Genomic DNA, 144,179 nt, shown 5'->3' on the forward strand with positions numbered 1-144,179 from the left:
TCATTAATAGTTTTTTGGTTGATCTGTGAAATCTATGATGTATGGCGTTGTATTTGTATGTTTTCTCGATAATATATAACAGAACTGCCATTATTATCCTTGCAAATAAGATTTATTATTTTATTATTAAATTCACTTATGTGTGCTCATCATTATTGGGTCATCATTATTAGTTGATTGGGAAATATACCAATCCCCTAGCCCCCTAGTATTCACTCGGCCAAACCCTGTTGGCGTGCATCACAGCCACTGTGTGTCAACTTGTAAGTCTTAGCTGATTTCAATTGTTTATTCTTATTTATTGTGTCCATATGTATGAAATTGCTGATAAACTGTGTCTTGTTTTGTAAGCTTGTTGTCGCTGTAAATGAGGGTATACCTCGGTGTCTTTTGAGTTGATATAAAAAGGTTTGAAATGAAACAGGCTTACTATATATCACTGTCTCAGGGTATTCTCTCTGATGCATGGGTCTCTAGTGAAGGAATTGTTAAGGGAGAAAATATATTATCTTCCCTGCAGCCCTGCATGCTTTCTCTAGCGTATACTTCTGAAGAACAGTGACATCTCTGAGCTGATTTAGGACAGACATCCAGTCCAGTATGACTTGGCAGTGAATTCAAAAACAATTGCCAAATCATATTTGCAAGGATAATGGCATATGCCTTTGCCCATGAACAAACCGAAAGAGCCAAACAATAAAGATGAGCATCATTTGGCAGTGGTTCTGGGTGATGGAGCTATTAGGTTATTTCTGGAGATCTGACATTTGGTGACAATATGACTCATTGCAGAGACAGCTGAAATGATGATGATCTAAAAAGTGTAAAATGCACACACAAAAAAATCACATGACTCTTTGTTTGGCTACAGCTGGTCCATGTAATGGGGTGTTTTTCCATTGCCGTTTCAAAGAGCAATAGACTTTATACTGCAAGAGTGCATTTGCAAAGTTGATAATTTTTTCCTGGATATAAATAAGCAAATATTTTGTCAATCAAATTTACATAAAATAATGTACTGCAGCTATGGCTAAAATCATTGGCACACCTCTTTCCCCAACAAACAAGTTAAAATTCACCACCAAGCTAAAATCAATAAGATCTAGACATTATATTTAACATATAAACCTTTTTACATATCTGTAGATATCTATATCTGTACACATGCCTTGCCTACTCTTACGCTGCTGGCCAGTACGACTTACTACCATAGTGTATTTATACCTTTACCATTACATTTGGATTATGGTTCGATGCCAAACTTCTTTTTGTTGTACTGTACAGTACTTGTGCTGTATGATGACAATACATTTGCAAATTTTGCATACATACTTTATTGTACGAGGCCTGAATTTCATGTTCTAGTTATTTTCAAGTCATGTCCTATAAGCATCAGGCAGAAAACCCCAGCTGATTTGGCTAATAGTTAATTTTTTTTGTTGCTGTTCTAGAAGTCTATCGCTTTCAATGACCAGTAGTAGTCGTTACATCACCACTAGAATGCTCAGCGATCAGAATTCTAGTCACGTGTGACCGTGCACCCGGTGTGAGCCACGTCTGCCTTTCTGCACCAAACATTTTTTTAAAGATTGATTTCTAAATTCATACATTTGGAATAAGCTAATGTAAAACACCACTTCCACATTTAAATTAAAACGATTTATTAGAGCTCATTTACAAGTAAGACATGACAAAATCATACACCAGAATTTTCCATTTATTTATAAATGCAGACCATTGTTTTGGGTGACTTGGTTGGATCAAAGCTATACAGCTTTTCTCGGCAGGCGCCTCCTTGCTGTGAAGACCTGAGAAAAAAAAGGTCCATTAATATAGACACATGCATGCATTCTATCAATTCATTACAAAAGGTTAGAACAGTACACTGTCCCGTCTCTCACTAGCAAACAAAAGGTTAACACAGTACACTCTCCCGTCTCTCACTAACAAACAAAAGGTTAACAGTACACTCTCTCGTCTCTCACTAACAAACAAAAGGTTAACACAGTACACTCTCCCATCTCTCACTAGCAAACAAAAGGTTAACACAGTACACTCTCCTGTCTAACAAACAAAAGGTTAACACAGTACACTCTCTCATCTCTCACTAACAAACAAAAGGTTAACAGTACACTCTCCCGTCTCTCACTAGCAAACAAAAGGTTAACACAGTACACTCTCCTGTCTAACAAACAAAATGTTAACACAGTACACTCTCTCATCTCTCACTAACAAACAAAAGGTTAACACAGTACACTCTCCCGTCTCACTAACAAACAAAAGGTTAACACAGTACTCTCCTGTCTAACAAACAAAAGGTTAACACGGTACACTCTCCTGTCTAACAAACAAAAGGTTAACACAGTACACTCTCCTGTCTAACAAACAAACGGTTAACACAGTACACTCTCCTGTCTAACAAACAAAAGGTTAACACAGTACACTCTCCCGTCTCTCACTAGCAAACAAAAGGTTAACACAGTACACTCTCCTGTCTAACAAACAAAAGGTTAACACAGTACACTCTCCCGTCTCTCACTAGCAAACAAAAGGTTAACACAGTACTCTCCTGTCTAACAAACAAAAGGTTAACACAGTACACTCTCGTCTCTCACTAACAAACAAAAGGTTAACACAGTACTCTCCCGTCTCTCACTAACAAACAAAAGGTTAACACAGTACACTCTCCTGTCTAACAAACAAAAGGTTAACACAGTACACTCTCTCGTCTCTCACTAGCAAACAAAAGGTTAACACAGTACACTCTCCCGTCTCTCACTAGCAAACAAAAGGTTAACACAGTACACTCTCCCGTCTCTCACTAGCAAACAAAATGTTAACACAGTACACTCTCCCGTCTCTCACTAGCAAACAAAAGGTTAACACAGTACACTCTCCTGTCTAACAAACAAAAGGTTAACACAGTACACTCTCCTGTCTAACAAACAAAAGGTTAACACAGTACACTCTCCTGTCTCTCACTAACAAACAAAAGGTTAACACAGTACACTCTCTCGTCTCTCACTAACAAACAAAAGGGTTAACACAGTACACTCTCCTGTCTAACAAACAAAAGGTTAACACAGTACACTCTCTCGTCTCTCACTAACAAACAAAAGGTTAACACAGTACACTCTCTCGTCTCTCACTAACAAACAAAAGGTTAACACAGTACACTATCCTGTCTAACAAACAAAAGGTTAACACAGTACTCTCTCGTCTCTCACTAACAAACAAAAGGTTAACACAGTACACTCTCTCGTCGCTCACTAACAAACACAAGGTTAACACAGTACTCTCTCGTCTCTCACTAACAAACAAAAGGTTAACAGTACACTCTCCTGTCTAACAAACAAAAGGTTAACACAGTACACTCTCCTGTCTAACAAACAAAAGGTTAACACGGTACACTCTCTCGTCTCTCACTAACAAACAAAAGGTTAACACAGTACACTCTCCCGTCTCTCACTAACAAACAAAAGGTTAACACAGTACACTCTCGTCTCTCACTAACAAACAAAAGGTTAACACAGTACACTCTTGTCTCTCACTAACAAACAAAAGGTTAACACAGTACACTCTCCTGTCTAACAAACAAAATGTTAACACAGTACACTCTCCTGTCTAACAAACAAAAGGTTAACACAGTACACTCTCCTGTCTAACAAACAAAAGGTTAACACAGTACACTCTCTCGTCTCTCACTAACAAACAAAAGGTTAACACAGTACACTCTCCCGTCTCTCACTAACAAACAAAAGGTTAACAGTACACTCTCCCGTCTCTCACTAACAAACAAAAGGTTAACAGTACACTCTCCTGTCTAACAAACAAAAGGTTAACACAGTACACTCCTTTTTCACATAAAACCTTAGCTACCCAACTTGATCTATAGTAGAGAAATACAAGTTTAGTCATTATGTAGCTTTGTTCTCTCTTTCTTCCTCTCATCCAGCCTCCACTCCACTACATGTTGGCCCTGACATCAGTATGGGATTGTTTGATAGCGTGGAATATAGACAGTAAAGCAGATATTCCATACTCCGCCCACACACTGTGGGTTAATGGGCTGCCTGGAGAGAAAAAGCCATTTGGGATGCATTGTAGGAGCTCGGCAGAGTCCACAATGAAAGCAGGAGAAAACACATATTGGATGAAGTGCTTGCAGTAGTGTTCTATGTATAACACTTAAGGCTGTCAATCGATTAAAATATTTAATCTGATTAAACGCATGATTGTCCATAGTTAACTCGCGATTAATCGCATATTTTTTATCTGTTCTAAATCTACCTTAAACAGATATTTTTCAAGTCTTATCAACATGAGTCAACAAATGCTTGCTTTATGCAGCCATTTAACACAAAAGGATGACCCTCATGCATTTCAAATTTGTATCAAATTCAAAACAGAGCGATGCACAAAATAACTTAAAAGAAAATAATAATTTAAAACAATGAATAAAGTGTGCATGAAATAATAGGGGAAAGAAAACACTAATCTTGCGCTAAAAAAAATAGTGGCGTTAAAAGAAGTGTGTTAACGCGTTAATAACACAGACATTGTTAGACATAAAAAGGGGATTTAAAAGGATACAATTCAATTTTTTTTAGAAAAAAAAATCAGATCCAATATTTATGGCTTAATACCAATTTCCGACAATTAGTTACACTTTAAATAAATAAAATTATAATTCTTGATTCAGATTTTTTTTATCATGAACAAAACTTTCAATGCAAATGGTTGATTTGAATTTCAAGGACTTTAAGCACCTTGTTTTCAAGGAATTCCAGACTGACTTTCTTTTCAAAATCAAGCACCTTAAGCACTTTTTTTTTTGATCCACTTTTTCTCCCATTTTTCTATATTTTCTCCCATCCCAATTTCGTATCATCCAATTCAACCCTCCCCTGTCACGAACGCTGTTTCTTGCCTCCCACAAGCCGGCTGCAATGTGGACTAAGTCATACATAGCACAAGTCCCCTCCGGTACTTGAGGTAACAGCAGTCGCATCTTTTCACCTGCGCAGCTCGATCTCTCAGTGTCGAGGAGTAACGCGTGGGAGGCTCACGCTGCCCCCGACACTTCCTGATTCTACTGCGCAGGCGCACCAACCGACTTGTAGGAGTCGCTTGTTCACAACGTTCGATCCCCACCCTTCAGTTTCCCTCCCCGTAATACGGCCAATGTGTATTACTGCGGACGACCAGCTAAACTGAAAACAATGTGGAGAGCTGGATTCGAACACGCGAATCCTAGCGTCTCCACACTGGTGGCGAGTGCCTTGCCCACTACACCACCTAGCCGCCCGCACCTTAAGCACTTTAAGGACCTTGTGCGAACCCTACATTAGTTCCCATTGTATGCTAAAAGCGTCAAATAAAGCTCACAAATGCATTATTTCGAGCTTGAAATATCATAATGTATTATGAAAACAGGCATTGTAGTTATTACAAAATGTACTTCAAACTGGCAACAAGCTTTATTGGCGGCATTGGTGGTTAGCACTGTTGTCTCACAGCTAGAAGGTCCTGGGTTCAAACCCCAGCAGGGGGCCTTTCTATGTGGAGTTTACATGTTCTCTCTGCATTTGCGTGGGTTTCCTCCCACATCACAACAAGACAGGCATATTAGGTTTCCTGTCGTAGCTCTTGACCAAGGTGCTGGCATTACAGCTGGAGTTGGTCCCATGGCGCCGCACTGTGTGGCTCCCCACTGCTCCTAAAGAGTTAGGATGGGTCAAATGCAGAGAATACATTTCCCCAAGGTTCAACTTAACTTACTTATAGATCTATTGGTGTGCAGTAATAAACAGAACAGAGTAGTCTGTGACCGTGGACACTGCGCATTACACTCCAGTACAGGAAAAAGTCCAGTTCCCATGTTGATTGTTCAAAGATTAATTATGCTGAACAAAGCACTCCTCTCTATACTGCCCCCCTGTGGGTCAAGTTTAAGCAGGCTAGCTTTCATAAACTCCAGGTTGCTTACAATGATTGCCTGAGATTCTGCTGAGGAAGCCTAGGTGCTGCAGCGCCAGCGAAATGTTTTGTGGTGCTGGAGTTAACTCCTTTCATGCTCTGATGAGACACCTGATGTACAAATGTATCTGTCGTCTGAATGTGTCTCAGAATAGGATCATCCTGTTGCTGACTCAACCTAGTCTCAGTGACATCAAGTCCAGTCCTGTATCTGGAAGTATTGGTACAGTGCCCTGTTGTAGAGCTGCTATTGGTTTATGTTTTAATTTATTGTGATGTAATTTGTTGATTATGTTTGTGTGTTTTTTACTCTGTGGACCCTATTAATAAAGATGATTGATTGAAAACAACAGCACGGCTCTGTGACTTGGTGGAGTTCTATGACTTCTGGATATGAGCTATATGCTGATGTTGGCTAGATGGACCATATTTGTTAAGTAGGAGAAATGCATTATAGGGGTTTTACTTTTTTTTGTAGGCCATGTTGACAATAATAAAAAAAAATATTACACTGGCCTCATCCTACCTATAGTAGTGAAACAAATTCCCAAGAGGCTCGAGTACATGCAACTGTTAGTTACAAAAGGTATGCATTATATTGACTATATTAGGAAGCCATGATGCTATTCACAGTTGGCATACAGTATTACATCATGTGCTGCTGTTTCAGTGGACGATCCACTGAACACTCCAAGTGTTTCTAGTTGAAAACCTCAGAACTTTTCTGAATGGCGCTGGTGTCATCATTGTCGCTCCTTTTCAGACAACCAATCATATCCCATGAATCGTGTCATGCACCCACATCCTGCTTGCTCTACGGCTGTCATACTGTGCAGTGACAGTAACAAATAACTAATACAAAGCAAAGGGGTGAATTGCAATGACAGGCAATACAAATAACAAATATATAATAAAATGCAAAGGAGCAAATCAGAGTTCTAGATAGTAAAATAACAAATAGATAACGTTAATCTAAAGTAACAATGCTAGTCTGTCATACAACGGTGGTTAGGTGTGTGGGATATTGTGAATATCCTGAAGAATGTTCTCAGTCAACCGAGGTTCAGTTAATAACAAGGTTTATTAACTAGACAGATAGAAATGTACACATAGTAGTTAGAGAGAATGGCTGAGGGGCTCGCCCCAGGTGATCAGCTGAATGACCCAGGTAGAGACCAGGAATGCTGTCGGGAGGAGCCTTATATAGTTAAAAGGGGGGGGGGGGTGGTCCCATTTGATAGGTCAAATGGGTGGGGGGGGGAAACACAGTATAGGGGACAAAGGGGAGGGGAATGTCTTTACATGAGAGTTGGGGAATCATTATATTATTCCACAGGTGGTTGGTGACAGCTAAAACTCATGCATAGCTTTTTTCTCTCTCACCGCAAATGCTTTATTCCAGCTTCCTGCCAGCGCTTTTCTGCCAGTAAAAAACCATATATGGAAATGTATGGAGTTCACGTTAGGTTCTAATTTAAAAATAAACCAACGGACAGTAATACAGTACCTTCTGTCCCTTTTCTGTTCATCGACGGACAGATTAAAGTAGTGCATTGATCACATACTGTGCAAAAATACTTCTGCTGGACTGGACTGGTCCTCTGAGCTCCTCTCCAGTCGAGCGTTCGCTGGAGAGTCTGAAGGGCCTGCTTTAATCCAAAATATTTCCAAATCCCCTGCTATTGTGTAATGCGCTGCGTCGTCTCTAGAGCCTTCTTCCTCTCCTTCATGCAAAGTTAAAACTACCCTGTAAGTGAAACCTAAAAATAGCTGCTGTCCGCGCAGGCACGTTCAGTTTATAATGTTGTCTGACTCACATGCTTGATAACACATTTAGTATTTAACAAATTAGCATTTCTATTTGAATGTGGGCACCGATATGTGAAAATGAACTAAATAAGTTTTATTTCTCTAAAAATTTTAAATAAAACATACACCAGTGGGGGCAGTGAGCAAGTAATGTACTCGGTGGATGACTGAACACAGAGTAACCGGTATCACTAAGTAAGTACCGTAGCAAGCCTACCCACAACCACCATCTGTCCATGCATTTCTTGCTAATTCTATTTTAATAAAATGAAAAGGTATGTATACTGATCCAGAATAATCCTAAAAGCGGTCACTTAGAGGTGTTGTAGTGCTTTAGACCCCCACCCTGTGCCACCACTATAAACCAGAAACATCACTCTAACCCTATAGACACTGACAGATGGAATACTACAGGGTGTAGAAGACTGCCCACTCCAGTAGTAGTAGTAGTAGTTTTATTCAGTCATCACACACAATACAATATGCACAATCATTCCACAATCTTTGATTTGGCAGTGACTGAAAAGGTACAGACTGAAACATAATGCTTATACATGCCTGTCCTATATTCTTAACAAAATTAAGACTCCAAAACAGTATTCTAAAAAAAAAGAAAAAAAAAATTATTCAAATTTGTAATCTTCAAAAATAGCTATACAAACCATTTTCTTAAAAACCAAAAGCGAATTACTCATTTTTAAATGTATATCAGCATTGTTCCACAAGTTAACCCTAACAATAGAAATACATCTCCTTTTAATCCCTTTCTTAGCTTTTTGAACAGTAAATTTACAAATGTCTCTCAAATCATATTTTCTTTCATGTATTGAAAAAAAAAAATTTCACACCGTCCGGGAGTAAAAGAAAAAGAAAAAAAAAGAAGAAAGAGGGAAAGAAAGAAGATCTCACTCACATCATCATGTGTGTTGTGGATTCAATGTTGACGGCACCACGTCGTCCCCCTGTCCGTCCTCCTCGGCGGAGTCCTCCGAGCTGTTGACCACCGCAACGCTGAGAACCTGCAGCTCCTCCAGCACAGACACCAGAGACTCTGAGGAGAGGAGAACAAGCTGCTGGTCTGATGAGAGACACGTGGTACAAGCTGCTGGTCTGATGAGACACATGGTACAAGCTGCTGGTCTGATGAGACACATGGTACAAGCTGCTGGTCTGATGAGACACATGGTACAAGCTGCTGGTCTGATGAGACACATGGTACAAGCTGCTGGTCTGATGAGAGACACATGGTACAAGCTGCTGGTCTGATGAGAGACACATGGTACAAGCTGCTGGTCTGATGAGAGACACATGGTACAAGCTGCTGGTCTGATGAGACACATGGTACAAGCTGCTGGTCTGATGAGACACATGGTACAAGCTGCTAGTCTGATGAGACACATGGTACAAGCTGCTGGTCTGATGAGAGACACATGGTACAAGCTGCTGGTCTGATGAGACACATGGTACAAGCTGCTGGTCTGATGAGAGACACATGGTACAAGCTGCTGGTCTGATGAGAGACACATGGTACAAGCTGCTGGTCTGATGAGAGACACATAGTACAAGCTGCTGGTCTGATGAGACACATGGTACAAGCTGCTGGTCTGATGAGACACATGGTACAAGCTGCTGGTCTGATGAGAGACACATAGTACAAGCTGCTGGTCTGATGAGAGACACATGGTACAAGCTGCTGGTCTGATGAGAGACACATGGTACAAGCTGCTGGTCTGATGAGAGACACATGGTACAAGCTGCTGGTCTGATGAGAAACACATGGTACAAGCTGCTGGTCTGATGAGAGACACATAGTACAAGCTGCTGGTCTGATGAGAGACACATAGTACAAGCTGCCTGGTCAGGTTAGGGTTAGATACCAGAGACACATGGTACAAGCTGCTGGTCAGGTTAGACACCAGAGACACATGGTACAAGCTGCTGGTCAGGTTAGACACCAGAGACACATGGTACAAGCTGCTGGTCAGGTTAGACACCAGAGACACATAGTGCAGGCTGCTGGTCAGGTTAGACACCAGAGACACATGGTACAAGCTGCTGGTCAGGTTAGACACCAGAGACACATGGTACAAGCTGCTGGTCAGGTTAGACACCAGAGACACATGGTACAAGCTGCTGGTCAGGTTAGACACCAGAGACACATGGTACAAGCTGCTGGTCAGGTTAGACACCAGAGACACATGGTACAAGCTGCTGGTCAGGTTAGGGTTAGACACCAGAGACACATGGTACAAGCTGCCTGGTCAGGTTAGGGTTAGACACCAGAGACACATAGTACAAGCTGCCTGGTCAGGTTAGGGTTAGACACCAGAGACACATGGTACAAGCTGCCTGGTCAGGTTAGGGTTAGACACCAGAGACACATGGTACAAGCTGCCTGGTCAGGTTAGGGTTAGACACCAGAGACACATAGTGCAGGCTGCTGGTCAGGTTGATGAGACACAAAATATCATGATTCAGTCCTATGTGTGTCTGTGTAAATGTTAGACGAATAAGGGTACATGTTAGACTAAGGGTAGATGTTAGACTAATAAGGGTAATGTTAAGACTAATAAGGGTAATGTTAAGACTAATAAGGGTACATGTTAAACGAATAAGGGTACATGTTAGACTAAGGGTAGATGTTAGACTAATAAGGGTAAATGTTAGACTAAGGGTCAATGTTAGACTAATAAGGGTAATGTTAAGACTAATAAGGGTACATGTTAAACGAATAAGGGTACATGTTAGACTAAGGGTACATGTTAGACTAATAAGGGTAAATGTTAGACTAAGGGTCAATGTTAGACTAATAAGGGTAATGTTAAGGCTAATAAGGGTACATGTTAAACGAATAAGGGTAAATGTTAAACGAATAAGTGTACATGTTAGACGAATAAGGGAAAATGTTAGACTAATAAGGGTACATGTTAGACTAATAACATGTCTGCTGTTATTATTAAATTGTACACCAATTTGAGGAGGGCTTTATTAGAGAAAATCTATTTGTAAATCCGGATTTGTTTTGGCAGTCTGAGAGTTGTATGTTGAGTTGTTTTTTTGTGGAGGAGATTTTCAGTTTTGCAGGATTTTTGGAGAAAGCATGGCACTTGAGACAAAACACACTACGGTATATCCTATATAATTTTATATGAATTCCTCTTGTTTCTTTGTTTACATACATTGTTTACAGCTTGTTATATTACGTTTTCTTTTTGTGTGGCCATCTTGGTCTACATAACTTATTGTCAATGTCAAGTATACTATTATATACTCAATCAATCAAAATAAGGGTACATGTTAGACTAATATTATCAAAAGAGCCATTTTGCCCCCTCCTGCACGAAATAAAATTTATCTAGAGCCGCAAAACCTATTTACGCTTAAAATGAAGTTAACAGTGTATACAGTTTTATATATATTTATACTATATATACTGTTGAGAGGGATTGGAATTTATTCAAAAGCTTATTTCTAGTATGTACCTATTGTTATTTTTCGTTCGGTCTCAAGTGTCGGAGAGGAGACGGGCAGAAATGACAGCTGGCACCAAATCCATTCTGAATAAGAGACAACGGACCCAGTACTTTGTTGGTGGTGTGAAAATATGCCTACAAACATTAAATATCTTTGGAACCGTTTGTATTAAATTATATCTGAATTGGGAGATTATCTTCTCTGTCAAAATGTTAAGTGTATCTCTCCGTAGCAGGCTGGCTGGCAGTGCACATAGAATAAGGCATATATTATTGAAATGCGTTTTCTCTAACAAACTCATCTGTTTTTATATATGTCGTTTCATATACTGCAGTGCGCTGTCAGACAGATTCAGCCGTCAGATGCACTCCGCTCGCATAACGGAGAGAGCAGCACTTGTGGAGAGAACTGATGACAGGAAGCTGGACTGCCCTAACGACCGAAAGCTATGTTACCGTCACTTGTGGGGGGATTCCCCAGGCTGGCAGAGCCGGCAAAGTCCGCGACATCGGTACCATCCGAGCAAGTGTGTTTGGACTGATTGTGACCAGGCTGCATGCACTCCGTCTAATACCCTGGGACCATGTGAGTCAGATGAGATGGGCTATTTATGTTCTATGTAGGCTATCTTATTGCAAAATAATAATAATAATAATAATAATAATAATAATAGCCTCATTGAAAATACTGTTGTTGCTTCGTTAGTACATTGGTTGTTTTCAGCGTAGACATTTTTTGAGTTTGTTAAATGCTTTAGATTTTTTTGAGTGGCAAGTAATTTCTTTTTTGTTGTTTGCTAATTTCTTGCCACATATCAAGCAGGTACAGGTATGCCTGCATCGTTAGTAGTGAAAGCTAATTAATCTGTCCACGCTGAATTAAACCCTCTATTTAATTTTTTTTGGATTTATCCATGGTTAGCTTATTGGGGGGTCGGAAACAACTCAAGATTAGCCACCTGCAGACAGCAGGGAGAGGTGCGGGTGTGATGTAGTTGATGAAATATTCAACAAAATTCAATATTTCAGTTCACAGTATCACCTCGATCTCTAAAATAAATATATTCAAATAAATTAAAATTGCCTTTATTTATTTCCATATTATTATTATTTTTCAAACCTACATGGAGTCACTGCAGAGTGGCTGAAGAGCCACATGCGACTCCAGAGCCGTTGGTTGCCGACCCCTGTGTTAGACTAATAGGGGCACATGTTAGACTAATAAGGGTAATGTTCATTGTTTTCTATGGAACGGTGCTCTCCGGTCCTTCGGGCGTATTGTATTGTCTGCTCCATGCGACACGCCTCACTTCTTTTTGCGTGCATCAAAATAGAAAGCTATGCTGGAGTGTGTAAGAAAACGACAAGCAACAGTGCGTCAGCAACAGGGAGAGAGAGGGAGAGAGGGAGGGAGAGAGAGAGGGAGAGACAGAGAGGGAAAGACAGAGAGGGAGAGACAGAGACGGAGAGACAGAGACAGAGATTTTTTTCAGCCATCAAGGCACCTCGTCTGTATGTGGCACAACACTGACCCACAACCAGAACAGCAGCACAAGGAGTCGACATCAGTTATTTTATCTGACAGAATCTTAACACAACACTTTAAATTGCCTGTGTCAACATTAAACACTGGTCTACACGAGACAAAATGATGCTACAGTGAATGAGGACCTCACCTTTGTCAGACAGCTTGGCTCCCAGAGTGGAGGTCTTCCCCAAGACATGGTCTCTTGCCCCCAGGGCAGCGGAGGTCTGCAGCGCAGTGGTGCGAGCCCTTCTATACTCACTCAACAGCCCCCTCTCCTGGACCGTGGCCTGGGACACATTCAATTCACACGACAAAAATATATATTATTAATAGGGGAAAAGAATAAAAAAACATAATTTCTGAACAAAGTAAACGACTCGTCTCTCAAAATGTACTACATGTGGAATTTAATACTTTTTCAATGAAAGCTGAAACTGTTGTTTGTCTAATTTGCCAAGATACCGTCACAGTTATGAAGATGGGTTCACTCACTGTGAAGAGATATTATTATGAGACTAAGCATAATTCATACCAGCGATTGTCCTGCAGTGAACGGGTGGAGAAAGTGAAACGGCTACAGTAGAAGCTACATGTAGCCTAGCCTCCCAGCAGAGGCTTTTTACGCAGGCAAAGGAGTCAAACGAAAACACTACCAGGACTAGTTATGAAGAGGTGATGCTAATCACTAAACACTACCAGGGCTAGTTATGAAGAGGTGATGCTAATCACTAAACACTACCAGGGCTAGTTATGAAGAGGTGATGCTAATCACTAAACACTACCAGGGCTAGTTACGAAGAGGTGATGCTAATCACTGAAGTCTCCTCCTGCATTCCTGTGTGTTAGTTGGTTGGATCCACTACACTCCGGTTACTTACTACTGAACGGACGTGTTTTTGCGGACCTCCCAAACTTTCAAACTTTAGACTGTTTTCTTTCTTTTTACCATCTTTTAACCAGTGATCTTAACTGATCACTGTGACTTTTGCTCTTATCGTTTATACTGTTGGATTTATTGGTTTTATGTGACTTTTTACTGGACGTGACCTAAAGCTATCGGCGCTTGTTGTTGCCATAGCTACAGCTACACGCTACAGTACTCACAGTGCTGAGCTCCCCCGAGGAAATGGCTCCAACATCAGATGTCGCAGAGATGCGAACGGAACTGAAGAACATCGAGATACTAGTAGTGGATCTTCTCAAGCGTCAAACGGAGCTAATGTCCAAGCTGGCTAGCATGGAAAAAGCGGACGCAGGCCGCACCGGTAGTCCCTCCTGGGCGACAGTGGTGAGGGGCCGACGGAAGCTCTCCCTTCCTCTATATGATCCCTTTGAATCACCTCAACTATCAAACCGATTCAATCCTCTTTGTAGTGATTCCAGCCTCCTTGGCTCTCCTTCGCTTCCGTCTCCTGCTGCTAGTAGTGTAGCTTTGCTCAAAGACTATCCGATGCTAGCTACTAGCCTAGCTACTAGCCAGGCTCCAAGCGAAGCTGCCAGGACGGCGGCCCTCTCCAGCTCACAACTCAACCATGGAAGTATATCTGCAACCCGGAGCAGAAAGCGCTCTGCCCTGTTTGCTCTCGCATCGCCAAGCTCCCCAGACTCACGCGATGGGTCCGACTCCCCAAAGTTTAAACGCCCTCGTCTGCGGTGCTCTGCAGCCCATACCAGGATGATCATTCAAACGGCGAGTGTCATCGATGGAAATGCCGCTGTGAACGAGCCCCTCCACACGGCGCTGCTGCCCGACCAACCGTCTAACTCCGCCAGCAATGCAGACGCTACTCCTGCGGCTTTTCACCATAGAAACCTGGCCATCTACGACGGGGAATGCATCCAGGAACAGCCAGAGATCCTACTCATCGGAGATTCCATCACCAGGTTTTTGCAAATACCACACGGCATTACGTATTGTTTTTCCGGTTTAAAAGTTACTGACTTACTTGAGTGTACTCCCGAAATCATCGAGAGATATCCGTCCGCCCACACCGTTATTATTCATATCGGAGCAAATGACGTAATGGCTAGACAATCCGTTAAACTCCAATCTGACTTTGAATCAGATCTACTCCTATCCAAGCTCCCGGAGGGTCATCAAAGAGAAGCCGCCTATTCTCAGTCCTTGCCCCACAATGGTGGAATGAACTACCCATCCCAGTTAGGACAGCCGAATCCCGTCCAATCTTTCGCCGTCGACTAAAGACTCACTTCTTCAACCATTATCTGAAATGATAAAAAAAAAAAAAAAAATCTAACCCCGACTAACCTTAATGTCATGCACTTGTCCTAATAAACTAACCTACACTGTAACACGCAACACTTTGATGAACATTGTTACTCAGCTGATAGAGTTATACCCTTCTTGCTGTCTTGTCGCACAGAACTTGTAAGTCGCTTTGGATAAAAGCGTCAGCTAAATGACTAAATGTAAATGTAAATGTAATCACTAATACTCACTATTGAAAGCCTGGGTAAAATATGCATTGTGTCTGGCCCCATTCCATCCATAGGTCGTGGATCTGAGCGATTTAGCCGTCTGTTCTGGTTGCACAAATGGCTACAGACCCACTGTACTACTATAGGACTTTGCTATATAAATAACTTTGATCTGCTCTGGTCCAGGAAAGACCATTACAGACCCGATGGCATCCATCCAAACATATCAGGGGTAAATGTGCTAATACATAACGTCATACAAAGTATAGCATCACTGGCCTGACAACCAACCATATCTAGCTCTGTAGACTATATACAGAAGCAGCCTAAACTACAAAAAAACACGTTGAGTGTCATCCCGATTCTGATCACCAAAAGACTAATCAATTACTCATTATCACGTCCCATATGTAAATCTAACCTTATCAATATCAGTGTTCAACCACAGACTATCTCACACCCCACTACAGAACCCGTACAGCTAAAACTAGCACTGTTCAACGTTAGAGCGCTGAAACAAAAATCATTTCTGATAAATGAACTCATAGTAAAACATGGTGTACATTGTATGTTTTTAGTAGAGACATGGTTAGACAATATCACTGGTGTAGCAACACTGATTGAGACCTGCCCTTCCAATTTTTAATTCTATCAATCAAACAGACAGAGTGGGAGGGGAGGAGGAATAGCAGCAATCATCTCCACTCAATTTGTGTGCAATGATATTGACCTGGGAACATTTTTATCATTTGAATACCTTGCTATTGTATTGAAAACAGAAATGCCAGTAATATGTGTGACATTGTATCGACCACCAAGGTACTCGCCACTCTTCATACAGGAATTTTCAGAACTCATATCGATCTGCATTACCAGGTATGATAGAATCATTCTTAATGGAGATCTAAATATTCATATCAACAAAAAGGATGACCCCAGGGGTTGTGAGTTTCTGAACCTACTGGACAGTTTTGGACTGATGCAACATGTTCACGAGGCCACCCACCAACATGGCAACACTCTGGACCTACTAATAACAACAGGGCTAAACATTGAGAATATATCAGTAAAACAAATTCCAATTTCTGACCATTATTGTGTGTTCTATGGTACAAGCCTAATATTACATAAGACCAGAAGCGAATTCCTAGTTCACATAAGGCTTCTGGACGCTAGAGCTGAAGCAAAATTCTCTAGTATGATGAAATCATACGACCAATGCAGTGAATCCTCCTTAAATCAGCAAGTGCAAAACTTCCACAGCACCTTGTCAACTGTGTTAGATACTGTTGCCCCTCTAAAGGTTAAAAAGGTAAAAACTGATAGAATCTCTCCATGGCTAAATAAAACCAATGTTAAAGATAACAAGAGAAAATGTAGGATAGCCGAGCGAAAATGGAGGAAACTCAAACTCACAGCTCACTTTAATTTATACAAAGACGCCATGGGCGCATACAATAAGGCAATACAACTTGCGAGAAAGGAATATTTTTCCAAAATGATCTCAGAAAATATGGGTAACTCCAGGGTACTTTTTTCCACCATTGACCGGCTGATTAACATACCACCCCCCCATATACCGCAGCAATCAGCCACAAAATGTGAAGAGTTCGCAGTTTTCTTTAATGAAAAAATATCATTGATTAGAGCAAGCATTACCGCTGATATGGATCTGGCTATGAGTGAAACCCCACCTGAGATAACTATGGGGGAATTCACATGTATTACATTACCTGACCTCTGTAAGATTGTCTCTGAGTGTAATTCCGCCACCTCCTGCCTCGATCCTATACCAACAGCATTTCTCAAGCGGGTGTTTGATAGTGTCTCAAATCATGTCCTTGAAATCATAAATATGTCTCTTCAAACAGGCACTTTTCCAGATGCATTTAAAACAGCTGTAGTAAAACCACTACTAAAGAAAACAAACTTAGATGTAAACGAACTAAAAAGCTATAGGCCAATATCGAACCTTCCATTTATCAGCAAGATATTAGAAAAGATAGTCTCAGTACAAATAAACTCCTTTCTCAAAGATAATAACATCATGGAGGAACTACAATCAGGTTTCAGAACAAATCACAGCACTGAAACTGCCCTTACCAAAATAGTTAGCGACCTCAGGCTAAACTCCGATGCTGGCAAAGTCTCAATTCTTGTCCTATTGGACCTTAGTGCAGCGTTCGATACGATTGACCATAATATCTTGATCAGTCGTCTAGAAAGACTGGTTGGCTTTTCCGATCATGTACTAAATTGGCTCATAACATACATTAAGGGGAGAAGGTTCTATGTTAAGCTTGGAGACAATGTATCCGAGGAACATGACAGCAATTTTGGAGTCGCACAAGGAAGCTGCCTTGGTCCATTACTCTTCTCACTATATATGCTGCCCCTCGGGGACATCATTCGAGACCACAATGTATGCTTCCATAGTTATGCTGATGATACACAACTATATATCTCCGCAGAACCAAATAACACTACAGCCATACAGTCCATTACAAATTGTCTGTTAGCAATAAACAAGTGGATGAACAATAACTTCCTAAAATTAAACGAAAGCAAGACCGAAATCCTATTGATCGGCCCAAAAGCGAAAAGGGAAGTGCTTTGTAAAAACCTGGGGAGTCTGTCATCCTATGTAAAGACTGAGGTTACAAGCCTAGGTGTCATCTTGGACTCAGACCTGACCTTTAAGTCTCATATAAATAAGGCCATGAAAACGTCATTCTGCCACCTAAGAAACATAGCGAAAGTAAGACCTTTCGTAAATAAAAAGGATGCAGAGAAACTTATTCATGCTTTTGTATCAAGTCGGCTTGACTATTGTAATGCACTGTTCACTGGTCTTCCCAAAGCAACCATTGGGAAGCTTCAGCTTATCCAAAACTCTGCAGCTCGATTACTAACTCATACAAGGAGAAGAGAACATATCACTCCAGTCCTGGCCACTCTGCACTGGCTTCCAATAACTCATAGAATTGATTTTAAGGTCCTTTTCCTAACATATAAAGCTCTTAATGAGCAAGGCCCAAAATACATAGCAAATTCCCTAGTTAGTTATCTGCCCTCAAGAACGCTACGGTCATCCACTACAGGTTTACTAGACACGCCCAGAAACCAAAAAAGGATAGGAAGTATGGCATTTGCCAACTATGCCCCAAAACTATGGAACACACTACCAACACACATCAGAAACGCCAGCTCTATACACATTTTTAAAGGAAAATTAAAAACGTACCTATACAGTCTAGCTTACAAATAGTTATGGCTTGGAAAAACCTGATGGATCCATGAGGCTAGGATAAGCCTTGTGGACCCAACTTTTTAGATGAAGGAACGGGTACATAGGAGACACGCCTCCAGTTTTTCAAAAGTTTTTGACACGCCTCAGCTTCTGAGCTGAAGGCGTGTTTTTGCGGACCTCCCAAACTTTCAAACTTTTTAGATGAAGGAATGGGTACAATAGGAGACACGCCTCCAGTTTTTCAAACGTTTTTGACACGCCTCAGCTTCTGAGCTGAAGGCGTGTTTTTGCGGACCTCCCAAACTTTCAAACTTTTTAGATGAAGGAATGGGTACAATAGGAGACACGCCTCCAGTTTTTCAAACGTTTTTGACACGCCTCAGCTTCTGAGCTGAAGGCGTGTTTTTGCGGACCTCCCAAACTTTCAAACTTTAGACTGTTTTCTTTATACGTTTTTCTTTTTCTTTCTTTCTACCACAAGACGCGGCCACTGATGGGTCCATGGGACTTGGATAAGTCCTGTGGACCCAACTCTGGCCACTGACCACATGAGCGAACGGGTACATACGCACACAATACACGGCCACTGATGGATCCATGGGACTTGGTAAGGCACTATGGACCCAACTATGACCACTGATAAAAACGTAACTACACTAGCATTATAAGACCTAAACATTGCTACCTACCATACAAGTGCATTGGTTTAGTGCACTTCCGGTTGCCACTGAGCGGAAATGTTTGTGCGGACCTGTTCTCCCAAACTGGTAAGCAAATGACTGTTTTTACGTTATTTTCATTTTTACGTTACTATTATTATTATTATTTTTTTTTTTAAACATTGATCTTAACTGATCACTATGACTTTATTGCTTTTATCGTTATATATGCCTATAATTGTGTACAGCACTTTGAGCTACATGACATGTATGAAAGGTGCTTTATAAATACTTACTTACTTACTTACTTACTTACTAAACACTACCAGGGCTAGTTATGAAGTGGCAATGCTAATCATGAAACACTACCAGGGCTAGTTATGAAGTGGCGATGCTAATCATGAAACACTACCAGGGCTAGTTATGAAGAGGCGATGCTAGTCATGAAACACTACCAGGGCTAGTTATGAAGTGGCAATGCTAGTCATGAAACACTACCAGGGCTAGTTATGAAGTGGTGATGCTAGTCATGAAACACTACCAGGGCTAGTTATGAAGTGGTGATGCTAATCACTAAACACTACCAGTGCTAATTATGAAGTGGTGATGCTAAATGTGAAACAATTAAGGAAATAATTTAGCTGAGGGTGAATTTGTTAGACTGTGTACTGAAGATGGTGGATAACATTTGCTCTGAAAAGAAGCAGGAGTTTGTACATATTTGCCTTGCTCACAATGCTATGGCACAGATCATCAAATAAAATGAATGTCCTTAGACATCAATAGACAACTGAGTAGCAGGGGGCAGATTTAGATTGTTTTCCCCTAGCCTGTGATAAAAGCACTAATGTATCCAACACAGCTCAGTTGATTTTCTTTTGCGAGGAATAGAGGCCTTGCACTGAATGTTTGTGTAGTTCTCAGTCTTCCAGGATGGCTGCCTCTAACCATTGGTAACCACTTTCAAAAGAAAATACTTAATTTCTGTGCAGTTGTAGAGTAGGTAAAACACTGGAAAAGCACACATCAAATTATTATGTTTCAACATATAGCAACCGTTGTTTTGCACATAGCGACCATTGTCTCTTGCACAAAATAATGGTTGCTATGTTACAGGCAGCCATCCTGAAAGAAAGAGAGCTACATAAACATGCTGTGCATCTATTGATGATGATATGAACATTACAAAATAACTGCTCGAGCTTTAGAGTCTGAAGGGCCAGAAAAGAGTTAAGTCTGTCTCTTCAGTTCTTCACATTCTTTTTTTTATGATGGCCTCATGCAAGCTGCAAAGACTTATTTAATTTTAGGACTAGGAATTTCTTTCCTTCGACGACAACTCTAGTCACTTACCCTTCCCACACAGGAAAAGGATTATTCTAAACATAATAGTTCTGCCTTCAGAAAGTTGTATGAAACATCCAATAGTTGCCTTCAGATATTAGATTATGGTAAATGGACTGCATTTATATAGCGCTTTTATCCAAAGCGCTTTACAATTTAGTTCCTGACATTCACCCATTCACTCACACATTCATGCACACATTCAAACACCGATGGTGGAGGCAACCATGCAAGGTGCCAACCTGCTCATCGGGAGCAATTAGGGGTTAAGTGTCTTGCTCAAGGACACATCGACACACTGCCCGGGAGGAGCGGGAATCGAACCGGGAACCTTACGACTACCAGACGACCACTCTACCTCCTGAGCCACAGATTAGAATCAAGTGAAAATGTAACAGTAAAATGCAATAGTAATATGCAATATACAGAAATTAGTACTACTGAGTAATAGTGCTAATCAGATGTATGTACAGAGTTGTAGTATTATGATGTACAGGTATAAAGACACTATGGTGGTAACTAAGTCATACTGGCCAGCAGGTAAGGGATATACAGATATAGTATCTACAGATATGTAAAAAGGATTATATGCCGGTATGTACGGACAGATATGCAAGAATAAATATATATGGTATAGGGTATATACAGCATTATTGTACATGCTATCATGCAGAGTTATATCGGTTATATGCAGGTATATCCAGACAGATATGTATATATGTGCAGTAAATATGAATATATAAATGTATATATACACAGTAAATATAGAGCACTATTGTACATGCTATCATACAGAGTTATATGGGTAGACTATAGTATGAGGTAGGTAGCTGTGATAATTATGATAATCATGTACCTTACTCATGTTTTTTTTTAAATACTATTATATGTTAGATTACTGATCTAACATATAATACCTCATATGGTGATCATGGTACATCGACCATATGAAACATCATGTAAGATTTGTATAAATGTTTTCCACATGGGTTCCCTCGAGTGAGTCTCACCAACAGTACACTCTTGTCCTTGCCCATTTCCTGCAGTTGTTTCCGCAGGTCCTCCACCTCCCTCTGGGTGTGTTCCTCCTGCAGGCGGTGAGCCTCCCCCTCCTGGTCACGCTCTCTCCCCGCGCGTCTCTCAAACTGTCTCAGAGCCATTACTGGAGACGACGGGGAACGAAAGTAATAGCCGTTATATGAACCGATATGCTGAATTCACACATCCTGTCCATTAACATTTGAAAAAAAAGAGAGGAAGGAAACAAAAGGAAAACCAACCAACCGTCCCAAAACCAAACTCCATCTCTGTGCTTAAAGGTAGAATCTGTAATGTGTGCAAAACAGCCCACGTGATATTGCACTTTATTTAATTTTTTTTGTTTTGGTCCGATATGTGGGTTGTGGTTGAGTGGGGACAGAGATTGAGGGGTCTGCAGAAATTCACAGTATAATAACTTACTATATACATTACTATTAGCTATATATATTATATTATGAAAAAGAAGGAGGAAAGAAGGAGCATGTTCAGTGTTTGACTAGACTAGATGTAACACTGAACGGCACAGGAAGTCCTTCATTCCGACAGCCATTAGAGTCTATAATGCATCACTGTGCTTCACTGCATCACTGAGCACAGGGTGACAGTACAGCCTGGCCAAATCTTCCTGGACACTTTTCACTTTACATTTTCACTTATTACTAATAATAATAATGGATTGGATTTATATAGCGCTCTTCATGACACCCCAGTGACCCCAGAGCGCTTACAGAGTCCATTATTCGTTCATACAGTCATACCGGTGGTGGTAAGCTACAATTGCAGCCAGAGCTGCCCTGAGGCAGATTCACGGAAGCGTGGCGAATAATCATCGCCTACGGCCCCTCCGACCACCACCAACATTCATTCACATGCATACACATTCATACGAGGCAAGTAGGTTAAGTGTCTTGCCCAAGGACACAACGGCAGTGGGATGGACATGGGCTTGAGCGGGATTCGAACCACCAACCCTTCGATCATTGGACGACCCGCTCTACCCCTGAGCCACGCCGCCCCACAATGTATTACTGTATTACTGTACATTTTACTGTATATTTCTGTATATCTTTGGCTGGATGGTTGTATATTTAAGTTTTTAGAATGTATATATATACCAGAATGTATATCCCGGACTGCATCTTATTCTTATTTTTTATATTATATTCTTATTCCTATTTTAGTCCTATTGACTACCTAAATGTTTATCGTTGTTCAATGTGAGCGATCTGTAGTGCCGAATTTCCCTCGGGATTATTAAAGGATTTCTATTCTATTCTATATATAGTAACTGAGTGTAGTGTGACTTCCTCCAGAGGGTTGTGAAGCTTGTGCCGAGCTCCTAACGGCGTCACCTACATATTGCTGGTCAAAAAAGTAACTGTGTGTCAAATCGATGCAAGCTGTTGGACTGTGATTGGCCACTGCCCTGGGCTGGGCCTGATGTACTTCTGTATTTACCATCTATCAAACATGGAGTATGTCGGTTTAGCTCCCAAGTGCAAAATATCAGCAACAGCCGACGTTGAAGCTTATCTCGGCCTTAAGGTTTAAAGTCTGGAAGTGGATAGTGTGAAACTTATAATCAGAATAGTCATTCTCCCTCAACACTCTCTCCCCATACCTTATGGGCTCTGTTGCCTTTACTCAATCCATGCTTCTCTGCTGCCTACACGGACTGCATACAACTGTCCTGCACTGCATTCAAGACTACCTCCGTTGTACCACCATGTCAAACCTATGGTCCATCCATGTAGCACTGTATGATAGCATTGTGCAATGACATTGTGCAATAATACTGTATTCATGCTGTGCACAATGTACATACATTTATCTGTACACTTGTATAGTATGTACAGTGTGCACTATGTATATATATATATTATTTATCTATATCTGTGCACTTTATGTGCCAACTGCATTTTGTTGTACTTTTACTGTACAATGACAATACATTGAATCTAATCCAATCCAATTATACGTTATCTAATTGGGGCAAACTTCTAGTGAATTAAATAGTGAAATTAAACTATTCTCCATTTACACCCTGGAAGCCCCTCATCCTGGAGGCAGTAGTCCTGTTCATTGTTTTTCTAGGAGAGGCACTTGTAGGGGATGCACCTTTTCCACAACTGAGGCAGATTTTGAGGACTAAACTTGTAAGTATCAGCTGATACAAGGTAGCGATCCCACGCATTACTTTTGGAAGACTAACAGTATAGACTTAGATCCACACGTTTACAGATATCTTTGAAAACTGTTCTTTCTCTGCGTTTGGACCTTCCAAGGTGGAGATACAAAATAAAATAAAGAAACTCAGTTTTGCCTGTAGACGCGTGGACGGTGAAACTGGAGCTTATGGAAAACGCTAACATCATAACGAATTGTCTAAGGCCACATCCACACGTATACGGTAGCCTGGTATGAGCCTGATATCAACACAATACCATTTTATCCTGGTATCAGCCCAATATCAACACAATACCGTATCAACCTGATATCAACACAATACCGTTTTAGCCTGGTATCAACAATACCGTATCAACCTGATATCAACACAATATCGTATCAGCCTGATATCAACACAATACCGTATCAGCCTGGTATCAACCTGATATCAACACAATACCGTGTCAGCCTGGTATCAACCTGATATCAACACAATACCGTATTCCCCTGATATCAACACAATACCGTATCAGCCCGACATCAACACAATACCGTATCAGCCTGATATCAACACAATACCGTATTCCCTGGTATCAACCAGATATCAACACAATACCGTATTCCCCTGGTATCAACACAATACCGTATTCCCCTGGTATCAACCTGATATCAACACAATACCGTATTCCACTGGTATCAACCTGATATCAACACAATACCGTATTCCTCTGGTATCAACCAGATATCAACACAATACCGTATTACCCTGGTATCAACCTGATATCAACACAATACCGTATTCCCCTGGTATCAACCTGATATCAACACAATACCGTTGCAGCCTGGCATCAGCCTGATATATACCTGATGAAAGCGTTGGCATCTGCGCATCTCTACCGATCCTCCGTTTCTCACCTCCCCCTACTTTAGACCTATTTCCCTGTAAACCTGTAGCAGTGCATCAGTTTTGTGCAAATAATCTAAAGTTCAGAAATTCACACATATGATGCTTTACATTTGCGAGCAGCGTTGGTCTGAGCTGCTGTTACCTGCTTTAGTGTGCTCTCTCCTGGCACTGTTCAGCTGAGCCTCCACCTCGCTCAGCCGCTCAGCACAACCACGCTCCATCTCAGACACTCTCTGCTGCAGTGCTGATGAGTAACAATACACACGTAAGACTAACTAGACACAGGATTTCAATATATACTGTATATATATATTTTCTTTTATTTAAAAAGATATATTCTAAGGCGGTCAGGTGGCGTAGCGGAGATTGCGCTCATCACCAATGCAAGAGGCTGCGGTCTCGACTCCCGGAGTCAGCATTGCTTGGGGCTTGGGCTGATCGTCATACTAACCCGTTTGGCTGGGTTAGGGGGAGGGCAAGTCATGGGTGGGAATCTGGCGTTGTGGACAGCGACGCCTACAGGTCAGGTCTGGGCGCTTGCTCAGCGGAGGCAGGACTTGATGAAGGCAGCGTGACCTCCCACGCGTTACACTTCACCAATGAGAGTCCTCGCTGCCAGGTGAAAAAAATAGTCACTAGCTGTCGCCGCGCGTGTCGGAGGAAGCGTGCGGATGACTTCAGGGTTCCCTTGTACCGACCGGTAGGAGAACATGCGCACAACAACCAGGTAGGGGAGGGGGGGAATTGGCACAACAACTAAATTGGGACGGGGAGAAAAACAGAGAAAAAAATTTATCGTAGAAAGAGAGGATAACAAATAAATAAAAAGATATATTCTTCCATACATAACTTGGATTCTTCTTGTAATTGTTGTTATTGGCATCCTGTAACATTACTCAGGCCTGAACAATATAGTTTGTTTATCGATACACGCAAACAAGCATACAGACTTCATAAAAAAGAATAATGAATGTTAAATACTTTCCGTGGAATGGGATGGGCTGAGCCCGAGACGCTTTCCCTTTCTCTCTCCCTTGTACGTTCAATGATTTTAAGTACCGGTAGTCAAACGTAACACGTTACACTATAAAAACTAACTGGATAGTAAATGATAATAAATATTTCACTTCATTAGCTGAAATATTCTAAAATCATTAAGTCTGCTATAAGCCATTCTCCCTCTCCTCTCTCTGCATGTGCGTGGGTGCGTGTGTGTGTGGGAATGTGTACAATTGCTATAGGCTACTCTTTTTTTTTACATGGATTAGGCTAATTAGCTTTAACACTCCAGATTCCTGAGCCTATTTTATTCAAAAGGAAGATATTAATTTACATATATAATCTTTTTAATACATTTCTTTTATCACATCTCCTGCTCTGGCACAAGCACTAACATAGCGTGGAGTGGAGAGATAACATAATACACACAATAACACATGGATATATAAAAAAAAAAATCATTTTTTTTTCATCTATCAGCTACCTTAAGCCAAAAAGGAAATGTTGTTCCCTAGAGCCTTCCTACTGTCTCAATAAAGAACCTTCTCTCCTGTCTCCTCCACTCTGTCTCCCTCTCAGCCTTCCTACTATCTCACTAAAGAACCTTCTCTCCTGTGTCTCCTCCACTCTGTTTCCCTCTCAGCCTTCCTACTGTCTCACTAAATAACTAAATCTCCGGTGTCTCCTCTATTCTGTCAACAAAGAAATAAAACACTAAATGTTCTGCTTCAGAACTGAGAACACTGCTATATAATGAAGCTCATTTGGGTATAAAAAATAAAACAAACATAGGGCGGCTACGTGGCGTAGTGGGCAAGGCACTGGCCACGAAATGCTGGAGACGCTCGGCTCGTCAGTTCGAGCCCAGCGCTCCACATTTGCTTTCAGTTTAGCTGGTCGTCCGTACTAATACACATTGGCCGTATTAGGGGGTGGGAAACTGATGGGTGGGGATCGGGCGTTGTGGACAGCGACTTCTACAGGTCGGTTGGTGCGCCTGCGCAGTAGAATCAGGAAGAAAGAGACGATCCGGTCAGTGTTTCACCACACAGACTGGATTGTGTTCCGCGACACAGATAACATTAATGCCTACACGGAGACAGTGCTGGACTATGTCTGTACTAGGGTGAAAGAAACAATCCCCACTACCAAAATGAAAGTTTACCCAAATCAAAAACCCTGGGTAGACAAATCCGTCCGTGAAGCTCTGAGAGAGCGCACCAAAGCATACAATGACGGCCTAGTGGCAGGCAACATGAATGACCACAAGGTGGCGCGACACAACGTAAGGAGGACAGTGTCAGAGGCCAAACGGCGCTACAGGGATAAAATTGAACTCCAGTTTGAACAAGCTGACTCTAGAGCTATGTGGCAGGGGCTCAAAACGATGACAGACTACAAAGGCGCCTCCCTCAAACTGAACAGTGACATCTCCTTAGCAAACGACCTCAATACCTTCTATGCGAGGTTTGATGCTGGTAATAACAACACCAGCTCACAAGCCTCGGCAATGGGGGGGGGGGGGGTCGGCTGCTGATGGAGGCGCAGTGTTCAGGGTAACAGAGCATGAGGTGAGGCGGACCTTTAAAAAAGTGAATATCAGGAAGGCAGCAGGTCCGGACGGCATCCCCGGCCGCGTCCTAAAAGTCTGTGCCGACCAACTGGCCCCAGTATTCACTGACATATTTAACCTGTCCTTAGAACAGGCTGTCATCCCCACCTGCCTGAAGAAGTCCACTATTATCCCTGTACCCAAAAAATCCAAGCCTGCTTGCCTCAACGACTACCGCCCTGTAGCTCTCACCTCCATAGCCATGAAGTGCTTTGAGAAGCTAGTAAAGGGCTACATCTGCTCCTCCCTCCCCATCAACATGGACCCCCTGCAATTTGCATACCGCCCCAACAGGTCCACGGAGGACGCCATATCCCATGTGCTGCACACAGCAGCATCACACCTGGACAAGAGGCAGGGGAACTATGTGAGAATGCTATTCATCGACTACAGCTCGGCATTCAATACCATAGTCCCCTCCATACTCATAGCCAAGCTCAGGGACCTGGGCTTGGGCTATGACCTCTGCCAGTGGGTCTTGGACTTCCTGACTGGCAGACCCCAGGTGGTGAGAGCAGGCAACTGCACCTCCTCATCCATCACCCTCAACATAGGGGCCCCCCAGGGCTGTGTTCTGAGTCCCCTCCTCTACTCCCTGTACACACACGACTGTGTGGCTCAGCGGAGTAGCAATACAATCGTCAAATTTGCTGACGACACAGTGGTGGTGGGCCTGATCTCTGCCAACGACGAGAGGGCCTACCTGGAAGAGGTCAAGGTCCTGGCGGGATGGTGCCAGGAAAACAGCCTCTCCCTGAACGTCAGCAAAACAAAGGAGATGATTGTGGACTTCAGGAGGTCGGGGGTCAAGGACTACAGCCCCCTCAGCATCGACGGGGCACCGGTTGAGAGAGTCAACAGCTTCAAGTACCTCGGAGCCTACATATCCGAGGACTTGACATGGACCACACACATTAACAGTGTGGTGAAGAAGGCACGACAACGCCTCTACTTCCTCAGGCGCCTAAGGAAGTTCCAAGTCAGCCAGAAGATCCTTAAGAACTTCTACTCATGTACAATAGAGAGCATCTTGACCGGCAACATCACCTCCTGGTTTGGGAATAGCACTGCAAAAGACCAAAGCAGACTACAAAGAGTGACACGTTCAGCCGAACGCACAATTGGAGGGGGGCTCCCCACCCTCCAGAACATTTACTACAAGCGTTGCAAGGGCAAGGCTAAGAGAATCATTAAAGACTCCAGTCACCCGAACAACTGCCTCTTCGAACTGCTGCGGTCAGGCAAGCGATACAGGAGTCTCAAGGCGAGCACAGAAAGACTCAGAAGTAGCTTCTATCCCCAGGCCATCAGGCTGCTAAACGAACAATGAATGAACACTACACAACAACAACCACCAAACGCACATAGCACACACATCCACACGCACACACCCACTTTAAACAAACACACTGTAGCACCCACTCCACACACTTTATAGCACACACCCACTTTAAACAAACACACTGTAGCACCCACTCCCCACACTTTATATTTATGGATGAAGGATTGCACTACAACTCGTACACCTTACTGTAAATTGTACCTAAAATTGTACCTCATCCCATTTCTGCTTTGCACTAGATAGTACTGTACATTAGTACACTGCATAGTATTGTGTATTGTATATTATATGGTAACTCAGAACATTGTACATATGTCTATACCGAACACTGTGACCTCATTTTCTTCTTCTAAATTCATGCTATATTATGTTATTATGTTATTTGATACTATCTTGTCTAGCACAGTCTCTGGAGCGTAACAGTAAGAAGCATTTTGTATGAAAGTATTCTGTACTTCTGTATGACAACTATTAAAGAACTTGAACTTGAAGTGTCGGGGGCAGCGTGAGCCTCCCACGCGTTACTCCTCGCCACTGAGAGATCGAGCTGCGCAGGTGAAAAGATGCGACTGGCCGACTGCTGTTACCTCAAGTACCGGAGGGGACTTGTGCTATGTATGACTTAGTCCACATTTCAGCCGGCTTGTGGGAGGCAAGAAACAGCGTCCTTGACAGGGGAGGGTTGAATTGGATGATACGAAATTGGAATGGGAGAAAATATAGAAAAATGGGAGAAAAAGTGGATACAAAAATAAATAAATAAAACAAACATTCTGTGCGTCCAAAAAAATCTGTCTCCCATTCATTGTCAGTGGCGCATACTGTACATCACAAGCTTGAGTCTTATCTGGTTTCTGGCTTTGAGGGAGAGGAGCTCGTCCACAAATATTGATTGAACTAGTTCCCCAGGCCATGGGAATAACATATTGGAATTGTTCATTTGGGTGTTGTTGGCCTTTAAGTGCCCTCCTGGTTCCTCAGTCTCTCACCCAGCTCACTCTGTTCCTGCTGGCCGACCAGCTGGCAGTGGAGTTGCTCCAGGCTGCGGCTGCTCTCCTCCAGCTGCATCTGGGCCTCCTGAAGCCCGCACTGGGCCTCGTCTCTTCCGGACACAGCCTCCTGGACGTCCGCCCACGTCCGCTCCAACGCCTGCTGCTGCTGTCTCACTTTACTCTCAGCTGGAGACGGAGGACCACGATACACTGAGACTAGTAATCACATAAGGTGCACCCACCTATAGCATCTTTCCTTTTAAACCAAGTATAATGCCTCGTCTCCACCAGCCAGGGTTCAGTCGTGTTGTGGCCCGTAACTGGCTGGACCCCGGCTGAGACAGACACCTTTCACAACCTGGTGGCCAAAGCTGGCTGGGACTGTTTAGTTGTTGGTGTGAATTTTGAGAGGTTGCCTAGCAAACAGAGTTTTACTACAAAGACAATGGAGATGCAATCCCATACCATAACATGTCTAGCCCCAGCCAGGCTGAACGTAGCTAATATAATGGAGACATGGCATTAGTACGCATACCTAATTTTGAGCCGACATGAGTACTTGTCTCAATTAATATTAATGATAAATTAATTACATTAATGAATTATGAGCAACCATCCTAGTTGAAAAATGTGTGAGAATGTGTGTACAAAGACTGTTACATATTAATTAGATGATTTTTATTTATTTTTTTAATCTTTATTCGCTTTTTCTGGCCGTGCACGACCGACAGCTTTTTCTTGGCCACGCAGGACCACCAGAGGAGAGAGGGAGAAACGGGAGGAGAAGAAGGGAAGACATGCAGCATATGGTCACCAGGTCTGGGAAACGAACCCGGGACGACCGCTTCGTGACTCAGCGTGCTATGTGGTGTGCTACTGGAACGCCCCAATTAGATGACGTTTTAATCTAAATTAAAAGACATTCTAGGCATTCTACTAAATCATTTACAAATGTCACTGATAAGCATACGCTCAGCATCATCTAATAGCATTGTGCTCAGACTCAGCTCTAACCATCTATGGCCTTCATTGATATCACGTACCTCTAGTATTATTAATGCATAGATATGTTAAAGGTGCACTATGATGTTTTGGGACAATCAGAGAAGTGAAGAAATTGAAGCTACACTTTACTAACTGAATAAAAAAAAGTATTCTCATAGGGTACCTGGAACACTGTTTGAAGCTAGAAAGCAACCTGAAAAGTTATGTTGTTGTCATTGTTACATGTTGTTACAAAAGCAGTGCCCACAATTCATACATTAAAAACATATGCTAGGCTTTTTTTTTATCCACTTTTTCTCCTTATTTTTCAATTTTTCTCCCATCCCAATTTTGTGTTTCCAATTCTCCCCTGCCCTGTCTTGAACGTTGCTCGACTATGCCCCCCACTGGTCGGTTGTAGGGAGGATAGAAGCCTTGCATCACGTGTCCCCTCCGGTACACGAGGAGGCAGCACGTCACATCTTTTCACCTGCCAGCGCGGACTCTCATTGGTGAGGTGTAACGCATGGGAGGCTCACACTACCCCCGCCACTTCCTTTCTCTGCTGTGCAGGCGTCCCCCAACCAACCTGTAGGAGTCGCCGTCCACAACGTCCAAATCACCACCCATCGACTTCCACCCGCTGGCTCTGCCAATTGAGCCAGTATGACGGCCGGCCCAAGCCGGAGGCAATGCTGACACCCGGATTCGAGACCGGAGTCTCTTGCATTGGTGACGAGCGCAATCTCTGCTGTGCCACCCAGCCGCCATAACATATGCTAGGCTTATGTTTGGTTTGCAGTGTCAAAATTATTTAGTTTTGACTTATGACATAAAGATAGAATCATTCTTCTCATCATCAAGAATGACATGTATAGTAAATGTGTAACTGCAGGGTCTGCAAATGTACACAAATTCCCCTCCCCGGAAACTACATAGTGCACCCTGAAGACCAGAGGAGCTTCAATCTGGAGGATTAACAACTTCAACCAAGTTGCTAGTAAAACTAAATTGCTGCTGTTTTCTAGAGCCAGAAACATTGAATATGATGGTTTACACATATCTACCATAAGTGGTTCTAGCAGAGAGAGTGACTGAATATAAATATCTTGGTGTGTGGCGCGATGAGAAATCTACATTTAAATTCCATGTGGACAACCTTGCCTCCAAGTTGCGACAGAAAATTGGCTTCCTATACAGAAACAGAACCAGCTTTCCTTTGATCAGTATGAAGAGTTGTCGAAACTGTTTTCTTATCAGTCTTGGACTATGGTGATGTAATTTATAGGCTTGCTGCAGCCTCAACCCTTAAATCCTTGGAGTCTGTGTACATCACTCGGCTCTCAGATTCATCACTAATGATAGATACGACACTCATCACTGTGTCCTTTTTGAGAAGGTTTGTTGGTCCTCGCTGATGGAGAGGCGCAACAAAACACTGGTATTTGTAAATGTTTAAGGCCCTTATTGGTAAGCTACCAATCCTTATACTACATCATTATTGGAATGGAATTTTGGTACCTATGGAACCCGTTCTAGTGACTGGCTGGTCCTTGGGTCCCTCGAGTTTGCTCAGAACAGGGTAAATCTGCATTTTTCTATGATGCCCCTAGCTCATGGAATGAACTCCAACAGTCCTTAAAGCTTGAGATTCTCCCCTCTCCAACCATTGTCAATCAAGTTGTATGTGTTTTTAATTTATTGTTATCCTTACTTTTGTCTCACCTTGTCGTCTTATTGTTATGATTAGATATGCTTTCTTATTTTTTTCTTATTTATGTATGTACACTCGACGTGACTGTAAATGAGGGAAACCTCAGTTGCCTTTAGAGTTTAAATAAAGGTTTGAAATGAAATAGGCCTTTAAACTACACAGTGTACCTTAAAAATAGCCCTGTAAACTACATAGTGCACTCTATAGTTCCAATGATTGGCTTACATTTGAAGCACCTACTGTAGAGTTTGTACTGAACTTCTGCTTTTAGCTTCTGTGCTCCTGACATGTGGAACATCATACAACAAACTCTAAAACTCAATATTTTGGAATCCTTTGGTCAGTTTAAATCCTTAATCACCAACCATTCCACCATAATCTGCAGTTGTTTTAATTGATTGTACAAACTCTATTATGATTGCACATATTGTATATTGTATTGTTTATTCTATTTATTATGTTTATATGGTCAATGTTATTGAAAATGAGGGCGTGCCCTCCGAGTTGAAATAAAGATTGAATGATTGAAAATGATGGGGGGGACCAAGTGTGTTGAGATTTAATTAAATGTTTTATTTCACACCTTTATTTCACCTCATGAGACACGGAGGTTAGTTACCCTCATTTACAGCAATGACAAGCTACAGCAATGACAAGCTTAAAAAACAAGACAGTTTATCAGCAAATTCATAGGGACAACAAAATGAGAATAAACAATAACATCGGTTAAAAAAATTAAATAAAAGAATACCAATGATAGTTACGCCTTTCAACCAGAGAAGGCCATCCAACCATTTCATAGAGGACCCAGTGGGTATCATATCTGTCACCAGTAATAAATCAGAGATACTTACACTGCTCTCTCAGGTCGGCCAGGGCCTTTTCAACCAGCTCTGGGGTTCTTCTGAGCTCCTGTGTGAGCTCGTCTCTCTCTTCACACACCAGGACCAGCTCTGCCTGGAGGCTCCTGATGCTGGTGAGGAAAATGAGGAAGCGACAAGGTGAGCAGTGGTGTAGAGAAAGACGGAGACAGTCATGTACAGCAGCACCAGGCTGGACCTTTAGCTAAGACGATTGATTATGTTCATGTACAGCAGCACCAAGCAGGACCTTCTGCTAAGAAGATTGATTATGTTAATGTGCAGCAGCACCAAGCAGGACCTTTAGCTAAGAAGATTGATTATGTTCATGTACAGCAGCAACAAGCAGGACCTGCTGCTAAGAATATTGATTATGTTAATGTGCAGCGTGATATTCTGCCAAAACAACTGCTGTTGTTTTCAAATTAAAGTACCTCATATGGTGGGAGAACATTACCCCGATATATGAATTAATTAATGATTTATTTATTTATTAATGTGTCATGAAGTGGCCCATCCTGTGATTACAAGACACCACAATAAAAGAGCAAAAGCTCAGGGACAGTCCAACTGTGCCCACACCCTCATATAAACAGCTGATTTAATCTGAACAGCCTCATATAAACAGCTGATTTAATCTGAACAGCCTCATATAAACAGCTGATTTAATCTGAACATCCTCTAGCCCCTTTCGTGACTGTGATGCACGCCAACAAGGTTTGGCCGAGTGAATACACAGTCACTTGCTCCTCAATGGGAAACCAACCTAGATTTACCATGAAGGACTGGTTCTAACCGAACCGTTCGTTATACAAGTATCACAGATACATTTCAAAGGTACTCACAGTTGCACAAGGGTTTCGAACAGAGAAACGCTAGGATTTGAAAGTTCGGCGTTGCTAATAAACATTTTAAATTATTTTTATAAACTGGTCAACACTGCTCAAAGCGGCGTTATTTCCGTATTTTGCTGCCTGGTGCACCTGCGCTGTGATCACAGCGCATGCGCATCAGGCACCCAATGCTGGAAATAAAGCTGTGTTGACCAGTTTATAAAAATTATTTAAAATGTTTATTAGCAACGCCGAGCTTTCAACCCCTAGTGTTTCTCTGTTCAAAACCCTCGTGCAACTGTGAGTACCTTTGAAATGTATCTATGATATTTGTATAACGAACGGTTCGGTTAGAACCAGTCCTTCATGGTAAATCTAGGTTGGTTTCCCATTGAGGAGCAAGTGACTGTGTATTCATTTGGCCAAACCTTGTTGGCGTGCATCACAGTCACGAAAGGGGCTAAACAGCCTCATATAAACAGCTGATTTAATCTGAACAGCCTCATATAAACAGCAGATTTAATCTGAACAGCCACATATAAAGTTCAGCTGACAGCTCCTACCTGCATGTAAACAGAGTTACTGACAGCTCCTACCTGCATGTAAACAGAGTTACTGACAGCTCCTATCTGTGTGTAAACAGAGTTACGGACAGCTCCTACCTGTCAGCAGTAGTGGTCTGGTCTGCTGATTTAGTGGCTTGATGAACCTTCCGCAGGGCCAAACCCCTCATCATCAACCCTGGGGGGGAAAAACACACAGACTTTCTGCACCAAAAGGCAAGAAATATATACATCTTGCATCATTAACCTCTGTTAATCAGCTCTGTACAGTTTAAAGAGGCAGTTCACTCAAAATGAAAACAGCATTTTATCCTCTTACCCGGAATGCCATCTATCCATCTAGATCAGGGGTTCTCAAACTTTTGTATACCACAACCCCATTTTATTTAGGATTTTTTTTGGTGACCCCACACTCATTGACTGCCACGCTGGGAACGGGATATGGCTATGTGCTGCCACGCATTAAACCAATGGGGTCGGTCACCTTGTTTGCAGGGCTATAACTATATTCTATATTATAGCTATGGATGCAATACTATGGCCCATTTGACATCGAGTGTCTATCGTTCAAGATGTGGAATTATTATATATTTTTTTCATCCATACATTCGCGTTTTATACCGTGGTGAATATAAGTATGGTTTTAGAGCGGTTTAGGGTAATTCCTGGGAGGCTAGTAATAGCCCGATACGTGTATTATATTAAAATCCATTGGCGCTTCGTCCCTACACACGCTACACTTAAGAATTCAAATACATATGATCGGTGTTATGTTCCATCATGAATGCATGAAGGGGGGGGGGGTAGTTTCTGATTAATTGATTGTCAATAACGGCATTCATTAGTACAACCCCATACGCTGATTAGGGCGATGGCTATGAAAACAAGGCACAATCAAGCCGAAATTGACGTTAAATTGCTCTTACCTGTGGCCGTGGGATTCCAAGAAGAATATTCCAATTATTTGATTGCCATCTGGTAGATTGTATGTCCATTTGGCTCACGAGATAACCAACCACAGCATAATGAATCGGGGGTCCCGAAACCTATTCAATGCGATCGGGTAAAGCCCTTGATCCAGGTTACTAGAAATGTCCGCCCGGAGGAATTTCATCGACGGACAGCCCCATACTGTTCAACGTGGAATTAAGGAATAGCAAAATAAAAGCACACATTGTTGAACTTGATCATGCATATTTATTAGAACATTTAATTACAGCACTGCTATCAATACACATTTATAAAACGAGGCATATTTAGCCAAAATATGTTGCCAGAACATAAAAATAAATTTTGAAAAAAAAAGAAAAAAAAGGAGAGTGCCAGATTTAGCGCATGAATGCCAGCCTTTTTGGACTTTCCGATATTTCATGATTTTCGCGGAGCTATTTCTATATTCTATATTATGGCTATGTGTCTAATACGCCCGTCGCTTATCAATGACTTGCTTGCAGTCAACATGTACTAAACGGATTGTTTTTTCATCTGTACATTTCCGTTTTATACCGTTTTGAAAAACTAGTTTTTGAAAATGTCCAGAAAGAAAAAAAATCTGTGATAATAGCTCTTTAGTGGAATACACAAAACACGTTGTCATTTTTCGGCCTATTTATGAATTGTTTTCAAATAAACGCTAGATTATTGATAGTATACGTGTACTTATGCACGCTAGAGAAGCGGGCTGAAAAATGTATCATCTATTTCCTGGTCAGCGCTAACATCATACACGCACACACACGCGCACACACACACGTTGAGATATAATATATTATGTGAAAAATACATCCGATTACCCCAAGACTGGTAACATAGATTCCTTACCTCACATCAGATGTTCTGCAAAAAGATTATTCCAATTCCTGATCGCCATTCCACATATCGATTGCGTTTATTGAGCCAACGTTAGGTACTCAAAACACATATTCCACACTGTTCTGAGGGTCCACAATGAATCCGATCGGCTCGTGTTACATGCCTGAGAAGTAAAATGTGGAATCCGGATTTTTTTTCTCTCATACATTTTCATTGAGTCCAATCCAATGGGTGCATTACCATCCGGGAGACGATAGGGGGCGGTATTTTCCCTGTTCGAGCTCATAGACAGTCCCAATGGTAACGTGAGGCTAGATTGATGAAAAATGAATGGATATCGCTAATAAAAGCAACAACGATTAAATAACGAGATTTCTCGTCATTGGCACTCAATGCATGGTATGAAATAACGAGTTTCTCGTGGCTGGCACTCAAAGTGTTTTAATATATATATATATTTTTTACTCGTCGCGAGTAGGGATGCTCAATATTGGCTTTTTTACCGATACCGATATACCGATATTGTCCAACTCTTAATTTCCGATACCGATATCAACCGATAGCACATTTTAATGCCGATATCGGCCGATAATATCGGTAGGCCGATAATATCGGACATCATTTCTATAGAAATGTAAAAAAAAATATTTTTATTTAAATTTTTTGAAAACAGATACTGTTGTGAAGGATCAGATTAAACCGAATATATATATTTATTTATATATATATATTTAAATAGTATTTGTATATCGTTTGATATCCCCTGTATATTCCTTGTACAATATGCACTGAATATCCCTTTAGTCTACTAAACAGCCCATAATAGTTTCATTCTACCATTGGACGAGAACCTGGCGCCAGCAGCCATACCCCTAGGTTCAAGTTCAATCGTGCCGCCCAACATGTCGTGGCAAGCCCGGTTCCGCGTAGGAATACGTCTGGCGAAATACGAATGGTACTATTTGTTCACAGCGCATATATATATGGCGCAAGTAAAGTAGAACTTTCTTTTAGTCCATTAGTTCTTTACCCTCCAACCGAGTAACAGACGCGAAGCCTCACCCATGACGCACGTGTGGTGCAGTAAGGCCTACTTGGCCTCAGAATAGGCATTGAGATATCGTGTGGATTAATAGTTGAATTGTCATAGTTTGGCACTATACCGTCGAGTTGGACGTATTCTATTAAGCTAATAATAGTCTATTTATGTATGGTGCATCGTCGGTTAGAGTTATAAAGTGAGCAGCACCCCCATCGTTCCTGACGTTATCTGGAGTCTTAACCAGGCTGGGCAGACCACTAGTGGTGCTTGCATCCGAGGAGCTCCGGGCCAGGGCGACTGGACCTGTACATTGGATTACTCTACCCGGACGACGGCGAGCCTTCCACGGCTTGGATTATGCTTTGGGTGCTTTGATTATTCCATGGATAACGGCCAACACTGCGGAGTGTTGGAACTACCCCCCGGAGAGGACTCCAGGTGAGACGGCGCTCTACACCAGTGAGGTCGCCTCACGTCTCTCCGTTGTGGACCGGCAGCCACCGTCCACCAGAGGGTCCAGCTGTATTCATCTGCGGACCGAGGTTCTGTGGGCACCGTGTTCAAGACTTTGAATTCTCCCAAGAAATCGTCGGCCAGATGGGATACCGCCAGCGGCTTCTCTAACCCCCCCCTCCTACTGTCTTACAACCAGCGGGACCCCCCCCCCCCCCTAGTGTATCCAGCTATAATCATTTAAGTACCATCGCTATAGTTTCCTAAAGAACCGGGTTGTATACTTACTCCCTGCGTAACCAGAGATTGGACATTCAATGTTGATTTACCTACGAATACTCATTTGCCATACAAGTGCATTTCAAATCATAAGTGTAAACAAGTGAACGTTGTATATACCTTTTGCTATATTAAATATTCGATTTGTACATTTGTGTGGACTTCGTTTCATCAGGTGGGAAAGTGTTCATCATATCTATATCATGTACTGGATGGCCAGAAGTTAAAGTACAAGAGGTAGTGGTTTAATAATACCATACTTAACAATACAGTCAGGGAATTGTACCCCTCAGTTACAATTGGTCCTTCGAGCCGGAGGGTAACTAGTGTAATATTAATATAGTGTTATTAATATTAAAATGGCCTATGATGAACACTCCACGAAACGGTCCTCCTAACCTAGAACGCCCGCGGCGCAGACGACAGACACCTCAGTACTTAGAGGATTACGCTAAGTAACTAAGTAAGTCAGTCAACTACCTAGCCTTCGACAAACGGTAAACGCGGTAAAAGTAGAAAGTAAAATTATGTCTGACCTTAACGACCAGGTTTCCCCGACCACAGAGGCCCTAGTAGGTTCTAATGTAACTGACCAAGCTCACGGTGGGGACCAGGAGGGAGCTGACATGCCTTTACCCCCCGCCAATACCGAAGAAGTAGTCCCCGACCAGCCCCGGGAGGAAGACAACCCTACAGAGAGAGAACCCTGCACGGAAGAAGAGGAGGAGAGCGCCGAGGAAATAGAGCTCCAGGACTCCCCAACGAGTACACCCAGGAGCGGCTCACGCAGGAGCGGCTCACCTCCACAACCGCCTTCCCCCAGCGAAGCGGAGAGGATGCTACAACAGGCGTTCCTCGTCAGCCTGACAGCCTCTACCGAACGCGATCGACTTCAGGGTGAACGCGATCGTCTCCAAGCACAGACGCTTAGCGAGCGCGAACAACTCCAAGCGCAACAACGGAGCGAAGAAGAGCGCATACGCCTGGAGATGAGACGCCTTCAGACGGAAGAGAATATGGCAAGAGACCGGGCCGACGCCCAGCGCGCCGCTGCCGGTGCCCAAAGAGAAGCAGATCTCACCAAGCGCGAAGTCGAGCGCGACAAGTTACAAGCGCAGCTAATGGAGCAGCTGATCCGCAAGGCAACACCCTCTCCCTCCGCCAGGGGTTCAAGGAACTCGTCGAGACAACAGTCAAGGGCAGCGTCTCCTAACCGAGCAAGCGACCCTGAACTTGACCAACAGACCGAGCCTATACCCCCCGCAGACCCCCTTCCCAGACCGGTCCAAGCGAGACCCAGCTACAAGGAAGGAGCGGCATACACTGCGGAGAAGCTAAATAAACGATTACAGGATCTGGAAGACCTGATAGAGGAAGAAGAGGGAGAGGAGGAGAACCAAGCCCGACGACAGCACAGTACTCCACCGGACCAGGAGGTCCAGTACAGCCCAGGCTATACCCCCGCGGCGCTGCGCTACAGACCCCCGACTCTATTCACGGGTGAGCACGACGCACGACCAGCCCCGAGGAATAGCACCTGGACCAGCGGGCCATGGTACCCTGCCGGTACCAGCCCACAGAGAGGCGCAAGAGGAGATTCGCCTAGGAGGTCTCTCCCCCAACGCTCGCCGATGTATCAGCCATCCACGGCGTCATACATTGCCACACCGCCCACAAGACGGAGTGTGTACAGAACACTCGCCAGACAATATGACCCGTTGGGATGTATTCTACCTTACACCACCAGGGCAAAGATGATTGTACGAGCACTATGGGACAAGGACCAGGGCTGGGACGACCCCATACCCGCACACCTTGCCTCAACATGGAGAGAGTGGGAGACGGAACTCCGCTCACTCCCAGGCGTCAATATACGCCGCAGCTACTTCCCATCCACAGTGAGGCCAGAGACATGCAAGATTGATCTACACGTCTTCAGCGACGCCTCCGAAGTAGCCTACGGATCGGTGGCCTACTTGCGTGCCCAAGAGAAGGGAGGAAAGATACACACTGCTTTCATCCTGGCCCGCTCAAGAATAGCCCCACGAAAGCAACAATCTATCCCGCGTCTAGAGCTCTGCGCAGCCCTAGCAGGAGCGCATCTAGCCACGTTAATCCAACATGAACTCACCATCCCGGTGCACAGAACAATCTTGTGGTCAGATTCCACGACAGTACTCACATGGATCAAGTCTGATTCATGCAGATACAAAGTCTTCGTGGGAGTCAGAGTCACCGAGATTCAAGAGTTAACAGAAGCAGCGAGCTGGCGGTATGTGGACACCAAACACAACCCAGCTGACGTCATCACCCGGGGAATGTCCCTAGATGACCTCACCCGTCGCAACATCTACAGTGACGGACCAGAATTCCTCAAGCTCCCCGAAGAAGAGTGGCCTACGCCCACCCCACGGGAAGCAAGTAACGAGGAGGCTGAGAACAAGAAACCTATGTTCTGTGGACTGAGCACAGTCGCCTCCACAGACCCCAACATAGATGACTGCATTACCCTAGAGAGTGCGCAGCAAAGAACATTCCTGTGGCACCACCCAGAGATTCAGTCCACCACTGACATTTCAGCAGCTGACTACGAAGAAGCAGAACTTCTTCTACTACAACGAGCCCAGAGAGACTCGTTCCCCGATGAGCTAGACTGTCTACAGGGAGGAAAGCCCGTCCCATCAGACAGCAGACTGCTCCACCTGGCACCCGAGAGTGACGCCCATAATCTCATCAGAGTGGGTGGTCGCCTGCGGAGAGCCCCCGATCTACCGGATGACATTAAGTACCCGATAGTCTTGAACAGCCGACACAAGGTCACAGAGCTGATCATAAAGAAATACGACGAGGATGTACACCACGCAGGAGCAGAGAGAGTCTTCGCGGAGATCAGACGTCGCTATTGGATACTTCAAGGAAGAGAAGCGGTGCGACGCTTCCAGCGAACCTGTCTAGACTGCCGAAAGTGGCGCGCGCAGCCCAGCATACCACGGATGGCTGACATACCTCCCTGTCGCCTCCGACTCGGCGACAAGCCATTTCACTCCACAGGCATGGACTGCTTTGGCCCGTTGTATATAAAGAGAGGAAGAGGAACCGAGAAGCGGTGGGGTATTGTATTCAAATGCATGACCACCAGAGCGATACATATCGAGCTCCTTCCGACCATGAGCACAGACTCATTCCTTATGGCCTTCCGGAGATTCACATCACGGAAAGGAAAACCGTCTACATTGTTGTCTGATCACGGGACAAACTTCAAAGGCGGAGAAAGAGAGCTGAGAGAGAGCTTCCAAGCTATGGGCCCAGAACTTAAGACCCACCTCGCTCCATCCCAGATTGACTTCCAGTTTAATCCCCCAAACGCACCCCACTTCGGTGGAACCTGGGAACGAGAAGTACGTTCTATAAAGACAGCCCTGTACGCCGTGCTTGGGGCCCAGACTGTGGCGGAGGAAGTCCTAATGACAGTCCTCACGGAGATCGAGGGAGTATTGAACTCAAAGCCCCTCGGTTACGTCTCCAGTGATGTAGCAGATGTCGACCCAGTCACCCCCAACACACTCTTAATGGGGCGGCTGGACCCCGCGCTACCCCAGACAATGTACAGGCCTGAAGAAGCGAACGGCCGAAGAATGTGGAGGTACAGTCAAGTACTAGCTGACAAGTTTTGGAGCAGCTTCCTACTCCACTACCTACCGTCTCTACAGACCCGCCAGAAGTGGGAAAAAGAGAGAGACAATTTGACAGAAGGAACAGTCGTCATGATTATCGACCAGTCACTACCCAGAGCTATGTGGCCGGCTGGCCGCGTAAGCAAAGTGATCACCGGTGCCGATGGCAAGGTCCGAGCAGCTGAAGTACTCGTCCAAGGGCGCACTTACACACGACCCGTGGCGAGGCTAATAGAACTGCCCCGACTCCCAGATACTATCGATGATGACCATGACCCCATGACTTTGTGAGTTGACTGACCCTTACAGCGGACCTTGAGTGGTAGACAGTGCGGTTAATCTGTCTCTGCTTAGCTAATTAGGTGGGACTAATTAGGGGGCGGCTGTTGTGAAGGATCAGATTAAACCGAATATATATATTTATTTATATATATATATTTAAATAGTATTTGTATATCGTTTGATATCCCCTGTATATTCCTTGTACAATATGCACTGAATATCCCTTTAGTCTACTAAACAGCCCATAATAGTTTCATTCTACCATTGGACGAGAACCTGGCGCCAGCAGCCATACCCCTAGGTTCAAGTTCAATCGTGCCGCCCAACATGTCGTGGCAAGCCCGGTTCCGCGTAGGAATACGTCTGGCGAAATACGAATGGTACTATTTGTTCACAGCGCATATATATATGGCGCAAGTAAAGTAGAACTTTCTTTTAGTCCATTAGTTCTTTACCCTCCAACCGAGTAACAGACGCGAAGCCTCACCCACGACGCACGTGTGGTGCAGTAAGGCCTACTTGGCCTCAGAATAGGCATTGAGATATCGTGTGGATTAATAGTTGAATTGTCATAGTTTGGCACTATACCGTCGAGTTGGACGTATTCTATTAAGCTAATAATAGTCTATTTATGTATGGTGCATCGTCGGTTAGAGTTATAAAGTGAGCAGCACCCCCATCGTTCCTGACGTTATCTGGAGTCTTAACCAGGCTGGGCAGACCACTAGTGGTGCTTGCATCCGAGGAGCTCCGGGCCAGGGCGACTGGACCTGTACATTGGATTACTCTACCCGGACGACGGCGAGCCTTCCACGGCTTGGATTATGCTTTGGGTGCTTTGATTATTCCATGGATAACGGCCAACACTGCGGAGTGTTGGAACTACCCCCCGGAGAGGACTCCAGGTGAGACGGCGCTCTACACCAGTGAGGTCGCCTCACGTCTCTCCGTTGTGGACCGGCAGCCACCGTCCACCAGAGGGTCCAGCTGTATTCATCTGCGGACCGAGGTTCTGTGGGCACCGTGTTCAAGACTTTGAATTCTCCCAAGAAATCGTCGGCCAGATGGGATACCGCCAGCGGCTTCTCTAACCCCCCCCTCCTACTGTCTTACAACCAGCGGGACCCCCCCCCCCCCCTAGTGTATCCAGCTATAATCATTTAAGTACCATCGCTATAGTTTCCTAAAGAACCGGGTTGTATACTTACTCCCTGCGTAACCAGAGATTGGACATTCAATGTTGATTTACCTACGAATACTCATTTGCCATACAAGTGCATTTCAAATCATAAGTGTAAACAAGTGAACGTTGTATATACCTTTTGCTATATTAAATATTCGATTTGTACATTTGTGTGGACTTCGTTTCATCAGGTGGGAAAGTGTTCATCATATCTATATCATGTACTGGATGGCCAGAAGTTAAAGTACAAGAGGTAGTGGTTTAATAATACCATACTTAACAATACAGTCAGGGAATTGTACCCCTCAGTTACAGATACCGATATTTTCCGATATCACATTTTAATGCCAATATCGGCCGATAATATCGTTAGGCCGATAATATCGGACCTCCCTAGTCGCGAGCCATAGTTTGAGAACCGCTGATCTAGATCGTTTCTGTGCGATTTGAGTTTTGGAGATATCTGCCGTAGAGATGTCTGCAGTCACTCTGAATGGCATTGCGTTTGTAGCCCAAAGCGCCAACAAATTACATTTGAAAAACTCAACAGCAATGTCTCCTTCCAGAAATCATGACATGGTTACTCAAGATCATCCACAGACCTTGTTGTGAAGAGTCATTCAGAACTATTATGGCGGGTGAACTAGTGAAAATAGTTCCTGAATGAAACTGTCCAATTATCTGGATTATTTTTATTTTGGGTGAACTGCCCTTTTAACTGAACGACCATAGTCACCTATCATTATCAAGCTACAGCGACCTTGGGTTCTATGAAAGGCGCTATATAAATTTGATCCATTATTATTATTATTATTATTACAGCCACACCTTGTATCGTCTCCACTCTTCTTTTAGCGAAGGTTAGCCTCTGGGTAAAACTGTCAAGTCTTGTTTGAGCTGTATCAATTTCTGCCACCTTGGACTCAAATGCCAGACTGAACCTGTAAAGCACAGTGAGAATCAAGAGAAATACACCACACTCTATAATGTGTCTTTCAACATTAAAAGGATACGTTCACAATTACTTATGATGTTGTGAATCGGTTGAGTCGTCTCTCTGCACGATCCATGCTGTTCTTCATACTGGATACCCACAGCTCCGGCTAGTTAGCCACTAACTAATGCAAAGTCAATAGGGAGGTGTAGTGGTTACGTCATTGTTGTTTCCGGCGCGGTCCACCTCGCTTGAAATGTCAATGTATTTCCAATGGACACATTTCTAAATCGTCTCGTTTAAAACAAATAAAGCATGAACATTGTCATGGTGTACCTTTCTGTGTGTATTCATCCACAATCTATAGCTCAACATGAAACAATTCGCAATTATAATTATTATATAATATAATAATTTGCAATTAAAATAATTACGTATAATTTAATTTCAACCAAAAAATGGTTAAACTAATGTTAGTGATAGAAGGGAACACATTTTGTGCAAAAATGGAAAGCTTGCCAATGTTCATAAGGCAGAATTATTACAATAGCCGATAATACATTTTCCTAATGGCAACTGGCAACATCACCTCCTGGTTTGGGAATAGCACTGCACAAGACCGAAGCAGACTACAAAGAGTGACACGTTCAGCCGAACGCACAATTGGAGGGGGGCTCCCCACCCTCCAGAACATTTACAACAAGCGGTGGAGGGGCAAGGCTAAGAGAATCATTAAAGACTCCAGTCACCCGAACAACTGCCTCTTTGAACTGCTGCGGTCAGGCAAGCGATACCGGAGTCTCAAGGCGAGCACAGAAAGACTCAGAAGAAGCTTCTATCCCCAGGCCATCAGGCTGCTCAACGAACAATGAACACTACACAACAACAACCATCAAACGCACATAGCACACACATCCACACGCACACACTCACTTTAAACAAACACACTGTAGCACCCACTCCACACACTTTATAGCACACACTCACTTTAAACAAACACACTGTAGCACCCACTCCCCACACTTTATATTTATTGATGAAGGATTGCACTACAACTCGTACACCTTACTGTAAATTGTACCTAAATTGTACCTCATCCCATTTCTGTTTTGCACTATATAGTATTGTACATTAGTACACTGCATAGTATTGTATATTATATGGTAACTCAGTTATGTCTATTCTGCATCGAACATTGTACATATGTCTATACTGAACACTGTGACCTCATTTTCTACTTCTAATTTACATGCTATACTATGTTATTTGATACTATCTTGTCTAGCACAGTCTCTGGAGCGTAACAGTAAGAAGCATTTTGTATGAAAGTATTCTGTACTTCTGTATGACAACTATTAAAGAAACTTGAAACTAATGATAAATCCCTATACGGGTGGACCGTGCGGGAAACTAAAGTGACGTCAGACTACACCTCCCTATGGCGTCACAATGGGGGTCACGGTCTGTACAAGCCGTTCAGGGAAATGTAAGTTTCAGCATTGTTTTCATGGCTTATACAGACAGGAGCACAACCTCATTGACTTTGCATTCGTTTGTGGATAACTTGCGGGAGCTGCATCTATCCAGAATGAAGAACAGCATGGAATCTGTTGAGAAAAGACTCTACCGATCCACAGAATCATTGTTAAGTAGGAAATAGAGCTACGGTTTGAGAATTGTGAATTAACCTAACTAGCCTAGCTTAGCACAAATGAATATGGAAGCGGATATGGATCACTAGCCTAGCTGTGCCCGTCTACAGAGTTTTAAGCTAGGCTGGTGGTCCGTATCCGCTTCCATTCATTTGTGCTAAGCTAGGTTAGCTTGCAGCCCGGTCTACTGAACCCAGAGAGGAAATTGGTATCCATCTTCTTGTCCGACTCTGGAGAAGGTGGCAGGATCTTCATTCTATGCGGATGAACGTGTGCTTACCTCTGGACTGCCTCTGTCAAGGCCATCAGGTCTGCCTCTGCTTTTTGACCGCAGGACTTCAGCTGTGTGTTCTCCTTCAGAGCCCCGGCCAAGTCCTGCTCCACTGTCTGACGACACAAACACACACACAGTAGCAGTAGTTTATACAAATCCAATGCTCGATTTTGAGAATAGTTCTTTACCCTCAGCTATTTCCTTGGAACACCTTACAGGGAAGGTTCAGCACGTTTTAGAAGTCTGTCCTATTGATCAACCAGGTTCACACTTCAAAGTGAAGTTGGTGATCAGAAGAAGACGACGTGGTTAGGGTCGTCGCAGTGATGTGGAATTTTCCATGACTAATAAACTCATGTCTTTAAATGTTCACATTCAGCTTATAATGTTGTCTGACTTACACGCTTGATAACACGTTTAGTCATTTACAAATGAGTGTTATTTATTTGAATGTGGGCACTGTCTGATACGTGAAGATTAACTAAATGTGTTTTATTTATATTAAAAAGTAAATAAAAAGCATACACTGTTGGGGGTGATAATGTACTCGCTGGATGCCTGTGTTGCATGTTGTCCTTGGGATTTTCTGCCTGTTCACCGTCAGCCTCTCTTCTATCCCCCTGACTCTAAATATGCAGGTATTTTTCTTCTCTCACTAACTGGGCTGATTTGTCCCTGGTCTGGAGGTTGGGAGGATGGGTTCCGGGAAGACTTGAGGAGGTTGGGGCTCTGCCTCCATCTGCTGGCTCCATAGCGCCATCTAGTGTGACCTCTTCCCAGATGTGCAGGGGGTTTAATCTCCTTCAGCTGTTCACTTCATACTGGTCACGTCTCAGGGATTCTGCCACCAGTCTACAAGATGCAAGAAATACACTAATATCCTGTGTTTTGTCCTTTCTCTTCCATTTATTTGTTAACCACAAGACTCTGACATAGAATTTTAGAGATTTATTCCTGACGAGCACAGTGGAAAAGAGTTGCTTTACTACTGGGAACATATTTAAAAAGGGAAAGTCCACAACAAAGCATCAAATCAAATCAAATGTATTTGTATATCCCGAAATCACATGAAGTTGCCCCCATGGGCTTTACATCATTAAACTAATTTACCAGGTTGAGGCATAACTGATTCTCTCTAAGTGGCCAAAGCCATCTCTGCTCAGAAACATGGGAAGGAAGCTGGAGCATTAATCTGACAGAACTCTAAATCAAAGCATTAAACTTAGGCTGATGGACTGAATGTCAAAAAAACACTTGAAAAAACACTTTGAAACTTGAAAAAAAGTACTTTGAAGAAAACACTTGGTCCGAGCAGAATCTGATTGTGCTCAACAGAGTTTCACATAAGACAAAACCAGAGTGAGTACCAGTCTCAACAACTATTGTTTGTGTATCAACTTAGAAAACTTGAATACTTCCCTTTTTCTAAGAATGAACCAATCCTACTGGTATTCACCCAAAATGAACAGCATTTTGGTAGTATAATGGAATGGAGGGCCTTCTGCACGGTTGCTCCCAGTCTGTGGAATTCTCTCCCCAACCATCTGAGGACACTACAGACTGTGGATGCTTTTAAACCTGGCTTAAAAACCCACCTTTTTAGGTTTTTTATCAGTTTATTTTTTTTAGATCCTCATATACTTATTTTTTTGCATTAAATGTTTTAACCTGTAGCACTTTGAGATTGTCAAATGTAAATATAAATACAATCTATTATTATTATATCTTGTGCCAAGTTATCCATCATCATAAAAGTAAAGTTTTGGGTTGGGGTTTGAGAGATTTCACTGATTTTCATTATGGTTATAACATGAAGTACGTAGATAAAAAACCTTGTAATTAAGGCACAGTGGGGTTTAGCCTCTCTCCTACATCAGTATTAGACTGATTGACACACTGAGACATATTTTCTGTGTAGAAGCAGGGCCTTTGAGAAAACCATAACAACGATAGTGGTCGCCATGGCAATGCAGATAAGGAGCCAGCCACAGTTGCTCAGGGTCGGCATTCCGAACAGAGTGCTAGTAATGATATATGAGTCAGAAGCCGTCGCTAGGGTGACGAGATAGCCAACGTCAGCCACAGAAGCATGCCTTCGCTTAGTAATGAGACAGAGTTAGATTCAAGAGAAACATCGTGCGAGAGAGATATAGATAGGCAGCCATTGCTACTTTAAGCTGTTAGTACTTCCGGTAGGGAGCATAAGAGTTTTGATAGCGAGATGGCCCACATCAAGCAGCTGAGCTCCAGCCCTCTGAACAAGGGCTGGGGTAGTGATGCACGATATATCACCGATAATAATTTTTTTACACATCGGTATCGGTCCGATATCAAGATATGGCCAATATTAATATAAAAAATATTATATGTTTTGGTCTTAACACTTTCTGTGCCGTTCACGTAGATCTACGTTTCTGTGGCCCGACCGTTGAGTGCCGGAAACGTAGATCTACGTTTCTGTTTTGTTATTTCTTTTATTCGCTATTGCCATTCATAATCAATCGAGGCACCTTGTGTATGCTGTCCTGAATGTGTCCGAGATCGCAGACGGCAAATACCGCCGTCTAACGCCTTGCGGCCGCTATTGCACTCCATTTGAAACGATGTGGTTTGTTTTCTCGGCCGCGCTGCGGCGTGGGGGTGGGTTCGAAACACTCCGGCAAGACAAGCGGTCACCGCGGTTGCCTCGACGAGTTCATCCGCCCGCCCGTTCATGTGCAATGCTGGATAACGTCGGAGACAGGATCGCTGTGGATATCTGGAATGGCGATCAGATAATTGGATTATTCTTTTTGCAGTACATCAGACACAAGGTAAGGACTATATATTACCAATCTTGCGTTGATCCGATATTTTTTTCCCCGCGATCGATGTGTGTGGTATGTGTGTGTGTTAGATAGATAGATAGATAGATAGATAGATACTTTATTAATCCCCTTGGGGAAATTCAGGTATCCAGTAGCAGCTCAGGCAGTTAACACTTTGATCGCCATGGTTAAATTCATAATTTACCATCCCTAGCCAGCTCTATTTGTCTATGGAGAAGTTCCCCTTCTTTGCAGGGCTATAACTTTTTAAATTCTATTGCTAAATTGACATTATTATGGCCCATTCAAAGTCCTATATGTATTGTTCAGGGTGTATCAATGTTATACTTTTTCATTCACATATTCATACTAAAATACGGTCTAAAGTATAAGTATGTTTTTATCGTTTTCTGCAGCTTTCTCCAGAACTTGATTTATAGCCCCAAATGCACTATATTGATGATCAAATACAGTTTGGTAGCGATCGGTGCCAGATGAAAAATTTCAACTGGAGGCACTTCTAGAAGTTACTACGTATCATCGGATATTGACCGGATGGGCGGGGGGTCGTTTATAATTCCGTGGGCAACGTTATATCATTCGTCTAGTGTGGGTCATATGGTCATCAGAGCAGTTTATATGGAACACATTAGAAAATAACGCTGGATCTTACCGTATGTTCCTCGCGCCGTTGGACGATCAGCTTGGAGTAGACAGTTTTCGATTATGGGATGTTGATATAGATGAACCATTTCCAGGTTGTATAATACTATATACGTCCAAATAACGTTGTTTATTGAGTTAGGGCGAGCGATTGATTATCCAGTGTGTTGAGATGGAGTCCGGCTACCGATCGCGAGTGCCCGGACGAAATATGTCCTGTTTGGCACGCCCCTCCCTCTTGGCCGATCTGCCGATCGGCCACCAGATGGCGCTCTTGAACAGTTAGACAGTTGAGTGGAGCTCACCAGTACATCTCATGTCTCCGGAGGAGAAATATGATTTAGATCACAGATTTTTGAATTATTGATATCAAAGACGAGTTAAGGCGTCTTCGGCAGAATGAGCATGGCTAGGAAAGACGTCCAAAGGCGTTTTCGGCGATTAAAGTGTTTTAACAGACAATAGAGAGCGATAAAAAAGGACAAACAATACAACAACAACAAAAAAAACTATGAAGGTCAGCGCTGAGGTACAAAGTTAATGAATTAAATAAATAAATGGTGAGCACTATTGCACAGTGTTAAGTCAAATAAAATCAAATTGCTATATAAAACTACAGTATACAAATTTTAAATGATGCACATTGTCCCAAGGGGGGGGGGGGGGCAGGCACGCCCAGGTCATATGAGAGAGAGAGAGAGAGAGAGGGGGGGGGGTTGAACAGTCTGATGGCTGTGGGGACAAAGGACAGCCTGAACCGCTCAGTCCGCGATCGCAGCGATATGAGCCGTCCACTGCAACTGCTCCTCTGTCTAAGGCTGAGCCCGAACCCTGTTTTTAGGGTTCGAACGTTCGCCAGGGTTTATCGAACGAACGTTCGAACGTTGGTTTTTTGTAATTTTTTTAATAAATTTTTTTTTTTATAAAAAACAAAATTTATATAATTTTTTTTTTTTGTATTATAGATCCTACGGAGGGCGGCATTGCATAATCTATTGGTGAAAAAACATGTTGTTTACAGTGGTGGCTGTTCATGTAAACATGTAATTAAACAAAGCACTCAGAAGAAAATAACAAGCTACTGAGTACTGCATAAAGTTCCTACTTATGATAAACAATAGCCCTTGCACACCGCAGTCACGTAAGGGGCTAGATAAACAAATGCATTTGTTTCGTGGCATTAAGTACGTTATATAGTTAGTGTTACACGTTCAATAACAGGTATTCACTCTTGGTCGACGGGAAGGAGAGAGACGCGCGCCTCGGCTCCTTCCACCGTCTACCTCGGAACGGGGGACGACAGAGAGATACCGGCGGGGTGCCGCCGGGCTCCCAACACGCCTGCCGCCCGTCCGCCCTCGGCCAGAGTTGTTTACAACGCAACCACCTCCCGCCATGAAGCTCGCGCTCCGTGGCCGAAAAAGGCTGGTATACATTAATGATCCTTCCTCAGCGGGGAGCTACGGAGTCTGTTCACTCTGTTGTGCTTCTCGGTCTCGCAAGCAGATAAATGTATTGCCGGAAGTAAAAAAAATAACTAAACGCTTGCCGAATGGTGGTAACAGCAGAGGCGGGTGCAAGCGGTGTGACGTAATTGGCAGAATCGCCTGTCAATCAAAATGGTTCTATTGCATTGGTTGAGACAATAGTATCCAGCTACAGCCCGGCAGAGACCACACTGGTTGAGCCGAGCGCACTCGGGGGATGCGCCGCTTCACATCGCCTCAACGTCGCGCGCCTGCTTTTTTTTTTTCACCGAACGTTCGAACCTATTAATTAAAGTCCGAATGTCAACGTAACGAACGAACGTTCGGGCTCAGCCTTACCTCTGTCCTGTCAGGGTGTGGTGGAGAGGGTGGCTGTCAATGCTCATGAATGCCCCCTTTCATGCGTGCATGATGAAAGATAATACCGATAATCTAGCGTTGATTGCAGATTGATTGTTGATCCAAGCGAGGAATGGCAACGTGTTTAGTGAATTCCAATAAAACGCTGTTTTCGCATCTTTTCCTGGGATTACTCAGAATCACTCAAACTATACTCATATTCACCACGGTATAAAACGGAAATGTATTGATGAAAAAATTATCTGTTTTTTGCATGTTGACCGGAAGAAACCCACTGACAATCGACAGCGTTATTAGATCCATAGCTATAATATAAAATATAGGTTTAGCTCTACAAACAAGGTGAGCGTTTACATGGGGTTAATGGGTGGCATGGCCTATGCACTTCCCGGAAGGGGCGTGGCACGCAATGTGTTAAATAGTTTCAAAATATCAGTAATTTCTGAAAATAAGTTACAAAAGTAAAAAGAAAATGCGTTTTGGAAAATAGCGCTTTATTTGATTATCATAAAAAAGGGTTTTCTATATAGAGATATCGACATCGGTAAATATTGGTATCGGCCAGAACAGCAATATTAATATCGTTTATCGCAATTTTCACATCGGTGCATCACTAGCTGGGGGGGGGGGGGAAGACAACGAGGTATAGAGATAGCTAGTGGCTAACAGATGCAGAACCACCGAGCGGGTATTGAGAGATAGAATCTATTAATCTAGTTTCTGATACCTCTAAAAGACTCAATTCATTCATGCTGTACGAGAACCTTGGTTTATGCAAAATAAACATCCTGCTGATATGAGACGACGACTCAAAGTACATTATTTTGTCCGGATGCATTAACAGGGTGAAACAGTGTTACAGCCAGTGCGTGGGAGGACAGAATTCCACAGAACGATTGCCTCGACAACAACAAATAAACACAACGCAGGGATTTCACGGAAGGTGATAACGATCAATGTAGGAGATTTCTATCAAGTTGCTCTGAAGTTCATGGTGGGGTTGGGTGTGTGTTTAATTCAGTGCTAATACAGTGACTTGAGAGGTGGGGTGAGTATCTGTCTGTGTGTGCAGTGGCTGAAAAAGAGAAAATAAACAGAGCGAGTCAAGCGTGTGTCGGCCGTGGCTGAGAGGGAAGAAAATAGAAAAGGCTCTGTGTTCAGCAAGAGTAAGAGTGGTTAAAAAGAGAGTGAGTATCTGTATGTGAGCTGGAGGACATCTAAAGTTCAAGTTTCTTCATGGTGTTTGTTAGACGTTGCCACAGTATTTCATCGGCACCCTCTCAACTTTGAAAGGTATCTTTAAAATATGGTTTAATATCATGCAGGAAGATTTTCGAATGCAGGTTTGAATAACATCCTACAGGGCTTTCCCTAAAGTTTAGGGCCTAAACAATGGTATGGGGGCACCGGTGCCACTATGACAACGTGCCAGTGCCACCATGCGGTATTAACGCGCTATCGCCCGATTCTATTAACGCCACTATTTTTTTTAACTCACGATTAACTTTTAAGAATTTTCTTTTTTTTAACCCATTCTCTGCCGGAGCTTATATTCATCCTTGTAGCCTCTCTGCCAGCACTATTTGTCTATGGAGATGTTCACCTTCTTTGCGGGGCTATAACGTTTTAAATTGTATTGCTAAATTGACATTACTATGGCCCATTCAACATCAATTATCTATCGTTCAGGATGTAGGAACGTTTGACTTTTTCATTCACACATTCATACTAAAATACCGCCCAGAGTATAAATATGTTTTTATCGTTTTCTGCTGTATTTCATAGAACATGAGATATAGCCATAAATGCATATATTAGATGATTAAATGCAGTTTGATACCGATACCGAGGTGAGACGGATCTTTAAAAAAGTGAATATCAGGAACGCAGCAGGACCGGACGGCATCCCCGGCCGCGTCATAAAAGTCTGTGCCGACCAACTGGCCCCGGTATTCACTGACATCTTCAACCTGTCCTTGGAACAGGCTGTCATCCCCACCTGTCTGAAGAAGTCCACCATCATCCCTGTACCCAAAAAATCTATGCACACTTGCCTCAACGACTACCGCCCTGTAGCCCTCACCTCCATAGCCATGAAGTGCTTTGAGAAGCTAGTGAAGGGCTACATCTGTTCCTCCCTCCCCATCAACCTGGACCCCCTGCAATTTGCATATCGCCCCAACAGGTCCACGGAGGACGCCATAGCCCATGTGCTGCACACAGCAGCATCACACCTGGACAAGAGGCAGGGGAACTATGTGAGAATGCTGTTCATCGACTACAGCTCAGCATTCAATACCATAGTCCCCTCCAAACTCATAGCCAAGCTCAGGGACCTGGGCTTGAACTATGACCTCTGCCAGTGGGTCTTGGAGTTCCTGACGGGCAGACCCCAGGTGGTAAGAGCAGGCAACTGCACCTCCTCATCCATCACGCTTAATATTTTTTTTTTATTTAATTTTTAATTTTTTTTTATCTTATGTTGTGGGACTTGTACAGCACTTTCGTAAACGTTGTTGTTTTTAAATGTGCTCTATAAATAAAGTGGGTTGGATTAATTAATTAAGTAGCCCCTTTTGTGACTGTGACGCATCCAACAAGGTTTCACTCAGCTGTGTGATTTAATTCAAGGTGGATCACTGTTGTCGTTTGAACAACTTCAGATTTCATGGGAACTACCAATCCCCCAAATCAAGAATGTTTAAGATGAATGAAGTAAAATTTAGATTATTTGAAATATGGCCTGTGTAGACTAAACTATGCACAGAATTATGTCAGTCTACAAGGTCCGGATTCTACATGGTCCGGCAATGTAGACCTTGTAGACTCCACTACAGACCAATTATCAGTGAATGTTCATGCATTTTTAAGAAGGGCAACTTCCACAAAAAAACAAAGAACTCACCAAAACATCTCAGTAGCACCTTATCTAAATGTTATATTTCATATATGGATATTCATATTTATTTATGTATTGCATGCATTTCTACATTTTATTTCCTATTTTGTTTATTCATCCCAGTATCTTTCTTTCTTATGTGTGGAATTCTACAAGGTGCGCGCACACACACACACACACACACACCTACACACACACACACCTACACACACACACACACACACACACACACACACACACACTTACATTTAGTCATTTAGCTGACGCTTTTATCCAAAGCGACTTACAAGTTCTGTACGACAAGACAGCAAGAAGGGTACAACTCTATCAGCTGAGTAACAATGTTCATCAAAGTGTTGCGTGTTACAGTGTAGGTTAGTTTATTAGGACAAGTGCATGACAGTAAGGTTAGTCACGGTTAGATTTTTTTTTTTTTTTTTTTTTATCATTTCAGATAATGGTTGAAGAAGTGAGTCTTTAGTCGACGGCGAAAGATTGGACGGGATTCGGCTGTCCTAACTGGGATGGGTAGTTCACACACACACACACACACACACACACACACACACACACACACACACACACACACACACACACACACACACACACACACACACACACACACACACACACACACACACACACACACACACACACACACACACACACACACACACACACACACACACACACACACACACACACACACACACACACACACACACACACACACACACACACACACACACACACACACACACACACACACACACACACACACACACACACACACACACACACACACACACACACACACACACACACACACACACACACACAAATCGAAGTAAAAAAAAAAATTATATATATATATATATTTTTTTTTTAACTTCGATTTTTTTTTAATGTTCGAAGCTTGTGCCATCGAATCGAACGTTCGAAGCTTCGAAGCATTTAAGACAGCCCTATGCGTAGCACAGCGGAACAACAACACAATCATCAAATTTGCTGTTGACACAGTAGTGGTGGGCCTGATCTCTGCCAACGACGAGAGGGCCTACCTGGAAGAGGTAGAGAATCTGTCACAGTGGTGTCAGGAGAACTGCCTCTCCCTGAACGTCAGCAAAACAAAAGAGATGATTGTGGACTTCAGGAGGTCGGGGGTCAAGGACTACAGCCCCCTCAGCATCGACGGGGCACCGGTTGAGAGAGTGAACAGTTTCAAGTACCTCGGAGCCCACATATCCGAGGATTTGACATGGACCACACACATTGACAGTGTTGTGAAGAAGGCACGACAACGCCTCTACTTCCTCAGGCGCCTAAGGAAGTTCCAAGTCAGTCAGAAGATCCTTAGGAACTTCTACTCATGTACAATAGAGAGCATCCTGACTGGCAACATCACCTCCTGGTTTGGGAATAGCACTACACAAGACCGTAGCAGACTACAAAGAGTGACACGTTCAGCCGAACGCACAATTGGAGGGGGGCTTCCCACCCTCCAGAACATTCACAACAAGCGGTGCAGGGGGAAGGCTAAGATAATTATTAAGGACTCCAGCCACCCGAACAACTGCCTCTTTGAACTGCTGCGGTCAGGCAAGCGATACCGGAGTCTTAAGGCGAGCACAGAAAGACTCAGAAGAAGCTTCTATCCCCAGGCCATCAGGCTGCTAAACGAACAATAAACACTATGCAACAACCATCAAATGCACACAGCACACACACCCACACTCACTTAAACAAACAACACACTGCAGCACCCACTCTCCACACTTTAGATCACACAAACACACTTTATATTTATTGATAAAGGATTTGCACTACAACTCGTACACCTACTGTAAATTGTACCTAAATTGCACCCCATCCCATTTCTGCCTTGCACTATATAGTATTGTATATTAGTACACTGCATAGTATTGTATATTATATGGTAACTCAGTTACGTCTATTCTGCATCGAACATTGTACATATGTCTATACTGAACACTGTGACCTCGTTTTTTTTTACTTCTAATTTACATGCTATACTATGTTATTTTATTTCATACTTATCTTGTCTTGCACAGTCTCTGGAGCGTAACAGTAAGAAGCATTTTGTATAAAAGTATTCTGTACTTCTGTATGACAACTATTAAAGAAACTTGAACTTGAAACTTGAACTATTAAAAATTTCACATGTACTGTACATGATCCTAAACGTCATGACTGGTCATCTGCTGGTGACCGGAGGGGGGGGGGGGGGGGGGGGGTCGTTTATAATGCAATGACCGACGTTAAATGATTCATGTAGTATGGGTGATATATAGATCAGAGCAATTTGTATGGTTAATAATAATCAAAAGCGCTGAAACTCACGGCAGCTTCCTCGTAGCGATGGGGGATGATACTGGAGCAAAAAGATCGCTATTATGGGATGTTGATCTAGGTCAGGGGTCAGCAACCTTACTATCAAAAGAGCGACTTTTCCCCCATCCCACAAAATAAAATGCTCAGGGAGCCGCACAACCTATTTACCCTTAAAATGAAGATAACACAGTGTATAACGTTTTATATATCCCCAAGCATACCCCACATTTAGCATAAAACGCCTGACAATTACATACCCAAAGTAATTTGCGATTTATTATACTTTATACTTATATAGCACACAGTTTGTTGCATTAATGGGATTATAAAGCAACAAAAAGAAAGATTTTGGCTTTTTAATTGCTGTTTTTACCTGTTATAACAAAAGAAAACCTCAAACTCTTATGAAGAGGAGAAAAAATACTGGCTGTGTAGACCTATTTTTAAATAAAACACAGAAGAGGAGACAAAACACTGGTGTCTGTAGACCGACTTTGAAATAAAACCCTGAACTATTCAAGTATATTTGAGTCCTTCCCTTATTTGTGGAACATTTATAAAATAAAAAGTTGTCCACTTTGAAAAAAGACTACCATGTGTAGACCTACTTTGAAATAAAACACAGAAAAGGAGAAAAAACACTGGCATCTGTAGACCTACTTTGAAATAAAACCCTGAACTATGCAGCTCTATTAGAGTCCTTCCCTTATTTGTGGAAAATCTATAAAATAAAAAGTAAATTTTTCGTTGTTCGCAAATTTCGCACCACATATCAGGCATACAGGTAAGACTTTTGTTGACTAAATATCTTAGTTGATGAAATATTTTTTCATTTCAGTGTCACAGTATGACATCGATCTCCAAAATAAGAGGGAAAAAAAAAGTAAAAAAAAAGAATTGTATTTTTAATTTTTTTTATAAATTTTTTGGCCATGTAGCCGCATCTGATTGGCTAAAGAGCCGCATGCGGCCTCGAGGCCGCAGGTTGCCGACCCCTGATCTAGGTGATCCAGTTCCGGTTTGTATAATACTAATATACGTCCAATCATGTTGTTTATTGAGTTATGGCAACGGATCGATATGCACGGTGTCTGGATAGAGTCCCGCGAGCGATAGCGAGTGGCCGGACGGAATAGCGGACGGACTAAGCACTTCCGGCCACTTCCGGTTTTGGCAACTCGCCGATCGGCCACCAGGTGGCGGTATTGAAGCGTTGGAGAGTTGAGCGGAGATCTACAGCACCAGTCAAGACTCTGTGGGTGAAATGTGAATACCATGACAGAAATTTTAAATATTGATCTCAAAGACGCTGTAAAACGTCATTGGCAGATTACGCATGGCGAGGAATGACGTGGTAACACGTCATTGGCGGGAGATGGGTTAAACTAGACTTCACTCAGGTGTATTATTGATGCTCTCATTGATACTATGTTTGTTTCTGAAGTGTGTGTGTGTGTGTGTGTGTGTGTGTGTGTGTGTGTGTGTGTGTGTGTGTGTGTGTGTGTGTGTGTGTGTGTGTGAGATATATATTGAGAGAGAGGGGGGTGAGAGAGATGAGGAAGGGGCAAGAGAGAAAGAGCTGGGAGAGTGTGTGTGTGAGAGAGGGGGGGGGGGTGATTACTCAGCCCTTGTGTGGGTGAATGTAACAAGTTCCTAACGTTTTCTTTCCCCTATTATTTCATGCACACTTTATTCATTGTTTTAAATTATTATTTTCTTTTAAGTTATTTTGTGCATCACTCTGTTTTGAATTTGATGCAAATTTGCAATGCATGAGGGTCATCCTTTTGTGTTAAATGGTTGCATAAAGCAAGCATTTGTTGACTCTCATGTTGATAAGAGTATTACAACTTGGAACTTGAAAAAGATCCGTTTAAGGTAGATAAAAAATTATAATAATTTAAAGCGATTAATTTGCAATTAATCGCAAGTTTACTATGGACAATCATGCGATTAATCGCGATTAAGTATTTTAATCGATTGACAGCACTAATATATACGTATACATATATATACATGTATATACTGTATATATATATAAAAAATATATATACAACTGTTCCACTGTGTGTGTTCAACGTTTAACTATTGTGGAACCTATAGACCAGGGGTAGGCAACCCTAGGCACGCGTGCCTGCATAGGCACGCGGGGGCAAGGCACAGGGGGCAGCAGTAAAAAAAAAATTTTAAATAAAAAATACGTTTTTTTTTTTTTTTTTGCTTTGAAATATTATAGTGAAATATTTTGCACTGTTGTCGCATTTATTTTGTTGAAATCCTCCCACAGGTTCTTTTTACTACCACATATTTAATTGAGACCCTTTATTTGTTTATTATTTCAATTTAGCTGGAAATACATTGCTACATCATTCAGTAACATTTGCAGAGCCTTATAACAAAAACATTATTACGGTCACCATTGTGACCAGTGGGATTAATCAACAAATTGTATTATTTATTTTTCTATTTCATTGAACATTGCACATGTTAAAAGCCATTTTTTTTACTCAAAATGTGAGTATTACCAAGTCAACTTGTGTTCTTAAAACAATGACAATAAACATAGTTTTATTAGGTTGAAATAATGTGGTTGTGTACTTATTTTTCTGTTAACTTATTATGGATTGAAAACTGAAAACATTAATGCACAGTAACTGAACTCAATATTTTTAAGTTCTGGTAACTTATTATTATTATTTTTTTTACAGTGTAGTCTTGCGATCAATCAAAACTTATTTACACGATATACCTCACATTCACCCTCCATTCACATCCTGGCTTTCTCCTGGTGTTCTCCATTAGGCCTGTAGGTGGAGCTATGACAGCACACGTACAGTACACACACTGATGGTGTGTGATGTGTCCAAAAATGAATGGGCAAATGTGAAGTTCCAAGTCAGTCAGAAGATCCTTAGGAACTTCTACTCATGTACAATAGAGAGCATCCTGACCGGCAACATCACCTCCTGGTTTGGGAATAGCACTGCACAAGACCGTAGCAGACTACAAAGAGTGACACGTTCAGCCGAACGCACAATTGGAGGGGGGCTTCCCACCCTCCAGAACATTTACAACAAGCGGTGCAAGGGGAAGGCTAAGAGAATTATTAAGGACTCGAGCCACCCGAACAACTGCCTCTTTGAACTGCTGCGGTCAGGCAAGCGATACCGGAGTCTTAAGGCGAGCACAGAAAGACTCAGAAGAAGCTTCTATCCCCAGGCCATCAGGCTGCTAAACGAACAATAATCACTGTGCGGCAACCATCAAATGCACACAGCACAGCACACACACCCACACGCACACACTCACTCAAACAAACAACACACTGCAGCACCCACTCTCCACACTTTAGATCACACAAACACACTTACACTTTATATTTATTGATAAAGGATTTGCACTACAACTCGTACACCTACTGTGAGTTGTACCTAAGTTGCACCTCGTCCCATTTCTCCATTTCTGCCTTGCACTATATAGTATTGTATATTAGTACACTGCACAGTATTGTATATTGTATGGTAACTACGTCTGTTCTGCATCGAACATTGTACATATGTCTAGACTGAACACTGTGACCTCATTTCTTTTACTTCTAATTTTACTATGTTATTTTATTTCATACTTATCTTGTCTTGCACAGTCTCTGGAGCGCAACAGTAAGAAGCATTTTGTATAAAAGTATTCTGTACTTCTGTATGACAACTATTAAAGAAACTTGAAACTTGAAACTTGAGTGAAATGGTCGCACTGTATGCAGCTGTTTGTCTGCATTGCATTCCCCCCCCCCCACTCAGATTTAGGGTTGATACAACCATCTTAACACTTTGATTGCCTAAGGCTAAATTCATGATATACCATCCGTTGCCAGCTCTATTTAACATGGAGAAGTTCCCCTTCTTTGCAGGGCTATAACTTTTTAAATTCTATTGCTAGATTGCCATTATTAGGGCCCATTCAAGGTCCTATATGTATTGTTCATGGTGTAGCAACGTTAAACTTTTTCATTCACATATTCATACTAAAATATGGTCTAAAGTATAAGTATGTTTTCATCTCTTTCTGCAGCTTTCTCCAGAACGTGATTTATAGCCCCAAATGCATTATATTGATGATGAAATACAGTTTGATAGCAATCGGCGCAATATAAAAAATTCCAACTGGACGTACTTCTGGAAGTTACTACACGTCATCTGATGTTGACCGGATGGGCGAGGGGGCGTTTATAATTCCGTGGGCAGCGTTATACCATTCATCTAATGTGGGTCATATGTTCATCAGATCAGTTAGTATCGAACACGGTAATATTACACGCTAAAACTCAACCCAGTCTCCTCTGGCCGTTGGGCGATCAGCGTGGGGTAGACAGTTTTCCATTATGGGATGTCGAAATACCCGGTCCATTTCCAGGTTGTATAATAGTATATACGTCCAAATCATGTTGTTTATCGAGTTATTGGCAACGGATCGTTATGTATTGTGTCGAGCTCGAGTCCCGGGACCTATAGCGAGTGCCCGGAAGTAATATGGGTGATCACCACTTCATCCACATGACTTCCTGTTGGGCGATCTGCCGATCAGCCACCAGATGGCGCTCTTGAACCGCTAGAGGATTGAGAGGAGATCAGAACTGTGTGTGAAGGCTGCAGAGGGGAAATATGATTCCGATCACAGATTTTTGAAATATTGATATCAAAGACGAGTTACGGCGTCCTAGGCAACTTGAGCATGGCTAGGAAAGACGCCTAAACACGTTTCCGGCACTTAAAGTGTTAATAATATTGTTAATAATAACAATAATGATGTAATAATGTAAAAATTATCATTAAAAATACCTGATTATGAGAAAAGAAATGTACGATGCATGGCATATTGTTGAGGCCAGGGGAGGAAATTAGGCCACTTTACTCGCCAAATGCGAGTATTTTTTACGTTTGGCGAGTGATTCATGAAGACCACTCGCCAGTCTGGCGAGTATACAAAAAAAAAAAACATTCTGCAATCACTGCACTGGCAAACGGTGCGCGTCTTCTGAGTGCTCGCTTTAGTTGACAGTGCCACGAGAGCACTGCACAAGACCACCCGCGGACATATAATGTTTAATAAAAGTTTGCGCAGTACTGGCCAACCCGCGGACATATAATGATAAAAGTCCTGCGTTACTAGGCTAGCCATCAGGAGCACTCGCAAACGGATAACGTTAAACACAGCAGAAGATGGAAAACAGACAGACTGACCAACGGGGAACTGCATCCAACCCTAGTACAACCCTCGAGTATAAGTTACTAAGGACACATTTAAATCACAGAGGTGTAATGTTAGTCTACTGGAAATGTATACAGTGGTTAGCTTCTAGTTTTAGCGATAGCTGCTTGCTAGCTAACGTTAGCCCCGTGTGCTCAAAGCAGCCAGCTAGGTGTATCTGTTATGACTATAATGTTTCCAAAAAAGCACCGGACTACGACGTAAGGTTAGACATTTTATTTCATGCTCAAAAGCCCCTGGCTTGCACATCGCAGTCACGAAAGGGGCTAGCTAAGCTCAACCAGTGCACTGTGTACAACAGCACACCAACCCAACTGACGTTACCACAACACTTGACGGTACTGTCGTAAGACCACCGTGCTGTCTTAAAGGCACAGTGTGCCTACCCAGATGCATACACAACATTGACGAGGCTTGACAACCGAGGTTCAAAGTTAACTTGATTGATTGAAAACTTTATTAACAGATTGCAGAATGGGTACAATACAGTACGGCATTTTCAATTCATCATAACATATGACATACAGATAGACTACTGCTACATCTATATATTTCACATCTATCTATACACTTCACAACATACTTCGGTTTTTTTCTTTCACTGCCCAACCCAGTCCAACCCAGCATCTTTCACTGCCCAGTTCAGCCCAACCCAGTCCAGAATAGATACCTCTTTCATGTTAATATGTTTTATGCTAATATTGTGAAGAGTAGAGATTAATGTTTTATGCTAATACATATTTTAAAGAGTAGAGACACGGTGTGATTATTTTACTATGATTGAAAATCTATTTAGACGAAGACATACAAAGAAGTAATTATCACAATTAGCGATTTTTTTTGTCTGGTAAAAAATCTGTTTGGCTGGTAAAAAAAATCAGATACTCGCCAGTTGGCTGGTAAGCCAAAAAGTTAGTTTCCTCCCCTGGTTGAGGCACACTAGTTACAACTATATTTCAAACAGGCACTCCATGTCAAAAAGGTTGCTGACCCCTGCTATAGACTGTACTTAAATACATTTTAACTTAACTTATTTGGAATTTACCGTTGTGTTTGCTATTTTATTGAAATTATATCTTTAAATTGCAGGAAATTACAGCTAATTAGTTTGGCCTCCTGGACGGGGGGGGGGCACAGCCATTCAGTCCAATCAGAGAGCTGTATGCCTGCACACTCCATCCTCCAACTCAAAGGAACCCACAGAGGCTTCCATGAACTACAAAACTCAAATCGCACATGTGGTTAATGAGTGAATAGATGACTATGACAAATGACAAAACTGTAGTGATTCATGGGACTGGATCCAAGCAAGAAGACACCCATACAGACTCACCTCCCTGGCCACCCTCTCCAGGTGCAGCTCAGCCACTCTGTCCTGCAGACTGTGTTGTAACACACTGGCCTGGTGCTGCTCCTGTTTCACCTGCTGCTCCAGACACCTGATCTGAGTAGGACACACAACACAATAATAATTATAAAAATACTTTACATCAAACGGCCGTAATGGATTATTATGTGGTTGAGCAGCTAAGTCTGATTACTTGCTTATGACAGGTGAGGTTACATCTCTTCATGAAACAAATCTGATACTGCCTCATCACAATCTACTGGTTATGATGAAGTCTGGTTATTGATATAGGAAGCTGAGGGCCGGGGAAAATATTGATTCATTTGAACCCAATCCATTCTTAAAATTCCAAGATTGATCTTTTAATCTATGCCTTTTTTCAGTGGATGTGTGAAGACTTTTGCTAAACGTTATATGTCTAACGTGCCTCCTGTCCTGAAGACATCTCTAGTTTGCCTCACGCTGCGTTTCTGCTGAACTACTGTACTATGGAAGCTCAGTTGACCAAAGGACATCTTTCGACAATAATGGTAGATGCTGGCCCCCTGAATCCAGCTCCATTATTAAGCCTAACTGAATCTAAATTAAGTCAAATCGGGACCTTGTGAATCAAAACCGAATCGAATCTGGTAATCAGTGCCAATACCCAGGCCTAGATATAAGGCCAAGATGTGTGTTAATAACCTGTTATTTAATGAACTTGCAGGTGTCCGTATAATGTATTATGGATTCTTTAAATAAACGTCTTACCATGATTCATATTTCAAGATATTGATAACATGAAAACCAAAGTGTGAAGAGATGTCTGCTATCTTCATAATGGACTAACAAGCCTAACAAGACCAGACCCCTCTCTTTGAATGGGGAGTCATCCGTAGCTAAGAATGGTAGATTACGGACAGCATAGAATGAATTTGTGATATAACATAGAACCAGCTTCTAAGCATGAGTCATCCAGCGCCACCTGCCACAGAGGCCTTAGTTACCATGGCAACCACTCGCAGCACAATTCCCAGCCTTTTAGGAGAGACAGAGATTCATTTGAAACATATTTAAAGCTCCCATTTCACCTCAATATGCAGTAAATTAATTATTTTCCTCAAGGTCAAATCACATCACATTTAATTATCACCCCCCCCCCCCCCCCCCCCCCTTGTAGCAAGTAGTTTAGTTAAACTACCACAGTGAGTAGTCTCTGCTAAAACAACATACCATGACCACACTGGTTGTTATCCACTCCTGGATTAGTTTAGCTGAGCTACCAGAAAAGGGAGATCCATTATAACTTTGTTGTGGGTATTTATTCTTCCATATTGATACACAATTACAATGGCGAGCGCCCAGGGTAATGATATCTTAATTAATTAATGTCAGCTGGATACTTTGGTACAAAACTTAATGTCCTTTTCTCTGTTACCGTTACTCCAGAAGTCTGCCAAAAATAAACTAAAAACTCTCCAGCATTCTCACTGAGACTCAACCCCCTGAACAGCTTTCTAAAGCAACACTCACATTTACATGTATTGCTACAGTACAATACTATATATTTTTTTTTCATCAATCATGTTATTACTTTCATCGTTTTACACCTGTGTTGATTTTCACCTGATGCAAACTATTAACACATTCGGGGCCATTGGGATGCGTCTAATAAATCTCTAGAGGACCGGCAAATGTAAACAGACGTGGGGCTGTTTGTAGAGCTAAATCTATAGTTTATAGTATTGCTATCTGTCCATTCTCATTGTCAATTGGGACCATAAACCGTCCCTTCAAAATGGATTAAAGAAATAATTTTTTCATCAATACGTTCTCATTTTATAGCGCCGTGAATATAAGCGTTATACGGCATTTGGTCTAGTATATTTCCTGGAAGGCGAGATAAAGGGCTAATAGCTATTAACGTTATATCCAATGGCATTTCCGTTATACAGATGCTACAGTTAAAACTGGGGGGGGGGGGGGGGGGGCGGGGGGCGGGGGACGTCGTTTCTTATTATTGATTACCAATAACCGTGTTCGTCTAAGTAGCCACATAGGCCGATCGTATCGTATCATAACAAGGCTCGATCGGGCTGTAATTTACGTGAAAAAGATCTTACCATGAGCCGGTTGGATCCCCCCGAGCATTTCCCCGTTATCGATCGACATCTGGTAGATCGATATGTCCATTGGCTGATGATAAATCCCCTTATTGCATAGTGAAATCCGCAATCCAAAACGTAATCCAAGCTACATGCTGCACATCCAGAATCCAGCTAACTGAAAACTCCATTGAAAGTCAAAAAAAATAATGCTCCGTTCAGCCACAGGGCACACTGCATTATCGCAATAGCGCCCCTAAGAGGATCTGGCCGGTATTGCACTTTCTCGAATTCAAAGAGTAGGGTACATCTGCAACATCTGCAGTGCCGCTCGGCGACCTTGAATAGGTTATTAAAATGGAATAAAAGCAATAACAACTTGCCACGGATATATCCGTGCTTCTGTCCACAACGGGTGGAATCGAAACACGGAGATCTCCATGGTCGGGTGCCATTGTGTTAAGTGACTAATTTTCATTTCAACCTTTATTTAAAATCGTAAGCATCTGAGGTTTCCCTCATTTACAGAAACGACGATTGTACAGTACATAATAAAAACAATATATATATATATTTTTTGTATCTACTTTTTCTCCCCATTTTCTATTTTTCTCCCTTCCCCAATTTCATATTGTCCAATTCTACCCTCCCCTGTCTCGAACGCTGTTGGCCATGCCTCCCACAAGCCGGCTGCAATGTGGACGAAGCCTTGCATCACGTGTCCCCTCCGGTACTAGAGGAGGCAGCCGTCGCATCTTTTCACCTGCACAGCGCGATCTCTCAGCGGCGAGGGTCTGCGTGGGAGGGACACGCCGCCCTCGTTGCTTCCCGATTCTACTGCGCAGGCGCACCAACCGACCTGTAGGAGTCGCTGTCCACAACGTCCGATCCCCACCCACCAGCTTCCCACCCCCTAATACTGCCAATTGTATTAGTATGAACGACCAGCCAAGCTGGTAGCAACGCAGAGAGCTGGGCTCGAACCCAGCATCTCCTGCGTTGGTGGCGAGCGTCTTGCTCACTGCGCCACCCTATATAAACAATATTCAAAGAAATTTAAACACCAGAGTAAAAAATGTAAAACGCTTCAAAATAATTTAAAAAGATCAACTAAAACAGTTACAGGTAGTCACACAATGGTCTGAAATCATACGTTTAAACATGCCAAGGGAAGGGAGAACCTCCAATTTCAGTGTGAGTTGAAGGACATTCCATGACCATGAGTTAGAGGCATCAAAGGAAAAGGCTGACTTCCCTAGCTCAGAACAAATTTGAGGGACCCTAAGAACCATCCAGTCATTCGATCGAGTTGAATAGGTTCCAATATTCCAATCTAACAGTGAGGAGATATAAACAGGTTGTTTACCAATAAGGGCTTTAAAAATAAATAAATAAATACCAGTGTTTGTTGCGCCTTTCTGCAAGAGACCCACCCTATCATACAGGACACAATGGTGAGTATCATATCAGTCACCAGTTATAAATCTGATAGCTGAGTGATATGCAGAATCCAGAGGTTTAAGAGTTGATGCCGCAGCATGCCTATAAATTACATCACCATAGTCCAAAACTGATAAGAAGACTGATTCAACAATTATTTTTCTACTAAATAGAGGAAAATTGGATCGGTTTCTGTACATGAAACCAATTTTCTGTCTCAGTTTAGAGGCAAGATTGTCCACATGGAACTTAAATGTTAATTTCTATAATGTTATGTTATGTTATGTTATCTTAATGTTATGTTTGTAGTTATTTTCATACTGTTGACAAAAGGTTGTCCTTTTCTGCTCTCAGTTCCAGGTCCTTGGAGCGCAGCTGGACACACAGCTTGAAGACCTTCTCCCTCCATAGCCTGAGCACCTGAGCGCCTTTAGAACCCGCCATCAGGAGTGGGTCTGAGAGGGTCTGTGGACAATCATTGTACCACACACACACACACACACACACCCCACACACACACACACACACACACACACACACACACACACACACACACACACACACACACACACACACACACACACACACACACACACACACACACACACACACACACACACACACACACACGATGAGACTGATGAATGAAAGATAATTGATGAGACAGTATGTCTGGTTACATATTGAAACAGGAAATGGACTGAGCGACAAACACTACCTTCATAACCATTTTCTCCTCTTGGAGGGTCAGTATCTCATTCACAGAGTTGAGTCTGACTGTCAAAAGCTCTGTGGTCACGCGAAGAGCCTCTTTCTCCTTATTTAGCCGCTGCAAAAATCATCCAGACCAGAGTGATGTTTCATGTACACTCAAAACAGTCACACACATTAAAACACAAATTACATACATAATGACATCATACTAGCAAAGAAATAGCTGGCTACATAAGAACAGCTTTCACTGCTGAAAGAAACAAGTACAAGCTTTCTTTGTCCTTAGTGCAGTTAAACAACAAGTACAGGCTTGCTTTGTCCTTAGTGCAGTTAAACAACAAGTACAAGCTTGCTTTGTCGCTTTGTCCTTACTGCAGTTAAACAGTCAAACAAAAGTAAAAAGGACTATACCAGTGTAATCCTGACTTATCATCATCATTACCAGAGATGGTCCTCGTCTTTAATGAGTGGAGTATTTTCCACCCCTTCTCAACATCAACGGCAGTGTGAATGACGTTTATTAACACACTTTGAGTGCCAGCGATGAGATTTCTCGTTAGTTCATGCCAACCGCTGAGTGCCAGCCGACGAGAGATCTTGTTTTTAATCGTTTTTTGAATTTATTTACGATTTCCATTCATATTTCATAAATCTAGCCTCCCGTTACCACTGCAAACTCTCTCTGAGCTCCATTGGGAAAATACCGCCCCCTATCGTCTCTCCCTGTGGTACTGCACCCCTTTGGATTGGATTGAATGAAACGCATGGAAAAATCCTGCTTCCACATTTTACTTCTCAGGCATGTAACTCGAGCCGATCGGATTCATTGTGGACCATCAGAACAGCGTGGAATCGGTGTTTCGACCACCCAGCGTTGGATCAATAAACGCGATCGATATTTGGAATGGCGATCAGGAATTGGAATAATCTTTTTGGAGAACATCTGATCTGAGGTAAGGAATCTATTTTTACCTTTGGATAATCAGAGCTTTTTTCACAGAGATATCAACGTGGGCCCTATGTGTGTGTGTGTGTGTGTGTGTGTGTGTGTGCTGATCAGGAAATGGATAATCGTTTTTTCAGCCCGCTTCTATAGCGTACATAAGTACACATTTATACTATCAATAATCTAGCGTTTATTTGAAAACTATTCATAAATAGGCAGAAAAAAGACAACGTTTTTTGTGTATTCCAGTATATTCCAGTAAAGGGCGTTTATCACAAAATCTTCTGAAATGTTCTGGAACTTTCATAAAACGAGCGTTTTTTCAAAATGGTATAAAACGGAAATTAACCAATTAAAAAAATATCCGTTTCGACAATGTTGACTGCAAACAAGTCATTGATAACGATAAGCGACGGCCATATTATACACATAGCCATAATTTAAGATATAGTTTATGTGTTCGCAAATATGAGAGCTCTATTATTGAAGTGGGTGGTGGCAGCAAACGGGGTTCCGGGGCACCGGACCCGTGGCACGGAAAGTGTTAAGGTACAACATACACCTACAAACACAAAATGTGTTCAAGAAAGGGACAATGTCCGGTAATGGTCAGAGAAAATGGTCAATTACACGGCATGGTCCTTGAATCAACATCATCATCTCCCCACCTGAACAGTTTCACTCAATCTCTCCTTCTGTCCTCTCTCTGGGGACAGTTGTCCAATGTAGTTTCTGAGACTCTGCAATGTTGTTGACTGGGCCTTGAACACCTCTCCCATTTGACTGGAAAATACAAGACAACAATGTGAAGCACACATACTCAATGTATGCCTGCCTACTGCTTTCACTGTCTACAAATGCCTTACACTGTAACCATAGTAATCATAACTACCTAGTACCTACCTTGTAGTCTACCCATATAACTCTGTATGATAGCATGTACAATATTGCTGTATATACATTTATACTTACCACATATATATACTGTAACTGAGGGGTACAATTCCCTGACTGTATTGTTAGATATGGTATTATTAAACCACTACCTCTTGTACTTTAACTTCTGGCCATCCAGTACATGATATAAATATGATGAACACTTTCCCACCTGATGAAACGAAGTCCACACAAATGTACAAATCGAATATTTAATATAGCAAAAGGTATATACAACGTTCACTTGTTTACACTTATGATTTGAAATGCACTTGTATGGCAAATGAGTATTCGTAGGTAAATCAACATTGAATGTCCAATCTCTGGTTACGCAGGGAGTAAGTATACAACCTGTTTCTTTAGGAAACTATAGCGATGGTACTTAAATGATTATAGCTGGATACACTAAGGGGGGGGGGGGTTCCCGCTGGTTGTAAGACAGTAGGAGGGGGGGGGTTAGAGAAGCCGCTGGCGGTATCCCATCTGGCCGACGATTTCTTGGGAGAATTCAAAGTCTTGAACACGGTGACCACAGAACCTCGGTCCGCAGACGAATACAGCTGGACCCTCTGGTGGACGGTAGCTGCCGGTCCACAACGGAGAGACGTGAGGCGACCTCACTGGTGTAGAGCGCCGTCTCACCTGGAGTCCTCTCCGGGGGGTAGTTCCAACACTCCGCAGTGTTGGCCGTTATCCATGGAATAATCAAAGCACCCAAAGCATAATCCAAGCCGTGGAAGGCTCGCCGTCGTCCGGGTAGAGTAATCCAATATACAGGTCCAGTCGCCCTGGCCCGGAGCTCCTCGGATGCAAGCACCACTAGTGGTCTGCCCAGCCTGGTTAAGCGTCCAGATAACGTCAGGAACGATGGGGGTACTGATAACTTTATAGCTCTAACCGAACGATGCACCATACATAAATAGACTATTATTAGCTTAATAGAATACGTCCAACTCGACGGTATAGTGCCAAACTATGACTATTCAACTATTAATCCACACGATATCTCAATGCCTATTCTGAGGCCAAGTAGGCCTTACTACACCACACGTGCGTCGTGGGTGAGGCTTCGCGTCTGTTACTCTGTTGGAGGGTAAAGAACTGGACTAAAAGAAAGTTCTACTTTACTTGCGCCATATATATATGTGCTGTGAACAAATAGTACCATTCGTATTTCGCCAGACGTATTCCTACGCTGGTACCGGGCTTGCCACGACATGTTGGGCGGCACGATTGAACTTGAACCTAGGGGTATGGCTGATGGCGCCAGGTTCTCGTCCAATGGTAGAATGAAACTATTATGGGCTGTTCAGTAGACTAAAGGGATATTCAGTGCATATTGTACAATGAATATACAGGGGATATCAAACGATATACAAATACTATTTAAATATATATATGTAAATAAATATATATATTCGGTTTAATCTGATCCTTCACAACAGCCGCCCCCTAATTAGTCCCACCTAATTAGCTAAGCAGAGACAGATTAACCGCACTGTCTACCACTCAAGGTCCGCTGTAAGGGTCAGTCAACTCACAAAGTCATGGGGTCATGGTCATCATCGATAGTGTCTGGGAGTCGGGGCAGTTCCATTAGCCTCGCCACGGGTCGTGTGTAAGTGCGCCCTTGGACGAGTACTTCAGCTGCTCGGACCTTGCCATCGGCACCGGTGATCACTTTGCTTACGCGGCCAGCCGGCCACATAGCTCTGGGTAGTGACTGGTCGATAATCATGACGACTGTTCCTTCTGTCAAATTGTCTCTCTCTTTTACCCACTTCTGGCGGGTCTGTAGAGACGGTAGGTAGTGGAGTAGGAAGCTGCTCCAAAACTTGTCAGCTAGTACTTGACTGTACCTCCACATTCTTCGGCCGTTCGCTTCTTCAGGCCTGTACATTGTCTGGGGTAGCGCGGGGTCCAGCCGCCCCATTAAGAGTGTGTTGGGGGTGACTGGGTCGACATCTGCTACATCACTGGAGACGTAACCGAGGGGTTTTGAGTTCAATACTCCCTCGATCTCCGTGAGGACTGTCATTGCTCCTGCGTGGTGTACATCCTCGTCGTATTTCTCTATGATCAGCTCTGTGGCCTTGTGTCGGCTGTTCAAGACTATCGGGTACTTAATGTCATCTGGTAGATCGGGGGCTCTCCGCAGGCGACCACCCACTCTGATGAGATTATGGGCGTCACTCTCTGGTGCCAGGTGGAGCAGTCTGCTGTCTGATGGGACGGGGTTTCCTCCCTGTAGACAGTCTAGCTCATCGGGGAACGAGTCTCTCTGGGCTCGTTGTAGTAGAAGAAGTTCTGCTTCTTCGTAGTCAGCTGCTGACATGTCAGTGGTGGACTGAATCTCTGGGTGGTGCCACAGGAATGTCCTCTGCTGCGCACTCTCTAGGGTAATGCAGTCATCTATGTTGGGGTCTGTGGAGGCGACTGTGCTCAGTCCACAGAACATAGGTTTCTTGTTCTCAGCCTCCTCGTTACTTGCTTCCCGTGGGGTGGGCGTAGGCCACTCTGCTTCCGGGAGCTTGAGGAATTCTGGTCCGTCGCTGTAGATGTTGCGACGGGTGAGGTCATCCAGGGACATTCCCCGGGTGATGACGTCAGCTGGGTTGTGTTTGGTGTCCACATACCGCCAGCTCGCTGCTTCTGTTAACTCTTGAATCTCTGTGACTCTGACTCCCACGAAGACTTTATATCTGCATGAATCAGACTTGATCCATGTGAGTACTGTCGTGGAATCTGGCCACAAGATTGTTCTGTGCACCGGGATGGTGAGTTCACGTTGGATTAACGTGGCTAGATGCGCTCCTGCTAGGGCTGCGCAGAGCTCTAGACGTGGGATAGATTGTTGCTTACGTGGGGCTATTCTTGAGCGGGCCAAGATGAAAGCAGTGTGTATCTTTCCTCCCTTCTCTTGGGCACGCAAGTAGGCCACCGATCCATAGGCTACTTCGGAGGCGTCGCTGAAGACGTGTAGATCAATCTTGCATGTCTCTGGCCTCACTGTGGATGGGAAGTAGCTGCGGCGTATATTGACGCCTGGGAGTGAGCGGAGTTCCGTCTCCCACTCTCTCCATGTTGAGGCAAGGTGTGGGGTATCGGGTCGTCCCAGCCCTGGTCCTTGTCCCATAGTGCTCGTACAATCATCTTTGCCCTGGTGGTGTAAGGTAGAATACATCCCAACGGGTCATATTGTCTGGCGAGTGTTCTGTACACACTCCGTCTGGTGGTCGGTGTAGCCGTCGACCTTCCCTGCTCTGGAGTCAAGGCTTTGTGTCTATAGTGGAGCGAGTCTGTTTTGAAGCACCAGACTAGTCCTAGTGTCATTTCTTGGGCTTCTCCTGGGATGGTCGCCATCCAGGTCTCGCTGCTGGCAGCCTTGTCCGCGGGGGAGAGGCTGCGCAATACGTGCGGGTCACTGCTGGCCCACTGCCTGAGATCAAAGCCGCCTTTGATCAGGGAGGCGCGTAACTTGATTAGGAGAGCCTCGGCTTCTTCTTGAGTCGAAACGCTTTGTAAACAGTTATCCACGTAGAAACTGTTCTTCACACTGTGTTGGACCTCTTCATCTGCTGTTGGGTCCTCTGCGACGTGTTTCTGTAGTGCAAATGTAGCACAGCACGGGCTGCATGTGGTTCCGAAGGGGAGTACTTCCCACTGGTAGATGGCTGGGTTCTCATCTCCGATCCTCTCCCTCCATAGGAACCGCAGCAGGGGCTTGTCCTCCTCTACTAGTCTCACCTGCAGGAACATCCCTTTGATATCCCCGCTGATAGCCACCTTGTCCTGGCGGAAGCGCAGTAGCACGCCTAGTAGGGAGGGGCCGAGTGTGGGGCCGGGCAAGAGCTCTTTATTCAGATTTTGGGATCCGATCTGGTAGCTGCAGTTAAACACAATGCGATCCTTGCCGTTGTGATGGACCTTGTGATGCGGCACGTACCATGATTCGGTCGTCTGATCGGCCTCTTTAATGTCAATCTTTGTCACGTGTCCCGCTGTGATTAGCTTCTCAATCTCAGCGCGGTACACACGCTCTTGAGCGGGGTCTTTGGCTAGGCGCCGCTCTGTGTTCAATAGATAGCGCTCCGTGGCGTCTTTCTTTGCGTGAAAGGTGGGCATTCCCTCTCGCCTCAGGAGTGGAGTTGCGTATCTCATCACTCCGCCGACTGTGACTCTCTTTGTCCCCTGCTCGAGTAGGTTGATGGCGTAAATGTCTTCTTTAGAACGAATATCTTTCTTTTCGTTCTTAAAGGGCATTGTCTCTAGTGTCCATAGCCTCTCGACATGCTGCAGGAGAGTGGTGTCTTCTTCTGTCGTTCTGGAGTGGAGGCAGCTAGTGGCTGCTGTTCGGTTGAGAGATTTAGCGAGGGGGCCTTGTAGGGTCCACCCTAGGCGGGTCTCGACTGCTGCAGGACAGCCTCGGGGTCCTGTATGGACCCGGTCAATCGGGACTATGAGTTCTGCATGGTCGGAGCCTATCAGCAGGGTCGGGGTAGCGCCGTCTATGAGCGGGATAGGTAGTTGTCGCAGGTGCACATATTTATCCATCAACTTGGCGATCGGGTAGGTGTACTGCGATAGTCCTATTTCTTGGCTGGTGAAAGCATTTGTAATCTTATACCGTCGCTCTGGCTGCCCGTTTGCTGCGATAGTGAAGGAGACATTCTCGCCCTTTATCGTCTTTAAATCTCTTCTTATTGTCCGAATCGTCATTTCGTTCTTGCTCCCCCGCAGTCCCAGCTGGGCCGCAGCGGACGCGAGCAGAAGGGTCTTCTCTGACCCGTCATCAAGGACGGCGTAAGTGTCCATGACTTTATCTTGGTAGCTCAATGTCACACGGACTACCTTTAAGAGCACTTGGGCGCCGCTGCTGCTGGCGGGGTCAATGTACATGACACTTGCCTTGGTGCCGCTCGATGGTGCAGGTGGAGGCCGTCTTCTGTTACTTTCGTGTAGTATATCTAGATGGGCTCCGTCGCACCGACTGCACCTTTTCTTTAGGCGGCATTCGGCTGCCATGTGTGGTCGCGCACATCGGTAACAGCGCCTGTTGGACTTTATCCATTGACTCACTTCTTCTGCATTCATCTTTGTGAATAGGTCACATTGTGACAGCCAGTGTTCTTTCTCACAGTAGGGGCAAACCATCTTCCACTTCTCTTTTCTCGAGGGGGTACTGTGGCTCTTACTGCTCGGTACTGACTCTGATTGGTGCATGACAGTCACCGATCTTCTTCCATCATTTATTCTCCTGGGTCCCTCTCTGGAGCTTGGCGTGCTCCGCCCGAATGTATCCAGTCGTAAGCTGCTGACTTCTCTCGCCAGGAAGTCGGCTAGATCAAGGAGGGATGGTTCGGGGCCGTTGGGATCCCGGTAGTCTCTCTGCCGCCTAAAACGCTCTCGTCTTGCGGGTGGCAGCTTCTCCAAAATCCTCTCGACGTTAGAGTTGGCGTATAGCTCATGCATGCCCTTTTCCCGTTGCGCTCCCAGCATCCCTACCAGGGGCTGCACTTTGATTGACAGGTCGTCTAATGAGCGATTGTCTGTGGCTGGGGGTAGGCGATCAATATGCCTTATCTCTTGGATTACGTAATCCCATATACGTCCATATCTCTGGTCCAGCGCCGCTAGGGCCGCTGTGTATGGTGTCGAAGAGGTGGCATAGGCTAGCGCTATATTGTGCGCTCGCGGTACTTTCAGGTGCTTCAGTAATATTGCATACTTGTGGCGTTCATCAGCGACATCCACCATCATTGTCTCTAAGCACATCCGGAGCTCCGTGTACTGTGCTCGACTCTCATAGGCGAAGTCTGGAAATGACGGCGTGGCAATGTATGACGCCGTGGATGGCTGATACATCGGCGAGCGTTGAGGGAGAGACCTCCTAGGCGAGTCCCCTCTTGCGCCTCTCTGTGGGCTGGTACTGACAGGGTACCATGGCCCGCTGGTCCAGGTGCTATTCCTCGGGGCTGGTCGTGCGTCGTGCTCACCCGTGAATAGAGTCGGGGGTCTGTAGCGCAGCGCCGCGGGGGTATAGCCTGGGCTGTACTGGACCTCCTGGTCCGGTGGAGTACTGTGCTGTCGTCGGGCTTGGTTCTCCTCCTCTCCCTCTTCTTCCTCTATCAGATCTTCCAGATCCTGTAATCGTTTATTTAGCTTCTCCGCAGTGTATGCCGCTCCTTCCTTGTAGCTGGGTCTCGCTTGGACCGGTCTGGGAAGGGGGTCTGCGGGGGGTATAGGCTCGGTCTGTTGGTCAAGTTCAGGGTCGCTTGCTCGGTGAGGAGACGCTGCCCTTGACTGTTGTCTCGACGAGTTCCTTGAACCCCTGGCGGAGGGAGAGGGTGTTGCCTTGCGGATCAGCTGCTCCATTAGCTGCGCTTGTAACTTGTCGCGCTCGACTTCGCGCTTGGTGAGATCTGCTTCTCTTTGGGCACCGGCAGCGGCGCCCTGGGCGTCGGCCCGGTCTCTTGCCATATTCTCTTCCGTCTGAAGGCGTCTCATCTCCAGGCGTGTGCGCTCTTCTTCGCTCCGTTGTTGCGCTTGGAGTTGTTTGCGCTCGCTAAGCACCTGTGCTTGGAGTTGTTCGCGCTCGCTAAGCGCCTGTGCTTGGAGACGATCGCGTTCACCCTGAAGTCGATCGCGTTCGGTAGAGGCTGTCAGGCTGACGAGGAACGCCTGTTGTAGCATCCTCTCCGCTTCGCTGGGGGAAGGCGGTTGTGGAGGTGAGCCGCTCCTGCGTGAGCCGCTCCTGGGGGTACTCGTTGGGGAGTCCTGGAGCTCTATTTCCTCGGCGCTCTCCTCCTCTTCTTCCGTGCAGAGTTCTCTCTCTGTAGGGTTGTCTTCCTCCCGGGGCTGGTCGGGGACTACTTCTTCGGTAGTGGCGGGGGGTAAAGGCATGTCAGCTCCCTCCTGGTCCCCACCGTGAGCTTGGTCAGTTACATTAGGACCTACTAGGGCCTCTGTGGTCGGGGAAACCTGGTCGTTAAGGTCAGACATAATTTTACTTTCTACTTTTACCGCGTTTACCGTTTGTCGAAGGCTAGGTAGTTGACTGACAGTGTAATCCTCTAAGTACTGAGGTGGCTGTCGTCTGCGCCGCGGGCGTTCTAGGTTAGGAGGACCGTTTCGTGGAGTGTTCATCATAGGCCATTTCAATATTAATAACACTATATTAATATTACACTAGTTACCCTCCGGCTCGAAGGACCAATTGTAACTGAGGGGTACAATTCCCTGACTGTATTGTTAGATATGGTATTATTAAACCACTACCTCTTGTACTTTAACTTCTGGCCATCCAGTACATGATATAAATATGATGAACACTTTCCCACCTGATGAAACGAAGTCCACACAAATGTACAAATCGAATATTTAATATAGCAAAAGGTATATACAACGTTCACTTGTTTACACTTATGATTTGAAATGCACTTGTATGGCAAATGAGTATTCGTAGGTAAATCAACATTGAATGTCCAATCTCTGGTTACGCAGGGAGTAAGTATACAACCTGTTTCTTTAGGAAACTATAGCGATGGTACTTAAATGATTATAGCTGGATACACTAAGGGGGGGGGGGTTCCCGCTGGTTGTAAGACAGTAGGAGGGGGGGGGTTAGAGAAGCCGCTGGCGGTATCCCATCTGGCCGACGATTTCTTGGGAGAATTCAAAGTCTTGAACACGGTGCCCACAGAACCTCGGTCCGCAGACGAATACAGCTGGACCCTCTGGTGGACGGTAGCTGCCGGTCCACAACGGAGAGACGTGAGGCGACCTCACTGGTGTAGAGCGCCGTCTCACCTGGAGTCCTCTCCGGGGGGTAGTTCCAACACTCCGCAGTGTTGGCCGTTATCCATGGAATAATCAAAGCACCCAAAGCATAATCCAAGCCGTGGAAGGCTCGCCGTCGTCCGGGTAGAGTAATCCAATATACAGGTCCAGTCGCCCTGGCCCGGAGCTCCTCGGATGCAAGCACCACTAGTGGTCTGCCCAGCCTGGTTAAGCGTCCAGATAACGTCAGGAACGATGGGGGTACTGATAACTTTATAGCTCTAACCGAACGATGCACCATACATAAATAGACTATTATTAGCTTAATAGAATACGTCCAACTCGACGGTATAGTGCCAAACTATGACTATTCAACTATTAATCCACACGATATCTCAATGCCTATTCTGAGGCCAAGTAGGCCTTACTACACCACACGTGCGTCGTGGGTGAGGCTTCGCGTCTGTTACTCTGTTGGAGGGTAAAGAACTGGACTAAAAGAAAGTTCTACTTTACTTGCGCCATATATATATGCGCTGTGAACAAATAGTACCATTCGTATTTCGCCAGACGTATTCCTACGCTGGTACCGGGCTTGCCACGACATGTTGGGCGGCACGATTGAACTTGAACCTAGGGGTATGGCTGATGGCGCCAGGTTCTCGTCCAATGGTAGAATGAAACTATTATGGGCTGTTCAGTAGACTAAAGGGATATTCAGTGCATATTGTACAATGAATATACAGGGGATATCAAACGATATACAAATACTATTTAAATATATATATGTAAATAAATATATATATTCGGTTTAATCTGATCCTTCACAACATATACTGTGTGTCTGAATATACGTGCATATAATTCCTCTTATATACGCACCTGCATATAACTCAACTTTATATGATAGCATGTACAATAATGCTGTATATACCATATACATATATTTATTCTCACCGTATATATATTTATCCACATCTGTCTGTACATACCTGCATATAATCAGTGGATACTATATCTATACATATCCCTTACCTACTCTTACTAGTTACGCTGCTGGCCAGTATGACCTACTACCATAGTGTCTTTATACCTGTATCATTCTGTACATACATCTGATTAGCACTATTACTCAGTAGTATTATTTATATTTGTTATATGCGGTTTAATCACCTGTACATTGCACTTTACCATTACATTTGCACTCTGGTTAGATGCCAAACTTCTTTTCGTTGTACTGTACGTATGCTGTATAATGACAATACATTTAAATCTAATCTAATACGGCACCTTAGCTGTTCTTGCAGGTCGTCTCTCTCGGTAGACGCCTCCATCAGACTGCTCTTCAGCTGGACCCCTTCTGAGGTCATGGAGTGAAGTCTGTCCTGTAGTTCACTGCTGGCGTGTTTCACAGTGGCCAGTTCCCCGCTGTAAGAAGTGGTCGCCTGCTGTAGCTAGAGAGAGAACGGATGCAGAGAGAGGAAACTACATCATAAATACTGGTACAGTATGATCTACTGAACACCATCAGTATATTGGTACAGTACGGTCCTACTTTAGGTCTTACAATGAACCATTTTTCGCTGGAAAAAAAAAAGGTCCTTTTCTTCTATTATGTCCATTTTCAAACCAGTCACAGGTAATACCTCTATTAGAGCAGCTTGATCAGGAATGCTGTGCTATTACTTTGTGGAAAGTTTCGGTGCACGGTGTGGGAATAATTCCACTTTTTGTGGGCAATTTTGCCCCATAGAAATTAATGGTGGAATGTTGTCTGCTCACTCACAAAAAAAAACACCCCCCGTTATAAGTGTTTGTTTGACAAGGGTTTGACCTTTTTCTGTGATTTCTAGAGTGTGTCTGGGCAAGTGCAGCTAATCAACCCAGGGCACAAGGGGGTCACATGCACATACTGAAACTAAACAAACATAAAACATAAAAACCTCTTAAAGAGACAGACAAATATTCAATGATAATGCACTCAATAGAGGCATGGAATGTTTGTGTAGTTCTCTTTCTTCCAGGGGCTACCTGTAACATAGCAATCATTGTTTTGTATGGCAATAGAAAAGACAACGGTTGTTATGTGCTTTATTACTGCATCAGGAGCAGGTCTGATAGGGTCTGTGGACAATCATCACACAAATACATGCACGATACACACACACACACACACACACACACACACACACACACACACACACACACACACACACACACACACACACACACACACACACACACACACACACACACACACACACACACACACACACACACACACACACACACACACACACACACACACACACACACACACACACACACACACACACACACACACACACACACACACACGCACGACACAACGTAAGGAGGACAGTGTCAGAGGCCAAACGGCGCTACAGGGATAAAATTGAACTCCAGTTTGAACAAGCTGACTCTAGAGCTATGTGGCAGGGGCTCAAAACGATGACAGACTACAAAGGCGCCTCCCTCAAACTGAACAGTGACATCTCCTTAGCAAACGACCTCAATACCTTCTATGCGAGGTTTGATGCTGGTAATAACAACACCAGCTCACAAGCCTCGGCAATGGGGGGGGGGGGGGTCGGCTGCTGATGGAGGCGCAGTGTTCAGGGTAACAGAGCATGAGGTGAGGCGGACCTTTAAAAAAGTGAATATCAGGAAGGCAGCAGGTCCGGACGGCATCCCCGGCCGCGTCCTAAAAGTCTGTGCCGACCAACTGGCCCCAGTATTCACTGACATATTTAACCTGTCCTTAGAACAGGCTGTCATCCCCACCTGCCTGAAGAAGTCCACTATTATCCCTGTACCCAAAAAATCCAAGCCTGCTTGCCTCAACGACTACCGCCCTGTAGCTCTCACCTCCATAGCCATGAAGTGCTTTGAGAAGCTAGTAAAGGGCTACATCTGCTCCTCCCTCCCCATCAACATGGACCCCCTGCAATTTGCATACCGCCCCAACAGGTCCACGGAGGACGCCATATCCCATGTGCTGCACACAGCAGCATCACACCTGGACAAGAGGCAGGGGAACTATGTGAGAATGCTATTCATCGACTACAGCTCGGCATTCAATACCATAGTCCCCTCCATACTCATAGCCAAGCTCAGGGACCTGGGCTTGGGCTATGACCTCTGCCAGTGGGTCTTGGACTTCCTGACTGGCAGACCCCAGGTGGTGAGAGCAGGCAACTGCACCTCCTCATCCATCACCCTCAACATAGGGGCCCCCCAGGGCTGTGTTCTGAGTCCCCTCCTCTACTCCCTGTACACACACGACTGTGTGGCCCAGCGGAGTAGCAATACAATCGTCAAATTTGCTGACGACACAGTGGTGGTGGGCCTGATCTCTGCCAACGACGAGAGGGCCTACCTGGAAGAGGTCAAGGTCCTGGCGGGATGGTGCCAGGAAAACAGCCTCTCCCTGAACGTCAGCAAAACAAAGGAGATGATTGTGGACTTCAGGAGGTCGGGGGTCAAGGACTACAGCCCCCTCAGCATCGACGGGGCACCGGTTGAGAGAGTCAACAGCTTCAAGTACCTCGGAGCCTACATATCCGAGGACTTGACATGGACCACACACATTAACAGTGTGGTGAAGAAGGCACGACAACGCCTCTACTTCCTCAGGCGCCTAAGGAAGTTCCAAGTCAGCCAGAAGATCCTTAAGAACTTCTACTCATGTACAATAGAGAGCATCTTGACCGGCAACATCACCTCCTGGTTTGGGAATAGCACTGCAAAAGACCGAAGCAGACTACAAAGAGTGACACGTTCAGCCGAACGCACAATTGGAGGGGGGCTCCCCACCCTCCAGAACATTTACTACAAGCGTTGCAAGGGCAAGGCTAAGAGAATCATTAAAGACTCCAGTCACCCGAACAACTGCCTCTTTGAACTGCTGCGGTCAGGCAAGCGATACCGGAGTCTCAAGGCGAGCACAGAAAGACTCAGAAGTAGCTTCTATCCCCAGGCCATCAGGCTGCTAAACGAACAATGAATGAACACTACACAACAACAACCACCAAACGCACATAGCACACACATCCACACGCACACACTCACTTTAAACAAACACACTGTAGCACCCACTCCACACACTTTATAGCACACACCCACTTTAAACAAACACACTGTAGCACCCACTCCCCACACTTTATATTTATGGATGAAGGATTGCACTACAACTCGTACACCTTACTGTAAATTGTACCTAAAATTGTACCTCATCCCATTTCTGCTTTGCACTAGATAGTACTGTACATTAGTACACTGCATAGTATTGTGTATTGTATATTATATGGTAACTCAGAACATTGTACATATGTCTATACCGAACACTGTGACCTCATTTTCTTCTTCTAAATTCATGCTATATTATGTTATTATGTTATTTGATACTATCTTGTCTAGCACAGTCTCTGGAGCGTAACAGTAAGAAGCATTTTGTATGAAAGTATTCTGTACTTCTGTATGACAACTATTAAAGAACTTGAACTTGAACACACACACACACACACACACACACACACACACACACACACACACACACACACACACACACACACACACACACACACACACACACACACACACACACACACACACACACACACACACACACACACACACACACACACACACACACACACACACACACACACACACACACACGTCATTGGACTCAGCAGAGTTCTACTGTAGAGATGCTGTTACAGTTCTATTGAGCTATTCAATGCTACTTTGAGAGCACCTGCACAATAGAGGGCTGCAGCTTATCACAAATAGTGTGCTTTTCTTAAAGTCTGCAGTACCATACAACTACCGGTAGCTGGAATTGCAGCTACTAGAATTGGACCTAATGAGCAGCATTTGCTCTGAATTTGAATGATTGATTGGGTTGCAGATACTTCACTCACACAATCAGCTTGCTCAGCGGAAGGTGGGACACAAACATATAAGGGAGAACTTATAATGCAACCGGTCGAGTCGAAAACAGTTATTATCTGTTGGCTTCACTGGAAAAACTCACTGAACCTCTTTTGTTGTCTACATCAAAGACTCACCAGGCCTTTTAAAAAAATATATTTTTAAGAGGTTTTTCGATTTTCCCTGACATGCCACGAGTCACGAGGCCGTTGTGCTCCAGTCAACTCTTTGAGCACAAACAAGACGTTTCTTGCTAGAACATAATGTGTGTCAATAATATCCAGCCCATGGGATATCAGTCTGATACCAGGCTATAACAGGGTATCAGAGAATTCCCCCAATACTAAAATCCGATACCAAGAAACATGTAACATGCTAGAAATCAAAGCAATTTTATTAATTTTTTTTTATTTTTAAATCGGTTCATTTCCATTTTATAGCATTTTGAAAAGCCCTAGTTTTTCAGGAAAATATATAGATTCCGTGATAAAACTGCATTTACTGGAATATTCTGGCATACACAAACTCGAGGAGCTATTTCTATAATTATTCTATATTATGGCTATGTGTCTAATACGCCTGTCGCTTATCAATGACTTGCTTGCAGTCAACATGTATGAAACGGATTGTTTCTTCATCGGTACATTTCCGTTTTATACCGTTTTGAAAAACTGAAGTTTTTGAAAATTTTCAGAAAAAAATATGATTCTGTGATAATAGCTCTTTAGTGGAATACACAAAACACGTTGTCATTTTTCGGCCTATTTATGAATCGTTTTCAAATAAACGTTAGATTATCGATAGTATATGTGTACTTATGCACGCTATAGAAGCGATTTGAAAAGTATATTCTCTTATTTCCTGATCAGCGAGCACACACACACACACACATATGGGACACGTTGATATATCTGTGAAAAAAGCTCTGATTACCCCAAGACTGGTAAAATAGATTCCTTACCTCAGATCAGATGTTATCCAAAAAGATTATTCCAATTCCTGATCGCCATTCCAAATATCGATCGCGTTTATTGATTCAGCGTTGGGTGCTGGAAATACATAATCCACGCTGTTCTGAGGGCCGGCGATCAACTTGGGTCTCTTCAGTTGGCTTGACGGAAAAGTAAAATGAGGAAAAAATGTTCAATCAATCACCTGCACGTGATTGATTGAATGAAAGTTGTAAGGGTATTGCAAGTAAGGGTGCAATTAGCACCGTGCAATCCATTCTTTGTGGATCTAGCCCTTAGTCTTTACTACAGTAAAAGTGATGAATCCGTACTTGGTATCGGCCGATATTGAGTCTAGGACCCATCGGTATCGGCAGTGAAACAGTGGTATCGGTGCCTCTCTAGTATCAGTGGTATCTGTGCCTCTCTAGTATCAGTGGTATCGGTGCCTCTCTAGTATCAGTGGTATCGGTGCCTCTCTAGTATCAGTGGTATCGGTGCCTCTCTAGTAGGGCTGTCCCCGACTAAGGATTTGGATGGTCGACTATTAAAAATTTGCCGTTAGTCGACTATTGGTAGACAAAAAAATTAAAATAAATAAAAAATAAAGTATAATATTTGTATTTTTTTTTAACTTTTTTTTTTTCTTCCTTTTTTTTCCCTTTTTTATCATTCCATTTGGGCTGTGGGGGGTGCTTAAGGTCTGAAGGAGTCGACTGAAGGCTTCTTGTCCTCTGCAAAAGCATGCAATTTTGGTCCACTGATGGATACATCTTGATATTTGTCTAGTCTAGTGTGTTCATTAGATGGGTGAAATCATCTTTCAGTGCCTCTGTGCCTGTTTTCGTAGGCAGTTAGCCTGTGGTATGCATGCCATTAGCGTTAGCCACACTTCTAGGCCTCTTTTCTTTTGGAAAGAATGATTAATTTAATTTTTAAATTTTTTATAATAATATTTTTCTTTTTTTTAGATATATATTCAACTAAGAGGTTGGCCAGTCGACTACGGCTCCTTTCAACCGATTAGTCGACTAATCGACTAATAGGGGTCAGCCCTACTCTCTAGTGTTCTCACCTCCGCCTCCTGTCTCATCTGTAAATCCTCCAGCTGTTGGGCCAGTCTCAGCGCGTGTTGTCTGGCCTCCTCCTCAGCCTGAAGCCGGGCCTTCTGGACCTCCAGAGCCAGCTCCTGCGCCTCCCGCCTGCTCTTCTCTGCATCTCCCCTCAGCCTCGCCATTTCCACACCGGACTCCCTCTCCTGCATTTCCAACTGCGAGGCAGAAGGGGGCAGCATTGCTCAATGCAAGATCGATTGATTAATCCCTTTTTTTGTGTTCTGCATTGCTTTTTTCCTATTCTCTGCATTGCTTTTATTCTGTCTATTTTACTGCTGTGAAGCACTTTGGGTTGCTATTCTTCTATAAAAAGAACTATACAAATAAAGTTTATTATTCAAATTATTTTAAGTGTACATTTACTGGAATGTTTTCTCAGAATTCTACATATCTAAGAATTCTAAACATATTGCAGTGCATTCATATCATTCTGATTCAAATAAATACAATTATTATTCCATTGGAACAGTGTGCAAAACACCAGAGAGATTCAGGAAGGGCTCAGATAAAATACTTGACATGGAAGATCAATACAACAGTCAGATGTTTAAGCTGCTAATCCCTCCTGTAAATACATGATTTTTTTTTTTTTTTTTTAAATGTGGTTGTGATCAGAAAGATTATTATTTTCACCATTGTTGTCAACTAGCATTCAACTAGCATGCAACTAGCAAGTATAGTAAGCACTGAACCCAGGACCTTCTTGCTGCGAGGCAAGAGTGCTAACCACTGAACCCAGGACCTTCTTGCTGCGAGGCAACAGTGCTAACCACATCAGCAACATTGGCTGAGATCATTGAGAAAAGCGTTGTGTGGTTGAGAGACAACTGTTACCTGTGAGCTAATTCTCTCCCTCTCCTCTTTATTGTGAATGAGCTCCAGCCTAGTGTGTGACAGGTCAGTCTTAGCCTGACACAGCTCCTCACGCAGCGTCTCCAATTCATGACTCTGCCTGCAACACACAAGTGGAGAATATGTTTAGTCTGATGATCATACACACATCAAATCTATACTTATAGATTTTTTTTTAAAACAGGGCTTTTGAGGTGATGAAAACACTGCGCCCAGGCAGCAGTGGTTCGGCAAAAAAAATCAGAGTATATATCTGCTTAGAAAACGAAAATATCAAGAAAATAAATTCTCCACAGGAAAGTTTTGGAGTTTACATTTACATTTTGTCATTTAGCTTTTATCCAAAGCGATTTACAAGTTTTGTACAACAAGACAGCAGAAAGGGTACAACTCTATCAGCTGAGTAACAATGTTCATCAAAGTGTTGAGTGCTACAGTGTAGGTTAGTATATTGTCATTGTTCATAGTCCAACATTGACTAATCAGTTAATCTCTACATACTTTATGTGCGCTATTCCATGCTAAACATCGCCCCTTTCCAAAATAATCCAGTCTTTTTTCATAGATAGCGAGATATGATGCGTTATATGCATTATGCCAAAATAGTTCGGGTTGCTCGCCTGAAACCCCAAATACTTCCAAATCAAAGGTATATACCATATACATATGCATCTTCACAAAACCGTCTTACCCCGAAACTGCCATCGTTACCAAAAGCATGTTTTTAGGTCCGGTAAAATACGGCACTGTGATCGGTACAAAAGCATGTTTTAGTTTAAAAAAATACCAGCAGGTTACCTAAAATAGACCTTACCTCAGTCAGAAGGTACTCTAAAATGAATAAATCCCAGTCGTCCCATGGCAATGGCAATTACTCGTGTATATTGGGCATGGCTATGATACGGGAAAGAATAGGTCTGAGGCACCAAATCTCCAACCAATTGCTATGTCCTGATCCACTCCGAGGCGGAGTAACTCAGTACTGGAAGACAACTGATATCCCCAGTTCAAAAGGTAGGTGATACTGCCACCTGGCGGGATTCGATCGTCATTGCAATTCCAATGTAGGCAGCTGTGCCAGGGAGACACAGGCAGCTCCGAGTGAGTGTTTAGAACGGGGATCAAAGGAAAAATATCAAAGGATCCAAAAACGAGTATATCGAGAATCATGGTGATTTCGTTCATGTCAACTCTACAGGCATCCTTGGAATTAATTAATCATAATAAATACGACAATATTTGTGTGTAAACTGTGTGTGCGCGCGCACTGCGGCAGGTGGCCAGGAGCGTGCAACGAGGCGGTATAAATATGGAATATTAATAAAGTCTATTCCACTATACGGCTATAGTGTGCTGTATGATGACAATACATTTGAATCTGATCTAATTTTGATCCGTTGCAAAGCACTTCAGCTCTACCTGTTGAATATGGGGATAGTCTCATGCAACGCAGACCTTTTTTTGCACACAGCCCTCGCATTATAATGAGCTGGAGGGGGGCGTGTCTGTATGCAAATGAAGTAAGCGAGAACGCGCATCAGCGGTTCGCAGCTGTGATCATTTGGCAAGTTAAGACAACCTCTCCACGCGTTGGTGAATCTGGGGGTAATTGTCGTCGGCTTTCACTTACGACCTTCCAAGGAGGTTGTCGTAAGATAAATCTTAAGACAATGTTGGTGAATGAGGTCCATTGACTGCAATGGATTTGTGATCAAAAGTACAATATTAATATAATGATATTATTTTATTAATGATAATATTTAGGTTTAGGTTATTTTGTATAATTACTTTTGGGCCCCTAAAATGCGGGGACTATGTATGAAAAGGGCTACAAGTCCTACATGGTTCACAAAATCTGACCTTTAACCTCATAGTCATTGTTCCGTTTGAAATCCAATGTGCTGGAGTACAGAGAGACAAAACAACACTGAAAATGTTTCACTGGGCTCAGACTTGCAGACTGCACTGTACCTGCTCAGGACGCTTTCCTTGGCTCGCCTCTCCTCCCGGTGTCTCTCTGCCGTCTCCTTCAGCGCCTCCACCTGTCCTCTGAGGCGCTCCGTCTCCGCTCTCTGTTCCAGCCCAGACCACTGCTCCCTCCCCTCTAGGGACAGGGAACCCATTCTGAGACAGATGGGGGGGGGGGGGAGAGAAAATAATTCAGATTTTTCCAAACAAATGGATTATATACTACATGACAAAAGATGTACATGTTCCCTGGCACGATGGCACTGCAGCACTCAAGTTTCAACACTTTGATGAACATTATTACTCAGCTGATAAGAGTTGTACCCTTCCGGGGTGCTCAAGTAGCACACCATTGAAGGAATCTATGTTTTTCAATGTGTATATAATGTAAAATATTGGTGGATGACAGCATCTGCTATTAGATCTCAGATGAGGAGGACAGTATTTAGTGGTGTGTGTTTTCAAGTTAGACTGGAAGCCACAGGCTAATAGAGCCCTGGGCTCCGAGGTTGTTGGCAGCTTGTTAACATAAACACTGATAAGCACTGGTGGAGGCAGGTTTGGTCAGAGCTACGGGGAGAGTTTGACATCGATAGACGGACGTTTAGTGTGTTAAAGGTAACCAGCCGTTGCCATGGTAGCGTGTCACGTAGTAACGAGAAGAGGGGGCGGGGCCCGTTGCTATGGGGAGAATGTTATGAGATGTCAGTTCCTTCCGGGGTAAGTTAGATTGAGACACGACGCACAGGCAGACGCGTTGATCAGAGACTTTGAAAGGATCCCTCCTCCACTCGTGTGGGGGGGGGGGGCAGAGAATGAAGTGCCACATCATCGCTAACAGGGAATGGTTGTTGGCTACAACGAGGCCCAGAACCCATTGGACTAATAGCATAAGAGATGGTGGAGAAGAATGAATTAAGACTGTTCAAGGACATTACAGAATTGGTTACATCTGGTATGAGGCTTTGTTTATGGAATAAACGTTTTTCCAAGAAAGGTACCACGTTTGCCAGTGTCGAATTCTTCTGATTACGGATTGCATTAACGGGGATGAAACAGTTGTACAGACAGTATTTCGCAGAAACTTCACGAACACAGGTGACGAGGTGATACTGGCTGATTATGACCGAAATCTATCACCATGTACTGCGCTGCGTCGCAACACGGCCGTCCCGGGTTCGACTGCCGAATGTCTACCCTTTGAAACCTTATTTCACATTGTGTGTTACATTGTATGGTCCGGGTGGAAGAATTTAGACCAAGCCAAGTGAATCGCTTCATCCGAGCACTTTGAAACGCGTTCAGCACACTCCATGCATATTTTGTGCCAGTTCATGTCAGGGACCCGATGGACATCAATACTGGAAATCGCGATCAGACAATGGGAATATTGTTTTTGGGATACCTCCTAGTAAAGGTAAGGACTATATGACATCAATCCTACTTTGATCCAACAATGATTTCACATCGATCGCAACGATCAACGTATGTAGTATTAAAAAAGAATGCCGTTGCTGATGATCAGAGCATCAAAAAACGACCCCCCCCCCCCCCCTTTGATGCATTCATGATGAAACATAATTCCTATTATATACCTTTACCTAACGTGTCCAGGCGAGCAACGCGAACGCCTTTAGCAAAATTCACATATCGCTCCATAACGCAGCTTCCAGGAATTAGCCAGGATCACTCTGAAACTATACAATATTCACCACGGGATAACACGCAAACGTATACATGAAAATATTTACTCTTTTTTACATGTTGGACGAGGGATAGTGACTGTCAAATGAGCCATAGTATTGTCTCCATAGCTATAATATAGAATATAGATATAGCCCTGCAATCACCGTGACGCACAGTGAAAATCCCTATCTTTTAAAGCGTGGCCCATAACAAAGATGGATAAAACGGCTGGTGCTGAAAGTGTTAAGCTGGTGGCAATCATCTGCTGTAGATGTGTTGAAAAACCAGAGAGAAAAAACGTTTTTGAAAAAATAACCCATTTGTAGAATTCCTTTAAATTCCAATACTTACTTACTGCCCTGTGTGAAATAATGTTTTTAGTTTTTCCAATTCCATGAGCCCACACAATGTGTATTTGAGGAAGAAGAGCATCATGTGTAGCTAATGTTCTTGCCCAATAAAATAGGTGAATGGTAAAGATGACTCCACAGCATATTGCAGAATAGTAATACCTTATCCTAGAGTCTGTGGGGCGCTCTATCGGGTTCCTTCCTCTTGCACCCTCTCCTTGTAACCTCATAATCCTCCCATTTTCCTTCCGCAACTCCAAGATCTCCTGTGTAGCCTGAGCGAGGGCAAGCCAGGGATTGGCAGAGCTAGGGTCCGCGACTGGCAACGCTGACGTGAGGGCCGGATTCATCCAGGAGGTCGGCGTGTTCCCAGTATCCTGGAACGTCAATGTGAAGTGGGATGGGGGCATCAGGTTCTTCTGGGCATTCCCTGAATAACAGTGAAACCAACCACAACCAATGTGTCAACTATAACGGCATGGTCTTGGAAAACATTCTCGCTCCTTTACCTGGGCCCTGTTCCTCGTACCTGGCTAACTGAGTTAGCCGGATAATTTTCAGCATAGCTTGACTTAAGCCAGACATTTCCGTTCCCCGACGTCGGATTTTCTAAGTCGCTATGGCAACAGATCAGAAAGTTTGAACCTGCTCCAGAGCAGGGTTTAGTTCAGTTAGCTCGATAACCTGCATGGCCACACCCTCGCAAAGAAATGCAGTTCGCTTCCTGAAATAATTCTCACAGTCTAGATCCCATTATACCATTCTGAATTATGTTTTTGTGCTTTGTTTTTCTAGAGGGGGCTTTTGAAATGTAAAATAATAGACCTAAAATGCTGATAATAAATCATATTCAGCAGCCTATAGATTTACTTTGTCCTAAATAATGCACGTCATATTTATACGGATATGGCGCTCGCGCATCGCGACACACAAGTGGTTATTTTAATAACGTGGAGCATTGCAAATGTGAATCCCACAGGGATATTTTTTATGAATGAAACCTATCGGGCGTTTGGCTCTGATTAGTTCCATATTCTCGGCTGTGGATGTATTTGCTTAACGGAGCGCCCGGATTGTGTTTCATTCAAGCATAAATTGAAGCGTCTTTTCTTTATGCGTGGACTGTGGATTATGAATTACGAGGAATCTGAATCTGTGGATTGTTTAATTGTATCACTGTCACTCACACGTTATTGTGATATTGTAACTGGGATTAAAATGTCTGATGAGATGCGCTGTTTGACGGATTTGAGAAATTGAATGAGCCTTTGACATTAATGAATTTGAGAAAATGCAATCTATCTGTTCAAGCACTGTTAGTGTTATCTGATGATGAACATGAGGTGTCACTGGTATAAACCAAAGGTTAATCAATTAAATGCATGTATGGATGATGTCCGAAACAGATTAAAACCTGATTAATAGCGAAACTGTATAGCCTCCCTCCAAGCCTCTCTGACACGTTATTTCGGGTCGAGCCTTGAACATTTTGGGAACCATGTATTTATATATAAAGTGCATGATACCTAAGCCGAGCGCATACAGTACAGATATCCTCATAAGTATCTATTAATTCGTATCAATTAGATACTCTTTGGGCTTGTTTGTATCTACTTATTCTGAAAGAGTTGAACTAATTATTTTCGCTAGCAATAGATCTCATTCGATTATTCATTCCATTAAGCCTACTGCCAGCAGGCACATTTAAAGAAATATAATCTGATTGATTGGGGTAATGAGGGACTTAAACATAGCCTATAGATTATGCATTTAACTTGTCTGCGAGGCTATTGAGCCGTACTGTATTGTACCCATTCTGCAATCTGTTAATAAAGTTTTAAATCAATCAATCAATCAATGCCGTTAGTAAATCAGGATTTCTGCGATCGACACCTGCTGTCTTTTCAGGTGAGGCGGCCGTGCGCAATTATCCTGAGTATCAAGTCTGGTTCGAATTAACGAGACTGAATCAGCGTTCGAGGAACAGGGAAAGCGCAGATTCAAACATCGGGTTAATTTAATCTGGATAATGGGACTTTTGATTGACTTAGTTGAACCAGGTACAAGGAATAGGGCCCTGAGCTATGTGTTTTTACCAACATGTGCTTTTTGTTACAGATGCACCGATACCGGTATCTGATATCAGACCTACTCCTATCCAAGCTCCCGGAGGGTCATCAAAGAGAAGCTGCCTATTCTCAGTCCTTGCCCCACAATGGTGGAATGAACTACCCATCCCAGTTAGAACAGCCGAATCCCGTCCAATCTTTCGCCGTCGACTAAAGACTCACTTCTTCAACCATTATCTGAAATGATAATAAAAAAATAAAAAAATCTAACCCTGACTAACCTTACTGTCATGCACTTGTCCTAATAAACTAACCTACACTGTAACACGCAACACTTTGATGAACATTTTTACTCAGGTGATAGAGTTGTACCCTTCTTGCTGTCTTGTCGTACAGAACTTGTAAGTCGCTTTGGATAAAAGCGTCAGCTAAATGACTAAATGTAAATGTAAATGTGATATCGGTCCGATACCTAAGGTCAGGGCTTTCACTAAACAATGGTATATTTTGCAGTGAAAGCTGGGGGCCAGCTTAGAAACAGATGCATCATTGTCAAATATGTGATTGCTCTGTTCCACTGTGTGTTTGTGCGTGTGTTTTCGTTAGGGATGGCCAAAACTCACAAAATTGCTATTCAATAGTCACTGGGAACTATTCAAAGCTAGATATTTGGGAGTCCCAGCTGGCTAACGTTATTTCCAGGAACAAAAGTATTCATTCAGTTATCATTGATGCTTGAAATGTCTGAGCTTCCACGTTAATGTATGGTATTGTTTTTCCTCAATAGTGACAATTCAACAAGCGAGCTAGCTGGCTGCTGTCATTACCAACAGCTAACGCTAGCGGACCAGGCTAGTGTATTTCCGGAAACAAAAGCATTAAATTTGAATGTTACATCACTGATGCGATGCTTGAAATGTGTGAACTTAGAACTTAACAACATGGCAAACGTACAAAAAGTTGCTACCATATAACATCACCAGTCTCTCTTTCTTCAACTTTGTTTTCTGTTCTCCTAGCTGTTAACCGACTGTTATGCTACCTGGCTAGCCAGCATGCTGTTCATGCTGTTCAGCGTAACAGTTAATAGGGTCGATTTTCAATGCACTACACAGTGTAGTTGCCAGTAAAACAAGGGAAAATATATATTTGGAGACAAAACGATATTCGCATAAACTATTTAATTTTTTATAATTTAACGACTATTCAAATATTCTAAAATCGATGCCCCTCCCTAGTTTTTGTGTTCAATGTTAAACTATGTATAACCTTATATACTGTACTTAAATAAATAACTTACCCTTGCATTTGCTATTTTATTGAAATTATGTTTTTAAGTTGCAGGAAATTACAGCAAATAGTTTTGCCTCCCGGATGGGGGACACAGCCCCCCTCTCCCTAGTTGCGACTAAGTACCATCTTATTTGAAAATCCTGGGGAAAGTCCTGCTGAGGTAAAAATAAGGCATCTTATTCTCCAATAACACTAAAATCAGATACCAAGAAACATTAGTAACATGCCAGAAATCAAAGCAACGTGAGTTGATTTGCTGCACTTTTAACACATAGAAGCATGTACGATCTCTCTAATGGTGTCCAATGACACAGAACTGATAACAGCTATGCTGTTCAGTAGAAGCGATGGATCAGATCGGTACCCTGTACCGGCCGATACTGAAAGTTTAGAACTAGTAATCATATCGGCTGTATGAAAGTGGTATCAGTGCATCTCTACTTTTGATGTTTGATGTGACATAAAAGAATGTCTAACTAATTATGGGACAGCCTACTTCCTGGACCATACTGTGTGTAGATTAAAGAGGACCAAAGAGGACCATGTTACATACATTTCAGACCAGTGCTTTTGGCTTAAAAATCCTAGAAAGATTTCACCTAGTTCAAAATGTTCACTGATTTCTAGATCCAGCTGCTACAAGTCATATGAGCTAATACTAGACTCAATTACCCTTCTCGTTTACTTTAACACTTTGGCTGCCTAAGGTTAAATTCATGATATACCATAGATTGCCAGCGCTATTTGTCTATGGAGAAAGTCCCCTTCTTTGCAGGGCTATAACTTTTTAAATTCTATTGCTACATTGCCATTATTAGGGCCCATTCAAAGTCCTATATGTATTGTTCATTGTGTAGCAACGTTAAACTTTTTCATTCACATATTCATACTAAAGTATGGTCTAATGTATAAGTATGTTTTCATCTCTTTCTGCAGCTTTCTCCAGAACGTGATATATAGCCCCAAATGCATTATATTGATGATGAAATACAGTTTGATGGCAATCAGCGCGATATAAAAAATTCCAACTAGACGTACTTCTAGAAGTTACTACACGTCATCTGATGTTGACCGGATGGGCGAGGGGGCGTTTATAATTCCGTGGGCAGCGTTATACCAATCATCTAATGTGGGTCAAATGTTGATAATAGCAGTTAGTATCGAAGACGGTAACGTTACACGCTGAAACTCACCCCAGTCTCCGCGCGCCGTTGGGCGATCATCGTAGAGTAGAAATCTTATCATTATGGGATATATTTTTACCCGGTCCATCTCCAGCTTGTATAATGGTATATACGTCCAAATCATGTTGTTTATCGAGTTATTGCCAATCGATCACCGTGTAGCATGACGAGCCAGAGTCCCATGACCTATAGCGAGCGCCCGGAAGTACTACGGACGTCTAGCACAACCTCTATGCCACATCCTGTTTGGCGATTGCGCCGATCGGCCACCAGATGGCGCTCCTGAACCGCCAGAGAGCTCAGTGGGTCCTGCTGGTGGATCTCAGGACATATGAATCCGATCGCAGATTTTTGAAATATTGATATAAGGACGACGTAACGCGTCCTCCGGCAACTTTAGCATGGCCAGCAAAGACGTCTAAAGACGGTTCCCGGCAGCCAAAGTGTTAACACATTCAGCGCCAGACCAGAGATATCCCGGGTTAACTCGCCAGCGGTTGGGCGCCAGACCCGAGATATATGGGGTTTTGGTCGTTATTTCTTTTATTCAATATTTCCATTCATTACAGGCACACGGACTCTGGGTTAACATGGGGAATCATCCTGAGAAAGCCAAAGTGCAATACCGGCCGCATCCACCCAGGTGGTAGTATCGAGCACCCTTTGAAACATTATATCTTGGCCTGTGCGTCGATCAAAAGTCTCGGGTCTGACTTTTCTTTGTCGGGCAAGTGGAGCGGTTGTCCCAATCGGATTGAGAAGCGTGAAATGCTCCCGATGCATGACACGATCGACACCAATACTGGGACTAGTGATCAGATAATTGGAATATTCTTTTTGGGGTACATCACATCCTAGTGAAGGTAAGGGCTATATGGTATCAATCCTGCTGTGATCCAACCATGACTTCACTTCGATCACACAACATATGTGTGTACCGTTACTCCACAACATGTGCCGTTGGTGACGATCAAAGCATCAAAAAACGACCCCTCCCTCCCCTTACATGATGAAACATAATACCGATAATATAGATTTGATTTAGAAATAGTAGCGTGTAGGGGCGGCTAAGTGGCGCAGTGGGCAAGGCGCTCGCCACTAATGCAGGAGATTGCTACCAGCTTGGCTGGTCGTTCATACTAACGCAATTGGCAGTGTTATGGGTGGGAAGCTGGTGGGTGGGGATCGGACGTTGTGGACAGCAACTCCTACAGGTCAGTTGGTGCGCCTGCGAAGCAGAATCAGGAAGCAACGAGGGCGGCGTGACCCTCCCACGCAGACCCTCGCCGCTGAGAGATCGCGCTGTGCAGGTGAAAAGATGCGACAGCTGCCTCCTCGTGTACCGGAGGGGACACGTGATGCAAGGCTTAGTCCACATTGCAGCCGGCCTGTGGGAGGCATGGCCTAACAGCGTTCGAGACAGGGGAGGGTAGAATTGGACAATACGGAAAAAATTGGGATGGGAGAAAAATTGAAAAAATGGGAGAAAAAGTAGATAAAAAAAATATATATAGTAGCGCGTACAGGCGAGAAACGGCAAAGTTTTTAGTGAAATGCACGTATTGCTGCATAGCGTCGTTTTCTGGGATTAGACAGGATTACTCTAAAACTATACTCATATTCACCACGGTATAAAATGGGAATGTATGGATGAAAAAATTATTTCTTTAACACATATTGAACGATAAATAGTCGATGTCAAATGGGCCATAGTATTGTAGCTATTATAATAAAGAATATAGTTATAGCCCTGCAAACACCGCCACTTATTCCTATCTCTTAGGGCTTGGCGTGGTAAGTACAAACGATGCTCAACTGCGTGGCGTCCATTGAGTTAATGATCGTACACACATCCCTAGAAAAAATTGCCAACTCTGATAAGCCTTTACCAGATGTCAAATTGATAGGTAATATTCATAATATTAGCTGACATTCAAAACATTTAAAATGACAAAATGACACCATTAACTCTTTAATTGCCAACGACGAGTATACTCGTTATAGCCCGCCAATCGTTGGACGCCAACAACGAGTATACTCGTTATTATGATCGTTATTTCTTTTATTCGATATTTCCATTCATGGGATGGGTCTGAGATCGCAAAAGTCCAATACCGCCGCCTGCCGCCTTGCGGCCACTATTGCACTCCATTTGAAACGATGTGGCTTGGTGTCTGGGCCAATCTGCGGCCAGCGGGCGGGGTCTAACTACTCGGGCAGGGCAAGCGCTTATAACACATGCACCGACGAGAATCAAGCAGTCGCGTTCATTGCTGGATTACGTTGGAAACACGATCGCGATCAGTACTTGGAATGGCGATCAGATATTGCGATCAATATTGCGTTGATCCAAAAATTCCTTCATGCGATCGGGAGCGTGTGTGTGTGGCGTGTTCCGTTGGTAGCGATCAAAGCGGGCAGATTTCCCCCCCCCCTTTCATGCATCCATGATGAAACATAATACCGATAATCTAAATTTGATTTGAGAACAGTAGCTAGTAGGGGTGTAACGGTACACAGAAGCCAAGGTTCGGTACGTACCTCGGTATTGGGGTCACGGTTCAGTACGAGTTCGGTACAACAGAAGAAAAAAAATTATAATTATTATTATTAATATACACTTTTTATTTTTTATTAAATTTTTTTTTATATATTATATTTATGCTAATTATTATAATTATTATTATTAACCCATTCTTCGCCAGGCATTGTACCCTTCTTATACCATCCTCTGCCAGCTCTATTTGTCTATGGAGATGTTCACCTTCTTTGCAGGGCTATAACTTTTTAAATTGTATTGCTAAATTGACATTACTATCGCCCATTCAACATCAATTATCTATCGTTTAGGATGTAGGAACGTTAAATTTTTCATTCACACATTCATACTAAAATACTGTCTAGAGCATAGGTGTCAAACTCACGGCCCGCGGGCCAAATGTGGCCCGCCACGTCATTTGATGTGGCCCCCCAAGAGCTCAGGTAAAAAAGAAAAAAAGAAAAAAAAAATGTAACATTAATATTGGGTTAAAAAATAGCAGTGTTAAAATAATTGTGGGTTAATGCGTTAATAAAGCTTTAACTTTGACAGCCTTAGTTATTACACATTCTTACACATACATGTATGTTGAACATCTGAGGTATTGATGAAGTAACAAAGGAAAAAAGCCAAAAGCACTTACTCCTCAGACATTCTTTGACAATTTTACAGCCCAAAATACAAAAAAGATCCAGGCAGAATAGGTAACAAAGAGTTGAAGAAATATTGTCTGAACTGTCAGATGCAAACTGGCTGTGTGACATAATAACCGAGCATCTCGCTCAATTGAATAAGAAGCTGTAGGGACGCAAACAAGTCCCACCCAAAACTTGACCAATATAGTTGTGAACTGAGACAACCCTTATTTTGTTATTTTTGAGTACAGTTACAGTTGTGTGTTCATGCAGACACATAATAGCAATTTCATTACGAATTGAAAATGGGGGACCCTGATGTAAACAAGTCGAAAGTCTTTCTCTGGTCTGCATCCCCTTAACAATTGTGTGTATTGAGCTGTACTGTACTGTACCCATTCTGCAATCTGTTAATTAAAGTTAATTAAACTATCTTCCATTAGTTGGATGTATGGCCTCTGCAAGGTTGTGTGCAGCCCAGCGTTTCCGTTAGCCGGTAATTACCGGTATTTGACCGGCAAAATATGTTGAAGTCCGAATATTTAAATATCTCCGGTCATAATGTCCGGTGAAAATAATTCCTCTAAGCACAATTTTATTATTTGAATTGTATTAAAATAGGCTAAAATTAAATAGCCTATGCGATGAACGAAACAATCATTACATTTGTTTCATTGTGCTTCGCTCTAATAAAGCGCGGATGGCGCCGCTCGGATGTGAATCTTTTTTTTTCTTTTTTTGAGCCTGTCTGGCCAGCCACCATATCGACAAACAGCTATACGAGCGAGAGAGAGAGATGGCCAAACAAGCTAAACTTAACAAATATTTCATGAAACCAAGCACAAGCAGGTCTAATAATAATGACATTGAATGACAACGAAGATGAGTCTTCTGAAGTCACAGAGACCGCCGATGCTCCCGCGGAAAATAAACAAATGTCGAGCGTTCAGGCGGCGGCCCGAGTGGAAAGTTAAATTCTCCTGGCTGAGGTACGACATTATAGTCTAGTAGTCTAGCGTCTATGATGTACGAGAGATAACATTGATTGAACGTACACAAAGTACACTTTATTGATTGAACCACAAAGAGCATCCCCAGTCTGCTGCTACCGTTGCGAGCCTCGCAGAAGTCCACCTGTTCGAATGCAATGGGGATCTATCAAAGTGACCCGCTGTTCTCGCAGCCTCGCAGGTACAAAACGGATAGGCAGAACGAGACGGGGTGAGTAAGTGTTGACATTTTTTAATCATATGCAACTGTTGGTTGACTGCCGTGTCACATAGTAATGCATATAATTGATTTATAACTAAATGTAGGCTATAATGAAATCAACAAACGCATTACGAGCATGTGGCTCGTCCTCTCGCTCTCTGCAGCAAACGAGGCTATGTGATGATCAACTACAGTTTGCTGTGTGTGAAGTTGAACATTATGATGTGTGTGACGTGTCTGATACAACGAGGTGAAGCGATGTCGACTCGAGATTCATTTGGGGGTGCGTGTGACAGCTGCTGCAGCCGCGAGCCTGCGGCGCGGGAGCTTGATGCTGGATCAGCGTATCGCACTAACTTGGGAGGCGAGAGATAGTAATTAATTTGATTCTGCAAATCAATTTCTCATTCTTCGCTTGATGTAATTAATACAAATGTCCAATATAACGGAATTCGTTAGCTCATAAAAATGTGATTATAACAGACTGCTGTTTAAAACTCTGACCGGAATTTCAGGAATATGTCCGGGGATAGAAATCTTGCAGGACACCCAGACCGGCACGAATATGTTCTAACGGAAACGCTGGTGCAGCCATTTGTTTTTGTAACATCTGCTACATCTGTCCCACGTGTTCTTTGCAGCTCACAGTTGTTAGTTCTGCCCCTCTTGACTGTGACAAAAAGGTTTTGAACAAACTTAATGTCATAGCTTGTATTTGATGATATTCTTCTTTGTTATTTACTTGAATGGTTTGATCATTGATTGATGGAGTAATATGGGGTTCTGATAAACTAAAATGATTTGTTAAAATAACATAAGCTAACATATATTTTTACATCTATGCAAATGCATATGCAATATGTATAACTTGAATAAGTAATAAATACAGAAACATGTTTAACAATATGTAAATGAGTAGCTACATTTATTTTACATTACATTAACATTTATACGGTCTTTGGCCCTTTGAGGGCAACCATAATGCTGATGTGGCCCTCTGTAAAAATGAGTTTGACACCCCTGGTCTAGAGTATAAATATGTTTTTATCATTTTCTGCTGTATTTCATAGAACGTGAGATATAGCCATTTATGCATATATTAGATCATCAAATGCAGTTTGATAGCGATTGACGCCAGATAAAAAATGTCAACTGTACATGGTCCTAGACATTATGACCGGAGGGGGGGGGGGGGGGGGGGGGGGGGGGGGGTCGTTTATAATGCAATGGCCGACGTTAAATGATTCATGTTGTATGGGTGATATATAGATCAGAGCAGTTTGTATGGTTAATAATGATGAAAATTTGATCTCGATGACTGTAATCCGTCATTGGCAGATTAAGCATGGCGAGGAATGACGTCTTAATCAGTCAATGGCGGAGAATGGGTTAAATAGAATAATTTTCTATAGGCTTGCTGTGGTAATTAGTAGGGGTGGGAATCACCAGTTTCATCACGATACGATACGATATCGATTCTTTGGACAACGATACGATATTATCCGATATCACACAGTCTGCCACGATACGATACGATTCAGGTGCCTGCGATCGATATGAGACGATATTATATGCCCATTTAACACAATCAGTAACATTTAAATCAACAAAAAAAAAAGGCAATGGAAATATCATTTGACATTTTTATTTTTGAGCTCTTCCAGACATTTAAATGAAAAACAATCTATTGTTTTTAATACAAATAGACCTCCTGTTCACTGTTTTTTTTTTTTTTTTTTTTCTCGATATTAATATCCTATTCACTGTCACAGAGCTGTATTTTGGCTGGAAAAGCCGGCCAGATCCTGTTAGTGCGGCTATCCCGAGAATGCACCCTCCTTCCCAGTCCCCACTTCTCTCTGCCTATGGCTCTGGGTTAGCTTGTTAGCTTACACTAACGTAACGTTATCTTCTATCTTTAACGCGACGTGGGCATAATGGAGTGGCGAGGATTGCAAAGCAGGTTAGATGCATTGGACCCGTTGCGGAATAAAACAGCAGGGACATGTTTTGGGTCACAGAATAGGCACACTAGTCTTGCTCTAGTGACGCTCTAGACGCTACTGCTGTGTGCTGTTGATGTTAAACGGAGTTTCACAACACTGGGCGATGACGTCGCCGGATTTTCAAAATAAGAGTATCGCAATATGAATCGATCTTTTTACATTGCATCGATCCTATTTAATTATTGATAATAGATCGATATATCGATCTGGATCGATGTATCGTCCCACCCCTAGTAATTAGTGATACTGGTGTCATTCTGTGTTCAGGCATCCACTTGCTTACTGCCTCTTTAAACGTATCCTTGCTAAGTTTCAGTTTCACTTCCAGAGATAATTTTACTTCACGACGAGACTGAATACTAGAGAACAGATGACATATTACAACAATGGCAGAGGATTATTTGAATTTAAACACAGTGGAGCTCAGATGATCTGTCCGGAAAAGTAGGTTCTTCTTTTTATTTGATTCTGCCTGTGAGTCCAGCGGGGGAGAATGTTGATGTGTTTGTTGGCGCGCGGCGCCGCGTGTGTGTGTGTTTCTTTCCATTGGTTTCATTTGGTTAACGTTATTGGGCGAACAAGAAAATGAAAGAAAACTTTGTAATGACACTGCAGCTGTTCCAATGTAAATGTGCCTCCTCCATGCACTTTCGCCGCTCTGAAGTCTGACTCGGTGTGCCCGGCCACGCGCGCTGTTCTCGCACGGACCTTGCGAGTGCCTGCATGTGGGTGTGTTTGCACTGTGGGGCGTATTCGTCGCATGGGTGCGCGTACTGCACCGTGACGGCCGTACAGTAAATTCGCGGGACGAATACACGTACCGTTACACCCCTAGTAGCTATAGTCAAGGGAAGAAACAATAACGTTTTTACTAGAATACACGTTGCCGGCCATTACGAATAATTTTGGAAATGACACCAGACCGCCCTGAAACTACACTCATATTCACGACGGTATAAAACGGAAATGTATGGATGGAAAAATTATCTGTTTTTTTGCATCTTGACCGGAAGAAACTCAATGACAATCGACTATTATTAGATCCATAGCTATAATGTATAATATAGCTTTAGGCCTGAAAATACAGCCACGTATCCCCATGTTAAAAGGCGATGGCATTTCAACGGTAAGGTAAACAGCGACCCCTGGCGCTGAATGAGTTAAGACAGTTTATAATAGGGAGGTGTAGTCTGACGTCACTGGTTGTTCCACCCGTATAGGGATTTATCATTGGGAAAATGGATTATCGGCTATTGTAACAATTCTGCCGCATGAACATTGGCAAGCTTTCCATTTTTGCACAAAATGAGTTCCCTTCTACCACTAACATTATTGTTTAAGCATTTTTGGTTGAAATAAAGGTAGTTATAGGGTTTTTAATTTGTCGTAAAAAAAATAACTACATTTACCAGTAGGCAGCCTGTTGTTCAGTGGGCAGCTGTCGTCTACCTCACGTCACGGCAAGCTGATAGCTAGCTAACTAACTAACGTCGACGTTACAAGCTCAAAAACCTTATAACTACTACTACTGTCATGTCCATAAGTTCCCTGGCAGAATACTTTGTTTGCGAGGACAAAAGTATACAAAGAGGAGAGAACCATTTTAAATCGGGGCATGTTAAAGGAGTTTCGGGAATGCCGGCTAGCAAGCTAGCTAGCTAGTTTACTAACGTCATGTAAAAAACAATAACGTTATAAACTATACACAATATGTACAACGAAACAATGATTTACATAGTATTTACAGTGATTTAATATGCAGCGAAATAATGTTATACGATTTAAAATATAAGAGAGGCTTTAGAGATTAATGGTTATGATCACCAGAGAGATACTAGCCACAGATTCAGGGTCAGTTATTTTCCCATTGTACGAATTGTTAAGCTTATGGAATGTAAGGGAAATCTGATCCTAGGTCTGTGACTACAGGCAGGAGGCTATGCTGTGGTGACATCAGTCAGCAGCGCCAAATAACAGTGTAGTTTCACAGCAAACGAAAACATAAACGTTGTTATTTTGCTACCTTTACGATTAATTGCGAATATTTTCATGTTGAGCTATAGATTTACACCATGCCAACGTTAATGCTTTATTTATCTAAAACGAGCCGATTTAGAAATAGTCAATGGGGAAATACATTAAGTGGAACAGAGGGTGGAACAGGAAAAAACTAAAATGACGTAACCACTACACCTCCCTATAGACACGATCAACGTTTCAGGCAACATCCACCAGAGTAGTGTTCCAAGCAGGGTTAGAAATTAACATTTTTTTTCAAGGGCTTTTTTTGCCCCCCTTAATTGATTTTTGGGGGCTTTTTTTTTATAATGAAAATTAACATAAAGATTATAAAACATTGTTGACACTTTTTTTTACAGTCTTCGTCCCTATGTTTGATAACGTAATGTTAATGTCTCCATATATAGGGCTCTACGCTAATCTTTTTCCCAAGGAGCACATGTGCTCCTAAATAAAATGTTAATAAATAAAATCTAAATACAAATTTAGGAGCACACATAAATTTAGGAGCACAGTGACAATTGTTCAAGTAACACACACACACACACACGATGTGTGACATCATGGCTTGGTTTCATGTTTTGAGGTACCCTTCAATTATCTGTAAATAATACATACATACTCTATCTAAATAGATTAAATATTATTGTCCCTGAGGGCAAGTTGTGTTGTTGTCTTGATATATCTACAAATAGCAGACGAATAACCGGTTGCCTCTGGATCAATGAATGTCTAATATTGAATAATATTATTAGCTATTTTATTTTTAACATCCCTAATTCCAACAGTCAAGAGGCTTGTTTCAAATTGATACATGAAAAACCCCACACACGCAACGTTTGTGAGTATAGGCTCTGGCCAGATCGATCAATGAAATACGTTGAAATGAATGAAATAAGCTCAGCGCTGTGGAATGAAGGAAATGCGCATTGGGATCGGATTTGGATGTTATTCTTTGGAGTTGTGTTACAAATGGAACGGTCTTTCCCCGCCGAACACAAGTTACTTAACGTTACACAGGTCGCGCTATGCAGATGCTTAGCTTGCTAACGTTAAGATAGCAGTGTAAATTATGTTACACTATGCATGCTTGATGAAAGCAGAGCTCTCTGTCTGTCTGCGTTCGCAGCACCTCTCAAGTACCCTGTAACACGCAGCGGGCCCCGCCTCCCTCCCTCCTTGGAACAAACATTCCACCCAAAAACTGAATTTCAGTCCAGTTTCTGAACTATTAACAGCGGAGCTGTTTTGTAATCTTCACTCGTCTGTCTCGCACACTGCAAGTAAATGATTTTTCCGGTTCGCACACACACATATTATTAGGGGCAAATACGAGGGAAATGCTCGCACTGTAGAGCATATATATAATTATATATATAATTAGTAAACTGTCGGGGGCTTTTCTTGCCCCCCTTAACTGATTTTCGAGGGCATTTGGTCAATTTTCGAGGGCATTTTGCCCCAAGCCCCCGTTAATTTCGAACCCTGGTTCCAAGACAAACAAAAGAGTAAGTTCACTCGTATTCCTTATGTATAATTTCCAAATGGGGGGAAATAGAATCCACCAACCAACCTAAGCGAATCATGTTAAACCCAGATTCGGCTCAAACAAGGGACTAAACACGTTTCGCAATTATGCCACATCAATGTGGAACGCCCTACCCAAAGCTGTAAAGGAATGTGAATCACTACCCACCTTCAAAAACACTCAAAAACACCTACGGGAGACTGCAATTCGAAACTGGCCCCTACAAATGTCCTAACCCAGTTGTACAGTAAATGACCAAGTATGGCTTTGTCAGTATTCCAATGTACAGTGTACAGTGTGTGTGTGTCCCCCCCCCACCTCCAATGTACAGCCCCCCACCCACCCACCCAACCCCACCCCACATACCCAACCGCCTCCAATGTACAGTTTCTACGTCAAATGTATATACACTCTTTTTCTGGACACTTTTTGTATCACAAACAGTACTGTATTTGCAAATATGGTATGTCATAAATGTATAGATGTAGCAGTACTGTCTATCTGTATGTTGTGTATGTCATACTATATGTTATGATGAATTGAAAATGGGGGACCTTGATGTAAACAAGACGAAAGTCTTTCTCTGGTCTGCATCCCCTTAACAATTGTATGTATTGAGCTGTACTGTACTGTACCCATTCTGCAATCTGTTAATAAACTTTTAATTTCAATCAATCAATCAATCAAACTGTAGCTGGTGTTTAGTTTATCAACTACCTACTTGCTGGCTGGCTTGGCAGCTGAACATGTAGGTTTGAGGTTAGAAATGTCACACAGTAGCCACGTGTACATTTATGAGCAATATTTGACCTATTGTGGCCACTGGTCTAGGATAATCAAATTGAGCGCCCTCCAACCTAACAAGGCCACCGGCAATGACAACATCCCCTCCAAATTCCTCAGAGACTCAGCAGCCGCCATCACCCCAGTCATCACACACATAATAAAGCTGTATAAAACAGGGACACGTCCCCAAGGACTTCAAAATTGCAAGAGTGACCCCTCTGCACAAAAAGGGCAGCAAATTAGACCCAGGCAACTACCACCCTGTTTCTATTCTTACCTCCATCTCGAAAGTCATGGAAAAAATTGTCTACAAACAGGTCGAAAAGTACTTGGCGGAAAAAAATCGAATCTATGAATTCCAATCTGGCTTCAGAACGTCCCACTCAGGGAACAACATTTACTTTTTGACTTACCAGCCATTTGGCTGGTAGATTTTTAAAAACTACCAGCCAGGCAGATTTTTTACCAGCCAAAAATTAAAAATAGCTTTTTAGTATAGCGCCATGTGTTATTATTACTATATAATACTCTCATATGCTATTTTCAATTAATATCATAAACAACATAAGGAATATTAGCATAATTTTGAGTGGACTGAAGGAATGAGTCAGCGTTAATAGTTTTAAATGCAAATAATTTATTGAAACATAGAAGTGGGGTCGGGGACACACACACTGTTTCAACTCACCACCCCCGCATCATATTGTAGTCTAGTCTGTCTTCAAACTTCCACTCCTCTCGAAACCTTTTTATATTTGAATATCAACATTATCTGTGCATCCTCAGTAATCCTCAGTTTACTACAATATACTCCTCTCCTGAGTCCTGACTAGTGACTTCATCGTCTTTCCAAACGCACGCACACACACAGAGAAAGGGAGAGTGCCCCCCCCCCCCCCATTTCCCTTTCCCCAGTCCACACTGTCTGCTGTTCTCTATGGCTCTGCCGCTGATCAGGATTAGCTTGTTAGCTTACGCTAACATAACGTTCATTTCGGGCGATGTGGGCATAAAAGAATGGCGACGATGCAATGCATGTTAGATGCATTTGACCCGTTGTGAGAAGAAGAAAAAACCACAGACTTATTTCGGCTCGCAAAATAGGCGCACTGCTTTGTAGCTCTGCTCTCAGGGAACAAACTTTACTTTTTGACTTACCAGCCATTTGGCTGGTAGATTTTAAAAACTACCAGCCAGGCAGATTTTTTACCAGCCATTGGCGGTTGGCTGGTACTTATTTTGTTCCCTGGTCCCACTCCACTGACACATGCCTCCTCTATTTGAACGACCACATCAAACAAGAGGTGGACGCGGGCAAATACTGCGGCATGGTCATGCTGGACCTACAAAAGGCCTTCGACACTGTCAATCACTCCATTCTGATTGACAAGCTACAGTAAAAGCAATTGGTTTTGATAGTTTATCAGTGAGCTGGATGCAGTGTTAATTTTGGCAGCTATTTTCATTTTAGTCTTAGTCATGCGTCAAGTGCTCCTTTTTCGTTTATCATATTTAGTCATCTTCATTTATTTTTCATTCAGTCAGTTTTAGTCAACTAAATGTCTGAGCATTTTAGTCTTAGTCAGTTTTTGTCTCAATTTTGTCTTTTGTTTTAGTCTAGATTTAGTCGACGAAAACGGATGACATTTTTGTCTATTTTTAGTTAACACTTTGGGTGCCGGGAAACGCTTAAACACGTCATTCCCGGCCATGCTCAAGTTGCCGAAGACGCTTTACAGCGTCTTTAATATCAATATTTCAAAAATCTGGGATCGGATTCATATGTCCCCTCCGCTGGCCTGAGATCCACCAGGAGGACCCACTGAGCTCTCTGGCGGTTCAGGAGCGCCATCTGGTGGCCGATCGGTGCAATCGCTTAACAGGAAGTGCCGTAGAGGTTGTGCTGGACGGCCGTATTACTTCCGGGCACTCTGTACATGTCCCGGGACTCTGGCTCGTCACACTACATAGCGATCGATTGCCAATAACTCGATAAACAACATGATTTGGACGTATATACCATTATACAAGCTGGAGATGGACCAGGTAAATCTACATCCCATAATGATAAAATTTCTACTCTACGATGACCGCCCAACGGCGCGCGGACACTGGGGTGAGTTTTAGCGTGTAAAGTTACCGTCTACGATACTAACTACTATTATCAACATTTTACCCACATTAGATGATTGGTATAACGCTGCCCACGGAATTATAAACGCCCCCTAGCCCATCCGGTCAACATCAGATGACGTGTAGTAACTTCTAGAAGTACGTCTAGTTGGAATTTTTTATATCGCGCTGATTGCCATAAAACTGTATTGCATCATCAATATAATGTATTTGGGGCTATAGATCACGTTCTGGAGAAAGCTGCAGAAAAGAGATGAAAACATACTTATACATTAGACCATACTTTACTATGAATATGTGAATGAAAAAGTTTAACGTTGCTACACAATGAACAATACATATAGGACTTTGAATGGGCCCTAATAATGGCAATGTAGCAATAGAATTTAAAAAGTTATAGCCCTGCAAAGAAGGGGACTTTCTCTATAGACAAATAGAGCCGGCAACCTACGGTTGATAATGAATTTAACCCATGGCAGCCAAAGTGTTAATGGGAAAAAAATTGTCAGAAGTCAGAAATAGTCAACATGGAACATTTTCTGATTTAAATTGCGTATTTATTTTTTAACCTAGGGGAATCTGAGTCGGCGGCACAAGTGATACACAGGAAGTATATATGTTGGTGTAGACATGGTCCAATGTATTGTTGCTCCTACAGTATATGTTGGTGTAGACATGGTCCAATGTATTGTTGCTCCTACAGTATATGTTGGTGTAGACATGGTCTAATGTATTGTTGCTCCTACAGTATTATGTTGGTGTAGACATGGTCCAATGTATGCATCAAAGAGAGCATTACGGATGTGGTGACATTGTTTCTGACCAGAGAGACGACGCTGAACTCTGTCTGTCTTCTGTTTGCTGTGTCTTTCCTTTCTCTCTGCCATGTCTGTCCTCTCTCTGCTGTGTCTGTCCTCTCTGTCATGTCTGTCCTCTCTCTCTCTGCTGCTGTGTCTGGCAGTAAACAGAAGTAAACAGAACACACAGTAGTACTAGTAGTAGTACACACTGATTGCAATCTGTTTGCACACAAACATTATATAAAATCACATTCTGAGGTCAGTGTTAAAGTGCCACATGGAAGAGGTCTGGTTAGTGGTTAGAGTTAGAGGTGGTCTAGGTCTGGTTAGGGTAACTTAGGGGTAGTTAAGCATTCATTATAATTTATTATTATTATTTAGATAGATGGATGTAAAGGGCTAGACCAACTCTTAACCCCTATCCGGACCTAGACCACCTCTAAGTCACAACCCTAACTTAGGGGTTAAAGTTAGAGGTGGTCTAGGTCTGGTTAGGGGTTAGAGTTAGAGGTGGTCTAGGTCTGGTTATACTGATCCGATACCAGTGCATACATAAAAAAATGTATATTATATAAATAAAACTTTTTTTCTTTTCTTTTTTACAGCTACTGTTTTATATACTGTTTTTTTTAGTAATAACTAGAAAGTAATGATATTTATTCAACAACAGGTGATTGTATAGATTAGTATTAGTATCATTAATTGACAACTAAGCTCAATGAGTTCACCCACGGAATGGTTGTTGGCACATTGTTTCCGCACGGACGTTACACGTTGTTGCGCACTTCCTATCCAGCCTGCTCCAGTTCCAGTTAGCTAGTAGTAACGTCTATGTTGTGATTTTTAATGCAAAATAAATATTCAACATTCTCTTTTGAGACTCCGCCTCAGACTCTTATCATTTGGCACTAAAAGCTAAACATTGTCACCGGTATGTCTGTCCGCAACGTGTCATTAATTGTGTGGGAGAGGTCGATCAGTGACTACGTTAACATGAGCTAGGTTAGCCAGTTAGCATGAGCTACCGGTTAGGTAGATGGAAAGAATGTAACGTTACTGGTGATTTACCTTGGAATACTCCTTTGCCAACTTGCTGTACTTTGCTTGCAGGTCTGCAGCTGGATTATGAATAGTCCCAACTTTAGCCAAGGTAACGTTAAGCTAAAACTAGCTTTTCAAATAGCTCTACAGCTAATGCTAATAACGGAGCTCCGCGTCACACTGCTCTACTCGGGACAATGGCATTAAGAAAAGTTATAATTATTTTGGCTCGTCTTGTTTTAGTCAACAATAGCAACATACATGAAGAAAAATTTCATCCTGGTTTTTGTAAATTACATTTTTGTGTCCTCAGTTGCGGTCAACGATATTTAATAAACTATTTAGTCTCGTTAGCATCAAGTGGTCTTCAATAACGTGACGTCACGTCTCGTTGTCGTCATGAAAAAAACCTTCGTTGACGAACATCTTTCGTCATCAATTTAGTCAACAAAGTGACTGGCTGGATGCAATCCTACCTGGAGGGAAGAGAACAGATGGTAGAGGTAAACGGTACTCTATCCCCCCCCCTCACAGTGAGCTGTGGTGTTCCACAAGGAAGCATACTAGGACCGCTACTCTTCCTAATTTATGCAAATGACATGTCTGTTACGTCTGGTACTCTAGCGAGTGCCAGCACTTTAACTAGTGTTCTAACTATTGCGACAGTGTCGTGTTATTCTGTTGAGTTTCACGTTACGGCATATGGCCGAACATGACGTTGACGTTGATGTTCTGGTGTACGTTACAATGCATGTGTCTTCAGTTCAGTAAACACCGACATGCTGAAACTACGTGTTGTCTGATTCTTCCAACATAACATTGGCGACGAGAGATGGCTGAATTATCTATCCCACCCCCTCCACCCTTCCTACCGCTGCCCGGTGAGCCGCCCGTCCCGTGGGCGCGTTGGATTTCCTCGTTCGAGACGTATATCCTGGCTACCGGTTTGGACTTGTCCGCGGTGAGAAAACGTGCATTACTACAGCACTGTTTAGGCGTGGAGGGACAGCGTGTGTGTGAAACGCTCGGCACATTGGACAGTGACACATATACGTCTGTGGTGGCGCTCCTAAAGGGACATTTCGCCACTCCACAGACTGCACTCCTCCGTCGAGTTGTGTTCCGACGGAGACATCAACGTACTGGCGAGTCAATAACGCAGTACGTCGCGGACCTACGGGGCTTGGCTAGCTCATGCAAATTCGGGGCATTACAGGATGAAATGGTGAGAGACCAACTCATATTGAACACCGACAGTGATAAAATCAGGGAAAGACTACTGTTGGAAAATGACGAGCTGACATTAGCAGTAGCTATTAGACTAGCAGTGCATGTGGAATCTGCTATGAACTGTGCAGCTAGTTTGTCTACCTCCCCCAGCCCCAACACACACGTGCCAGTAGAGGCTGCGAGCACGCTCAGCTCAAGGGTGTCCCTCCTCAACGTGAGTGCAGACGACGGCGGGGACAATATACTGTTAGCCTCCCAGTCACGTGACCGCTCACGCCAGCCGTGTGGGAATTGTGGCTCCCTTTCACACAACTCCAGAGCCCAGACCTGCCCTGCCTGTGGCAAAGCCTGCTCCAACTGCGGGAGGCTAAACCACTTCCACAAGGTCTGCAGGTCAGCCCCAGCTAGCGCTTCCAAGCCACCGACCACTATCATCCATAATGTCAGCTCAGGACGAGTGCCATTCAAAACATGCTCATTGGTGGTTGGTGACATCACACTGCCCCTCCTCCTCGACACTGGAGCCACAGTGTGTCTATTGAATTGGGCGACATACTCTCAATTCTTCTCCCACAAACCACTGGGCCCGCCCACCACCACCCTGCGAGGCTACGCCGACTCCAAGATTGACATCATTGGCTCCCTCCAGCTGCCGGTGAGGTACGGAGAAAGGACACTGCCTGCCTTCAATTTCAACATCGCACGCCGAGGGACCAACCTCCTCGGCCTCGACCTCTTCAGTGGCCTCGGTTTCTCTCTGCTGGACACCACAGGCTCAGAGATCCACACTGTCACCGCTGTCTCCTGGCAGCAACAGTGGCCGGCACTGTTCAACGGCGTGGGCTGCCTCCAGGTCTTCGCTCACCAGCCCCTGCTAGACCAAAAAGTGACTCCGGTCATCCAGCCCCTTCGCCGCTCCCCCCTGGCTCTCCATGAGGGCATCGCCACCGAGTTACAGAAGATGCTGGACGACGACATCATCGAACAGGTGAACGCGTCACCCTGGATCTCCAACTTGGTGGTAGCAAAGAAGAAGACAGGGGACCTGCGACTCTGCGTGGACATGAGAGCGGTAAACAAGGCCATCGTCCCTGATAAATACCCCCTGCCAACCACAGAGGAGCTCACCGCGTTCATCACCCACAGGGGGGTCTTCCGTTACAAACGCATGGCTTTTGGCTTAAGCTCTGCCCCCAGCTGCTTCCAAAAGATCATGGCCTCCGTCTTCGCCGGGATCCCCGGGGTGGCCATCTACCTCGATGACATCGTGGTGCACGGGGCCAACGCCGAGAGTCACGACGCGAGCCTCCACAGTGTCTTAAGTGCGATGGCGAAGCACCACCTCACACTCAACGGCAAGAAGTGTGTCTTTGCCACCACGACCATTGACTTTGTTGGGTTCCGCCTCTCGGCTGACGGCATGTACCCGCTCCAGTCAAACACAGAGACCATACACAGTGTCCCAGAGCCCACCTCAGCGGCCCAGGTGGCCTCTTTCCTGGGCATGACGGCGTACTACCTCCGCTTCCTGCCACACTACTCCGACACAACTGCACCGCTGCGGAAGCTGTTGAAGCAGGATGAGCCCTGGCTCTGGACGCCTGCCTGCTCGAAGGCTGTGAGCCTCAAGTCCCAGCTCACCTCATTACCAGTCCTGGCGTTTTTCGACCTAGACAGCACCACCCTCGTCACGTGTGATGCCTCCGCCGCAGCCGTTGGCGCGGTACTGTCACAGCTACACGGGGGTGTGGAGAGGCCGGTCGCTTTCGCTTCACGGGCCCTTAGCCCCACAGAACAGAGGTACTCAGTGGGGGAGCGAGAGGCCCTGGCCTGCATCTGGGCATGTGAGCGCTGGCATATGTACCTCTACGGCCGCTCATTCACGCTTAGGACGGACCACCAGGCTCTCACTACCCTCCTTGCCACGTCAGGCACTGGCCACAAACCGCTCCGCCTCCACCGCTGGGCTGACCGCCTGCAGCAGTACAACTTCGGTTTGCAGTTCACGCCGGGCCGGGACAACGTAGTAGCTGACCTACTGTCACGCGCCATCCCCAGTCCCCCCACGGCCCCGCCCTCGACTCCCGATCAGGCTGAGCATGACCTGGTCCAGCTCCTCCACACTCCCCTCCAAGAGACAGTGTCGCTGCAGGAGCTCCAGGACACCTCGTCTGCTGATCCTGTCCTCTCTGCGCTCTCAACCTACATCAGGCAGGGTTGGCCGGCGAGGACACCTGACGAGCTTCTTCCCTATAGCAGACTCCGGGATGAGTTGTCATGCTGGAACGACTCCTGCGTCGCTCGTGGGCTCTGTACTGTGGTCCCGAGTGTCCTTCGGGCGTGTGTCCTTGCTATGGCGCACGAGGGCCACTTGGGCATAGTCAGGCTCAAACAGCGGTGTCGTGACTTGGTGTGGTGGCCAGGCATCGACAGGGAAATCGAGACCCTGGTCAAGGACTGTACTGCCTGTCTTCTGAGCGGGAAGACCAGGGCCCCAGCCCCGCCCCCACCCATGCAGCCATTGGACTGGCCGTCCCAACCCTGGGAGCACCTGCAGCTCGACGTCTGTGGTGAACTGCACGGGGTACCGCATCACCAGCGTTTCCTCGTTGTGATCTACGACCTCCACTCCAAGTGGCCTGAGGTGGCGCCCGTGGGCTCGGTCACAGCCGGGGTGCTGATTGAGATTCTCGAGTCCCTGTTCACACGCTGGGGCCTGCCCAAGAGGATCACGACAGACAATGGCCCCCAAATGATCTCCCACGAACTGGCCTCCTACCTGGGGGGTAAGGGGATACGTTATATCCGCACGTCGTTCTACAACCCGGCTGCGAACGGGGGGTGGAACGGCTGAACCAATCCCTGAAGAATGGCATCAGGGCCCACCTGACACAAGGGTGCACATTCATCAACGGTCTCCAACAGAAGCTCCTGCACTACAGGGCTACTCAACAACACGCCACCACAGGCGTCTCCCCAGCCTCCCTCATGCTAGGGCGCGAGTTTCAGCAGGACGCCAGCGCCGGATGAAGGACCGTTTCGACAGGACCCGACATGCGAGACCACCTACCATCGCCGTCTCAGACTGGGTCAGGATTCGGCGACCCCACCGGGACAACAAGCTCCGGTCATTCTGGTCTGACCCGGTCCAGGTCAGACAGCAGCTTGGCCCGGCCTCATTCAGGCTGGCTGATGGTACGCGTTGGCATGCTGGCCGACTGCGCAGGGTGCAGGCTCCCGCTGCCCCGGGACAGGGTGTGCCCGCGGCTGTAGCTCTGCAGGACAGACGATTCAATTATGTTGCAGCCCCAGCACCCACGGCTATAGCTCTGCAGGACAGACAATTTGATGATGTTGCAGCCCCAGCACCCGCGGCTCAGCCTGAGGCTGCGGGACCTCCGCCGTTGGCTGTTGCAGTGCCCGGGCCCCGCCCACTCCGAGCGCGCAACAGGCCTGCACACCTGAATGACTTTGAGACTGAGTATCACTCAGGGTTGAGTGAAGGGGGGGGAAATGTTACGTCTGGTACTCTAGCGAGTGCCAGCACTTTAACTAGTGTTCTAACTATTGCGACAGTGTCGTGTTATTCTGTTGAGTTTCACGTTACGGCATATGGCCGAACGTGACGTTGACGTTGATGTTCTGGTGTACGTTACAATGCATGTGTCTTCAGTTCAGTAAACACTGACATGCTGAAACTACGTGTTGTCTGATTCTTCCAACATAACAATGTCGTCAGCCTGTGACTGCAACTTGTTCCTGTTTGCGGACGACTCAGCCCTGCTGGTCTCTGACAAGAACAAGGTGCAGGTTGAAAAAACCCTCAGTTCGGAACTAGGCAAAATCTGCATATGGCTCGCTGATAACAAACTATCATTACACATGGGCAAACAGAGTCCATTCTCTTCGGTTCAAATAACAAACTCAGCAAGACCGACGGCTTCTCAGTTACAGTGGGTGACAATATTGACACAAGGAAAGACGAAATTACCTACCTGGGTTCCATCCTAGAGGCAAATCTTTCCTGTGACAAAATGGCATCCAATGTAATAAAAAAAGTCAACCAACGAACTAGATTCTTGTACCGGATATCCTCTCTGGTAAACAAGAATACCCTGAAGACTCTGGCAGGAGCACTCATTCAAGGGTACTACGACTATGCGTGCACCTCATGGTACCAAAGCACCTCAAAGGCGCTTAAAACAAGATTTACAAACATCACAAAACAAACTGGTCAGACTACTACTTGACCTTACCCCCAGAACCCACCTCACCCCTGCCCACTTTGACAACCTAGGATGGCTTAGAGTAGACGACAGAGTACAGCAACTTGCAATGGGCCTGGTCTACAAGATACACTATACGACTAAGGTACCCATGTGTACATGTCAAAATACTTCCCAAAGGTCAGTGAATACCACAACCACTACACCAGAGGAAGCTCAACAAATCATGTTAAACCCAGATTCGGCTCAAACAAGGGACTAAACACGTTTCGCAATTATGACACATCAATGTGGAACGCCCTACCCAAAGCTGTAAAGGAATGTGAATCCCTACCCACATTCAAAACCACTCTTAAAGAGCACCTACGGGAGGCTGCAATTCGAAACTGGCCACCGTAAATGCCCAAAACCCCCACCACCTCCTAATAGACAATCTCCTCCCCACCGCATGTATATATTCCCTCCCCGCCATATGTATATTTCTCTCCCACCCACCCACCCCCTCCTAATGTACAGTCCCCTCCCCATCATATGTATATACTCTGTCAGGATCTAGGGGTAACAGTACTGTCATAGGCGGCGCGTATATAAGGCCAGGGGAGGCTATGCCGACCCAGTCTGTGCATTATTATAGGCAGCCTAGGCTACGATATTGTGTGTGTGTGGGCTGCTGCAGCCCGGTGGTGACAATACGCAAGGGTCGGCCAACCAAGGTGTCAATGGCAGTAGGTGTGGTGGCCGTTTAACATTCCAGACTGCAGGCAGTAACCAATCACGCCGCATCATCAAACTAACCGATGCCAGGCTGGTCTTCAAAATCTTCCATGGTCTGACTCTAGCCCCACCCCCACTTTCCGATTTTTCACATCCAGGTTTGCGTGTAGTCTTTTACCAACAAACTTGCAGTTCCGCGTTCGGGTTCAGAACTGTTGTACCGGGTGGCGTCTATTAGAATCCTAACGCTAATTTCCATTAAGGACAAGTACATTTAGCAAATCAGCCCTCTCCTTGAGAGCTGCCAAGACCTGGAACTCCATTCCAAGTTACATGCCGCCTGGGCATAACACGGATCACCTGAGGCCAAGGGCTTGCTCTACGAGGGCATGATGAGACTGAGTCAGAGTTAATCAAACCGTGGAAACTTTTTAGAGCTACTATGTACATTGTTTTCAAAGCATGATGAGATCCAAATTACGGAAAATGTTTCCTTCATTGCCGTCGGCACCGCAACTTGTGAACGGCCTTTCCCAATGAGGCGCATCCGAAACTTTTGTTGCATTAAGGTAAGACAATGAAATGGTTAATCATATTGGATGCCTTCATTTGAACAATTAATTTGCACTATATGAAATGAGTGGGGCTCGCTGTAGTAGCCTAGTAGACGTGGGTGTGTGTTGTACAGTGGTGCGTTATTGAAATCATCTGGGGTGACACGCACCACGTGCATGCGCGCTCCCGGCACGTGCGCGCGCTCCCGCGAATGCGCATTTAATGTCCCCTCGCTTGGGCACAGACTAAAGACAGTGCCTAATTGCCTCTACGAATGGAATGTAACACGTCTTCACAACAAGTTAGGTGTGAATGTGTCTGAGAACGTATTTAACACACCTGACGACCAGCGCTATTGATATGCAAATAGCGAGTGAGCTTGCACACCGTGCTACCCCGTCCCATGAACAACGCATGCCTGGTGTTGTATGACATCAGAACCTGGACAGCACCGTTTGCGTGCAAGCAAAAAAGAAAAAGGGAAAATTTTGCGCGCTCCGCACGACTCCCATCCCATCTATAGCCTACCCTAATGTCCAGCTCACCCGCCGCCTATGAGTACTGTATATTTGAATACAGTTTGTCACAAATGTATCAGTACTAAATACCTATATGCCATAAATGTCATGTATGTTGTATGTCATAAATGTCTATATGAATTGAAAATGGGGGACCCTGATGTAAACAATACAAACGTCTTTCTCAGGTCTGCATCCCCTTAACAATTGTGTGTATTGAGCCGTACTGTATTGTACCCATTCTGCAATCTGTTAAATAAAGTTTTCATTCATTAATTCATTCATTAATTCATTCATTCGTTCAAATTGTACATCCAGACCTGGGCCAGTTATGTGTTATGATTTGTCTAGGAGGTGCATTGGGAAATAAGGAGGGGTTTCTGAGCCATTTTCAGAAAGTGCTCGCAATCCAAAATCACTGAATTGGACGATTCTTGCAGTAATCTCCAGTTATCCAAAGTGACGATACAACAGTTTCCCATACAGGGTGCATTTGTGGCGGCGTCACACCATAATAATATTAATATCATGTTGCGTGGTAGCTCTATTGACGAGCTTTGTATGCATTACATATATATGTATCCGGCCACCAGAAGTAACATCAAATGAGCTTGACATCAACCTGGAAAAGGTAACGTAACGTTAGCTAACGGTTAGAATTTACTTGTAACAGCTGGTGCAATGAAGTCACCAGGGACGTTGAGTTTTTCTTTCTCCTCGGTGTGTCTCTCCATGCTGACTGTGTCATTTGGTTATGACAAAACGTGAAATTGGTGCAGGTGAAGTGTTGGAAGAGAGGTTCCACTGTTCTAATTAAGTTAGTTCTGTATGGTCCACGGCATAGAACTATGTATAATAAACCCGCTCCACTGTCACACTGTACTTTCGTATTATTGTTTATTGCCAAGGGAACTAATTTCGTTCTCCCGCCGCTGCGTCGTTACTTCGTTCTTCTTCTACTTTTCTTCTTCTGTTGAGTTTAACACCGATATGCATCCGTATATGTTGCATTACCGCCGGCGCCCTCTACTGGAAACACAATAGATCCACTACACTTATTTATTTATTTGTATTAAATAAAACATTTAAACAATAAAATAAAATAATACAAAACGAATGTTCTTGCCCACCGCTCAACCCTTTCTCTATACATATCATGCCCTAGTTGTCAGCTCTTGTGTTATTTCTTGATAGTTCATTAGTTGCTGTAGCCCTGATAGGTCTCTGTATTTATTACACATTTCCCCAAAGCCAACAATGTGACATTAGTCCAGATATCAATCATCCCAGTCAAACTCATGGTCTAAATCCGGGATGTCCCCTCGCCAAATTATATCTAGTGTTCATTTTAGGTGGATTTGATCAATAGTGTGTAGAAATCTGAGACAACCTCTCAAGGTTGTCCTGTCTCTAATAAGTTTAACAAAAGGGTGATTGATTGATTGATTGATTGATTGATTGATTGATTGATTGATTGATTGTATGGGTGTAATGCTTGGGCCCACAGAACCACATGTGCCCTAAGCGCCGATCTTAGTTGTAAGTAGAGGGGAAAAGACGCGCCAGGGATATCATAAAAATCTCTTAGGTCCTGAAACACACAAAGACCGGTTTTATATATCCCCCAGGGTATGAACTCCCTTCCTTTCCCACTGAGGAATGTTAAAGGATTTATGCCCAACAAGTAGTTGTTGGTTATGAAATATTGGAGAGTCGAGGTGCCAGGGGCACTTGACCGCACAAGACCTCTGTACATTGCGCCATGTTTGAATCACATGGGATATGATAGGGCCATATCGTAATTGGCATTTTGATATAGGGATGTTGGAGTATACTACATTGTGTAATCTTTGCGGTAAGACGCTCCTTCTCTTGACATTTTTACCCATCCATTGTTATTGACACACCACACTTATCAGAGGTTCTACCAATGCAACAAACCACCACAGGTTGTTAGCTATACTGCACTCCGTGCTCCGTTTTCATCTGACCAGATTTATAATGTTATAACATGGACCGCGGAACCGGTATGGCCAGTAGGGCCGTGGCCCTACCAACTTTTGGGGTGTAAAAAAAAAATATATATATATATATATATATATATATATATATATATATATATATATATATATATATATATATATATATATATATTTTAATTTTTTTTAATTTCTTTTAATTTTTTTTTATTTTAAATTTGTTTTGCTCTGCGCAGTTTTGGCGCCCTCCTCTATATCGGCAACCATTATTTTTACATAAAAGAAATTCTAACATAAGGGAAAATGAGCCAAAAATCTAAAACGGTCGGTCGGTCTGAGCCTCAGCTTTAGGTGTTCACAGTCTCTCTTTCTTCTTAATTTTCTTTGAAAGCAAATTTGCACATTATTTTATTGTTTGTTATTGTTATTATTATTATTATTATTATTATTATTATTATTATTATTATTATTATTATTATTATTATTATTATTATTATTATTATTATTATTATTATTATTATTGTGTGTTAGCTAAGTTGTTTATTTGTTTTAATTCTTTAGTGTGCACTTTACATTTATTCTTAGCTCTTGTTCTTGCTTGTAAAAAATAAAGGTGCAGTACTTTACTGTATAACTGTTAACCCTTTCACTGCGACACGACGGAGGGTTAACCCTTTATTATCACACAACCGACGGTCGTGAAAGGGTTAACCTTCTGTGTATTGTCGCAGTGAAAATGGTTAATCGGTTGGTAGCGCAGCGATGTTTTGATTTTTTTTGGGGGGGGGGGGGGGGGGGCGCAGTGGTGAACCTCGCCTAGGGCGCCAAATGTGCTAGGTCCGCCCCTGGGTGTATCAAACTCAAACATTATGTAAACATTAATAACATTAATAATAATAATATTAATAATAATAATAATAATAATAATAATAATAATAATAATAATAATAATAATAATAATAATAATAATAATAATAATAATAATAATAATAACATTAATTAACATTAACAGTCAAATGTATATCAGCAAATACATTTACGTCTGCGCAGTGTGCAGTGTGAGTGCTGCAGGGATCAAAGTCCAATCAACCAGATGACCCCGCTGTACTTGCAGGTACAAAACGGATACAGGGAGAAGGTACATCTCAGAGAAATCGGTCTGTTCATTCCAAGTGGTTCAAGGACCACAGATGGCTAACGTTTTGCCAAACAAGAGCAAAACTGTTCTGTACACAATGTCGTCTTTGGACAATGAAAGGACTCGGTTCTGGTTTAAGCAAAACCAACGAGAATGCATTTTCAGTGCTTGGATTTCAAAATTGGAAAAACGCTGGACATGCCTTTAAAAAACACGAGAGTAGCAAATACCACAGAGAGGCCATGGACTACCACCAGGTACACGTTTCCTACCAACTCCCTATCAACTTTTGGAGTGTAAAAAAAAAAAAAAATCTTTAATTTTTTTTTAATTAATTAATTAATTTGCCATACCTATTCCAAATGCGTTCCACGGTCCATGTGTTATAATATAATGATTTGGGCGGTCAGGTGGCATAGCGTAGATTGCGTTCGTCACCAATGCTGGAGACGCTGGGTTCGCGTGTTCGAATCCAGCTCCCGGCGTTGTCACCAGCTTGGCTTGCCGTTCACACTAATACAATTGGCAGTATTAGGGGGTGGGGAAAGCTGGCGGGTGGGTCCTGGGCGTTGTGGACAGCGACCCCTACAGTTCGGTCAGGGCGCCTGCTCAGCGAGGGTAGGATCTGGAGAGAGGTAGTGCGGCCTCCCAGACGTTACTCTCCCAGTGAGAATCTGCGCGGCCAGGCTGGCTGCCGGCTGGCTGCACAGCGTCGGAGGAAAGCATGTGACAGTCTCCGGCCTCTCGGACCAACAGTAGGGGAAAGTGCGCAACAACCAGGAAGGGGGTTGGGAATTGGCATAACGACTAACAGTGGGATGGGAGAAAAATCGGAAAAAAGGGGGGGGAAAAAAGATAATAAAAAAAAAATAATAATTGTAACTGAGGGGTACAATTCCCTGACTGTATTGATAAGTATGGTATCATTAAACCACTACCGCTTTATGTACTTTAACTACTGGCCATACAGTACACGATATCTAAATATGATGAACACTTTCCCACAATGAAATCGGGTCCACACAAAGGTAATAATCAAATATTTAATATATAGCAAAGGGTACATATAATAGTTACTATTACATTTATGATTTGAATGCACTTGTAAGGCAAATGAGTACTCGTAGGCAAATCAACACTGAATGTCCAATCTCTGGTTACGCAGGAAGCAAGTATACAACCTGGCTCTTAGGGAATTATAACGATGGCACACTTAATGATTATAGCTGGATATACTGTAGGGGTCCTCCCGGTTGTAAGCCGGTAGGGGGGGTAGGAGAGCCGTCGGCAGTATCCCGTCTGGTCAACGATGTCTAGGGAGACTTCAAGTACAGAAGACAGTGCAGTAGAATCTTGATCCACAGATGAATACACCTTGGCTCTCTTGTAGGCTGTAGCTGTAGCTGTAGCTGTAGGTCCACAATGAAGAAGACGCGAGGCGACCTCAGTCTGGTCTGAGCGCCGTCTCACCTTGACTCCTCTCGGGGTAAATCCAACACTCACCGGTGTTGGCGATTATCCGCTCCACAAATCAAAGTACCAAAGCAAATATATATTCCATGCCGCATAGGGCTCAGCAGTCGTCGGGTAGGTAATCCAATGTACAGGTCCACTCGGTCCTCGCCTAGAACTCCTCGGATGAAAGCACCACGTGTGGTCTGCCCAACCTGGTTAAGACTCTAGATAACACGAGGAAGCGACGGGGATGCTGCTCACTTTAGAACTCTAACCGCACGATGCACCATACATAATAGACTATTATTACTTAATAGAAATACGGTGCCAAACTCTGACAATTCAGCTATTAATTCGCACGAGGTCTCAATGCTATTCTAAGGCCAAACAGGCCATACTACACCGCACGCGGTATCGTGGGGTGAGGCTTCACGTTCTGTTACTTAGTTGGGTAGAAGGGTAAAGGACTAAGGGATAAGAGGACTTCTACATTTACTTGCGCCATATTTATATGCACGGTGAACAAATAGTGCCACTCTCTTTTCGGTAGCCGTATTCCTGCGCAGAGCCGGGGCTAGTAGAGACATGTCTCGTCGGTACCATTGAACTTGGCTCCAAGGGGCTTGTCTCCTGGCGCCAGGTCCTTGTCCAATAAGAGAATGAACTATTATGGGCTATAGTAGACTAAAGGGATATTCCGTGTATATGTACAAGGAATATACAAGGGATATCCAACGATATACAAATACTATTCAATATATATCCATAAATAAATATATATATTCGGTTTAATCTGATCCTTCGTAACAGCCGCCCCCTAATTAGTCCCACCTAATTAGCTAAGCAGAGACAGATTAACCGCACTGTCCACTACTCAATGTCCGCTGTAAGGGTCAGTCAGTTCACAAAGTCATGGGGTCATGGTCGTCATCGATAGTATCGGGGAGCCTTGGCAGTTCTATTAGCCTCGCCACGGGTCGGGTGTAAGTCCGCCCTTGGACGAGCACTTCAGCTGCTCGGACCTTTCCATCGGCACCGGTGATCACTTTGCTTACGCGGCCAGCCGGCCACATAGCTCGGGGTAGTGACTGGTCGATAATCATGACGACTGTTCCTTCTGTCAAATTGTCTCTCTCTTTTACCCATTTCTGGCGGGTCTGTAGAGACGGTAGGTAGTGGAGTAGGAAGCTGTTCCAAAACTTGTCAGCCAGTACTTGACTGTACCTCCACATTCTTCGGCCGTTCGCTTCTTCAGGCCTGTACATTGTCTGTGGTAGCGCGGTGTCCAGCCGCCCCATCAAGAGTGTGTTGGGGGTGACTGGGTCGACATCTGCTACATCACTTGAGACGTAACCGAGGGGCTTTGAGTTCAATACTCCCTCGATCTCCGTGAGGACTGTCATTAGGACTTCTTCCGCCACGGTCTGGGCCCCAAGCACGGCGTACAGGGCTGTCTTTATAGAACGTACTTCTCGTTCCCAAGTTCCACCGAAGTGAGGTGCGTTCGGGGGATTAAACTGGAAGTCAATCTGGGATGGAGCGAGGTGGGTCTTAAGTTCTGGGTCCATAGCTTGGAAGCTCTCTCTCAGCTCTCTTTCTCCGCCTTTGAAGTTTGTCCCGTGATCAGACAATGATGTAGACGGTTTTCCTTTCCGTGATGTGAATCTTCGGAAGGCCATAAGGAATGAGTCTGTGCTCATGGTTGGAAGGAGTTCGATATGTATCGCTCTGGTGGTCATGCATTTGAATACAATACCCCAGCGCTTCTCGGTTCCTCTTCCTTTCTTTATATACAGCGGGCCGAAACAGTCCATACCGGTGGAGTGAAAAGGCTTGTCGCCGAGTCGGAGGCGACAGGGAGGTAGGTCAGCCATCCGGGGTATACTGGGCTGGGCTCGCCACTTACGACAGTCTAGACAGGTTCGCTGGAAGCGCCGCACTGCTTCTCTCCCTTGCAGTATCCAATAACGACGTCTGATCTCCGCGAAGACTCTCTCTGCCCCTGCGTGGTGCACATCCTCGTCGTATTTCTTTATGATCAGCTCTGTGACCTTGTGTCGGCTGTTCAAGACTATCGGGTACTTGACGTCATCCGGTAAGTCTGGGGCTCTCCGCAGACGACCACCCACTCTGATGAGATTATGGGCGTCGCTCTCGGGGGCTAGGTGGAGCAGTCTGCTGTCTGATGGGACTGGCTTTGCTCCCTGTAGACAGGCTAGCTCATCGGGGAACGAGTCTCTCTGGGCTCGTTGTAGTAGAAGAAGTTCTGCTTCTTCGTAGTCAGCTGCTGAAATGTCAGTTGTGGGCTGAACCTCTGGGTGGTGCCACAGAAATGTCTTTAGCTGCGCACTCTGTAGGGTGAGGCAATCGTCTATGTCGGGGTCTGTGGAGACACGTGTGTTCAATCCACAGAACATAGGTTTCTTGTTTTCGGCCTCCTCTTTACTCGCCTCCCGTGGGGTGGGTGTAGGCCACTCTTCTTCCGGGAGCTTGAGGAACTCTGGCCCGTCACTGTAGAGGTTGTGACGGGTGAGGTCATCCAGGGACATTCCCCGGGTGATGACGTCAGCTGGGTTGTGTTTGGTGTCCACATACCTCCAGCTCGCTACTTCTGTTAACTCTTGAATCTCGGTGACTCTGACTCCCACGAAGACCTTGTATCTGCACGAATCAGACCGGATCCATGTGAGTACTGTCGTGGAGTCTGACCACAAGATTGTTCTTTGCACCGGGATGGTGAGTTCACGTTGGATTAACGTGGCGAGCTGCGCTCCTGCTAGGGCTGCGCAGAGCTCTAGACGTGGGATAGATTGTTGCATTCGTGGGGCTATTCTTGAGCGAGCCAGGATGAAAGCAGTATGTATTTCTCCTCCCTCCTCTCGGGCACGCAAGTAGGCCACCGAACCGTAGGCTACTTCGGAGGCGTCGCTGAATACGTGCAGGTCGATCTTGCATGTCTCTGGCCTCACTGTGGGTGGGAAGTAGCTGCGGCGTATATTAACACCTGGGAGTGAGCGGAGTTCCGTCTCCCACTCTCTCCATGTGGATGCAAGGTGTTCGGGTATGGGATCGTCCCAGCCCTGGTCCTTGTCCCATAGCGCTCTTACAATCATCTTTGCCCTGGTGGTGTAAGGTAGAATACATCCCAACGGGTCATATTGTCTGGCGAGTGTTCTGTATACACTCCGTCTGGTGGTCGGTATTGCCGTCGACCTTCCCTGCTCCTTGGTCAGGGGTTTGTGTCTATAATGGAGCGAGTCTGTTTTGAAGCGCCAGACTAGTCCTAGTGTCATTTCTTGGGCTTCTCCTGGGATGGTCGCCATCCAGGTGTCGCTGCTCGCTGCCTTGTCCTCGGGGGAGAGGCTGCGCAGTACTTGCGGGTCGCTGCTGGCCCACTGCCTGAGGTCAAAGCCGCCTTTGATCAGGGAGGCGCGGAGCTTGAGTAGGAGAGCCTCGGCTTCTTCTGGCGTCGAGACGCTTTGTAAACAGTTGTCCACGTAGAAACTATTTGTCACACTTTGTTGGACCTCTTCATCTGCTGCTGGGTCCTCTGCAATGTGTTTTTGTAGTGCAAACGTCGCACAGCATGGGCTGCATGTGGTTCCGAAAGGGAGGACTTCCCATTGATAGATGGCTGGGTGCTCATCTCCGATCCTCTCTCTCCATAGGAACCGCAGCAGGGGCTTGTCCTCCTCCACTAGTCTCACCTGCAGGAACATCCCTTTGATATCGCCGCTGATAGCCACCTTGTCCTGGCGGAAGCGTAGTAGCACGCCTAGTAGGGAGGGGCCGAGTGTTGGGCCGGCCAAGAGTTCTTTATTCAGATTTTGTGATCCGATCTGGTAGCTGCAGTTAAACACAATGCGATCCTTGCCGTTGTGGTGGACCTTGTGGTGCGGCACGTACCATGATTCGGTCGTCTGATCGGCCTCTTTAATGTCAATTTTCTTTATGTGTCCCGCTGTGATTAGTTTGTTAATCTCAGCGCGGTACACAGCTTCTTGAGCAGGGTCTTTGGCTAGGCACCGCTCTGTGTTCAATAGATACCGCTCCGTCGCCTCTTTTGTGGCGTGAAAGGTGGGCATTCCCTCTCGCCTCAGGAGTGGAGTTGCGTATCTCATCACTCCGTTGACGTTGACTCTCTTTGTCCCGTGCTCGAGGAGGGCTATAGCGTAGATATCTTCCTTAGAACGAATGTCTTTCTTTTCGTTCTTAAAGGGCATTGTCTCTAGTGTCCATAGCCTCTCGACATGCTGCAGGAGTGTGGTGTCTTCTTCTGTCACTCTGGAGTGGAGGCAGCTAGTGGCTGCTGTTCGGTTAAGAGACTTGGCGAGGGGGCCTTGTAATGTCCATCCTAGGCGGGTCTCGACTGCTGCAGGACAACCTCTGGGTCCTGTATGGACCCGGTCTATCAAGACTATGAGGTCTGCATGGTCGGAGCCTATCAGCAGGGTCGGGGTGGCACCGTCTATGAGCGGGATAGGGAGTTGACGCAGGTGCACATATTTATCCATCAGCTTGGCGATGGGGTAGGTGTACTGCGATAGTCCTATTTCTTGGCTGGTGAAAGCATTAGTAATCCTATACCGTCTCTCGGGCTGCCCGCTGGCTGCGATAGTGAAGGAGACATTCTCGCCCTTTATAGTCTTTAGATCTCTTCTTATTGTCCGAATCGTCATCTGGTTCTCGCTCCCCCGCAGCCCCAGCTGGGCCGCAGCGGACGCGAGGAGAAGGGTCTTCTCTGACCCGTCATCAAGGACGGCGTAAGTGTCCATGACCTTATCTTGGTAACTCAGTGTTACGCGGACCACCTTTAAGAGCACCTGGGCGCCGCTGCTGCTAGCGGGGTCAATGTACATAACACTTGCCTTTGTGCTGCTGGATGGTGCAGGCTTTCTTTTGTTACTGTCGTGTAGGACATCTAGGTGGGCTCCGTCACACTGACTACACCTCTTCTTGAGGCGGCACTCGGCTGCCATGTGACTGCGCGCACATCGGTAACAGCGCCTGTTGGACTTTATCCAGTGACTCACTTCTTCAGCGGTCATCTTCTTGAACTGGTCACATTGTGACAACCAGTGTTCCTTCTCGCAGTACGGGCACACCATCTTCCACTTCTCTTTCATCGAGGGGGTACTATGGTTCTTGCTGCTCGGTACTGATTCTGATTGGTGCATGACAGTCACCGATCTTCGGCCATCGTTTGCTCTCCTAGGTCCCTCTCTGGAGCTTGGTGTGCTCCGCACGAACGTATCCAGCCGTAGGCTGCTGACTTCTCTCGCCAGGAAGTCGGCTAGGTCTAGGAGGGATGGCTCGGGACCGTTAGGATCACGGTGGTCTCTTTGCCGCCTGAAGCGCTCCTGTCGGGCGGGCGGCAGCTTCTCTAAAATCCTCTCGACGTTCGAGTTTGCGTATAGTTCGTGCATACCCTTTTCTCGTTGCGCCCCCAGCATCCCTACCAGGGATTGTACTTTGATAGACAGGTCGTCTAGTGAGCGATTGTCTGTTGCTGGGGGTAGGCGGTCAATATGCCTTATCTCTTGTATTACGTAATCCCATATACGTCCATATCTTTGGTCTAGTGCTGCTAGAGCCGCGGTGTATGGGGTAGTAGAGGTGGCATAGGCCAGCGCTATGTTGTGCGCTCTGGGCACTTTCAGGTGCTTCAATAGGATCGCATACTTGTGGCGTTCATCAGCTACATCCACCATCATTGTCTCTAAGCACATCCGTAGCTCCGTGTACTGTGCTCGGTTCTCATGGGTGAAGTCTGGAAACGTCGGTGTGCCAATGTATGACGCCGTGGATGGCTGGCACATCGGTGAGCGTTGGAAGAGAGGCCTCCTGGGCGAGTCTCTTCTTACGCCTCTCGGTGGGCTGGTACTGGCAGGGTACCATGGCCCGCTGGTCCAGGTGCTATTCCTCGGGACTGGTCGTGCGTCATGCTCACCCGTGAATCGAGTCGGGGGTCTGTAGCGCAGAGCCGCGGGGGTATAGCCTGGGCTGTACTGGACCTCCTGGTCCTGTGGAGTAATGTGCTGCTGTCGGGCTTGACTCTCCTCTTCTCCCTCTTCTTCCTCTGCCAGGTCTTCTAGATCCTGTAGTCGTCTATTTAGCCTCTCCGCGGTGTCCGCTGTTCCTTCCTTGTAGCTGGGTCTCACTTGGACCGGTCGGGGAAGGAGTTCGGAGGGGGGTGTGGGCTCTCTCTGGCGGTCGGGCTCAGGGTCGCTTAATCGGTTAGGGGAGGGTGCCCTTGACCCGTGTCTTGACGAGGCCCTGGAACCCCTTGTGGAGGGAGGGGGTGTTGCCCTGGTGATCAGCTGCTCCATTAGCTGCGCTTGTAGTCTGTCGCGCTCGGCTTCGCGCTTGGTGAGATCTGCTTCTCTTTGGGCACCGGCAGCAGCACGCTGGGTGTCGGCCCGGTCTCTTGCCATATTCTCTTCCGTCTGAAGGCGTCTCATCTCCAGACGTATGCGCTCTTCTTCGCTCCGTTGCTGCGCTTGGAGGCGTTCTCTTTCAATGGTAGAATGTTCACGCTCGCTAAGCGTCTGTGCTTGGAGTCGATCGCGCTCTGCTTGGAGTCGATCACGCTCCGTAGCGGCTGCTAGGCTGGCGAGGAACGCCTGTGCCAGAATCCTCTCTGCCTCGCTGGGGGAAGACGTTGGTTGAGGTGAGCCGCTCCTGGCAGTACCCGTTGGGGATGCGTTCCCCTGCGGGGAGTCCTGGAGCTCTATCTCCTCTGCGCTCTCCTCATCTTGTTCCGTGCAGAGTTCCATCTCTGGAGGGTTGTCTTCCTCCCGGAGCTCTTGGGGGACTACTTCTTCGGTCTTGGCGGGGGGTAAAGTCGTGTCAGTTCCCTCCTGGTCCCCACCGTGAGCTTGGTCAGTTACATTAGAACCCGCTAGGGCCTCTGTGGTCGGGGTATCCTGGGTGATAGGGTCGGACATAATTTTACTTTCTACTTTTACCGCGTTTACCGTTTGTAGAAGGCTAGGTAGTATACTGGCAGCGTAATCCTCTAAGTACTGAGGTGGCTGTCGTCTACGCTGCGGGCGTTCTACTTTAGGAGGACCGTTTCGTGGAGTGTTCATCATAGGCCATTTCAATATTAATACCACTATATTAATATTACACTAATTACCCTCCGGCTCGAAGGACCAATTGTAACTGAGGGGTACAATTCCCTGACTGTATTGATAAGTATGGTATCATTAAACCACTACCGCTTTATGTACTTTAACTACTGGCCATACAGTACACGATATCTAAATATGATGAACACTTTCCCACAATGAAATCGGGTCCACACAAAGGTAATAATCAAATATTTAATATATAGCAAAGGGTACATATAATAGTTACTATTACATTTATGATTTGAATGCACTTGTAAGGCAAATGAGTACTCGTAGGCAAATCAACACTGAATGTCCAATCTCTGGTTACGCAGGAAGCAAGTATACAACCTGGCTCTTAGGGAATTATAACGATGGCACACTTAATGATTATAGCTGGATATACTGTAGGGGTCCTCCCGGTTGTAAGCCGGTAGGGGGGGTAGGAGAGCCGTCGGCAGTATCCCGTCTGGTCAACGATGTCTAGGGAGACTTCAAGTACAGAAGACAGTGCAGTAGAATCTTGATCCACAGATGAATACACCTTGGCTCTCTTGTAGGCTGTAGCTGTAGCTGTAGCTGTAGGTCCACAATGAAGAAGACGCGAGGCGACCTCAGTCTGGTCTGAGCGCCGTCTCACCTTGACTCCTCTCGGGGTAAATCCAACACTCACCGGTGTTGGCGATTATCCGCTCCACAAATCAAAGTACCAAATCAAATATATATTCCATGCCGCATAGGGCTCAGCAGTCGTCGGGTAGGTAATCCAATGTACAGGTCCACTCGGTCCTCGCCTAGAACTCCTCGGATGAAAGCACCACGTGTGGTCTGCCCAACCTGGTTAAGACTCTAGATAACACAAGGAAGCGACGGGGATGCTGCTCACTTTAGAACTCTAACCGCACGATGCACCATACATAATAGACTATTATTACTTAATAGAAATACGGTGCCAAACTCTGACAATTCAGCTATTAATTCGCACGAGGTCTCAATGCTATTCTAAGGCCAAACAGGCCATACTACACCGCACGCGGTATCGTGGGGTGAGGCTTCACGTTCTGTTACTTAGTTGGGTAGAAGGGTAAAGGACTAAGGGATAAGAGGACTTCTACATTTACTTGCGCCATATTTATATGCACGGTGAACAAATAGTGCCACTCTCTTTTCGGTAGCCGTATTCCTGCGCAGAGCCGGGGCTAGTAGAGACATGTCTCGTCGGTACCATTGAACTTGGCTCCAAGGGGCTTGTCTCCTGGCGCCAGGTCCTTGTCCAATAAGAGAATGAACTATTATGGGCTATAGTAGACTAAAGGGATATTCCGTGTATATGTACAAGGAATATACAAGGGATATCCAACGATATACAAATACTATTCAATATATATCCATAAATAAATATATATATTCGGTTTAATCTGATCCTTCGTAACAATAATAATATAATGATTTCCTCCTCATTGCCTTGTTTATATTATATTATATTATATATTATATTATATTATATTATATTATATTATATTATATTATATTATATTATATTCAAATGTCACTATACAGTACAACAAAAAGAAGTTTGGCATCCAACCCAGGGTTAGAAATAAAAAAAATAAATTCAGGGCTTTTTATGCCCCCCTTAATTAATGTATTGCGTAATTTCAATGTGGAATTAAGGAATATCAAAATAAAAGCACACGTTGTTCAACTTGATCATGCATATTTATTAGAAAATCTTATTACAGCACTATGTTATCAATACACATGTATAAAACGAGGCATATTTAGCCAAAATATGTTGCCAAAGAAAAAAAGAATAATAATAATTATAGATTTTTTAATATTATTCTTTTACTTGCCAATGACCCCACTTTGGGTCGCAACCCATAGTTTGAGAACCGCTGATCTAATGTATATGACGAATGCATGTGAATGATGTATGTGAAGGATGCATGTGAATAATTTATGTGAAGAAGGCATGTGAATGATGTATGTGAAGAAGGCATGTGAATAATTTATGTGAAGAAGGCATGTGAATGATGTATGTGAAGAAGGCATGTGAATGATGTATGTGGAGAAGGCATGTGTGAATGATGTATGTGAAGAAGGCATGTGAATAATGTATGTGAATGATGTATGTGGAGAAGGCATGTGAATGATGTATGTGAAGAAGGCATGTGAATGATGTATGTGGAGAAGGCATGTGAATGATGTATGTGAAGAAGGCATGTGAATGATGTATGTGAATGATGTATGTGAAGAAGGCATGTGAATGATGTATGTGGAGAAGGCATGTGAATGATGTATGTAAAGAAGGCATGTGAATGATGTATGTGAAGAAGGCATGTGAATGACAAGGAGCCAAGCAGGTGAGATGACTGAGAGCAGTATCAGTATTTTTTTGAGAGTTGACAAGCTCAAGTCTAAAACTTAAATATACCCAGCTGGATGACAATGTACCTGGGTGGGCCACTCAAAGTGAAATCTCAGTATTGTGAATTAAATAGGATTATACCATGGTATTATTTATTACAGAATTGTGTTTCAAAAGTGAAATCATGACTTGTTCATGTCAGCACCATGGTCAATACCCATACTATGGTCAACACCATGGTCATCCCCACCTGTCTGAAGAAGTCCACCATCATCCCTGTACCCAAAAAATCTACGCCCGCTTGCCTCAACGACTACCGCTGTTGTGAAGGGCCAGATTAAACTGAATATATATATGTATCGTTTGATATACCTTGTATATTATTTATATATATACACGGAATATCCCTTTACCTGCGTACAAACCAGAGTAATATTCGCTCTCCTATTGGACAGCGGCCCCAGGCGCCAACGACCAAGCCCCCAACAGCAAGTTCAAAGGCAACTCCGGGCATGTCAGTACATGCCCAGAGTCTGCGTAGTAATACGAGACAAGAACTGAGGTTGGGACTAGATATTCACTTACGTATAAATACGGCGCAGGTGTAAACAGCAGTAGTTCATTCAGTACCGTACCAAAACCTAGTAAAGCCTTCACCACGAGTCAACGTGCAGTGAAGTGAGCAACTTTGCATCTAAATAGAGCATTGAGAACCGCGTGTGAATAGAATGTTAAAGTGTCAGAGTTTAACGCAGTAACGTTGAGTTCGACTTAATCTAATGTGAAGTAATAGTCGATCATTTATTGTATATCGTGCGGCTACAGTTCTTCCGTGACCAGCATTACCATCGGTGCGTCGTGTCTTTAGCTAGTGCACTTATCCAGGCTGTGCGGCCTAAATCCGTGCCCACACCCGAGGAGTCCTAGGCGAGAACCGTTGGATATGTACACAGGAGAATCGGCACCGGCGAATGCAGAACCATTTCTGGTTGGATTATATTGCTTTGGGACCGTGACCACCGGAGAAGAGCACCGTTGATTCCACTGTCGTTTGGGATTTAACCTCGTGAGGATCACCACTCGGGCCCGCGTCGTGGAAGGGGCTGGCTAGCTGTCGTCAATGCTGTCGATCATATTGGATTACAACTATTGCTTTTGTCTGCTGATCAAGGGAGTACAAGCACCGGCTCCTGTATCTGGAGCCTCTTTATTCCTCGTTGACTCAGACTGGGTACCCGAACATTCCTCTACCCCTCCCGGCTTTACACCCCGGAGGGAACCCAGTGTCTCCAGTTGGTACCGGTGTGGCCCATATAATTGCTATACCACAGGTGGCGTCAGCTTAGACCCATCATAGTATTCCTACTATTCTCATTGACTTATGCTCTTGACTGACTTTACGTATGTTCTTCGCCATACAAGCGCGAGCCTAATTCTCAATCTGTAACCTAACGTTGCTTAATAATAATAAATAACCCTCCAATATAATTTATGTGTCAATGCCGTATTCTTGTGTGGGTGTTCACCATCAATATTTGATGTACTGTTTGGCCAGTAATTAAAGTACATAACTAGTAGTGGTTTAATATATCACAATCTTTAATACAGTCAGGGTTTTGTAACCCCTCAGTTACAATTGGTCCTTCGAGCCGGAGGGTATCAGTGTAATATTTAATATAATATTAATATTAACCATGGCCAGCGGTGAACACTCCCCAAGCGGCTCTTCCAAGCTAGAACGCCCGCAGCGCAAACGTCAGCCACCTCCCTATCTGGAGGAATTCGCTGTCGTTCTACCACCTAGCTTATCTAAACAGACGTTAAATACGGATAAAGCGGATAGTCAAAGCATGTCAAATCCTATCGACCAGGCGACCCTGCCAGTAGAGATCCCAGTGGGTTCTAACGAAACTGACTCAGCTCACGGGGGGGACCAGGTGGGACATGGCATGACTATACCTCCGGACAGCGTCACCGGGATAGTCCCCGGAGCGCTCCAGGATAAAGAAAGCGCTCCAGGGACAGAACCCGACACACAACCAGAAGAGAAACGCGCCCAGGAGATGGACCTCGGGGCGCGCCAGGAGAACAGATCTCCAACGAGCACTGTCAGAAGCTGATCACCTCCGTCAGTGTCATCCCCCAGCGAGGCGGACCAGATACTGGCGCAAGCCTTGATCGCCACCCTGACAGCCTCCACCGAACGCGATCGACTTCAAGCAAAGACGCTTAGTGAGCGCGAACACTCCGCCACGGAAAGAGAGCGCCTCCACGCCCAACTCCAAGCGCAAGCCCTTAGTGAGCGCGAACACTCTGCCGTGGAACGAGAGCGCCTCCGGGCGCAACAATTAAGTGAGCGCGAACACTCTGCCATGGAACGAGAGCGCCTTCAGGCTCAACAGACGAGCGAGTGCGAACAACGAGAGCGCCTCCAGGCGCAACAATTAAGCGAGCGCGAACACTCTGCGGCGGAACGAGAGCGCCTTCACGCGCAACTCCAAGCGCAAGCCCTTAGTGAACGCGAACACTCTGCAACCGAACGAGCGCGCTTCCAGGCGCAACAAAGGAGTGAAGACGACCGCATAAGACTGGAGGAGAGACGCCTTCAGACGGAAGAGAACATTGAAAGAGACCGCGCCAATGTACAGCGCGAAGCCGCCAATGCCCAGCGCGAAGCAGAGCGCGACCGGCTGCAGGCGCAGATGATAGAACAATTGATTGCCAGGGCGACACCCCCTCTCTCCGCACGGAGCTCCCGGAGATCATCACGACAAGGGTCTAGGGCACCTTCCCCTACCCGACAAAGTTACCCGGGACCCGGCCAACAGGAGGATCCTGTCTACGTCTCCGACCCCCCTCCCCGACCGGTCCATACGAGACCCAGCCACCGGGAAGAACCGGCCTACGTCGCCGAGAGACTGACTAGAAGACTTCAGGACCTAGAAGAGGAAGAGGAAGAGGAGGAAAGTCAAGCCCACCAGCAGCAACGTACTCTGGACCAGGAGGCCCAGTACAGCCCAGACTTCAGCCCCGAGTCACTGCACTACAAACCCCCGACTCAACTCACGGGTGAGTTTGACGTACAGTCAGCACCGAGGAACAGCACCTGGGTACCCGGCCTCTGGTACCCACCAAGTACCAACCCACGACAACACGTACGGGGAGACTCGCCCAGGAGGCCTCTTCCCCTACGCTCACCAATGTGCCAGCCATCCATGGCATCGTACCTTGGCACACCGACGTTCCCAGACTTTACGCGCGAGGACAGAGCACAGTACACGGAATTACGGATGTGCTTGGAGACTATGATGTCCGACGTCCCCGACGAGTCGTACAAATATGCCATCCTCTTCAAGCAACTCAAGGTGCCCAGAGCGCATAACATAGCGCTGGCATATTCCAACTCAAGCACCCCATACTCCGCGGCTCTAGTGGCCCTCGACCAGCGTTATGGACGCATATGGGACTACGTGATACAAGAAATAAGAGATATCGACCGCCTCCCCCCAGCCAAAGACAATAGAGCACTGGATGACCTCTCTATCAAGGTACAATCCCTGGTAGGGATGCTGGGGTCCCAAAAGGAGAAAGGGAGATATGAACTATATGCTAACTCTAATGTGGAGCGAATACTGGAGAAGCTCCCTCCAGCCCGCCAAGAGCGCTTTCGGCGGCAGAGAGACCACCGTGATCCCGACGGCCCCGAGCCATCCCTCCTAGACCTGGCCGCCTTCCTCGCGAGGGAAGTCAGCAGCCTACGACTGGACACGTTCGTGTGGAGTGGATCTAGCCCAAGAGATGGATCTCGGAGACCTAATGATAACCGCCGGTCAGTGACCGTTATGCACCAGGCCGAGTCAGTGCCGCAGCACAAGAACCACAGCACCCCCCCGACGAAGGGGAAGTGGAAGATTGTATGCCAGTACTGTGAAAAGGAACATTGGCTGTCTCAATGTGACACTTTCAAGAAGATGACCGCTGACGAGGTGAGTCAGTGGATCAAAGCCAACCGCCGCTGCTTCCGCTGCGCGCGCAGCCATATGGCAGCTGAGTGCCGTTTAAAGAAGAAATGCAGCAAGTGCGACGGCGCCCACTTGGAGGTCCTACACGAAAGCAACAAGAAGAAACCCGTACCCCCAAGCAGCTCGAGAGTGAACGTCATGTACATAGACCCTGCGAAGAGTGGGAGCTCCCGAGTGCTCTTAAAGGTGGTCCGAGTGATATTAAGCTACGAGGACAAGGTCATGGACACTTACGCCGTCCTAGACGATGGGTCAGAAAAGACTCTCCTCCTCGCATCCGCCGCAGCCCGGCTGGGTCTGCGGGGGAGCGAAGAAACAATGACAATCCGTACTATTAGAAGAGACCTGAAGACCATAAAGGGTGAAAATGTCTCCTTCACGATAGCAGCGGTCGGGCAGCCCAAGAAGCAGTATAGAATTACTAACGCCTTCACCAGCCAAGACATAGGCCTGTCACAGTACACCTACCCCATCCCAAAGCTGATGGAAAAATACGTGCACCTACGTCAACTACCTATACCGCTCATCGACGGCGCCACCCCGACCCTGCTCATAGGATCCGACCACGCACACCTCATCGTCCCAACGGACCGGGTCCACATCGGGCCCAGAGGCTGTCCAGCAGCGGTCGAGACCCGCCTAGGTTGGACACTACAAGGCCCCCTCTCCGGGTCTTCCAACCGACCAACAGCCACTCGCTGCCTCCACTCAAGGATAAATGATGAAGACACCACCCTCTTACAGCACGTCGAGAGGCTATGGACATTAGACGCGATGCCCTTTAAGAATGAAAAGAAACTAGTTCGCTCAAAGGAAGACACTTATGCCATAACCCTCCTCGAGCAGAGGACAAAGAGAGTCGAGGTCAATGGAGTGATGAGATACGCAACTCCACTCTTGAGGCGAGAGGGTAAGCCCACCCTCCACGCCTCAAAAGAAGCGACAGAGCGATATCTACTGAACACCGAGCGGCGTCTAGCCAAAGACCCCACTCAAGCCACTGTGTACCGCGCTGAGATTGACAAGCTGATCACAGCGGGACACATAAAGAAAATTGACATTCAAGAGGCCGACCAGACGACCGAATCATGGTACGTGCCCCACCACAAGGTCCACCACAACGGCAAGGATCGCATTGTATTCAACTGCAGCTACCAGATCGGACTACATAATCTGAATAAAAAACTCTTGCCCGGCCCAACACTCGGCCCCTCTCTACTCGGCGTACTACTACGCTTCCGCCAAGACAAGGTGGCCATCAGCAGCGACATCAAAGGGATGTTCCTGCAGGTGCGACTAGTGGAAGAGGACAAGCCCTTGCTGCGGTTCCTATGGAGAGAGAGGATCGGGGATGAGCAACCATCCATCTACCAATGGGAGGTCCTCCCCTTCAGAACCACATGCAGCCCATGCTGTGCTACGTTCGCACTGCAAAAACATGTGACAGAAGACCCTGAAGCTGACAAGGAGGTCAGACAAAGTGTAGAGAGGAGTTTCTACGTGGACAACTGTCTGCAAAGCGTCTCGACGCCAGAAGAAGCCGAAGCCCTCCTACTCAAGCTCCGCGCCTCACTGATCAAAGGCGGCTTTGATCTCCGGCAGTGGGCCAGCAGTGACCCTCAAGTACTTCGCAGCCTCTCCCCAGAGACAAAGGCAGCAAGCAGCGAGACCTGGATGGCGACCATCGCAGGTGAAGCACAAGAAATGACATTAGGCCTAGTCTGGCGCTTCAAAACAGACTCGCTCCATTACAGATACACACCCCTGACCACGGAGCAGGGAAGGTCGACCCCTCTACCGACCACCAGACGGAGCGTATACAGAACACTCGCAAGGCAATACGACCCGCTGGGGTGTATCCTACCTTACACCACCCGGGCAAAAATTATTGTACGAGAGCTGTGGGACAAGGAACAGGGCTGGGACGACCCCATACCCGACCACCTCGCTTCCACCTGGAGAGAGTGGGAGAGAGAACTCAACTCGCTCCAAAATGTGAACATACGCCGAAGCTACTTCCCACCCACAGTGCGGCTGGAGACGTGCCAGATGGACCTGCACGTCTTCAGCGACGCCTCCGAAGTGGCCTACGGCTCGGTGGCTTACTTGCGGGCCTGAGAGGAGGGAGGAGAAATACACACAGCCTTCATCCTGGCTCGCTCAAGGATAGCCCCCCGCAAGCAACAATCGATCCCGCGTCTAGAGCTCTGCGCAGCTCTGGTAGGCGCGCAACTCACCACGTTAATCCAACGTGAACTCACCATCCCGGTGCAAAGAACAATCTTGTGGTCAGACTCCATGACCGTACTCACATGGATCCAGTCCGATTCGTGTAGATACAAGGTCTTCGTGGGAGTCAGAATCACAGAGATCCAAGACTTAACAGGATCAGCGTGCTGGAGGTACGTGGACACGAAACAGAACCCAGCAGATGTCATCACACGGGGGATGTCCCTAGATGACCTCACACGTCACAATATCTACAGTGACGGTCCTGAGTTCCTCAAGCTCCCGGAAGAAGAGTGGCCTAACCCCACCCCTCGGGAGGCTAGTCAAGAGGAGGCAGAGATCAAGAAATCTATGTTCTGTGGGTTGACGCACACACCAGTCCCCACCGACCCTAACATAGACGACTGCCCCACCTTTGAGAGTGCGCAGTTAAAGACATTCCTGTGGCACCACCCTGAGGTTCCCCCCACTACCGACATTAACGCAGCTAACTACGAAGAAGCAGAACTCATTCTGCTACAGCGAGCCCAAAGAGACTCGTTCCCCGACGAGCTAGACTGCCTGCAGGGAACAAAGCCAGTCCCGTCAGACAGCAGACTGCTCCACTTGGCCCCCGAGCGCGACACCCATGGCCTCATCAGGGTGGGTGGTCGTCTGAGACGGGCCCCGGACTTAACGGATGACGTCAAGTTTCCTATAGTCCTCAACAGCCGACACAAGGTCACCGAGCTCATCATAAAGAAATACGACGAGGATGTGCACCACGCTGGGGCAGAGAGAGTCTTCGCTGAGATCCGACGTCGCTATTGGATACTGAACGGAAGAGAAGCAGTACGTCGCTTCCAGCGGACTCGACCAGACTGTCGCCAGTGGCGAGCACAGCCTAGTATACCCAGGAGGGCCGACCTGCCTCACCGCCACACCCGACCCGTGGCGAGGCTGATAGAATTGCCAAGGCTCCCTGACTCCCTTGATGACGATCATGACCCACTGACTTTGTAGATTGCCCTACTCCCCACAACAGACATTGAGTAGTTGACAGGACTATTAATCTGTCTTCCTTTTAACTAATTAGGTGCGGACTAATTAGGAGGCGGCTGTTGTGAAGGGCCAGATTAAACTGAATATATGTATCGTTTGATATACCTTGTATATTATTTATATATATACACGGAATATCCCTTTACCTGCGTACAAACCAGAGTAATATTCGCTCTCCTATTGGACAGCGGCCCCAGGCGCCAACGACCAAGCCCCCAACGGCAAGTTCAAAGGCAACTCCGGGCATGTCAGTACATGCCCAGAGTCTGCATAGTAATACGAGACAAGAACTGAGGTTGGGACTAGATATTCACTTACGTATAAATACGGCGCAGGTGTAAACAGCAGTAGTTCATTCAGTACCTTACCAAAACCTAGTAAAGCCTTCACCACGAGTCAACGTGCAGTGAAGTGAGCAACTTTGCATCTAAATAGAGCATTGAGAACCGTGTGCGAATAGAATGTTAAAGTGTCAGAGTTTAACGCAGTAACGTTGAGTTCGACTTAATCTAATGTGAAGTAATAGTCGATCATTTATTGGATATCGTGCGGCTACAGTTCTTCCGTGACCAGCATTACCATCGGTGCGTCATGTCTTTAGCTAGTGCACTTATCCAGGCTGTGCGGCCTAAATCCGTGCCCACACCCGAGGAGTCCTAGGCGAGAACCGTTGGATATGTACACAGGAGAATCGGCACCGGTGAATGCAGAACCATTTCTGGTTGGATTATATTGCTTTGGGACCGTGACCACCGGAGAAGAGCACCGTTGATTCCACTGTCGTTTGGGATTTAACCTCGTGAGGATCACCACTCGGGCCCGCCTCGTGGAAGGGGCTGGCTAGCTGTCGTCAATGCTGTCGAGCATATTGGATTACAACTATTGCTTTTGTCTGCTGATCAAGGGAGTACAAGCACCGGCTCCTGTATCTGGAGCCTCTTTATTCCTCGTTGACTCAGACTGGGTACCCGAACATTCCTCTACCCCTCCCGGCTTTACACCCCGGAGGGAACCCAGTGTCTCCAGTTGGTACCGGTGTGGCCCATATAATTGCTATACCACAGGTGGCGTCAGCTTAGACCCATCATAGTATTCCTACTATTCTCATTGACTTATGCTCTTGACTGACTTTACGTATGTTCTTCGCCATACAAGCGCGAGCCTAATTCTCAATCTGTAACCTAACGTTGCTTAATAATAATAAATAACCCTCCAATATAATTTATGTGTCAATGCCGTATTCTTGTGTGGGTGTTCACCATCAATATTTGATGTACTGTTTGGCCAGTAATTAAAGTACATAACTAGTAGTGGTTTAATATATCACAATCTTTAATACAGTCAGGGTTTTGTAACCCCTCAGTTACAACCGCCCTGCCATAGCCCATGTGCTGCACACAGCAGCATCACACCTGGACAAGAGGCAGGGGAACTATGTGAGAATGCTGTTCATCGACTACAGCTCAGCATTCAATACCATAGTCCCCTCCAAACTCATAGCCAAGCTCAGGGACCTGGGCTTGAACTATGACCTCTGCCAGTGGGTCTTGGACTTCCTGACGGGCAGACCCCAGGTGGTAAGAGCAGGCAACTGCACCTCCTCATCCATCACGCTCAACATAGGGGCCCCCCAGGGCTGTGTTCTGAGCCCCCTCCTCTACTCCCTGTACACACATGACTGCGTGGCACAGCGGAACAACAACACAATCATCAAATTTGCTGATGACACAGTAGTGGTGGGCCTGATCTCTGCCAACGACGAGAGGGCCTACCTGGAAGAGGTAGAGAATCTGTCACAGTGGTGTCAGGAGAACTGCCTCTCCCTGAACATCAGCAAAACAAAAGAGATGATTGTGGACTTCAGGAGGTCGGGGGTCAAGGACTACAGCCCCCTCAGCATCGACGGGGCACCGGTTGAGAGAGTGAACAGTTTCAAGTACCTCGGAGCCCACATATCCGAGGACTTGACATGGACCACACACATTGACAGTGTTGTGAAGAAGGCACGACAACGCCTCTACTTCCTCAGGCGCCTAAGGAAGTTCCAAGTCAGTCAGAAGATCCTTAGGAACTTCTACTCATGTACAATAGAGAGCATCCTGACTGGTAACATCACCTCCTGGTTTGGGAATAGCACTGCACAAGACCGTAGCAGACTACAAAGAGTGACACGTTCAGCCGAACACACAATTGGAGGGGGGCTTCCCACCCTCCAGAACATTTACAACAAGCGGTGCAGGGGGAAGGCTAAAAGAATCATCAAGGACTCCAGCCACCCGAACAACTGCCTCTTTGAACTGCTGCGGTCAGGCAAGCGATACCGGAGTCTTAAGGCGAGCACAGAAAGACTCAGAAGAAGCTTCTATCCCCAGGCCATCAGGCTGCTCAACGAACAATAAACACTATGCAACAACCATCAAATGCACACAGCACACACACCCACACGCACACACTCACTTAAACAAACAACACACTGCAGCACCCACTCTCCACACTTTAGATCACCTAAACACACTTTACACTTTATATTTATTGGTAAAGGATTTGCACTACAACTCGTACACCTTACTGTAAATTGTACCTAAATTGTACCTCATCCCATTTCTGCTCCAGTGCACTATATATATTAGTACATTGCATAGTATATTGTATATTGTATGGTAACTCAGTTACTTCTATTCTGCATCGAACATTGTACATATGTCTATACTGAACACTGTGACCTCTATTTTTACTTCTATTTTACATGCTATACTATTTTATTTCATACTTATCTTGTCTAGCACAGTCTCTGGAGCGTAACAGTAAGAAGCATATTGTATAATTTACACAATAGCCGGTACCACAGTAAGAGCTGAAACCATCGTCTACCACCATGATACTTCCCTGCAAGTCATCTTTAATATAAACACATTGTATCTGCATATTACATTATAACACTGCTCCTATACACACAGCTAAACCACTCTTTTGATTATTCTCAACCTTTGGTAAAAGAACCAGCATCAATCAATAGCCTGACCCATTGTATAGCAATACGCCTCTTTATCTAATAAAATATTTATCCATTTATGACATATATATATATTGTGGCAGACCGGCTGGCGTGGTAATATATGGCCGCTATGTGAAACGTGAGCGGCGGCGGAAGCCGAAAAGGAAGCTGGACCAGGGGTGGCGAGGAACTAAGGGGCTGTGACCCCACCCGAGGAGGAGGAGGACGATCCGGCCCTGGGAGATCTATTCCCCCTCAACTTAGATGAGGAAGACCTGCCCATGCTGCCTGCCTTGGCCGGTCGTTCGGGAGAGCCCAACTCGAAGACGTGAACCTCACCAGTGCCCTTCAACAGGTGACCATAGTGGACGGCAAGCCCATAAACAGGGTAAGACAAGTCATGTTCCCACACTTTTCTATTAAGAAAAATAAATTGTATCAGGTGGTCATGAAAGCCGGTGTAAGGGTAGAACTGTTGTTGGTGCCTCGCCCTTTCGTCTCCTCTGTCCTACAGTTGGCCCACTCCCATCTGCTGGGAGTAGAGAAAATTCTGGAGAGGATCAAGGCGAGGTTCTACTGGCCGGGCATCAAGAAGGCGGTGGAAGACTACTGCCGTAGTTACCCCGAGTGCCAGCAGGTGGCGCCAAGACCTTGCGCAAGGAGCCCGTTAATCCCCCTCCCTATTATCTCCGTGCCTTTCAACAGGATCGCAATGGACCTGGTGGGACGCATACCGAAGAGTGAACGGGGACACCAGTATATCCTCGTCATCCTCGACTACGCCACCAGGTACCCAGAAGCAATCCCCCTGCGGACGATGGCCACTAAGGGAATTGCCCAGGAGCTGATGATGCTGTTCTTCCGGGTCGGCCTGCCAGATGAAATCCTGACCGACCAAGGCACACCGTTCATGTCCCGGATCATGAAGGACATGTGTCGCCTGATGAAGGTAAAACAGTTGCGAACTTCTGTGTATCATCCCCAGACAGACAGCTTGGTCGGTTTAACCAAACCCTCAAGCAAATGTTGAAAAAGGCAATGGAGGCCGATGGACGTAACTGGGACCAGCTGCTCCCGTTTCTGTTGTTCTCTATTAGGGAGGTCCTGCATGCGTCTACCGGCTTCTCGTCCTTCGAGCTGCTGTATGACCGGAAGCCCAGAGGAATGTTGGATCTCGCAAAGGAGACTTGGGAACACCAGCCGTCACCCCATCGAACCATGGTGGAACATGTCGAGGAGGTGAGAGAGAGAATGGCTACTATTTGGCCCATGGTTGGACAACACGGGTGTACAACCGGGGCGCGCAACCCAGAGAGTTCGACCCCGGTGACAGGGTGATGGTCCTCGTCCTCACTTCAGAGTGCAAGTTCCTGGCAAAGTGGAACGGACCATATGAAGTCATGGAAAAAAGGGGCGAGGTCAACTATAGAGTGAGACAGCCGGGATGAAAACATCCGACCAAGATATACCACGTAAACTTTCTGAAGAAATGGGTGGCCCGCGATGTGTTCTTCTCTCTCCCCTCCTCCCGTTACAGCGAAACCGGAACCGACCACAGTGCCGATGGTCGAGCAGCTGACGCCAGACCAGAAATGGGAGCTGAAGGAGCTGGTCCAGAGATACCAGGACGTGTTCTCTTCGGAACCAGGTGTTGAAGTTAGATGTTATATGTAGGGTTGCAATTAACTGTCTAACTGAACATAACTGTTTCCATTGATTGTATATAACTGTTTCCACTGGAGGGTGCTATAGGCGGAGCTTTTACTGTTACTACCAGGTAGAGAGTATAAAAGCTCAGGTCGACTCCCTCTTCTTCCTCTTCTCACATCTGCCTCTCATGGAGAGGAGACCCCATGTACTGCTGTGCTATGATCCATTGTAAATAATAAACCACGCCGATTAAGGGCTCAAGGTAGAAACCATGCCTCTTGACCACATTATTGTCACCCTATAGCCTGATTCTGTCAACAGGTTATGGGCCCAGATAACGCAGGGGCGAAATAATAAGGGTAGCAAGATTAGCTAAAGTATAGGCTAGGTTAGCGCCGGGAGCACCGCATGGCAAGACGCTAGGCCAACAAGAGCTAAAGCTACGCCCACCATCAAAGAGCAACATGGAATCCAACACGATGATCCTGCGCATCAAGAGGAAGCGGGGCACCGACCCCACCGACGGGCTGCTGGAGCACAAGCGGACCCGCCCGGAGAGCAGCGCGCAGAGCCCCGAGGAGGCGGCACCGGGGGAGACGGAGCATGCTGAGCACAACGGAGGTGAGGGGGAGAACCCCATCTTAGAACGTGTGGCGCCTGCTGAGCACAATGGAGGCGAGGGGGAGAACCCCGTCTTAAAACGCGTGGCGACCAAAGGGAGGAGCAAATGGCCCTCATTCAATGGAAAAGCAGAGGACTGCGAGCTCTGGGAAGAGCGCATGCTATGCTGCATGCACGGTGCGGGACTCAAGGAGACGTTCCTGGCAGCCCCCACGGGAGACCTGACGGCGGAAGAGCAAGCCCTGGACGACCAGCGTAACTCAGACGTGTACTGTGAGTTAGTGCCACTGCTCGACGACACCAGCTTGGGGCTGATATTCCGCGACACTAAAGACAAAGGCCGAGAAAGCCTGGAGGTGTTGAGAGAGCATTACATCGGGCGAGGAAGACCCAGAGTCATGGCCCTCTACATAGCACTGACGGTCCTGAGGAAGGGGCACACCGAGACTGTGACCGAATACGTCAACAGAGCGGAGCAGATCACAACGCCATTGAGGAGTGCAGGAGAAGCACCAAGCGATGGGCTAATGATGCCGATGATGATGAGAGGACTACCGGAGCTGTACAAACCGTTCACACTCCTGGTAACACACGGTTCAGCGGACATGACGCTGAGACAGTTCAAGGCCAAGTTAAGAAACTTCGAGGCCTCAGAAGATACCCACCCAGCCGGCGCGGAGGCGGGAGAGAGGGTGTTGAAGGCCCGAGCAACGGCAACGAAAAAGACCAGGCCCACGACGGAGCTGGCGTGTTGCAGATGCGGAGAGAAAGGCCATCGGAGAGGTAACTGCACGAGGACTGTCTGGTGTGGCTCCTGCAGATCCACGCGGCACGCAGGCAGAGCGTGCATGAAGAAACGCGACCAGGGCGCGCGACACGTGCATGGACAAGATGGCGGCGATGGTCGGCGTGAGACGGATCGAGGTGACTCCTGGAGAGTAGCAGAATGAGAGGGCTTCATCCCCAGGGCACAGACAGCGTACGTCATCAGGCCAACGCAGCTGCAACAGGCCCAAAGGAAGGGACTGATCGTGGACACAGGTGCGTCGTCCCACGTCATCAACGACAGGAGTCGGTTCAAGAACTTTGACAGAACTTTCCGCCCGGAGAGACACAGCATGGAGCTGGCAGACGGAAAGCGCACCTACGGGTTGGCGAAAGAGAGAGGAGACGCACAGGTATGCCTCACGGACAGCGGGGGGCGCCGGCGTACAGTGACGTTATAGAAATCTCTCTACGTATGTTCTTGCCGGGCCAGTAAGAAACAAGTCCATAGGAGGCTTTAGATATGTACAGTCTTTTACAGACGTGTGTACAGGCGTAGTGTTTGTTTATTTCCTTATAGCAAAGAGTGACACACTCCAGGCTACGGAGAAATTCCTTGCAGACGTAGCTCCTTATGGGGACATAAAATGTTTGAGGTCCGACAACGGCACCGAATTTACAAACAGAGAGTTCCAATCACTGTTGAGAAGGAACAAGATCAGACACGAGACGTCATGTCCCTACTCCCCACACCAGAATGGGGTAGCAGAGAGGGAATGGCGCACTCTTTTCGAAATGGACGATAGTAGCATACCGAAGAGCCTGTGGCACTATGCGGTACAAGAAGCCGCTTACACCAGAAACTGGTGTTTTAATAAACACACGGGCACCACCCCATATACAGCAATGACAGGGAAAAGGTGTAATCTAGCCAGAATGCACAAATTCGGATCAGTGTGCTATGCTTACCAACAGGACATGGGAAAGCTTGAGTCCAGAGGTGAAAAAGGACTTTTTGTAGGACACGACAAAGGGAGCTTCGCTTTCCTAGTCTACTATCCCAATAAAGGGAAGGTGCAAAAGCACAGACTAGTGAAATTTGTCACAAAGACAACGTGCGAAATCAAGACACAAACAGAGGAGCCATGGCTGGACTCCAGGGTTAGGTATGGGGAAACAGAGACACCACAGCCTAGTGTACTGAGCACAGACGTGCAGGCAGACAGCCAGACACCCCCAGAGGACGATGACGAGGAGCACCCGAGGGTGATGTC

The 144,179-nt window shown here is 44.8% G+C and overlaps 1 protein-coding gene across 4 annotated transcripts; it reads right to left on the bottom strand.

The window, feature by feature from the left end:
- Nucleotides 1–1,669: 1,669 nt before the first annotated feature.
- Nucleotides 1,670–116,461, bottom strand: cchcr1 (coiled-coil alpha-helical rod protein 1). 4 transcript variants are annotated; one of them, XM_084320969.1, is made up of 20 exons: nucleotides 116,189–116,461; nucleotides 89,199–89,466; nucleotides 87,004–87,156; nucleotides 85,015–85,132; nucleotides 84,141–84,335; nucleotides 78,450–78,613; nucleotides 69,113–69,227; nucleotides 67,503–67,613; nucleotides 67,106–67,249; nucleotides 63,246–63,356; nucleotides 46,086–46,192; nucleotides 44,048–44,160; nucleotides 34,594–34,672; nucleotides 33,093–33,211; nucleotides 29,547–29,726; nucleotides 24,738–24,839; nucleotides 21,492–21,643; nucleotides 12,938–13,076; nucleotides 8,702–8,858; nucleotides 1,670–1,808 (listed from the first exon to the last, which is right to left on the bottom strand). In XM_084320969.1, exons 1-20 carry the CDS (start codon nucleotides 116,256–116,258, stop codon nucleotides 1,718–1,720), a joined length of 2,688 nt encoding a protein of 895 aa, XP_084177095.1. In that variant the 5' UTR covers nucleotides 116,259–116,461; the 3' UTR covers nucleotides 1,670–1,717. The 4 variants fall into 4 exon arrangements, with proteins under 4 accessions (XP_084177095.1, XP_084177096.1, XP_084177094.1 ...); XM_084320970.1 differs by having other exon boundaries at nucleotides 8,702–8,839; nucleotides 29,538–29,726; XM_084320968.1 differs by having other exon boundaries at nucleotides 29,538–29,726.
- Nucleotides 116,462–144,179: the final 27,718 nt, after the last annotated feature.

Source organism: Notolepis coatsorum, assembly GCF_963971535.1.
Source record: "Notolepis coatsorum genome assembly, chromosome: 8".
Lineage (NCBI taxonomy): Eukaryota > Metazoa > Chordata > Actinopteri > Aulopiformes > Paralepididae > Notolepis > Notolepis coatsorum.

What these genes read in the sequence shown, in the direction of transcription:
- cchcr1 (XM_084320968.1), bottom strand. Translation starts at nt 116,258, where the DNA reads ATGGAGAGACACACCGAGGAGAAAGAAAAACTCAACGTCCCTGGTGAC. An exon ending in AGGACAACCTTTTGTCAACA is followed by an intron (nt 63,357 to 67,105) that starts GTATGAAAATAA and finishes TGTCCTACTCAG; the next exon opens with ATCAGGTGTCTGGAGCAGCA. An exon ending in GAGAGAGCACACTAAAGCAG is followed by an intron (nt 21,644 to 24,737) that starts GTAACAGCAGCT and finishes CGTCGTCTCCAG; the next exon opens with TAATGGCTCTGAGACAGTTT.